This window comes from Saimiri boliviensis, chromosome 12 (assembly GCF_048565385.1).
Source record: "Saimiri boliviensis isolate mSaiBol1 chromosome 12, mSaiBol1.pri, whole genome shotgun sequence".
In the NCBI taxonomy this organism is placed as follows: domain Eukaryota; kingdom Metazoa; phylum Chordata; class Mammalia; order Primates; family Cebidae; genus Saimiri; species Saimiri boliviensis.
Genome location: NC_133460.1, coordinates 101,680,994 through 101,825,172, shown reverse-complemented (window position 1 = coordinate 101,825,172; position 144,179 = coordinate 101,680,994). Strand labels below are relative to the sequence as shown.

At 39.5% G+C, this 144,179-nt stretch overlaps 1 protein-coding gene across 1 annotated transcript; it reads left to right on the top strand.

The window, feature by feature from the left end:
- Positions 1 to 42,134: 42,134 nt before the first annotated feature.
- PDZD8 (PDZ domain containing 8) lies at positions 42,135 to 141,666 on the top strand. The gene is made up of 5 exons (XM_003922161.4): positions 42,135 to 43,211; positions 79,798 to 79,920; positions 95,503 to 95,605; positions 136,892 to 137,054; positions 138,493 to 141,666. The coding sequence occupies exons 1-5, from the start codon at positions 42,343 to 42,345 to the stop codon at positions 140,691 to 140,693; spliced, it is 3,459 nt and encodes a 1,152-aa protein (XP_003922210.3). The 5' UTR covers positions 42,135 to 42,342; the 3' UTR covers positions 140,694 to 141,666.
- Positions 141,667 to 144,179: the final 2,513 nt, after the last annotated feature.

Here is a 144,179-nt window from a genome sequence, read left to right as displayed (position 1 = left end):
ATTATAGCGGCCACCAGAGTCACCACACCCTAGTCTGCAGACTTGAGTGTGGTCTGCCAAGCATGGGCTGGCCCTTGAGCCCCTCCAGCCCTCCAGCCACACCCAGCAGCATCATACTGCTGTTTTCTGCTCCCCACAAACAGTTCCTTCTCCCCTAGATGCCCTTTCAGGCCCCAACTGGGGAACGAATTCCATTCCAACCTTCAGTACTATATGAACTAGGGTTATTTTGGTTGCATGATATAGAAACTGGCTCTGAATGATTAGAAAGCTCTGGGATGCCTCATGGGTACAAGAGTTGGATTGTCATATCCCAGTGAGGGCAGAGATAGGACAGCTCATGCATCTTGAAGCTGTGACTCTAGAGAAGTGGTTCTCAACTGGGGGTGATTTTGTCCTGCAGGGGACATTCAGCAATGTCTGGAAATCTGACTAGGAGTGGGATGATACAGGCATCTGCTGGGTGGAGGCCAGGAATGCTACTAAACATTCTGCAGTGCACCAGACAGTGCCCTCCACCCCAGCAAAGAATTCGCCAGCCGAAATGTCAGTTGTGCCAAGGTTAAGAAACTCTTCTCTAGAGAGCTACTATCACCATGATTTAGTTCCAGTGATGCCCAGCCTCTGAAACTCTCCATTCCAGATTTTAATTTACTGGGAGAGAAAACTTGGTTGGCCCACCTCGAGTTCTCATCCACCCCTGGATCTATCAGCTATGGCCGGGAAAACAGAGTTACTTAATATAAACTTTGCCGCTGGATACCCTTCTCTCACATTGTGGATGTCCCCAGAAAAAGAAAAAATGACTTTCTGTGGGCCATGTATCCCAAGAACAATGGGGCCGGGGGCCAGGCAGAGCCATATCCTTCAGGAAGCCTTTCCTGCACCATCTGCTCTTTGGGCTATCATTTTTTCCTTGCACATGTTTGGTTTCACTGAACTGATTTGTTTGTTCATCTGTCCATCTCTCCTAGGAGACCTGGAGTTCTCTATGGAGTGAAACTGGGTCTTACTCATCTCTGAAAGCCCAGTGTCAATGTTCTGGTTACATAACACAGTATTGCTACATACCATGCTGCCCAGCAAACCATCCCAAAGCTTAGTCACTTCAAATAACAATCTTTTCGCCTCCTGATTTTGTGAATCCAGAATTTCAGCAGGACTCGGCTGGGTCATTCTTCTGTTCTACACAGCCTCCAGGGGGTGACTCAGTGGTATTCATCTGGCAGCTGGGCTTGGCTGAGAGGTCCAACATACGTGGAGCCTTAGTGAGCAGCTGGAAGGCCAAGCCCGGCCGGGCCCGTCTCTAGACTCACAGCCTCTCCACCTGATCGTTTCAACATGCAGTCATGTTTCAAATGTCGTAGATCAGGGCCCCAAAAGCAAATGTTTAAAGAAGACCTAGGCTAAATTGCAAAGCCTTCTTAAGACCTTACACTGGAAGTCCTAGAACTTTGTTTCAGTTGCATCACTAAAAACAACCCAACTTTAAGAGGAAGGGGGCTGGGCATGCAGCGGCTCAAGCTTGTAATCCCAGCACTTTGGGAGGCTGAGGCAGGAGGATCACTTGAGTGCAGGAGTTGGAGACCAGCCCAGGCAATATGGCAAAACCCTGTCTCTGCAAAAACAAAAATAAAAGTTAGCCAGGCATGGTGGCATGAGCCTGTAGTCTCAGCTCCACAAAAGGCTAAGGCAGGAGGGTTTGCTTGTGCCCAGGAGGTCAAGGTTGCAATGAGTCAGATCCCACCACTGCACTCCAGCCTCGGCAGCAGAGCAAGCCCCTGTCTCAAAAAAGATGAATAAATAAAAAGGAAGGGAATTAGACTCCACTTCTAAATGAGAGAGGTGGCATGCACCAACGAGAAGGGAAGAAATTGGTGCCAGTCATTCTTCGAGATTGTCCCCACAGCCTACTACAGTAATTGTTCAATAAGCATTGAATAAATAAATTAATTAACATGAAGACAGATTAGCCCTACTGAGTTCACCCAGTTGATGCAATGGTTAAATGAAAATAAAGCACATGAAGAACGCTTTTGAAACTATCCAACGCTATAAAGAGGTAAGGAGCTGCTATTAGGAGGAAATTTAATATGCTTCCTCTAGTTTACAGACGACTGTTTGCAGAGTTCTCTCCACTACTCTCCACTCTCCACTCCCACATGCAGATTCATGACAGACATCACTTGTCAGTCACAGCTCTTTTGCACTAATGCTGGGTATGGCCTCGGAATCCTTCTCAACACAACACTCCGGCCATCCACTACTAATTGATCAAATTCCACAAGGATACCTATTTGTTATCCTTGTTCCTGCCTAAATTCCTGTTGCTAAACCATCCTCCAAAAGCCCAACCTTTTAGTTTCGTTAAACATGCACACAACTGCTTCATTTAAATAAGAAAGAGAGAGAAAAAATATAAAGCTGAAGCCCTGAGCAAGATGAAATGGCAGACACCATCACCCTCCAAAATTGGGTTTATAATGGAAACAGAAACTGATTATGGTGGTGAGCTCTGCCATTGTGATTAGTTTAAAAGAAAATAACTGCATGCAAGAATGGTCATATGACATCTCATAACGGAGAGGATCTGTCTACCTTGACATTTTTTCCTCCATGAAAACTCCAGCTCAAGGTGAGGCAAGACGAAACTTGCGTATCTGGATGAACGAAGGTCGCCTGGGCTGACCACCATCTGCCGCCACAATTGTCACCCACCCACAGATTCCGGTGACACCCACCCTGCTTGCCATTCCACTTGTTAGGAATTTAGAAGGTACACTTTAACCACTCAACTAAAGTGTTCAAGGAAAGACAGAGGAAAAGAGCACATATAAAACCCCGTTTAGTTCTAAACTGGCTCTTTGCCATCTGATCACCGGGGACGCAAGGCCAACAGCAAATCATACTTGTGACAGGTTGAGTGGCCCTGAACAGTACTTCTCTTCCTTTCTGAGCCCCAGGGTCCTGTCCCTGCCTTCAAGCAAGGAAACAGCAGGCTAAAAACAACCAGTAGTAGTTGGAGAGGCCCACTCTATGGCTAAAGGCCCCAAGATTGGGAATGAGCAGACTTGGTTCAAGTCTCAGGGACTCCACCTACTGTTGGCAGGTCCCCTCACATCTCTGAGCCCATTTACTCATCTGTGTGATGGGAACAATCACAAAGACAGCATTGAGGGAGCTGGGAAGATCAAAGGGCGTGACGGATGAGAAACTGGGAGGCCCCTGACAATGTCTGAACGATGAGTGGAGATTAGAGGCCTGGAAAGCTGCCTTGAGCTAAAATCAGCTCCCAGGGGCAGAGGTGGAGGAACAGGGCTGACAGGAGTCACCTGCCAGTTTGGAAATATCATAATAAGTCCAGGGTCTGCGGTTTGGGCAGACTATACGAGGAAAGGCAGGAGGGTCCCAGGAACTGTGAGTTACCCACTGGGCTTCTGAGCGGGGCTTGGCGGGGTGGCAGGGGCAGGTGTTGAACCTGACTTCCCTCTCCAAAATGGCTGCCACAGTCACCTGGCCTCTTCCCAAGACTCAATCAGGAAGCAGGGTCCTTGGTCTCACCTTACCTCTTTTCTGACGCAGACATCTGAACACTGTCCAGTGAGGCCATGGGAAGAACATCTGAGACTGTCAGGAAACCCCAATGCTTAGTCTCTGCCCCACTCCACTTCCTGTATCCCCAACACTGTGTGATGTTAGCCAAGTCACCAAGACCACGTGGGTGAAGGTGAAGGGAAACAGGATCACTGCAGTTAGGAGCATGAGTTCTGGAATCACAGAGGCCTGAGTTTGAAGCCCAGTCCCACCATTCACTGGCTCCTTGGACTTAACCTCTTTAAACCTCAATTTCTCATCTAGTAGCACCTCATGGGCTTGCTATGGGGCTAAAGGAGGAGTGAGGGCATTAATGCAACAAGAGCATTAGAAAATCCAGGGTCTCCAAAACCCTAACACCCAATACCACTGTGTCCAATCCATTAGCCCATGCTTCCCTCCCTTCCTTTCCCTTCCTTCCCCATTTAGTAGCTGCTTTATCACACATTCCCATAGTGTCATGAATCACATAGTTCTACAAGGCTCCCCCCTCCAATTTTCCCCACCTCAGAGGACCATTTAGGCTCTCTGCTCTTTAATACCTTTGATACACCTGAAGTTGTGCCATCCTAGGGAAGGGAATTAATCAGATAACGGAGATGATTTAAGTTTGTGTCTGCAAAGCTGTTTCTTCCCTCACTCTTGTGAGATTGGGTCCAGAGAAACTCAATCAAGCAATTTAGAGGAGGAATCCAAGAACAGTAGCCTGTCAGAGAGGGAGCAGGAGGAGCCCAGCTGTTTAATTAAAATATGTAGTCACTGTGCATTGGGGTTTGGTCAATGTACAGTGCCTACTTCATCATAAACCCAACTGCTGGTGGCTCTGCCTGGCCTGAGATCACTTATCAAGCATAGATCAGTACTGACATCCAGTGGTCACAGAGAATTATCTGCCTGAAGCTCTTCATTTTTCTCTTCCCAAAAATGAATGGGCATTCACACAGAGAAAGGAGGGGTGGCAAAAAAAAAAAAAAAAAAACCCAAAAACAAAGACAGCTACCAATGCTGTTAACTTTGGAAAACGGTACAAATTGCAGCCAAATACCAAGTAATGCAAGTCAAGGCCTTGCCAGTTTGCAAGAGGTCTGTGGTTATTTGAATGCTGACCCAAGAGCCAGGCAAAGAAATGGGGGCCATCTTCATGAGGGAGTAAGACCATAAAGAATAAAACACACCAGGCATGGTGGCTCACACCTGTAATCCCAGTGCTTTGGGAAGCCAAATCAGGGGAATCACTTAAGTCCAGGAACTCAAGACCAGCCTGGGCAACATAGTGAGACCTCACCTCTACAAAAATTAAAATAAAAAAATAAGCTGTGCATGGTGATGTGCCCCTGTAGTCCTAGCTACTCGGGAGGCTGACGCAGGAAGATCCCTTGAGCCCAGGAGTTCCAGGCTACAGTGAGCTGTGATCATGTCACTGCACTCCAGCCTGGATGACAGAACGAGATCATGTCTCTAAAAATATAAAAAATAAAAATAAATTTCAAAAAGGAATAAAACACAAGTGGCCCTATGACCTTCTAGAAAACTTAGTGGGTTTTGAGTTAGAAACCTTGATTCAAGACCTGTGGTTGCTTCTGTGTCACCTGCAGCAAGTCCCTCAAGCTTCTGCACTGTAGCTTCCTCCTCTTTGAACTGAGGCTAATGCCAGCTGCTCTGCAAGCCTCATTGGGTTGCGATGATGCCAAATGGGAATGCATACACAAGAGAGTTTTGTAAACTGTAGAGTGCTGCACAGCTGGGGCTGCCAGGGTGCAGGTGTTGATGGATAGGATAGGGCAAAGTAGAACTGGTGAGGAGGTACTTGCAGGTACTATGCCCAGCTGGATGCATGCCAGATGACACATTACACTTCTGGTTTCCAATTTCTCTCAAGTCTCAGAGACTCTGCCTTGGACTGTCAGGATTACCTCATCAACAAAGGCATTCCTCATTTTTCTCTGGACTCAAACTTCTGATAGAAACGTTGTTAAGTAACTTCAAAGGTCACTTTACTTCAAAAATTACATATCAAAGAGGTTTTTAAAAATAGAATCCTCGGGCATAGTGGTGGGTGCCTATAATCCCAGCTACTTGGGAGGCTGAAGCAGGAGAATTGCTTGCACCTGGGAGGAGGGCATTACAAGGAGCCAATATAGTGCCACTGCACTCCAGCCTGGGCAACAGAGCAAGACTCTGTCTCAAACAAACAAAAAGAATAGAATCCTGTCCCAGAGGAAAAATGTGGGTCATTTATTATATGTTAAAGGAAGCTATTGTTAATATCAGACTAGTAGACTACGTACTTTTCACTCCCTGATAATTTTTTTCTTGTGTTTCTATTTGTATTTGGCCTATCATCTGGTATAGGAAAACTAGTTTTGCAAAGTGGTTCTAAATGAAATTATGGAATGACCAGAGATAGAGAAATGGTGTGTGCACACAGAGGAAATGTGGAGAGATGATTTTGAAGGCTCAGAAACCACACTTCTGACTCTTTCCATTTGTGCCAACAGAGTTTATAAACTACTGGAGGTTGGGTAGGGGGGAGTTTTAAGAAGTTTAGTCTTCCTAGTTGAGCTTAATTTAAAAGAAACAAAAAAGCAATTCTCTCATGTTTTTTAAGGGATCACACAGCTTTGAACACAAATAAATATGCTGCTTTTTCCAGATTTCCGTATCAGTGTGTCTGTCAAGAAAAAAAAAATACATTCTAGCTAGTTTAAAGAAAAGAGGTTTATCACAAATAGTTTATAGAATTATAGGAAGGGCTGAAAAAAAGGTACCATTTCTAGTCACAGAACCCAGTAGCAGAATCAGGCCGCAAGGGAGTAGCTGGCTTTTTAACCACCAGAAAGCTACCTGCTGAACCGAAAAGCTTCCTGCTGAAGTAGCTGCAGAACCACATCACAGCTGCTCTAACGCAAACTAGCAAATGGTGCTCAGCAACGTCCCTACAGAGTCAGTAATCAGGCACGGAGACCTCTGCTAACACAACCCCAATAAAGCCCAATCCCTCCAAGCTGCGCTTGTCAGCTTACACCTACCAAATCTCACCTAAGGGTGCCTGACTGCCTAAACCTAAATCACGTACAGAACCCTAGCTGCAAGGGAACCTGAGAAATGTAGTTTTTCAGTTTTTAACTTTTGAGACATGGAAGGGGCACTAGCAGGTGGGTAGAATGAATGGTGAGCACAGATCCTCCATGATCACTACAGTGGCTTGTTTTTAATTTGAGAGTTACTTTAATTTAAATTATTTTATTTTATTGATTGATTGATTTTGAGACAGGATCTTGTTCTGTCACCCAGGCTGGAATGATCCACTGGATCATTCAAGCAGCCTCGACTTCCAGGGCTCAAGGGATCATCTCACCTCAGCCTCCCAAGTAGCTGGGACTACAGAAACATGCCACCATGCCCAGCTAATTTTTTTATTTTTTGTAGAAGTGGGGTCTCACTATGTTTCCCAGGCTGGACTCAAACTCCTGGGCTCAAGCAATCCTCTCACCTTGGCCTCCCAAAGTGCTGGGATTGCAGGCATAAACTACTGCACCTGGCCCCTTAATCTTTTCTAAATTATGAAAATAATACATGCCAACTCTTAAAAATAACACAAAATAGGAAATGAAGTGAAACATGAATGTTTTACTACCTCAATTCCATTCTTCAATGAGAATCACTATTAACAATTTGGAATGTAGCCTCTCAGTGATTTTTGTACATTGTTTGCCAGGGAAAAGGGGTGGTTGGACTACATGTTGTTCTGTAATTTGTTTTGTCACTTGAATACATATCCTCGACATCTCTCCATGGGAGGACATGTGACTAGCTCATTTTTTTAAAAAAAAAAAAAGCTGCTAAGCGTCCTATCAGAGAGATGTCCTACCTAATGGACATTGAGGTCGTCTCTAATTATTCCCTATTATGCATAATGCAAAAGGAACAGCTGTTCAGGCATTTGGAAAGGTCAGATTTCTAGAAGTGAAAAATCTGCACCACATTTTGAAGCAGTATCTTTCTAATTAGCACACAGTCAGGAGAATCCATTTAGCCAGCTTTTTAAGACCAAAAAAAAAAAAAAATAGCCTAAGCCCTAAAGATGTTCATGCAGCAGACACTGATGGAGCCTCAGTTGTCAGCATGAGAGTTTCAAAAACAGGCCCCTCCACCCCAATTTGTTCCCCTAAGGGGCGTGCCCTTGCTAAATAACAGTGTCTTGTTCTGCTAGTGCACAGCTAGTTAGCATCTGGGCCAAGAAGGTGAAGCAAAAAGGGCCAGGAGAGCAGGAGAAAAGACAGGGCTTTGACCCTGATGGACAGTGGAGTCTGGGGGTGTCAGGCAGCTAGGGTTAAGAATCCCACTCTGCCACATGGGGGAGGCAGCAGGAAGACTGTGTCACACATCACCTGCTAGGTCCCCAGTTGAGGGGAGCTGTTTGGTAAAGTGCTCACCAGGTGTTGCAGATCACCCCAAAGTGCGTTTCATTTGCAGCTGGTGTGTGTTCGTCTGCTTGTCTGGAGACGGAGTCTCTGTCACCCAGACTGGATTGGGGTGGCATGATCTCTGCTCACTGCAACCTCCACCTCCTGAGTTCAAAGAGTTCATGACTCAGCCTCCCGAGTAGCTGGGATTACAGGGGTGAACCACCATGCCTGGCCCTACATTAGCTTTTAAACTTGCTTTATTGTCTAAACCAGTCTAAGCTGGGATTTTCTGTTATTTGCATCACAAAGAGGCCTGGTGCAGAGATAGATACCTTTCCACATATCATCCACAGAGGCTTTCCTCTTCGATAGCCTCTAAAACAACCCATGTGCAACTGCGGCCCCTGGTTGCTGCCTCAGAAACTAATTCCTGCTGGACCCTCAGTGAGAGTTATTTGAATACGTGTCTTAGAAATCAAACTCAGACTGGAGGACAGGAAGAATCAAAACAAGGGCCTTCAACACTTCAGGTTTCTATGTTCTCTCCTTTGCCTCTGGCTTCATTCTCCCAAACCGGCTTTCCGTGCAAAGCTAGAACACAGCCACCCTCAGGTTCACATGTGCAGTGACTGCCCAGGAAGAAAAGTATACGCCCCTAGCTCAAAGTATAAGAACCCCAAGAACGACTCTGATTGGTCCTGTATGGGCCACCAAATACATTGTTGGGCCAATCACTGCAGCCAGAGGAGCAAGATACCACCACAGCCCTAGAACCAATTCACTGAAATAAGGAAGGTGCTATACCTTGAGAGGGGAGAGCAAAGCTGAGAAAGAGGGTAAGAGGTACCGACAAGTCATAATAAAATTGTCTACAACACCTCACAGAGCTGTTGTGCAGATCAGTTGATAATGGGTGCAGAAGAGCTCCTGTGAAGTGGCTTTGTTTGAAGCACACTGTAATTTGTGGATGACCTTTGTGAAGTGAACCAAGACAGAACTTAGAGGCAGGTGTGATTGGCTTGTAACTTCCTTGATGGCCTGGGCCAATTCTTAAAAACTCTCCAAGTTCAGTTCTTTAAGAATCACATGATACAACATGCCTAGTACAATGCCTAAGGCACATTCCTCCCATTTAGAATTGTCATGGAAGAAAAATTTTAAACCTCATAGTGGAAGTCTTTTCTAAAGATGTCAGCAGCAGGAAGCTCCAAAATGCTGGGTCTCCAGACTGAGCAAGGCCTAATTGTCCGAGGAAAGAGCTGATGCCAAGTTAACCTTGACCTGTATGGTTTTCAAGCTATTGTCCAAAAAAAAAAAAAGAAAGAAAGAAAGAAAGAAAGAAAGAAAGAAAGAAAGAAAGAAAGAAAGAAAGAAAGAAAGAAAGAAAGAAAAGGATGTTATCCATAGCAAAGAAATACCAAGGGAAATAAGTGAAGAAAATGTGAGCCCAGAGCAAGCATTTTTCCTCTGCTCAAGCCAGTTGGTCAGTTAGCATGCTTCTTTTTAAGGTTCAGCAATTGTTGATTCTGGATATCAATTCTTTAGGTTGCAGAGTCCAAAGTTGGCAAGGCAGTGTGCATGTGGAGTTCTTTAGCCATTCACGCACATCCTTCATTGGCCATGGGCCCAACATCTGCATGCTGGGTGTAGGACCTAACGAGATGAGACAGCTTATATCCATGGTCAACACATACCCCAGAGTTTCTAAAACTGTCCCAGTTTGAAATTGCCTGCCCTGCTCTCCTCTCAAGTACGTAGCCCACTCACTCTATATCCCATTTTGTTTTCTTCCTTGGACTTCTCTCCATTCAAAATTGTCTTAATTGCTTATTTCTTCTGTTTATTTTGTCAGCTGCATGAAGACAGCCCTTGTCTGTCCTGTTCATTACAAGAGCTCCGACTCTCAACAGAGCTGGCAAATGGTGACCACTCAGCAATATTTATTAGATGGAATTGAATCGAATGATCAAAGAGTTATAAGGCCATGTGATCTGCTTTTTGTTTCACAGGAGATAGTCATAGCACTTGAATTTGAAACTTCACACCCTTGTGGGCCTCCCAATAAAGTCATGAGTTGGGTGTTATTATTATTATTATTTTATAGATGAGAAAACAAACCCTCAGAGAGGTTCATGGTTTGTCTGACTTCATGTGACTGGGGAAGGGAGGAATCAGGAGTCACAGTCCAGTGCTCCTCCATCTCAGCACACACATGTCAAGGCTATATAAAGCACAGCAGAGCAGAAGCGGCAATGAGGAAGCTTTGGGAACAGAAGTGGTTGGGGAAAGCCACGTTATACTTATTTAGTTATAAAACTCTTCCTGTGAGCCTAATGTAACTTCGATTCAGACACTTTGAAGTTCCTCCACTCTCTCATGACATCTTCTCTTGTAGAAGCAATAGTCTTTCTTGAGATCCAGGTGTAGGGTTTTAAGGACAAAGAGCTCCTGGCATGTCAAATACTTGATATAGTTTGCTTCTGCAAGTTGGGACACTTTGGTCACAAGTAACAGAAATGCATCTCAAACTAGCTCAAACCAAAAAGGAGAGAGCTGCAGCCGAGCCATAGGAACAATGAAACCAGGGACTCAAAAGCCGACTTCCTCTGCCTGTGGATTTTACACTCTCTCACTGCAGCTCAGTTTTCTCTGCATGATTGAGAGTGTGCCAGTTCACATCTGCTGTCTCACATCCTAATGCCTCCTATCTCCAAGTGCTTCCAATCTGGAAAATTCCCTGGGACAAACTCTGATTGGCTCAGCTTGGGTCAGGTGCCCACCACTGAACCACTCAAGTGCATGTGTGTGGCACCGGGGTGGGGTCACATAGCTCAGACTCAGTCCTGCTCCTGTGTATCTGAGCCTCCTCCTGAGAAGAGGCAGTTGGGAGGTAGGCATTCACTCCATCAGTATCACTGCTGTTTGGTTCCCGATAATTTTCATAGCCATGTTGCCTCTTCAATTACTTCCATAGCACTAAGAGGTTCCTGCTCTTCATAAATTAAAACAATACAAACTCCTGCAACCTCTCAGAATTATTAAGTGGTAAAACAGAAATGGGCAGATTGACTTCTCTAGTACCTCCAATTCCTGCCCATCCAGAGTGTCTGGATAGAGATTTCTCTACAAATCCCAATGTTCTTACCAAACCTGGGCATTCCTTTGCTCTCTCCTCATGCAACCAGAAAGGTAGATGTCCAGAGAGCATGTAGATGTCCAGAGGGCCTGGAGAATAAATGTGGCTGGAGAGGATGAATTCAGTTGCATTGTGACCAGAAGCAGGAAACTATTGGACTACAAATGCAGCTGTGAAAGCCAAGCATGCAAAAGGTTCCAAGTCCTGCCCTTTGCTCGGAGGAATGGAGACAGTGAAAATTAAGGAAGTACTTGATGCTTCCCATCAACAGGGGTCAATACTTTTAGCAGTGACTGCTGGGTCTTAAAATGGAGATAAATGAATGAAATCAAGTGTTTCTAATGATGGTCTCGAGGCTCAGGGAGACCTTTAAAATAACTAAAGAAAATCGAAACACAGTCTGGCACCTCTGTAACAAGATTTGAGATTTGATATGGATCCAGTGTTTGCTACCCCTAAGATTTGCCTGTATTCCCCTAAGGGATACCAAAAATGCCTGTATCAGGCCTTCCTTTCTTTGGTGTATGGCACTGAGCTGGGTTTAAAAGTATATAGCAGTAACCTGTAATCCCAGCACTTTGGGAAGCCAAGGTGGGTGGGATCACCTGAGATCAGGAGTTCAAGACCAGCCTGGTCAACATGGTGAAACCCCATCTCTACTAAAAATACAAAAATATTAACTGAGTGTAGTAGTGCATGCCTGTAATCCCAGCTACTTGCAAGGCTGAGACACAAGAATCTCTTGAATCCAAGAGGCGGTTCAACTGAGGTGAGATTGTGCCACTGTACTACAGCCTGGCAACAGAGCAAGACTCCATCTCAAAAAAGAAAAAAAAAAAGTATATAGCAGTAGGTGGATGACAGTTACCTGATATTTTTAGGAGCAACGGAGCAAGATGTGGGGATTATACCAGGGAATGCCTCCCAAGAGCCAGGGAGGAGGCAATATGACCTAAGACTTGAGGGAGGAGTGGGTAATTAGACACATAAATGGCTGAGGTGGAGAGAAGGGTGTTGACAGAAAGCAAAAGAGAAGTTGAGGTCAAGAGCAAGTTCACGACAGCCCTGAATGTCATCCATGAGTTTAGACTACACCTGTAAGAATTGAGCAACCACAGATCATTTTCCAGGGAGGCACTTGTGACCTGGAAGAGGAGGGGCTGTGAGCCACTCAGGCCCGAGGGCACAGCCAGGTCTGCACCTGTTTGCCTTTGCTAGGGCAGCTGCTTCCCCCATCAGACCCCAGCCTGCTCTCTGGCCAACTCCCTTAAGAGCAGAAAGCTGCCTGGCAGAGGTGAGCAATAAGATCCAGGAAAGGAACAAGGTGGAGAGCCCAGCTAGGGAGATGGCAGGTAGCAGTTTCAAGCCATAAACCCAAGTTACAGCTGCTGGTGCCAGGCCAAGATTAGAAAGGTGGGGCCCCTTTAGGCTGAGAAGGCACTGAGCCTTTCTCATGAGGCCAGTGGGGTAGGGGACAGGACCAGGTTTATTACACCTGAACCAGTGCAGCTGCCCATGGGGGAAGAGAGGCTGGTGCCCTCAGAGCTGTGTGCTGTCAGGCAGCCCAGAGAACCACGTGGCTGCTTACTTTGCTCCTGGAAGCCATGGAGGTCCCAGGGGAACCAGCACAAAATGGATAGGAGTTGGTTGTAATGGCTGCACCCTGGCGCACACTCTCTCTCTCTCTCTCCACCCCCTGCCTTGAGTATAAGGCAACGCTCCTGATTAGTTTCTGGTTGCCAGTCATTGTCCCTGACTTATAATCAATCTCAAGGTGTGCCAGGATACTTTCTATTTACTTGGAATTGCTTGCCTAGGCCTGCTGAGTTGGCAATCCTATTAGCAGAATTTTTTTCATTGTGTTTGTGAAATGAAATAAAACAAAAAGGCCCTGTCTCCAGGAGCTTCTTTCTGCCCCATTTTTCTGAAAACCATCAGGTTCTGGGAAGATCGTAAGGCCTTTTTATGGGGCAAAGGGTGCCTCTCTGTCTTTGGTGCTAAGAAGGGTTGGGAGAAGGCATGCTGACTCCTTCAGCCAGAGGCAGGCAGAGAAAAGTCCATCCTTCCTTTAATGGAGACAGCAACCAGGTGAGAATGGAGAAAGAGATCCCCGACCGGCCAAAGCAAAAAAAAAGTCATGCAGCTAAAACCATGACCACAAGGCTAGGTTACAGAATAAGGGATTCAGGCAGGGAGATGGGTTTCAATCCCAGTTCTGTCCCTGCCATCTGGTGGCCTTGAGCAAGTGATTCAAGCTTTCTGTGAGTTAGCCTCACTTTTCCTCATTTGCAAAGTAGAGAGAACATTTCCTGCCTCGTGAGGTGGCCATGAGGAGGAAATGAAATCTCAGATGTATGATTTCTTGGCACAATGACTGGTGCAAAGACAACACTCAGCAAATATTTTGGTGGTTCCTTTTTGGACATGACATTCTATAGTACTAGATCATACAGCCTGACTTCTGATGGCAGAGGGAAGATGAGGTTCTTTTTTTTTTTTTTTTTTTTTTTTTTAGACAGAGATTCACTCTGTCACCCAGCCTGGAGTGCAGTGATGCAATCTCGGCTCACTGCAACCTCTGCCTCCTGGATTCAAGCGATTCTCCTGCCTCAGCCTCCCGAGTAGCTGGGATTACAGGTGCATGTACCCTGGCTAATTTTTGTATTTTTAGTACAGATGGGTTTCACCATGTTGGCCAGGCTGGTCTCGAACTCCTGACCTCAAATAATCCACTTGCCTTGGCCTCCCAAAGTGCTCAGATTACAAGTGTGAACCACCGTGCCTGGAACCCCAGAAAGGATTCCTTGGAGTAGTGGACTAATAAAGGTTTGGGAAAGACTTCAGGGGCCTCAAGCACACTCAGTACTCATGAGAAGAGAGGCTGTAAGCTTTCCTGAAACCACTCCAAGGACATGATTTGCTGCAGGAGTACAGAAAAGCTCTTACATCACTAACAGGGAGAATTCCAGGGCACTCTTCTGGGTCATGGACCTCATCATCCTCCACACTGTGCTCCATGCAGTCTTTGCATTAGAATCAACGTGAAGCCCATTCTGAGCTATCACCCAGAGGACAGGCTTTGTGCACAACGAACAACTCCTTACTTCATGCCATAGAGAAAGAGAAGAGTGAGCTCCCCGGTGAGAGGTCAGGAGAAATTTAAAGCAAATGTCATAGAACAGAAATAAGTAAAGAATAAAATTGCTCCTGCAAATCCACACTTGGATGGAAATCTTATAGCCATCCCCCAGTGAGATATTAAACACTAAGTCAAATGCTTGCATTGAAAAGGGTCTGTGACAAAAAGCAGGGTTAGAAGTTGTGCCTACCATCTGATCTGTGTTGCTAAAATGCACCTAAAAACACTTAAGACAGAAATATACCTTCTTGTCTTTAGGAAATTGATGATAAAGCGGTTTTTTTTGTTTGTTTTTTTTTACTTCTCCCCACTCTTCTGTACTTTATTTCTCAGTGAACATGTAGCTTTACATAAGCTCAGTATCCCTTAACCAAATTCTTGAGACCAGAAGTGTTTCAGATTCTAGACTTTGTCTTATTTGGGAATATTTGCATATACATAATGAGATGTTTTAGGGATCGGACACAAGTCTAAACATGAAATTTGTTTATGTTTTATATACACCTTATGCGTAGTCTGAAGTTACGTTTATACAATATTTTAAATAATTTTGTGCACGAAACAAAGTTTTGACTGCATTTGGACTGTGAGACATCCCATGAGGTCAGGTGTAGAAGTTTCCCATTGTGGTGTCATGTGGGCACTCAAAATGCTGCAGATTTTGGATTTTGGGGTTAGGGAGGCTCAATCTGTAATAATAACAATAATAGTAAGGAGGAGAAAGAAGAGGAGAAAAAGAACTTCTAAAGTACTCTCAGGCCTCTGTTCCCGTTTAAAATCATGCTTTTCCTCTGTAGGTACCAAGAAGTAAGTGGAGAGGGGGAAGGAGGAACAGCAGTGACAAATCCGCAGGCATTAGACCAGAAGCGACAATTGTAGGACCAAGGCCACTTTGTAGACCCTCAGGTGCTGACAGTGTAGGAATTACACACCTTCCTGTTACCTTTCTTAGTGTCTCACGTGCTAGAGAAAGAAGAGATAAATGAAGCCAGTGGTTTTCCAAAGGTGATCTTATACAGAAGTTTAGTCCATAAAACAGGTTAAAAAGAAGCCAGATAGCTTATTGGGAAGGAGGGAAGGAAGGAGGAAGGGATGCTGTAGTCCCAACCACTCCCCTTCATCTCCCTTCCTTCACCCCCCAGTCCAGAAGGTCCTTCTTTTGATCCCTGTGCCAAGAAAGAAAACACTTGAAAACCTTTTAGTGATCAACAGGCCTGTCACATGGAGAGCAGAGAAGCTATTTCTCAGTAATTGGGAAATGTACTTTTGCTCAAAATCCATTTCCATTCAAACAGCTTCATCCAGCTCTGTTTTAGAAACGAGCATTAAGGATGCTTTTATCAAACAAATACATCCTCTGGGAAGTGTGTAAGGTTTGATTTGTGAATACATTTAAGTCTTTGACTTATCTAGTTGCTACATGGACCTTACAATTTATAAGACAGAATAAAATTGTGATTACTAGCAGTTGATTCAGGCTCATAATAATTTACTTGTTCCTGATGGGTTCTGTGCTGGGCTTCCAAGGGAGGAGAAAAATACCCTTGTGGGCTTGTTTCTACCTAATTGTCTCCTGGAAAAACAGGTTACTGTCAGTTTTACTTTCATGTTTTCGTACAAACGAGGATTTGTGTATTATTAGAACTCATTTGCAACTATGATCTAAAATATTAAAAGCATATGTCTTTTCCGCATTTTGATGGCTTAACGTGTCTCAGCACCTTTCTGAAGTCTAGATGGTGAGAATGAGAAGCTCTCAGCAGCCTTCAAACACATTCACTAGGTCTCCATCTGTTTGGCTACTGCGGGGCTGTTTCCTTTCTTTGGTCTTTAGAGAGGCAGCAGGCGGCATCCCTAAAAATAGTGGTTTAAGTGAATGTGCCTGTGGGCTGAGGGTTGGGGGCTTGAAGGGCCACTGTGAGTGCATTTATGAATTGTCATGTGTTATGGAGGCCCGGCTGAGAGGGACCACATGAGGCACAAGAAAGTGTCCTCACAAATGTCAGCCTCTCCAGGTCCCCCAGGCAGCCAAAACCTCCTCCAGGGATCTGCACTGAGGATAGCAGCAGAGACTACGCAGTGTCAAGTAAGACTCCGCAGGGAGATTGCCTGCTTCCGCAGGCACTTCCTGGGTGACCTTGGGCTCATTTTTTCCACCTCCTTGAGCTCGTGTACTCATCTGTAAAATGGAAATAATCGGCAGGGTGCCATGGCTTATGCCTGTAATCCCATCACTTTGGGAGACTGAGGCGGGCAGATCACCTGAGGTTAGGAGTTCAAGACCAGGCTGGCCAACGTGGTAAAACCCCAGCTCTACTAAAAATACAAAAATTAGCCGGGCATTGCTGGCACACACCTGTGATCCCAGCAACTCTGGAGGCAGGAGAATCACTTGAGCCCAGGAGGCGGAGGTTGCAGTGAGCTGAGATGGCGCCACTGCACTCCAACCTGGGGAAAGAGAGTGAGAATCTGTCTCAAAAAATAAAATTTGAAATAATCAGAGGTGCTTGTTATGAAGACTTTTTATATAATTACGATGGCATCATGATTATGCAAAAACATGCCTATGACTTCTAGAAATACTTACTGAGTATGTAGAGAGGAAATAACATAAAACCTAGGATTGGCTTTAGAGTAATTCAGCAAAAATAAAGTCAGGAATCATCCCATTTATATTAAGGTTAGGAAGAGGCAGAACTAGTCTATGGCAATAAAAACAAAATAAGAGCATTGATTGTCTTTGGAAAAGGGCATCAGATAACTTTCTGGAGTACTGGAGTACTCTACAACTTGATTTGAGTGCAGATAGCATAGACATAAACATTGTCAAAACTCATCGACCTGCAAATGGTTCAGAAAAATAGTAATAGCATGTTGACAAAGATTATTTCCTTAGCCAAACATTTTCAGGCTTCTGATCTCCTCCTAGACCCATCTGTGTTCTTCCTATAAGGTTCAGTTTCAGAAAAGAACCCTACTAAATCAGTTTAGCAAGAAACCCCTATCCTTGAAATCTGACCAACCTCCAGCATTCCCCAGGTGATGTCCGATCAACTTGGCCTTTCTTTAGCAAGAATAGTGTTAGGTTAGTTTAGCTAGAATCTCCCTTGCCTTTGATGTTTCCTCTTAGTAATTTTCCATCCATTGATCCCCATGGTGTTTCTTGGCTACAAAGTCCCACCTGCCCATGTTGTACTCAGAATTAAGTCCAATTTCTCTCCCGCACTGCAAGATCCTGTTACAGTGGCCCATATACCTATTGCAATGATCCTGAACAAAGTGTTCCTTAGTGTGTTTTGACAAGTATCATTTAATAATTGTTTCTTTTTTTCTTTTCCTTTTTCTTTCTTTTTTTTTTTTTTTTTTTAGACAAGATCTCACTCTGTCATCCAGGCTAGAGTGAAGTGGCACAATCATAGCTTACTGCAGCCTCCATTACCCAAGCTCAAGTGATCCTTCCACTTCAACCTCCTAAGTAGCTGGGACTACAGGTGCACAGCACTGCACCTGACTAATTTTTCTTTTTCAGTAGAGATAAGGTCTCACTATGTTGCCTAGGCTGGTCTTGAACTCTTGTGCTCAAGCCATCCTCCCACCTTAGCCTCCCAAAGTATTGGGATAACAGGCATGAGCCACCGCACCTGTCAGAATAATTGTTTTTTTAACAGTGTATTCAGAAAAATATTAACAATTGTGTATGTGGGTAAAGTTTGATAAGTAATGATAAAAACAAGTGTGATAAAATGTTAACACATGGGAAGTCTTAGTGAAGGGTATACAGAAATTCTTTGTATTATTTTTATAACTTTCTGTAAGTATGAAATTATTTCAAAATAATGGAAGTTTAAAAACTCATCAAACAATACACTTTAAACTGGTTGATGAATTTGACTGTGTATAAATTATACATCAAAGTTTAAAATGAGACTAGAAAGCAAAGGTAGCAAAATCTTGATAAATGCTGAATCTGAGTAACAAATGTATGGAAGTTGATTTTACCGTCCTTCCTACTTTTGTGTGTGCTTGGCTATTTTCTAATGCAAAAGAAATTTTAAAAAAATTAAAACAATTGAAAATAACTGCTAAGCTCCTGGTCCAGTCCCCAGTGCAGTATGGCATCCCCTTCCACAAATAGCCCATTGCTGCCACCCTGCACCTTCTCTCTGGGACAGTCAGGGGATCACACCTATGTCAAGCTGTTTGTGCTGATATTATCTGTGACCATGCTTGACAAAAAAATGCACCCCAAGCTGTTTTTCCCTGACCTTGAGCTAAAAGACTTTAAAAAAAAAAATAGCCAGCCAACATTGAAGATAAGTGTCCTTTTTGAACTTCCACTTAGGTGAATGACTTTGTGCAGGCATCTCTTAAAACAGCTGCAACCACAGCAAGGCCATGAGGAAAAGTCACAGAGGACAAAGACAGAGACATTTAAATACCATGTAAGCCAAGCAGGAACCACTCTGGATCTAATTTCACTTTGGCAAGGTAAATATTTGCTTGGCTGAGACAGGAGAAAAAAGTAAGGGCTGATGACCTTTGAGGTGACTCAAACACATCTCTTAAAGAAGGTATCAATTTTTAGGAGGACGATGATGGCCACTTGTTCCCAAGGGCTGAACAGGAGCGCTAAGCCAGGAAGATGAAGACCTGGGTTCTTTTCCCACCCACATTACTGGCGATCCACATGACCTTGGGTAATTCACCCCTTCTCCCTAGGCCTCTTTTTCCACTGACAAATGAGGGTTTGAACCTGTAAGGATGTTTGAACCTGTAAGAATCACAGTGTTGTGATTCTTTAAAACAAACATTAATTGGGAAAGACTCCAGGGCAAGGAAGAAGCAGGAACTGTGCCACACACAGTCATCCAAGAGACAACGCCTGGCAAGTTTGCGGAGTCTAGGCAGGATATAAATGAGGAAAGACATGTGATGTGGCCAAATCCCCAATTTTTCTTGAGAAATGAAAACTCTAGGTGTTTATATCAACCTCATGGTTTTCAAATGACACTAATTAATTCAAATTTTTAAAATAAATGCTTGTGAGCCTAATAAAAATTGTCTGAACAGAATTAGGTCCCCAGGCTGCCAGATTACATTTTTTGTGTGAGGTCACATCATCTCCTAAATGGGAGTAAATGAGGATCTCTGATTGTTTCAACATTGATCTTTCAACTTCAAAGCTGAAGACAACTTTTCATGATAAATGCCTAAACCATGCAGCTCTTAGAGAAATGTTTTTCAAACTTTTTTTAACCATAACTCACAGCAAACAGTCCATTTTACATTGCTGGTGGTCACACACACGCATGCACATACATGTATAAAATCAGAAGAAAAGATTCACAAAACTTATGCCTACTACATGCAATATACTCTGATATTTTCTATTCTATTTTCCTTCACATTAATGCAGGTAGCAACCCACCAAACTGATTTCATGGGTCATATTTGCAAAACATTACTTCAGAGTTTATATTTACTTAATTCTTATGTAATACCCTCTCTCACCTTATGAGGTAGGAATTATTATCATCTCCATTTTACAGAACAGAAAAATGAATCTCAAGCTTCACACTCCAGATCCAGCTTTTTTTCTTATATTCTTTTAATCAAGAAAGGCATGAATGAGAAGAATTAAAAGACCTCAGAGGGCCAGGTCAGAAAGGCAGAGTTCCAGAGGCAAACCAATCAAGGAGGACCTTGGGGAGAATTTTAAAAAATCAAACAAGGGAATTAAGGCTGTGTGCTGTGGAGCATGCAACTTACAAACTCCTCTTTGTCTTCCCTATGAAATCTGCAGGATGATCTACATGGCTCGCCATGCTGATGGGTGAGTGGCTGCTTCAAGGAGGAGCCAGATTTGCTCTCCAAGTGGCCCAAGCAGACTCAGAGATAACATGGGTTATGCCGGAGGCTGGGAGGGTGCTTCTCTTTACATGACATTCACGAACTTGAAACCAGCTCCAGACTTGTAGGAGTCGGAGGCTGGTGGTTGCTGGGTGAGGAGAGAGAATGGGTAGGCGTTGAATCCAGAGCCATTTGACTGCTAAGGCTGGCCTGGGAATCCTTACCCCTGGTTTCTATTAATGAACAGACAAAAGTTTCATGTCTTCTGCATAGGCAATAATGATGAGAGAAGAGAAGAAGAGACAGAATCCCAGCCCCTGATGTCAGTGAAAGACTGACATGGGGGAGATTTCATTTGTTAAGAGTGCTTCTAATTGGACCCGTCAGCTGAATCTAATGGTATGCTTCCTAGTCAATCTTGTTGCAACCATTTGGGATGGGGCAGGAGCCTAGCAACACCTAGCACCTTCTAGCACAGCATAGCACAGCCTGGCACAGCCTGGCACAGCCTGGCACAGCACAGCACAGCACAGCACAGCACAGCACAACATAGCACAGCACAGCACAACACTGATTGCACAAGGACTCCAGGGCAGGAACTCGTAACACATCTGGGCTGTATTCCAGAATGGCTGAGTCTATTCCCCTCTCTTAGTCTCTTTTCTGTCTTCTACCTCCATATGCCTAAAGAGAACAAATGGAGATGGATGTCTGTTTACAAAGCCGAGCGGCAATGATTTCAGGTATCTGCTTTGGGTAACTTTCTGCATTCTCCAAAGTTGATCCTTCCACTATGGTATAAACACAGTTGTTGGGCAATGTTTAAAGTCAATGAGTCTTAGATTACCATCACAAAAGTCAATTAACAAGCCAATTTCTTCCCTTGATTTGTATTTGTATATTATTAATGAACTACAAGACCTCCTAGTGAGGTAAATTAGCCTAGGTAACTGGGGAGCAGAGTACAAACAAGTTTTTTTTTCTTTAATGGCCCCAAACATTTATCTCTTACAGAGAAAACAATATACAAGCCCAGGGAGGGCTCCCTGCTCCTGCAGCCAAGGAAGCACACCGGAGTAGCTCTGATAAATATTGATGTCTGTTTATCAAAATGCCACAGGCCATCCTGGCTAGCTGCCACCTCCTCCCACCCTTGTGCTGTCCTAACTGGCAGAACTCATTATGTAAGGAGGAGATACAGAAACCTCAACTGCCATTGCTGAAGGACTTTTAGCCTTTGTTTCCTGAGTACAAAAAATAAAAATAAAAAATTGGGGAACTAGTTGTCCTGACCTACAAGGGTTGGTGCCAACCAAAGAACCAACATCCTCTCTTTAATGAGGGGGCAGAAATATATACTCTTATTTACAAAGAGAATGGTAATTGAAAAGATCTCTGACTCACTGAAATAACTAGCTTAGGGATGTATGAATCCTCCCCCAAAATGCTGCCTTGTTACAAAATCAATGCCATTAAGAAATAAATTGTGCTACACATAAGTTCCAGAGGATTAACACAGAGACATTGATAACCACTCTTTTGATATGTCATGATTGAGCTATGTGCAAGGTCATGTGAAGAATACCATTAATTTAATCCCATTTACCTGTTTCTAAGCAATACCGCTCAGCCCCGAAATGCTTGCGGACTGACAGCAGAGTAAAAATTAATAATGAATGTGTTTGTGCCTTTAAAAAATATTGATTGAATGCTGATCATGCAGATGCCAGATGGTAGGCATGGAACAGAGACTGAAAAAGACACAGTCCCTCAAGGAACCCAGCAGCTAGTTGGGGAGACAGACAGGTAGGTAAAGAATTATATAGCAGGCAGTGATAGAGGCGCACCCTGGCTCCTGAGACACACAGGAAGGAGCAGTTCATTAGAAACGGCCAAGAAGGTGTCCTGGGGAGAAGCCAGGTGATCTCCGTTCTTGTACTCTGTTTTACCCCACGTTGACTCCTACTCCTGGGATGATAAACTTATTCCTCCAGGTGGTCTTCTCAGAAGGACTGGCAGACCTCAGCTGGGCAGATTTCAGATAAGCAGATCTTGATGGGCAACTTTCAGCTGGGCTGGCAGATAGGCAGAACTCCATGGGCAGCTCTCAGATGGGCAGATCTTAATGCGCAGAGCTCATATGGGCAGGCCTCAGTGAGCAGACCTCAATGGGCAGAGCTCAGATGAGAAGATCCCAGGTGGATGTCTCCTTATGCCCAAAGAATCCCATCTTCTCCCTTTAGAGACAAGGTAAAAGAAAACGAAAGATAGCTCCAAATTAATTTTCTTTTTGATAAAGTGTCCTGTTTTCTGTTGGGGTAGGCTTTTTTGAGAGCTCCTTGTTACACTGCAGTTGAGGCTGAAACAGAGAGAGCCACTCCACAGGACCATGGATTTCAGGATCCTCTTAAAATGCTCTGTGGAGAACCACATGGGATCAGAAACCTGGCATAAAGCCTCAAGCAGCCTCTTCTACCTACAGATGGCAAAAAAGCAGGTAACAACTGCCTGATGGCTCATTCCTCTGTGATTCTGTGGACCTGCATGTGTGTGTGCATGTGTGTTTGTAGATTTACATTTTGTGGGTTTCTACCTGGATGGCATAATGAATATCTATACTCAAAGTTCCCTTTGTCTGGAAGATGCCCCACTTACCAACCTCTACCTCTCCACTTCACCCACTGAAACACCTACTCACCCTTCAGATCTCAAGGAAATAGCCTTCCTCCGGGAAGCCTTCCCTGCCCCCTCAGGCTGGTTACCCAAGTTGCTCATACTCACTGTTGTCACGCCAACGTGCTGTTCATCCACGGCCTTTGTTACAGCTTGTAAATAGGCATTCGTTTGCATCGTTTTCTTTTATCTCTGCCCGCCTCTCCTTCGGCTATAAGCTCCATATGGAAAATACAAGTCTGACTTTTTCACCTCTGTAATCCTAACTTTAGCTTAATACCCAGAACTTGGTTATGCACTCAACAAACTCTCACTGATTTTTGAATGAACATCAAGAAATGGGACTCTCCCCAGAACCTATTTCTCCTGTTGTGCCCACACACCTGCCTGGTTTGGCTTTCTGTTTGGTTTCAGGCTTTGCTTTGTTGATCAAAAGCATTATAGTCAAATATAGAGTCTTTCAACTTACAAATATCTCATGTGCCACTTGGTCTAAAGGAGCCATGCAAAGGCAATACAAAAATATAACGAACCATAATTTTTATTAGGGTCTGCATCCAAAACAGGCCAAATATTATGCCAATAGTAGTACATATTTGTTGTTTCAGGGAGGAGACTATAATAGATAAAAGTCAATAATGTTTTTGTTCCAGTAGATTAACTTCATGCTTAGAACAGGAAGAGTATCTAAATGGATGGCTTTTCTGTGTTTTCCTTCTTGGTAATATGATGTGGTTACCCTAGAGAGAAGAGTTGGCAGAGACAGAATGTCAGAAGGCTAAGGACATTTTCTAAAGCAGTAGGAAGGTTTGAAAAGCAGGTTAGATTCCTTCTGAACTGTCAAATTGGTGAGTGAATGGAACTTAGCTGGTTGGTTATCAGTCCTTCAAAATTATCCTTGGCCTTTAAGTAGGAACTTCCAAGGGTATGTGACAGCAACAGACACCCCTGGACAAAGGCCCCCAGACACAAAAGCTCATCCCTTAGCAAGAGTTGATTGGACCAAGGTTGAGTGAGTTTCTCTCCCTGGAATTTGGAATCAGACCACAGAGCCATATATCTTTCTCTTAGGCACTTGAAATGGGATGTAAAGACAGGTCAGGTTCAAGGTGCCTGGACTGGCCCCATGTGTGAAGAACCAGAGAAGCCAGACTGCAGGCAGAGAGAGAGAAATGACAAACGAGGTGCAGTCAGATGTCCACGAAAAAGAGAGCCACCCCATTGCCAACTGCGTAGGTTCTGAGCCTCGTCCATTATGAGGCCAGCCTGAACGTCCTGTCCTTGAAATTCATAATATTCTTAAGTCCTCCTAGAAAGTACCCTTCCTCCACCGTTTTGGTTGTCAAAGTTAATTTAAGTGTGTTTCTGTTCCTAGTAAATTAGCTAACTGTGGCTGTTGTAACAAACTGCCAGAGACTGGATGGCTTAGAACAACAGGAACTTATTCTCTCACAGTTCTGGAGGCTGGAAGCCTGAAATCAAGGCGTTGGCAGGCCATGCTCCCACCTAAGCCTCTGTGGGAAGATTAGTCTTTTCTTCCTCCAGCTTCTGGTGGCTCCAGACATTCCTTGGCTAGTGGCTGCATAATTGCAGTCCTGCCTCCATCTTCATTTGACTATCTCCTCTTGCCCCTGTGCCTTCCCCTCGCCTCTCTCTTGTCACCTGTCAGTGGATTTAGGGTACACCTAATTAATCCAGGATGACCTAGATCCTTAACTATATCTGCAAAGACCCTTTTCCCAAATAATGTCACATTTATAGCGACCAAAAGTTAGGAGCTGGACGTAGCTTCTCAGAGGCCGCCATTCAATTCACTCTACCTCGCAGCCCACTGAGCCCTAAGATGAGTTGACCAAATATTCCTGAGTAGCCTTGCAAAGTGTGAGTGACCAGCGGATGCACAGCCCACAACACAAACTGTTTATAGATTCTAACGGATGATATGTGAATGAGGCAGTTGGAAGTTTTTATATGGGAAAAGTGTTTTGTGGCATTTGGTTTTGAATATTCTGGGATGGAGTCAAGCCTTGGTCTGTTACATCTGAAGTCACATCTCCTCCAGTCTCTTTTGGAATGATGAGAATAATTATAGTGTAATGGCCCCTGTGATGTACTGCTAGGTGCCAGCTGATGTACTTGGCTCTTTTTTTTTTTTTTTTTTTTTGAGTCAGTCTCGCTCTATCACCCAGGCTGCAGTGCAGTGGCAGGATCTTGGCTCACTGCAACCTCTGCCTCCAGGGTTCAAGCAATTATCCTGCATCAGCCTCCTGAATAGCTGTGACTACAGACATGTGCCACCATGCCCAGCTAATTTTTGTATGTTTAGTTGAGACAAGGTGTCACCATGTTGGCCAGGCTGGTCTCGAACTCCTGACCTCAGGTGATTTGCCCACCTTGCCCTCCCAAAGTGCTGGAATTATAAGCATGAGCCACCATTCCTGGCTGTACTTGGCTTTTTTGTTTTTTTTTTTTTTTTTTTGGAGACAGAGTCTCCCACCGTTGCCCAGGCTGGAATGCAATAGTGCAATCTTGGCTCACTGCAATCTCTGCCTCCTGGGTTCCAACGATTCTCCTGCCTCTTCCTCCTGAGTAGCTGAGATTACAGGTGCCCGCCACCACACCCAGCTATTTTTTTGTATTTTTAGTAGAGACAGGGTTTCACCATGTTGTCCAGGCTGGTGTCAAACTCCCGACCTCAGGTGATCCACCTGCCTCAGCCTCCCAAAGTGCTGGAATTACAGATGTGAGCCACTGTACCCAGCCTGTTCTTGGCTCTTTATATGGCATCTCACTTCAAATCTTCACCACGATCTTCTGATGGTGGAATTATTATCCCCAGTTATCACACCCAAGTAGGTCAGTGCTATAAGCCACCCGGATGGCCTTTTTAAAGATCTGGCACTTTGTGGGCTATGGATATGAAAAGAGGATCTAATGTGGGCAGTACCTGCCAAGTGCCAGTCAATACATTTAATGCACCATGTTTGTTATCTCATGTGCTCTTTACAGCTCCTCCTTGAGGGAGACGGTACAGAAATTAAAGGAAGGCTGATCCCACTAACCAAGGCTTCTCGTAGACATGACCGGCTGAAGTCAGTGAGACAAAGTCTCAGACATTCCAGCTCCTGAGGGCCAGGGGGATCAACCCCTGCAGGTCTGCTTGCAATAATGCAAAGAAACATGACACAGGTAGACAACAGAATGGCAGTTAGAAACTCTAGGTGACAAAGTACCCTTTGAATTGGAATGCTCTTCTTACTTGAGTAGCTGCCAATTTCACCTCCCAAGTTGTGAGTCTGGAAGGCAACTGAAGTAAAGCAGCCCCCAAGGGTGAGCCCTAGAGAGAAAGCTTAAAGTTTCCCTAGGCAAGCTTTTCATCTTAGTAATTTTCCACCCCAACCCCAAGAGAGGATTTCCTTTCAAAAGCTTCACGCTGTTCTCATAATTTCCTTCTTCCTTCTAATTGCCAATAGTACTGTTTCCCCTCCTCCTCTATCCCTAAAAATTGAGGACATGGAGTTCAGATGAAGATCACAACCTTCCTTCCCCCTCCATTCCTCCTCTTGTAGCTCCATCCACACAATCATCCAAGTCAGCCACCTGGATGTCTTTCTGCCCTCTGCCTGAGAGCTCCCTTCTGCCCTCTGCCTGAGAGCCATCGGGCATCAAGTCCTGCCTACCCGTCTGCCTCTGAGTGACTTCCTCTCTCCCTAGCCCTGATTGGCCTGGATTAGTTCCCCAGCATCTCTCTCCTGGACTTGGTCAGGTCTCCCTGCCTCCATCGGTTCTCTGTTTTCATTTTTGTTTTGTTTTGTTTTTTTGAGACGGAGTCTTGCTCTGTCACCCAGGCTGGAGTGCAATGGTGCGATCTCTGCTTGCTGCAACCTCTGCCTCCTGGTTGCTGCAATCTTGTGCCTCGGCCTCATGAGTAGGTAGGATTACAAGCACATGCTACCACACCTGGCTAATTTTTGTATTTTTAGTAGAGACAAGGTTTCACCATGTTGGCCAGGCTGATCTTGAATGCCTGCCTCAACCTTGCAAAGTGCTGGAATTACAGGTTTAAGCCACGACACCCAGTCCTCCATCAGTTCTTAATTTGATCTTGTTGTTCCTTTGCTTTCGTTTGCATTATTTTCTTTTATCTCCTCACGGGGTCAGAGACCTGGTGGGAAGCCTCAAGCAGCCTCTTCTACCTGAAATAGAAAAAAAAAAAAAAAAAAAAACCTCCATTCTAGCAATGCATTAGCCTAGAGCAGTGCTTTTCAAAATGTGTCCAGAGGAACCCCAGCTTAATGGTTCCCATTAGAAATTTCTTTTCATTTCCTTTTTTGTTTGTTTGTTTTAGATGGAGTCTCACTCTGTCGCCCAGGTTGGAGTGCGTGGCATGAACTTTGTTCAACTGCAACCTCCACTCCCGGGTTCAGGCAATTCTCTTGCTTCAGCCTCCTGAGTAGCTGGGATTACAGGCACACCACCACACCCAGCTAATTTTTGTATTTTTAGTAGAGAAGGGGTTTTACCATGTTGGCCAGGCTGGTCTCAAACTCCTGACCTCAAGTGATCTGCCCTCCTCGGCCTCTCAAAGTGCTGGGATTACAGAGCCACCATGTCTGGTCCCTGTTGGAATTTTGATGGGTTTGATGGGCCCAGAAAAGAAATTCTGCCTCAGTTTTGAACAAAGTGAGGACACAGGATTTAGAGAAATGGAAATAAAAATATCATCTTTATTACTGAAAAAGCTGTATTAGAGGATGTGGCTTAGCTTTGGCCAAATAGCATGGCAACACTTCCCTGAATTAAGCCACAGAAGCCCTGCATAGCACAAACATTCCTCCTTCTTGGAAGTGACTTTGCTTTGAAAGGCAGGTTCCCTGGTGTGGATAGAGAAATGTGAATTAACATGCAAACCCGGAAACCCAAGGCTTAGGCTTTTGTAAAAGTTGCCAGGCAACATTTCTCAAAGCGTGTGCCTTGGAACACTAACCTACAGGACAGTTGATTTTGGAAGAAAATGCATTTAGGGAAAACCACACACTATGTTCTCCCTCAAGAAGCACTATGCACATAAGCAAACTAGAGTCTCCCTGGCCTTCAGTGAGGAAATCAGACTGGCCTTGCTTATTGAAACTTGGCCCACTGTTTACCAAAATTATCTCACTAAAAGTACTGTGGGGAGTGGTGAGTCTTTGTATGTTTCTATAGGAAATAAACTATAGCAGAGTAAGGCTGCTCGCCTCTCTGTCCCCATGGCAAGAGAAAGAAGAATGACTTACATGATTGTGGAATGGAGTAGGGGGCTCAGGCCCTTCCTCCCCTTCTTTTCAACTAGGGTTTTCCTAAGCAGGTCTTTGGTTTTCATTTTTTTTGCTGTTTCTTACAGACTACAGCTCTAAAGTCTCTTCTGAAATTTTTCTGTTTTGACCCCACATCGATTATGACAGTAGAATGAGCAGTTAGGGATGCTTAATACAAAAAGTTTGTGACTAAAGTAGGACCGGTGTGGTGACTCACACCTGTAATCTCAGCACTTTGGGAGGCCGAGGCGGCTGGATCACCTGAGGTCAGAAATTTAAGACCAGCCTAACCAACATGGTAAAACACCTTCTTTACTAAAAGTACAAAAATTAGCCCAGTATGGTGGCAGGCACCTATAATCCTAGCCACTCCGAAGGCTAAGGCAGGGGAATCACTTGAACCTGGGAGGCAAAGATTGCAATGAGCCAAGATTGCACCACTTCACTCCAGCCTGAGCAACAGAGTGAGACTCTGTCTCAAAAAAACATTTGTGACTAAAGTAGAGGGAAAGAGAATTCTTGATTTGGCAAATAAAAATGCTTTACGTATGACCTCTGGACTCTGAAATAAGGATGTAAGGGCAGGGGAGGGATGCAAGGCCTTCTGCAGTGGCTTTGTGGTTAGAGGTCATATGAAGGATCCTTTGCAGAAAAGAGACTTGTGAAACAGTTTCAAGTAGATGATTCCTAACCTTCATATTACATTGGGAATATGTGTCAGTTTTGTTCATTAGAATCAGTGAATTACATATTAAATGTTGTAGTGAGAAATTATCCTTGATCACAAAGATGGTTTTGCTCCTCTTGAGAAAGGGATCCACCCCCACCTCCACCCCACTCCCATAAACTTTTGAGGCAGTTGAAGAATACAGAAGAAAAAAGGTCTGCCCAGCTAGGCAATTTTGTGGAAAGAACAAAACACTCTTCAGCCTAGGGATGCTCTTAATTACTCTCATGCTGATGGATGACTATAAAAAGCCATGTGGTCTAAAAACGGGCAGGATCAATGTTCGTAGGCCAGCCTTTGGTCTGTTTTCAGTTCAAAAATATTTTGGTCTGAGCCAAGAAGTGAGACATTAAGGATAAAAACATCTGAAACACATGAGCATCTTCCACTTATTGATCTAAAGGTATCAGAGAATGGAAAGAGTCCAAGTGTGGTTTGAGGAAAGTGGCTTTTGTGCAAATGAGAACGAAATTTGCTGGGGGTTGAATGAAAGTCTAGGTCAATTTCTACAGAGTTCCAGGAAAAGAGGAATTTTGACAGTCATGGGTTTCTTTAATCAATGCTTTCAAGCATTTGAGAAAATTCAGGTCCTGAAATAAGTTTCTTTTAAATAGGTATGTACAAAAACCCAACAAGACTGTTAATAAACCAATACCTATCAACAAATCCAGTCATAATCAAAGATCCTCCTCAGTTTGTAAAAGAAAAACATGCCCGCAGATGTGCTTTGCAGGGTTGAAAGTTGTAAAATTTGAGTGTGCCCTCCTTTTTCTAGTCTTGTTTTGTTTGGTTCTGTTTTGTGAAGGGTTTTGCTCTGTCACCCAGGCTGGAGTGCCATGGTACCATCTCAGCTCACTGCAACCTCTGCCTCCTGGGTTAAAGAAGCAATCCTCCTGCCTCAGCCTCCCCAGAGTGTGCTCTTCTATCCACAGGAGTTCATATATACCAAATGTATCCAAATCAATCTCTCAACACACTTTGAATTCCTGGGCCTGGAGTTATAAAGACAGGTAAGATTATAGTCCTTGCCCTCAAGGAGAACAATCTAGTTGGAGAGACAGGCATATTAGCAAATTTAAGAACCCTGTGGAGTGACAGAGGCAAGGGTAGGAATATGTACTGGGAACAGTGAGGTCCAAAGGAAGGGATGGCCAAAATACCTGGGGAGAGGACAGAATATATCTTCAAGAATAAAGAGGGGGTGCTGGGAGCAGTGGCTCACACCTGTAATCCTATCACTTTGGGAGGCTGAGGCTGGTGGACCACCTGAGTGAGGAGTTCAAGACCAATTTGACCAATATGGTGAAACCCCATCTCTACTAAAAAATACAAAAATTAGCCAGACATGATGGCACATGCCCGTAATCTCAGCTACTCAGGAGGCTGAGACAGGAGAATGGCTTGAACCTGGGAGGTGAAGGTTGCAGTGAGCCGAGATAGCGCCACTGCACTCCAGCCTGGGCGACAAAGCCAGACTGTCGCAAACAAAAAAGCATGATACTTCTAGAAGTATGAGTGTAGATGTCAACAGAATAGAATTGAAAGTTCAGACACAAATCCTCACATATATGGCCAATAGATTTTTTAAATGATACAAAGACAATTCAATAAAGAAAAAGAGTTTTTTCAACAAATGTTTCTGGGACAACTGAACACCCACATGCAAAAGAATAAAGTTGAACCCCTCTCTCACACCATACACAAAAATTCAAAGTGTGTTATAGATCTAAATGTATGAGCTAAAACTATACAATTCCGAGAAGAAAACAGGAGTAAATCTTTTTCACTTTGGGTTAGGCAATGGCTTCTTAGGTATGACACCAAAAGCACAAGCAACACAAGAAAAAAATAACAGATAAATTTGACTTTAAATTAAACACACTGGCCAGATGCAGTGATTCACACCTGTAATCCCAGTCTTTGGGAGGCCAAGGTGGGCAGACCACTTGAGCCCAGGAATTTGTGGTCAGCCTAGGCAACGTGGTGAAACCTCATCTCTACAAAAATGCAAAACATTATCCAGGCATGGTGGCACACGCCTGTAGTCCCAGCTAATTGGGAGGCTGAGGTGGGAGGATCACTTGAACCTGGGAGGTCAAGGCTGCAGGGAGCTATGATCATCCCCCCTGCACTCCAGCCTGGGCAACAGAGTGAGACCTTGTCTCATTAAAAAATACATATATATGCTTCAGAGAACACCATCGAAGTAAGAAATGAGAGAAGATTGGAGAAAATATTTACAAATCATATATCTGAGAAAGAAATTGTACCCAGAATTTATAAAGAACTCATGCAACTTAGTAGTAAGAAGATAAATAGCCCAATTTTAAAATGGGCAAAAGATTTGGATACACATTTCTCCAAAGAAGTGCATCATTAGACTTTAAGGAAATACACATTAAAACCATAATAGGATACTACCTCATATCCATTAGGGTGGTTAAAATCAAGACAAGTGGTGGCAAACAAGTGGAGAAATTGGAATCCTCATACTCTCCTGGTGGGAATGTAAAATGGTACAGCTACTTTGAAAAACAGTCTAACAGTTTCTCAAAAGGTTAAACATATGATCCAGGGACTGCACTCCTTAGTATATATCCAAGAGAAATGAAAACATACATCCACACAAAAACTTGTACACAAATGTTCATAGCAGTGTTATTCATTATAGACAAAAAAGTGGAAACAACTTAAACATTTAACAGATGAAAACATAAACAAAGTTTATATCCATATAATGGAATATTATTTGACCATAAGAAAAATCAAGTACGGATAACTGTTACAACCAGATGAATCTTGAAACATTATGCAAAGTGCAAGAAGCCAGTAACAAAAGACCATATATTGTTTGACTCCTTTACATGAAATATTCACATTAAGTAAATCCATGGAGACAAAAAGTGATTTGTGGTTGCTGGGTTGGGAAGAAATAGGGTGTGATTGCTGATGGATATGGGTTTCTCTTTAGGGTGTCAAAAATGTTCTAAAGTTAGATTGTGGTAATGGTGACACAACTCTGAATATATTAAAAACTAATGAACTATATACTTTAAATGGGTGCATTTTATGGTATGTGAAAAACATCTTAATAAAGCTATTTAAAATCTCTAATTAATCTTGTTCTCAATAATCTTTTTTTTTTTTTTGTAGGCAGAATCTTGCCCAGGCTGGAGTGCAGTGGTGTAATCTCAGCTCACTGCAACCTCCACCTCCCGGGTTCAAGCAATTCTCATGCCTCAGCTTCCCTAGTAGCTGGGACTACAGACACACATCACTATGCCCATCTAATTTTTTTTTTTGGTATTGTAGTAGAGGCAGGGTTTCACCATGTTGCCCAGGCTGGTCTCAAACTCCTGAGCTCAGGCAATCCGCCCACCTTGGCCTCCCAAAGTGCTAGGATTACAGGTGTGAACCACCCTGTCCATCCCTAAATTCTCATTCATCATAAAGATACTGACAAATCATAGAGATTCTGTCAATATTTTTGTAGCACTACAACATGTTTTCCCATCTTATGACTCAAGGTCCTGGAGGCACTTTTTTTTTTCTTTTAATGTACAAGAACCTTGCAAAGATTGTCGGTCTTCAAAAAATGAAGTAAGTCAACATTTTGCAATTAGAGGGAAGTGGTAGTCCAGGGTTCAGTGGTCAGGTTTTTACCCAACAGGAAAGATAGGTCTGCAAATGTTGCTATACATTTTGTAACTGAAAATTTAACACATGCTTATTAAATGTTTACATGGCGTTAAAAAAGACTTATTTGTCTTTTGGGGGAACCTGAAGAGTGCACAGAAGAAAGATGGTCATCTAGGGGTCCCACTGAATTTTTCTTTGCTAATATTGATTATCCTTTTCTTTTTAGTTGTTTCATTCTGATATGTTTATTATTAAGTTATTTGTCAAAGTACTGTCCTGAAACTCTATTAGTCAGGTAATTAAGAATTAAGACACTTAGGCCAAGTGTGGTGGCTCACACCTGTAGTCTCAGCATTTTGGGAGGCCAAGGTGGGCAGATCATGAGGTCGGGAGGTCGAGACCAGCCTAACCAACATGATGAAACTCTGTCTCTACTAAAAATACAAAATTAGCCTGGCATGGTGGCTCATGCCTGTAATCCCAGCTACTCAGGAGGCTGAGGCAGGAGAATCACTTGAACCTGGGAGGCAGAGGTTGCGGTGAGCTGAGAGCATGCCATTGCACTCCAGTCTGGGCAACAAGAGCAAAACTCTGTCTCAAAAAAGAAAAAGAAAAAAAAGAAGGCACTTGATTGCTACATATTTTCTTAACAAATGTGACTACCATTCCTTAGCAAAAGTGTACAGAGTGCAGACTCAGAATGAGATGCCCGGCTGCTGAACCCCATTCTTCTGATGTGTGGTGGGCAGAAAGGGCCAGTGTAGGCAAGAAGTGTCTCAGTTCAAAACCACCTTCTAAGGCCCCCTTCATCCCAGGGCTTCTTTGGGGACTAAGCAGAAGTGCTTATTTGCCAATGCAAATACCCCAGATGACCTATCAACCAGTCAATCAGTCAATCAGTCCAGGGAATTCCTTTCCATATTGCCCTCAGACTTGGGAAAGAGAAGGTTGGCCCCATAATTTCACACACACATTGATACGGTTTGGCTCTGTGTCCCCACCGAAATCGCAGGTCAAATTGTAATCCCTACGTGTTGGAGGAGGGGCCTGGTGCACGTCATTGGATCACGGGGCAGACTTCCCTCTTGCTGTTCTCCAGATAGTAAATGAATTCTCATGAGATCTTGTTTTAAAAGTGTGTAGTGCTTCCCCCTTCATTCTTTCTCTCTCCTGCTAGGCCATGGTAACACATGCTTGTTTCCCCTTCACCTTTCACTGTGATTGTAAGTTCCTGAGGCCTCCCTGTACAGCCTACAGAACTGTGAGTCAATTAGACCTCTTTGTTTCATAAATTACTCAGTCTCAGGTAGTTTCTTATAGAAGCATGAGAACAGACTAATACACACACATATATACTTCTTAAAGAACATGTGTGTCCCTTTGTCACATGGAACCTGGTGCTCACCACTGGCATATCAATACCCCAGTCCTAAACATCTGCTCCTGGCACCAACACTGCTCAGGCCCTAGGGAGCACTTTTCCATATTTCTCCCCTTTATCCTTAAAACAAAGGTTACCTGTCTTGAATGTCATAAAGGTTTATGGGTTGCTGCTGCCAACATCAGAAATGAACACAGCTTCAGAGGAGAGAGAACATTTAAATGGTAGTGACCATTAGTAAGAAAAGGAAAATTAACTTGTCAATTCCTTCCTCCCAGAATGCATGAATAAAATAGATTTTTGTTTAGCAGAGTATCATTCCTTGCAATGCTGAGCTCTATTCTTCCTTTTATTTCTTTCATTCGTGGTTCCTAAAGTCTTCATGAATCAGCACGATCACCAAAAAAATGCACATAGGTAGCTGAGAGACATACTGTAATAGCAAACCATTCATGTTACTTTTAAATGTATTTGTAATTTTAGGCATTAAATGAGCGGCATGTAATACTGATTATTTGTATTAGCAACTAAGTTAAAAGGGTGAATGCTAGAATACTGAGTAGTTTATTTTTGTAAAAGTGCTTATTATGATTTAACACCACCTTTAAAATTTTAAACAAAAACTATAGCTTTATTGAAATAATTTTATTTATAATTTCTATATTCATTACTTGTAATTTCTACTTTGCTTTTTAATGTTAATATTTTTAATACTTTAACAAATTTTCAAAAATATTCAATTTTAACTTTTACATTTACTTCCATTTTACATTTTTGATACAAATACTTTCAAATTTGATGCTTTTTGAATATAATTACATTTTAATCCTTTAGATCATATCAATGGAATGTAAATTATTTGTATACTTTGATTACAATTGTACTGCATACTAAGTACTCTGCTAGGTAATGAAGAAAAAAGTGCCTCGTTATTATGGGGGCTCCCCACGTAGTGTGAAGACAGCAAATCATGATGAAAATCCTAAAAAGCACAACTATGATAAATGCCATGAAGGAGACATAGAGAATGCTAGGAAGGTGTGTAATGTGTTAGGGGAACCTGGCCCAGTCTCAGAGTGTCAGAGAAGACTTCCCTGGAAACTTGTCATTGGATCCAGGTGGTAAGTAAGGTTAACCATGCACAGCTTTGGTAGAATTGCCAAGTTGAAGAGAGGGAGCCTATGGGTGGGAACATGAAGATTCTGAAAGGAGGCCAGTGAGGCTGGATGTGTTTTTGGAGGAAAAGTTCCAACCATTCTGGACCAGGGGTCACCATATTATGACCCATGGGCTGAATTCAGCCCATATAATGATAGAGCTGAGTAGTTGCAGCAGAGACATTATGACCTATAATGCCTAAAGTATTTACTCTCTACCTTTTATAGAAAAAGTTTTCAGTCAGGGATGGTATTTCACACCTGCAATTCCAGTACTTTGGGAGGCCAAGGTGGGAAGATCACTTGAGCTCAGGAGTTTGAGACCAGCCTGGGCAACATAGACAGACCTCATCTCTACTAAAAAAATTAAAAATAAAAAAATTAGCTGGGCTTGGTGGCACGAGCCTGTAGTCCCAGCTACTCAAGAGGCTGAGGTGGGAGAATTGTTTGAGTCCAGGAGGCAGAGGCTGCAGTAAGTCAAGATCATGCCACTGCACTCCAGCCTGGGCAACAGAACAAGATGCTGCCTCAAAAAATATATATATAGGCAAAGGATTTAAATAAACATTTATCCAAAGAAATACAAACAGTCAATAAACACATGAAAAGATGCTCAACATCATTAGCCATCAGGGAAATGCAAATATTAACCATAATGGGATACCACTTCATGCCTACTAGGCTGGCTATTATAGGCTGGCTATTATAAAAAAGACAGATACCAACAAGTGTTGGTAAGGATATGGAAAAATCAAAACCCACATAAACTCATGGTAGGAAGGTAAAATGGTACGGCCGCTTTGGAAAATAGTTTAATAGTTTAACAGTAATTCTTAGTACTGCCAGCATTTAATCCCTAGGTATATATCCAAGACAATTGAAAACATACGTCCACACAAAAATTTGTAAGCAAATGTTCATAGCAACATTATTAATAATAGCCAAAAAGTGAGACATGTCCACCAACTAATGAATAAACAAATTGTGTAATATTCATACAATTTAATATTACTCATTGATAAAAATCAATGAAGTACAAATACATGCTACAACATAGATGAATCTTAAAAACATTATGCTAAGTGAAAGAACAGTCACAAAATATCATATATTGTATAATTCCATTTATGTGGAATATCAGAATAGGCAAATCCATGGAGATAGAACATAGATTTAGCTGCTTAGGGCTGAGGGGGTCTGGAGGGAGGAAAAGGGCATGACTCTAATGAATGTAAGATTTCTTTTTGAGGTGGGAAAAATGTTCTATAACTGATTGCAATGGATGTACAACCCTGTAAATGTACTAAAAACCACTGAACTATACACTTTACATGGTTATATATATATATATGAATTATGTATCAATAAAGCTGTTATTTTAAAAAGCAAAAAGATAGGAGTCAGGGTCTTGATCTCTTTAATCCCAGGAGGTCTCTTGGCTCTTATACATTTGAGGATATGGACCCACATGGCCTACTTTCTTTCCCCAGAAGGATAAGAACGAACTTACCTATTATTTTCACTCCTAAAGGTACCACCCAGGCAGGGTGGCCAACTTGTCCTAGTTTTCCCAGGACTTTTCTAATTTTAGCATTGAAAGTCTTGCTCCCAGAAACCCTCTCATTCTGGGGCAAACTGGAACAGTTGGTCACTCTATACCCAGAGGTTTCTTCACAGATTTTCTCCAAGGCAATTTCACATCACTAGCTCTAAACACAGAAGGGGCAGGCAACTTTAGAGTGACAGTTTCTCTTGCTAACAACCAAAAAGAGGAGAATGTGTTTAAAGTTTGACCTGACTGGATACTCTTCATGGCATCAAGGGGTAGAAGGATTTCTAGAAAAAAAGAATGGCTCATATTGTCAGATATTCCTCAGAACTCTGATAAGAACAAAAAGTCTATTGGTTATGGCCATACAGAAGTCACTGGCCTTTGGCAAGATGGGGAAGGTGTTCAAGCAGAAGTCAGATTACAGAGGGTTCAGGAATACATGGAAGGGAAGTAAGCAATCAGACAGAATTGGCTACTCTTTTTAAACAGCTTGACTTTGTGGGCAAGAGAGAGAAAAGGTGGAAGTTGAAAAGCTTAAGGGAAAACGATATTTGGATTTGTTTTTTATTTTTTTCATTTTTTAAGACGGGGAGATTGAATCTGGTTTATATGCTGAGGGAGAGGAGATTGACTCTGGAGGGAACTGGAATCCACAGCACAAGCAGGGGGATTACCAGGATTACCCCTGGACAAAGAAGTTTTTGCTTTGTTTTTTGGTTATTTTTTGCCACAGAAGAGAAGCATGAAAACATGGGAGTGTCATGCAGGTGAGTTTGGACAGGAAAGCAAGCAGAAGAGGAAAGGCCAGCCTAAGGGCCTCTTTTTTTTCCCTGAAGTGGGAGGAGGGTCCTCCCCAGAGCATAATGAAAGAGCTGAGCCTGGGCAAGATTTGACGGCATTGTTATGGAAAATGGAAGATGCTGGTACTGGAGAAAAAACGGATAAAGGTGGTAGTGGAGAAAAATGTTTGGGTTGCCTTGAGGACCTTAATAAAATTGAAGACCATAAATTTATAGTTGTAGAGGGGAGGAGTTTGTTAGTTGCACTGATCTAGGGTTGAGGTTTTGCAGGTAGAGATGGAAGGAAAAGTGTCATTGCCATGCTCTAGCTTAAAGACCTTTGAGACTTGAGAAAAACTGAAAACTAGAATAACCTGCCCTGACATTTAATCCTTCCATAATTTGGTTTGTGTCTACTTTATTGTGCTGCCTCCATCTTCCTTCTCTCCTTGCTGCACCAACCTATTCATACTACCTTCTTCTAGTAATTCCGGTCTCAATTTCCCTAAACTGTTGGGTTTCCAACTTCCGAATTTCTGTCTCCTTCTAATTAGAATGTCCTTCTAATCATTAAAGGCCAGTGCAAATTCCATTTGCCCCAAAAGCCTCCCACCTTCCCCAGCAAGAATTAATCTCTCATCCCCTATTCAGCTAGCATTGCCCATCATGTCTTCTCAATCCTTTCCCACTCCTTGAAGAAGTTGCCCCACCCACCAGCAGCCCAAAAGAGGGAAGCTCCTTGGGCATAAATTATTGGCATAGCACAGCTAATTGGAGATTTCTCTCTAAGCATTTGAGATTGAGCTAGCAGGCTACATTAGCCATCAGAGACATAGGACCCTCTAGATCTGGACAGAGAGCTGGTGCCTTCCAAAGCACCTGTGTGCTGAGGGTAACGGGGGAGTAGAAACCAAGAGCCTTCTGGAGTAAAATGGCACAAACTTGCAGGGAGATGCAGAGATAAGATACTGGGTAGGGGTGAGGGCAGATGAAATGAGACTGAGAGACAGCTTTCTCACTCTGGTTTCTATGAACATCTTGCAGCTGAGTTCCTAGAGATATTCCAGCATCCTTAACATGAATCCAATTTTAGTTACGTTAGCCTGAAGTAGTTGCTGTTCCTTGCAATAAATTGTCACTGTCCCTGAACCAGAAGGGTCTGCTCCCATAGTACTTTGCGTGTGCCTCTACTAGAGCATTATCTGCTATCATCAGAGTTATGCAGATGCCTGTCTGCTTCCACCTGGGCCTGGCACACCTGTTCATTCAGTATCCCTGGAGCCTGGTGCTTGCTGGATGCTCAAAAAATAGTTGTTGAATTTGAGTTCTCCCAGTTCACAAAATGGTTCGATGATGTATCATTTGTTAGAGAAACCTTATAAACTCTATGTTTCACTCCATATTTTGCTATATTTGGATTATTTTACTATATTTGGATTATTTTACATCTTTCAAAAAATCAAATTTGCTTTCCTGCTACTCACACTTTCCATTATCTTTTTGTGGTCATCACACATGACTGATAGTTAAGCAGGGGTCCAAGCATACCTCTAGTTGGTGAGAATGTCTTATATGCAGCCCATCTTCCAGTATTCAACTGACTTTAACCTTGAAATGGATACTTCCCATGAAGGCTATTGGGGCAGCTTAATTTCAATGACGTCATTTAAAACACATTAAAAAGTCAGCAGGCAGACTAAGCACAACTGCTTCCTTTAAATCCCTATTCAGAATCATTGATCTTCAGAGCTGCGGCCAGTGGTTCTCAGGCTTTGAGTTTCTATGAACCACCAGCATTAATACAAGATAAAAAGGGAGGAGTTGCTGGATTTATCCTCTTCCAGGAAATAGCAGTAAAACAAATAAGTTTTTATCAATATAGTATCATTTCATAAAATAAAGGGCATGTTAACACCAATATTATCGAGAGCACTATCTCCTAATTTAAGTATCAGATGCAGTGAAGTGTGGCTTAACAACAGAACTAAGTTGTCAATCTTTAGGCAGTTTCATCATTGTGCAAACATCATAGAGTGTCCTTACATAAACTTCGATGGGCAACCCAACTACACACCTAGGCCATATGGTATAGCCTGTTGTTCCTAGGCTACAAATCTGTACAGCATGTTACTGTACTGAATACTGTAGGCAATTATAACACAATGGTAAGTCTCTGTGTATTTAAACATCTCTAAACATAGAAATGGCATAGTATAACTACAGTATTATAATCATATGGGGCCACCATCCTATAGGCAGTCTGTTGTTAACCAAAAACATCTTTACGTGGTGCATGACTGTACATTTGACTTTATAAAAACTGATGACATTTTGGTTTCTAAATAATGTTTAACATATCTAAATATTTCTAAATAACATGCCTAACACTGTGCCTGGCACATGGTCAATTCTCCATATTATTATTATTAGTGTTTAATCAATGTTGGTCGTTTTTCACACAAGGGAGAATAATATTTTTATCTTCCCAAAAGATTTGCTGAGCTTCTTCATGGATTTGAAGTGTGTCCCTAATTTTTCTGTGGAATGCAATGACTCTGTAAAACAAACTGAGAAGATTTGAGATTCTCACAGGTATTCTGAGGAATAGTGAGAGGAGGAGAGAAAAGAAAGGAGTCTGCAAGATGAAGAGACTGAGGACTCATTCCCATGAAGACCACAAACTTTCCTTGCTGGGGAGGGAGGTGGGTGAAGAATATTTTGTGACTCGGGATGGATCAATATAGTTTGTGTGCTTTATATCTCAGGAATGTAAATAACTTCTCTTTCACACCACCCTACCTCCAGCTTCTGTAACATTTACAATGTGCAATGGTCCATGAATGTTATAAATAGGTTTATGGCGGAATTCATAAAAGGGTAGAACCCAGAGAGTAGCCCAGAAGCAGAGGCCAGGAGCCAGAGGTGACCAGAGAAGAGAAGCTGCCAAGAGCTCCGAAAACTCTCAGCCGTGGTTTGAGCATGGCTCCTCAGCAGACACCTGTCTGTATGTCTTCGTAGTAATGGAAGCCATTTTGGTTTCACACCTGGGAATGAATAAGTAAGGCGTGATAGGCCTGGTTCCAAAGTTCTGTGCCTGTCCCAGCTGGGTCAGGGCTGTTGTCGTGGTAGAATCACCTACAGTTAAAGAGAATCCTTGACGTGGAGGTTTTCTTTTTCTCTTCTTTTCTTTTTTTTCTTTTTGAGACAGGGTCTTGCTCTGTCGCCCAGGCTGGAGTGCAATGGCACAATCTTGGCTCACTGCAATCTCCGCCTCCTGGGTTCAAGCGATTCTCCTGCTTCACCCACCAGAGTAGGTGGGAACACAGGCGCGCCATCACACCCAGCTAATTTTTGCATTTTTAGTAAAGACCGGGTTTCACCACGTTGGCCAGGCTGTTCTCGAACTCCTGACCTCAAGTTATCCACCTGCTTCGGCCTCCCAAAGTGCTGGGATTACAGGCGTGAACCACCACGCCCCGCCGGCTTGGATGTTTTCAAGGGGTAGAGAGGCGCCCTACTTAGGTACAGCCAGAATTGGCCTTGAGGTATGGGATATCTGACTCCTGCAGGACTGGAGCGCCAAGTGCTTGGAGGGATAAGCTTTTATGATGTAACCTCTACGTATCCAGAGGGCGTGAGGAGTATCGCTGTTGCTGGGCAACCTCGCTTAACTCCGTGGCTTTGGTTAAGGTGCTACTCTACGCAGAATTCCTTGACGCCTTCCCTAATCCGCCTCCCCAGCTCTTCCTTCCTGAACACCAGGAAACCCACCAGCCTCCTTGCAACTGAAGCAGTTTCTGTGTTACGGCAGAGAGTAGTGATCAAAAGCTTAGGGTTTAGTGTTAGATAAACCAGGCTCCACTCTGCGACCCCACGCAACCTCCCCAGGCTCTCTGCACCAGGACTGGCATCTGTCAAACGGGTGGGGGCTGACAGTGAGCAACTGCCTCACAGATGGACTACAGGCTTAACCAGAGACTGACGGCGAGTCGCATATTCATCTTCCAATCACTTAGCAAACTCGTTTCACTCTGCATCTCTTCTCCCGGCTGTCCTTGCAACTTCCTCCTCCCTGAAATTTCGAAGATCCACCTCGGTGGGAAAGTCAGTCCGCGTGGCGCGCCCTTTCCCTGCGTCCCTCCTTCCCAGGGCCCACCCTCCGCGGACGCAGAGCGTCTGCCGGGGGGACGGCCGGTCCGCGATGGCGGCCTCTGAGGCAGTGGGTCCCCTCTCGCCGTGGGCTCGGGAAGCGTGTGAAAGGTCCGCTCGGATCCTCTGCGGCGCTGCCCGCAGGGAAAGCGCCGCTGCCAGCCGGGCTGTGAGGGGCGCGAGTGGGAGAAGCACACCGCAGGATGGGCGAGCCGCTGCGGAGGTAACCGCGGGGACCGCGGCCAGGGACGGGGGATGGGCGCAGCCGAGGGTAACTGGAGGATCGGCATCCGGATCGCGTCAGGCCCGCTCCGCCTGACCTCCTTATCCTCCAGCCCGCGTCCCCAGCCGTCCTCCCAGATCCAGACCGTAGCTCCAGAAGTGACGGTCACTTGGATGGCGGCGCGCGCGCCGCGGGGGCTGGAATGTTGGCGTGGTGGGGGGAGCGAGGTTGGAAGGGCGGCAAAGAGGTGAAGGAAGACCCGCGTCCGCGCGCCCGGGCGCCGACCGCTGGGCGACGTCGCCGGGAGCGAGCACGCCTCCGACGTCACGCGCTGCTCGTCCAATGAGCGGAGGCCTGAGGGAGGCGCCGTCCGGACCCCGCTGCTGCCGCCACCGCCGCCGCCGCCGCCGCCGCAGCCGCAGCAGCACCGGCCCTTCAGGAGCGTCTCGAGAGGCGCGGGCCGTTGCGGGCTCCGGCGCCGCGCCGCGCCGCCCCGAGCCTCTGGACGAGGCCCACGGAGCCATTCGCCCGGACCCCGCCGCCCGATGTCCTCAAGATGGAGGCAGCGGGGGCGGCGGCGTGAAGAAAGCGGCGCTGTGGGCGCGGGAGCGGGAGCCCGGGCGGAGGCGGTGGCGGGATGGGGCTGCTGCTCATGATCCTGGCGTCGGCCGTGCTGGGTTCCTTTCTCACGCTCCTCGCCCAGTTCCTCCTGCTGTACCGTAGACAGCCCGAGCCGCCGCCGGACGAGGTCGCCGGCGCGGGCGAGGGCTTCCGCTACATCAAGCCGGTGCCGGGCCTGCCCCTGAGGGAGTACCTTTATGGCGGCGGCCGGGACGAGGAGCCCTCCAGGGCGGCCTCTGAGGGCGGCGCGACCACCGCGGCCCCCGAAGCCCCCGCCCCGCCGGCGCGGGAGACTTGCTACTTCCTCAACGCCACCATCCTATTCCTGTTCCGGGAGTTGCGGGACACCGCGCTGACCCGCCGCTGGGTCACCAAGAAGATCAAGGTGGAGTTCGAGGAGCTGCTGCAGACCAAGACGGCCGGGCGCCTGCTGGAGGGGCTGAGCCTGCGGGACGTGTTCCTGGGCGAGACGGTGCCCTTCATCAAGACTATCCGGCTCGTCCGGCCCGTCGTGCCCTCGGCCACCGGGGAGCCCGACGGCCCCGAGGGGGAGGCGCTGCCCGCCGCCTGCCCCGAGGAGCTGGCCTTCGAGGCGGAGGTGGAGTACAACGGGGGCTTCCACCTGGCCATCGACGTGGACCTGGTCTTCGGCAAGTCCGCCTACCTGTTCGTCAAGCTGTCCCGCGTGGTGGGGAGGCTGCGCTTGGTCTTCACGCGCGTGCCCTTCACCCACTGGTTCTTCTCCTTCGTGGAAGACCCGCTGATCGACTTCGAGGTGCGCTCCCAGTTTGAAGGGCGGCCCATGCCGCAGCTCACCTCCATCATCGTCAACCAGCTGAAGAAGATCATCAAGCGCAAGCACACCCTGCCCAGTTACAAGATCAGGTGAGCGGGAGGTCGGAGAGGGGGTCTGGCTGCCGGGAACCCGGCCTGGCGGGACGCTGCCGGCTGCGCGGGTTGGGAAGGGCAAAGGTTCGTTTCTGTCCCAGCTCCTGCTTCTGGGATCCTCCCACCCCCCTGGACAGGGCCCTAGATCCCGGCGAGTAGTGAACACTTGCTTTGCTTCCGAACGGCTTTGATAGGAGCTGGAAACCTTTTCGTGTGTTCATGGGGGCTCAAGATGCTGTCAACGTGGGCAGAAGCGCTTGCTTCTATAAGCAGCATATTGGAAATGGAAGGGAAGCCTGCCCTAATCCCCAGGAGTCGCTGCTGGGACTGTCGAGAAACTCTCCCTGTATGTGGTTGCTGCATTGAGGGCAGCCGCGTCACTGGCTCTGCAGCATCACCTTGGCCGCGCAGAGAAATTGTTCCTGGACACGGTACACGCATCAGGGGTGTGCTCAGAGCTCAGGTCTGTGATATTTGCATTGCAAGCCACTTTTGCTTTGATGCTTTGGCATCTTTCAAAGCAGAGTTGGTAGCTCTTGCAAAGGAATCCTTTTTTTTTTTTTTTTTTGAGACATTGTCTGGCACTGTCGCCCAGGCTGGAGTGCAGTGGCCGGATCTCGGCTCACTGCAACCTCCGCCTTTCGGGTTCAGCGATTCTCCTGCTTCAGCCTCCCAAGTAGCTGGGATTACAGGCGCATAGCACCACGCCCAGCTGATTTTTTTGTATTTTTTAATAGAGATGGGGTTTCACCATGTTGGCCGGGCTGGTTTTGAACTCCTGACCTCAAGTGATCCACCCACTTCGGTCTCCCAAAGTGTTAGGATTATAGGCGTGAGCTGCCACACCAGGCACAGGAATACTTTCCACAGTAGATTGGAAAGGAGTTGGGAACCTGTACAGAGTGTACTTTATATATTGTATTAATGTCATTTGCCCATTTTGGGTAGGTTCTGGAACACAGATCCAGACTCTGCCCATCAAGCATTTACTCTCTGCGACTGTGAGTTCCTCTCAAGGTACCTGAAGTCACTGTACAGATTGTATTTTAATTTGAGGTAGTGATTTTAATTTTTTAAAGCCCTCCAGCATATGATGGCTTAACATTTTGTGGTATACAGTTTTGAGTAGTGTCTGAATCTTGTTTTAATATTGTAGGAGTGGAAGGGGAAAGTCTTAGGGCTATAGGCAGAGTGGAAGGTGCTGTTTCTTTTGTAAAAAGCTGAATTTTTAATTTCGTTTACTTTTGTATTCACTAAGACGTTTGAGCCTTTCAAATTTTTTTCCCTTGATTATAAAATTATGTCAGTCTTGAATTTTACTTTCCTAATTTTACTTTCCTTTTAGTGGAAGTTGCCTTTTTCTGGATCACAAATTTTCTACCAGTCTCAATTTTCAGGAGCAAGATGATCCAGAAATATTTTGAGTTTGGAATGGATTATTGACTCGTGTATGTGGCAGATGTACCTTACCAATTATGTTTTGTTTAGGCTAATAGCACAGAGTGATAGCTTAAAACTTGGGTGGCAGGAGAAATTTACTTTATAGTGGAAATATTTCCATAGATTTGCAGAGGGTTGTGAGCTGGTTGTTCAAAGTATTTGATTTCTGGTTCTGTGAAGTAGAACATACTTTATGAAACCTACTTTTTTTTTTTTTTTTTTTTTTTTTTGAGACAGAATTTCCTTCTATCACCAAGCTGGCTTGCAGTGGCAGAATCTCCACTCACTGCAACCTCCACCTCACTGCAATCTCCACCTTCTGGGTTCAAGAGATTTTTCTGCCTCAGCCTCCCAAGTAGCTGGGACTACAAGTGTGCACCACTACACCCAGCTAATTTTTGTATTCTTGGTAGAGACAGGTTTTCACCATGTTGGCCAGGATGGTCTCAATTTCTTGACCTAGTGATCTGCTGGCCTCAGCCTCCCAAAGTGCTGGGATTACAGGTGTGAGCCACCGCACTGGGTGGAAACCTACTTTTAATCTCTGGAATATCAGTGCTTAAATTATAAATGGGTTCTAGTGTTTAAGCAGCAAGTGTTGCCAGAGATTTTGGTATTCTATTACAACTTCAATTATGATGTTTCCTGGTAGCTTTCAGTTAATGCAATTTGACTAGATTGTTAATTTGAAATTTGTAGAATAGCCAGTGACAGTGAGGTTACATATCATTTTGAGACTTTTTTTTAACATAGACTTGGAATTTAGGTAAATATAAAATAAGTTGTGAATAAGACTTATAGAGGCATTGAAAGTTTATTACTTTGAAAATCTATGATATGTATCATTGAATAACAACCATTTAGAAGTATGGCAAAATTGCTTTTCACTTATATCTGAAGGGATTTTTTAAAAGCACAGCATTAGTTTGGTTATGATATTTCAACTTCTAAACTTGAAGCATTAAATGATCATTTCCAGAAGTGTACACATCTGTGCTGTTTATATTAGATGGTATCTCAATGCTCAGTCAGTAAGCTGCACAGAGCATATCACTCAATCTGTAAATGTTTCTTGTACACTTGCTGTATGCTTATTGTTGTAGGTGCCGGGATTTCAGTACTGAACGATACTTGAACTCAACCCTCAAGAATCTTAGAGTCTAGTGAAAATTGAATTCGCTATACTTAGTAATTTTGTGTGTGTGCGTTTTGTGTGTTTTTTGAGATAGGATTTTGTTTGTTGCTTAGAACTGCTGTGCAGTGGCAGGATCACGGCTCACTACAGCTTCGACCTTATGGGCTCAAGCAGTCATCTCATCTCAGCCTTGCAAGTGGTTAAGACCACAGGTGTGTACCACCACACCTGGCTAATTTAAAAAAAAAAAAAATTTTTTTTTTTTTTTGTCTTGCTTTGTTGCCCAGGCTGGTGTGGAACTCCTGGGTTCATTCAAGTGTTTCTCCTACCTCAGCCTCCCAAAGTGCGGGGATTACAGGTGTGACCCACCTTGCTCAGCCCTTTATAAGATTTAAACTTAGTAGAGAAAAATAATAATTAAGTATGACAATGAAAAGGGCTGCCTCAGCAAGTGTTGACTTCTTGTCTCTGTTCTGCCCAGTATTTTAAATTGGTGATGGGCTGAGTGCAGTGACTCATGCCTGTAATCCCAGCACTTTATGAGGCCAAGACAGATGCGTCACTTGAGGTCAGGAGTTCAAGACAAAGGTCAGGAGTTCGAGACCAGCCTGGCCAACATGGTGAAACCCTGTCTCTAGTAAAAATACAAAAATAAACTGGGTGCGGTCGTGGTGGGCACCTGTAATCCCAGCTACTCTGGAGGCTGAGGCAGGACAATGGCTTGAACTTGGGAGGCAAAGGTTGCGGTGAGCCGAGATCGCACCACTGCACTCCAGCCTGGGGGACAGAGTGAGATTCCGTCTCTATAATAAATAAATAAACTGATGGTGACATAGGACTGATTCAAGTTTCAGATAAGAGAATGAATTACAATACATCTAAGATATACTTCTCACAGGGAAAATTAAACTAGCTAGTGTTCATCTGTATTTATAGATGAGGAAATGGAGCTCAGAGTAGTTAAATAACTTACTTAAAGTCACACAGCTTTCAAGTGGTGAAACCCAGCTCTGATAAGGCCAGGCTACCTTTAAAAAAAGCACACATGCACATGCACACACATACATAAACTATATTGTTCTTAAGTGATTATTTTTTAAAGCATGCCATTAATGTAATAAATATGTGGAATATCTTTCCAAACTAACCTAGAACTCTTGAGAAGTGTATGACCATAAAGCTGATTTTTGTCTTAAATTGGTCTTTTAGAGGATTCTTTGAAAAATAAATCATACGGCTAAATCTTTGGGTGTTCCCCCACATAGCATTTCTTTTTTAATTGAGCAGATTGTGTTTCCAAATAAAAAGTCTTGCTATTCTATTCTTTTTTTTTTTTTTTTTTTTTTGAGATGGAGTCTCACTCTGTTGCCCAGGCTGGAGTACAGTCGTGCTATCTTGGCTCACTGCAACCTGCACCTCCTGAGTTCAAGCAATTCTCCTGTCTCATCCTCCTGAATAGCTGGGATTACAGGTGTGTGCTACCACACCCAGCGGATTTTTGTATTTTTAGTAGAGACAGGTTTCACCATGTTGGCCAGGCTGGTCTCAAAATCCTGACCTCAGGCAGTCCGCCCATCTCGGCCTCCCAAAGTGCTGGGATTACAAGTGTGAGCTACTGTGCCTGGCCTAGTTTATTCTTTTTTAGCTATCTAATCTTCTTAGTAGAGCTAAAGCAGTAAAGAGAATGTATGGAGTCTTAGGATCCTTTGGCGCTTGTAAATCGTTACATATCAGAAACATCTTGCCAGTTAACATTGTTGTTGTTAATTCTTTATCCCTTTATTTATTTTGCCTTTTTCATGTTGCTAAAGTGAAGTGGCCTCTTTGGACTGCTAGTTTCTGATGTTTCACCTGGAGATGATAAGTTGCTCAAGTGGTTGCTAAGGACCCAGCAGATTGACACTTCATTTTACCCAAATTAACAAACTTATAATGTTCGTAAAACATTTTATTTTACAAAATGAATTATAATATGTAGACAATATGTTTACAGATTTATTCAAATTAGGAATTTCATCTACCTCAATGTTAATTGTTTTGATTTTTTTATTAAAATACTTTAGTATATTACAGCAGTATTTTTTAAAAATGAACCTCAGAATTGATCTTCAAAAGAGAAGGATTACCACTAATGTTCTTTTACTACATAGATAATTCATCTTCAACATGAAGTCTGAGTAATAGTCTCTGGGTGGGGAGCTGTGTTTAGGATTTAGGAATCACGTATTTGAGATTCTTACTGATGCTTCTGTTCCTGCAGTATTATTGCATACAAATGAGCAGAGTCAGTTTACAGATACTTTTTATTTGGCCTGTGCTGTTTTTGTTTTTTAATTGCCAACCTTAAAAAAATGGAAGATTCTGTGTGATTGGCTTTCTGGTTTCTGTTAGGAAAAGCTGGAATATCTTACAGCACCAGTCTTACATTGCTCAGAGCAACAAGAGGATGGAGGGATGGACTCTAATAGCAGCTTTGGGGTTGAAACTTGGTGTGTAAGCTCCTAGGTGGAGTTTGCTCCCCCCTTATTTGATGATACTTGCCTGGCCTGTAGTCATAAATTTGAGACCCTTACTGGAGGAGTATTACTGTTGCTAATTAGTGAAAATGGGAAGACTTAATAGCTGGAGTGGAGAGGGAGGGTGATCCATTTTTATCTTTCTTTTAATTTCATTTTTGAAGGGACTGTCATTGGGCAGTTTTATTTATTTTTTACTTTTTAAATTTTTTTAGGACAGAGTTTCATCATGTTGGACAGGCTAGTCTCGAACTCCTGACCTATGGTGAGCTACCACACCTGGCGGCAATATTATTTTTTAAAACACATTGTTGGTCAGGTGCGGTGGCTCACTCCTATAATCCCAGAACTTTGGGAGGCCAAGGCAGGAGGATCACTTGAGATTAGGAGTTTGAGACCAGCCTGGCCAACATGGTGAAACCCCCCATCTCTACTAAAAATACAAAAATTAGTTGGGTATGGTGGCACATGCCTGTAATCCCAGCTACTTAGGAAGCTGAGGCATGACAATCACTTGAACCGGAGAGGCAGAGATCGCTGCAAGCCGAGATCATGCCACTGCACTCCAGCCTGGGTGACAGAGCAAGACTCTCTCAAAAAATGTAAATGAATGAATGAATGAATGGATAAATAAATAAATAAATAAATAAGGACATTGTCAGGCTAGGCTTGGTGGCTTATGCCTCTAATCCCAGCACTTTGGAAGGCTCAAGTGGGCAGATCATCTGAGGTCAGGAGTTCGAGACCAGCCTGGCCAACATGGTGAAACCTTACCTCTACTAAAAATGGCACGTGCCTGCAGTCCCAGCTACTGGGGAGGCTAAGGCATGAGAATTGCTTGAACCCAGGAGATGGAGGTTGCAGTCAGCCAAAATTTCGCCACTCTATTCCAGTTTTGGGCAACAGAGTGAGACTCTGTTTGACAAAAAAAAAAAAAAAAAGGAAGGCATTATCAATCTAATACTGAATTTTAAAAAGTCATTCTGGTAGAAAAAATAAAATGCCTTGAAATGCAATCCATTTTTCTGCCATATAGTGATAGTAAGTAGATAGTCACTGCTTTTTGTTAGAGTTTGGTGGATGGTTTGCTTTAGTGAGATGGATTATTAATAATTAACTATATAAGCATTTACTTCTCTGGTCTCCAAAAATGGGAACATCTCCTTATTGACATTATATTTGAATTTAATGAATTGAGTAATTCATATCTTAAAATATTTTGAAGTCAATTTGCTGAAAATTGGCAAAATCATTTGTAAAGTCAACTGTAATGTTTATTTTTTCCTACTTTTTTTCTATTACAGATTGGAAAATACTTTAAAATAGCTACTAAAATTCCTCAATGGTTTTAATAATGATAGTTTTACTTACTAATGTTGATAGGGAATGTAACTATCCTTTAATTCTTGGGGAGAATAGACAATGACATTGTGCATTACTCTAGCTATCCTGGAATAATCTTGTAATGACTAATTTTTAACCTGTTGTGCTTTTTATTGTACTGTTACTCATATCTCTATATCTCTTTTCATATCTCTGTATAAGTTGAATTGCAGGATCATATTCAATAATTATATCATTTTAAAAATATTTATTTTCAGTTAGTGCTTACGGCATACTACCTAGTGTTACGGTAGGTATAGTAAAAGTGATAAAAACGATTATAAACTAGTTCATGCTCTTATAGGGTTAGTCTTTCTAGGGAAAACAAAGAACACATAAAGCTCGTTTTAGTGGCATTGGATATATTTAAGCCCTTTAGTTTTGTGAGAAACTGGAACAGGAGAGATCAATATCTCTACTCTGCTAAGGCTAACACCTGATTACTGTTGTACTGTATATAATACATTGTGACCTTAGCTTTTTTTTTTTTCTTTTGAGGCAGAGTCTCACTCTGTTGCCCAGACTGGAGTATAATGGCATGATCTCAGCTCACTGCAACCTCTGCCTCCCAGGTTCAAGTAGTTCTCCTGCCTCAGCCTCCCACAGGCATTTGCCACAATGCCTGGCTAATTTTTATATTTTTAGTAGAGACAGTGTTTTGCCATTGTTGACCAGGCTGATCTTGAACTTCTGACCTCAGGTGATCTGCCTGCCTCAGCCTCCCAAAGTGCTGGGATTATAGGCATGAGCCACCGCATTAGTTTCTTAGTACACCTAAGTGTACTCCAGTTTAGCGCTGATTTTACTTCTTGCACATTGGATTTACTTGAGCTGCTTTGAACTATTTTAATTTCAGCTTTTAAAACACTTTGGATGGAAAATAATGTATTGATAAATTACATCTTTGCTCTAGAAATTTGATTTACTTATTTTGGGAAGAATGGTCATTATGAAGAGGCCTTGGATTTTTTTTCTTTTTTCTTTTTTGAGACGGAGTCTTACTCTTTTGCCCCGGCTGGAGTACAGTCATGTAATCTCGGCTCCCTGCAACCTCCACTTCCTGGATTCAAGCAGTTCTACTGACTCAGCCTCCTAAGTAGCTAAGATTACAGGCCCATGCCACCACATCTGGCTAATTTTCATAGTTTTAGTACAGATAGGGTTTCACCATGTTGGCCAGGCTGGTCTCCAACTCTTGGTTTCAAGTGATCTGCCTGCTTCCGCCTCCCAAAATGCTGGGATTATAGGTGTGAGGTATTGCGCTCTGCCGGGAGGCTGCAAATGCTAATCAGTAATGTACAGGTCTATTGGTTATCCTAAAACGCCACAGTTTGTTCCTGGAAATAGCCAAAGCAGATCATTATAAAGTAGATTGTGTTGAAGGAGCATGCCTGATCAAACACTAAACATTGACTTATAAGTATTACTAACAGCCTATCACATGAGCAGGGTGGGGGTAATAAAACACTGTTTGCTAAGTATTCGTTAAGCACTGTGTGGGCATTTCCATGTAATTGCAATCTCACTTAGTAGTTAAAACTCCTATGTGGGAGAGGTTGGTATCTCAGTTTTACAGATGTGGAAATAGGAGATTTACAGAGGATTAGTGACATAAAGTCCTCAATTTAGAAGGTCTTGGACTTCCAGAGCTCATGCTGTTTTATTTATTCAGAGATAACTGTTATTCTAAACCAGGGGTCTGCAAACTAGCTGCTGTTAGACCCTGCGTTAAGAATGATTTTTGCATTCTTAAACTTTATATTTGAAGTTGTTAAAAGAAGTACTAGTGCTGGTGTGGCGGTGGTGGTGACAGACCATGTGTACCCACAAATACTATCTGACCGTTTACAGAAAAGATTAACTGATCCCTGCTGTAAACTTTAAAAAACCCTAAAAATACACTCCACCACCCCCCCACCCCGGCAAACTGTTATAATGTTTACCAAAAAAAGAAGATTTTATATATATATATATATATATATATATATATATATACACACACACACACACACATACATACATCATACATACACTTACACACACACATACACATTGAAAGTACTTCTAAATCTTTGAGGGTTCTATCCTTTGGAAACCTATGGAAAATTTCTGCAGAAAACAAATTTTCTGCATAAAAAAATATTTATTTAATTTCATAGTTCCCTTGAAGCTTTTGTAAGATCCTTAGACTCTAGGTTGAAAAATAAACACGGACAGAAGTATACAACTTTGTTACCGTAAATAGAACTAAAACTAACATGCTAAAATAAATATTAAACAATTATTTTGCTTACCTTCTTAGACTACGTAAGGATTCATATGGCTCAGGCATTTTTTAAAAAGCTTGGGGGGTAATCCCTTTATCCTATGAAATGTATCATGTCTTTTTAATGTTTTCTACTTTTTTCCTCTTGGTAAGATTCTCTATAGCAGGCTGAGGAACTCTAGATCAATAGTTAAGTAAGAATATATGAAATTTCAAGTTACAGTTCTTATAACTAAATCCTTGTTTAAAAGTTAAATACTGACATTTCTTCCCATCATATTCTCTATTTTCTCAGAACAATGTCACCAGGAAACAAGTGTCATTAAATGACTTTATTCTTACCTCAGAATCATAGGACACACTGACACTTTTGGCGTGGCATCAGAGCATATCACACTTAATTGGAAAGTTATAAAGTCAACTACCTGCTCATTAGCAGGAGTTTTACAGAGTAGTTTCAAAGTATCTCTTGCCGGATTGCTAAGACTGCCATAAAACTATACACTTCCTATATTTGTACTGGGGGAAAATGTAAATAATGTTAATTATTTACCTCTAGACGAGTAGTACTAATTTTACTAGATATATATCAGATATCTTCTAGGTGACACATTACATTCTTTTCCCTTTCAAATGAGTGACAAGCTCACTTTAAAAATGCAAGCAGTGCCGGGCGCGGTGGCTCAAGCCTGTAATCCCAGCACTTTGGGAGGCCGAGGCGGGTGGATCACGAGGTCAAGAGATCGAGACCATCCTGGTCAGCATGGTGAAACCCTGTCTCTACTAAAGGTGCAAAAAATTAGCTGGGCATGGCGGCGCGTGCCTGTAATCCCAGCTACTCGGGAGGCTGAGGCCGGAGAATTGCCTGAACCCAGGAGGCAGAGGTTGCGGTGAGCCGAGATCGCGCCATTGCACTCCAGCCTGGGTAACAAGAAACTCTGTCTCAAAAAAAAAAAAAAAAAAAATGCAAGCAGTTAGAAAATATGTAATATCCAAGTGAAAATCTTCTGCAATATCTTTTCTTAAAACTATTGTTAAATTTGGGGACTATTCTTCCATCTTTTTCTAAATTACTGTAATTGGTTATTAATTTATAAAACCAGGATCATAATACTTGTTAGCATCTTTTTATAAGATGATATCTTGGGTTTTCTAAATATACCTACTTCATTTGTTCTAATAGGTGCTTATAATTACATTGAACATTAGTACCATAAGTTAATCAATTCCTTGTTGATTTTTCAGTTTCTCGCTAACGTAAGTAATGGCACCATAAACATCTCCTAACCTGTATCTCTGTGTAAATGGTAGATTTTGTTGTTGTTCTTTTGATTTTGGAGGGGGTTTGGCTTTTTTTTTTTTCTTTAGATATGTTTATATAGTATTGAGGAGCGGAAAGAAGTTAAAAATCTACTCCTCTCCATTTTGATTTTATCTCCTGATATACTCATGTTAAGTTTGAGGTCTGAACCTAACTGTATGCTCAAACATAAATATACAAGCTTCTTATATATACTGAGGAGGTGCCTCTTTCTTTTCCTCTTCTTCCCTTCTTCCCTCTCCCTTCCTCCTACCCCCACTTTCACTCCCTCCTTCCCTCTGTCCTTAGTAAAATGAGAGTATAATATGAATGTGACCCTGCAAATTATTTTGTGAAGTGTCACATGGACATCCCTTCAGATAATATGTATAAATCCAACTCATTCACAGCTTTACTCTTCAGCCATTCTCTCTGGCTCTGACCTTATCTTTCATCACTCTGTGTCGCTTAATTTGTTCATGCCTCCTTGCTATTCTCATACTCCAGGCATGCTCCCACCACAGGGTCTTTGCTGTTCCTTCTTCTGGAGTGTTTTTCCCACAGATAGCCAAAGAGCTCATTCCAGTGTTTTTCAGGTCACTTTTAAATGTCACCTTTTAACATATCATGTAAAAAAAAAATTTTTTTTTAAGTGGATTAGCCCTTTAAATGCTGGAATTTGTTTTTGCTTAAACTAAACTTCTTATTGTACGGGTGTGTGTGTGTGTGTGTGTGTGTGTATAGAAACTGTCCTACTCCTAAGTGTACAGTGATGAATTTTCACAAAGTAAACTCAGATATGTGTCTAACTACTGTGATTTTAAATTCAGTCTCTCTAAAGAATACCTTTATTTTCTGGCTCTCTTAAACAGAATTTATGGAACATATTTTACCTTTTTTTAATGGTTAGAGGTTGTCATTAAAACACAGGCTGATGACATGTAACCCAATACTATTGTGAAATCAGTATTGAAGGAGTGCCTTCTTCACACACACACACCCCCCCATAAATTATGCTGATTGAGGTCTCCAACAGTTAACCATGTTGAATTCAAGTTATGTCCAGTCACCATACTGGCACAGTATCCTTCTCTCATTCTCACACACAAACAAAATACTAAACACAGGTGTGTTTGCAATCTTCTGTGACACTCCAGAAGACTTGGTTTTTAATTTCACATTCTTAGAAAGGTCAATATTGATAAACTGTAGATTATACTTTTCTTTGATTGATATAGAATAATCTTGTTTTTACTAGTCTGGTGCATAATTGCCAATCTTCACGAAATCAGCAGAATGCTTTAGAACACATTTCTCTTTATTCTCTAATCAGCACATGGAGTATTTATGCCTGTGAATTCTTCATGTATTTTAGGGAGAATGGAGTTGATGATATGGTGGGTGGGGTAGTGGATGTCTGGACTTTGATTTGCGTAACTCTGATAGAAGAGCTAGAAAAATTTTCACTTCCCAGCATTATTAGTTCTTGTTGTTATGTACTTAAAAACAAAAATGCTTGAATAGCGTAGTAAAAGTGTCCTAATTGGGTTTATTCTTTTGTATTAAGTATCTATTATGTATGCTTGGGTCATTGGTAAGGTACCAGTTAAACAGATATTTGCAACCTAACTACGTTTAGAAATGGCGTTTCTCCTAGGATGGACTCTATATCCTACCTTTATAATCTACAATTATAAGTGACTATTGTTTTTTGCTGTAAAATCTTAAGTAGCTTTGCTGTAAAATCTTAAGTAGCAGTGATAGATATAATTTCTATTTAGTAGCTGGCTACAAGAATCTCTATTTTGAAAAATGACTATGTTCTGTTCTCAGATACAACTATTTCATGGAGACATCAATTAACTCCTGAATAGAGCAGCTGGTGTTCATGTTGTATGCTAATTTTTTTGTCCTTTTTACACAATAGTCTTTCATACATACCGGATTATACTAACACTCATTACTAAGGATGATTGTAGTTGCTGACTATACAGTCTTACTACCTTAGTCATTTGGTCATGCAAATAAATAATTCAAAACTTTTTGTTCTCTGAAACCTGCTGTGGCTAAAATAAGAGTCATTCTGTTACAGCAAATTTCACTTGTATGATAATTATTTTTATAGTGCACTGAAAATCTTATTTTGTTCTCACCATTAAGAAGTATAATATTATTTTCCATAAAATTTAGGGCTGGTGATATCTGGTGTATTTCAGTATTTGGAAATCTTATTAGTTCTTAATGTTTAACTCTTTGGATTTTAATCAGGACCAGAGTGGCAAACTGTTGCTATGGGAATAATTTAACTAAATATTTGTAGTAAAATATATGTCCTTTTGTTTACTAATGCTTGAGTGGTAGGTATACTTCAGATATTTTGAAATTAATGAAATATGAAGAGAAAATTCTTGACAGTCTTAGTCTATAAAATAAAGTCAATTGAATACAGTATATCTAAATTACAGCCCATTTTTAGGTTAATTGCTTACTTAAAGTAACTGAGTAAATTACCTACTTAAAATAGTAAGTTGCTTACTCCAAATATTTGAACTTTTTAGTACTACAGGGTTAGGATTTGGACTCAATAATTCTAAGAATCATGCCACTCAACAAGCATTTATTGAACCAGGCTCTTAGTAAAAATTGTTAGAGTCTAGAGGATATCTATGCTGTTATGGTTTCTCTTGAAAGTAACTTGGCCTGCTGCCCTGAAACGGTAGGATTAGAAGATGAGGAATTCCTGTTTTATTTATGGAATTAATACTGATTTGTTGGGTTAGTATATCGTTGGACAAGTCGTGGAACTTGTTATTTTTGTGACTAAATGAAATGAAAAATCTAAAGTTTTAAAAGTTCTTAGAGAAAAGAATTATGTAAATGTAAGATGGCATTATTTATTATTCACTTTGCTGTTATTTCTACAGGTTGCATCTTATCCTGGCATAGGTCTAATGTAAGGATTTCTCTCAAATAAGGATATACAAATTGTTTATCCTATAAATATTTTCCTTTAGTAAGTTCTAACTTTAGTTAGATACTTAAAGACTAACAGATGCAGAGATACAGATAGCATTAAAATCATTTATATACTTTAGAAGATGTTTTGTTTTTATTTGGATAGAGAAAAATTAGGAGAAAGCTGCAGTTATAATCTTAAAATATAATCATCCCTCAGTATCCATGGGGGATGGGTCCCAGGACCCTCTCAGCCCCACCAGGTTACCAAAATCCACAGATGTTCAACTCCCTGATATAAAATGGCATAGTATTTGCATATAACCTAAGCATATCCACCTGTATACTTTAAAGCATCTCTAGATTACTTATAATGCCTAATACAGTGCAAATGGTATATAAATAGGTGTTACACTGTATTGTTTAGGGAATAAGGATAAGAACAAAAGATCTGTACATCAAGTTCAGTACAGTCACAACAGTCTTTATCTCCTTCAGTGAGTGTTTTATCTCCTTCAGTCTACAAGCGTTCAGAAGAGATTCAGTTTATTTAGTAAATGTTTAATACCATCTTTGTCCAGAGTGCACAGGACTTCAGAAGAGATTCAATTTATTCTGTAAATTTTTAACACCATCTTTGTCCGAGAGCAACACACTACAGAGAGAGTTAGTGCTAACAGGATGTAAATTAACACAATCCTTTCAAGGTATTTTTTAAAAATCTGGTAGTGAGAAAGTATATTTAAAGTTAAGGTAACGGGTTACAGTATATAATTTTTTTAAAAATTGCCACGGCTCAAAGTTGTTGCAGTCTGACTCAGTGGTTTTTCACAGTGTGATTTGGATCTTCCAGACCTTTGAGGGGCGGGGGGTTGGCAGGTCTACCAAATCAAGTCAAAATTATTTCATAATAATACAAAAATGTTATCTGCCTTTCTTACCCTTGTTCTCTCACAAATACATGAGGTTTTACAGAAGTTAAATAGCTGATGACATCATCACCCTGACAGCTAATGGAATGTGAGCTTTGTATATTCTTATGTTTCAAATTGTTATCATTTGTAATTTTTGATATGAGAAATGTTAATATACATAATCCACATGAACAGCAGCTCTTTGGAATCCTGAGTAGTTTAAAAAAGTTTATAGGGGTCCTGAGTACAAAATGTGTGAGAACTGCTAGTCTGACCTGAAGTGTATTTATTTTTACCGTATGTAAAGGAGCCACCTCTGTTGCCTCACTTTCTTAGTCAGCTTTAAAAATGTTTAATATGTTCATTATTTTCAGTTGCTATCTAGTATTGCTTGTACACTTTGTTGTTGTAAGACACACATGGTTTAGTGGATTTGTTAGTTTTGACTGCACTATTTACTTGAGTAGATTTGTTACAGTTTTGACTGCACCATTTAGTATATGATCACAGACAAGCTGGTAAAATAAGTAAGGTAAAATAAGGTTTGGAAAATAAGGTTTTGTAAAATAAGGTTTGTAAAATAAGGTTTGTAATACTGTACATTATTATGAGTTGTGAGAATCAAGGACATATATCAGAGTTGCATAATTTACAGAATTGCTAGAAATATACAAAGTAGTCATTTTTATATTATTCAAAGTTATATGTTGGGGGGAGCTGGTAGAGAAGAACAGAAAAGAATAGGAGTTTGGGTTTGCCCATTTCTTTTAGCGGTGAGAAAGCTGGGAATTTTGATTTAATTGATTAAAGGCCACTTTAAGGGACCCTTACATTGTGGATTGTGATGAACATGAGAAGATATGAGATTTGCCAGACATAGTCAAGAGAATTACTTTGGTTTCCTGAGCAACTCGTCTCATTTGATACTTTATCTCTCTGGTGCATAGGCTATCAGTTATCATTGACTCATCTTTTAGTCACCAGCTCTTTAAGTTCTATTATGAGGGACCTGTACCCTTGATTATCACTCTTTTGTTCAGCATATATATAAAACCTCTTGAGAAAATTGTGGGGCATTTTGGACCTTGATCATTCTATGCAGAATTAGAAGCTTGGATAAATGTGAGTATTTTATATTAGGTAGAGGGTATATGGATGAGCAGGAGAAATAGGTTTTTTGCAACAGTATTTGTTATCTTTATTATTAATTTCATAACTATTCAGGAATACTTTTTTCTTTGTAGGAATACAGAAATTAAAATAATTTCCCCAAGGATAATATAGTACACTTCAAGGAATTCCATAAATAGAACAATTTTCTGTGGGTTTCCTGAAGTCAGTTTTCTAATATAGTCACTTTAATATGAGCTTAGTTATAAAACTTAATGATGCAGAAATACAAAAGTGATAACTAAGGTACAAAGACATACTGACTTTTTGTTTGTTTGTTGTTTTTGTTTTTGAGACAGAGTCTCACTCTGTCACCCAGACTGGAATATAGTGGTACCTCCTCAGCTTACTGCAACCTCCGCCTCCTGGGCTGAAGCAATTCTCCCACTTCAGTCTCTTGAATAGCTGGGACTACAGGCATGCACCACCACGCCGGGCTAATTTTTTGTATTTTTAGTTGAGACGGGGTTTCACCATGTTGGCCAGGCTGGTCTCTAACTCCTAGCCTCAAGTGGCACCCACCCTGGCCTCCCAAAGTGCTGGGATTACAAGCATGAGTCACCACACCCAGCCTGTTGTTGTTTTTGAAATAGAATCTCACTCTGTCATCCAGCCATCCAGCCTGGAGTACAGTGGCACACTCATGGCTCACTGCAACATCAACTGCCTGGGCTCAAGTGATCCTCCCACCCCAGCCTCCCAGTACCTGAGACTACAGCCATGCTCCACCACGCTCAGCTAATTTTTGTGTTTTTTGTAGACACTAGGTTTTGCCATATTGCCCAAGCTGGTCTGGAACTTCTGGGTTCAATCCATTCACCTACCTTGGCCTCCCAAAATGCTGGGATTACAGGTGTCAGTCATCACTCCCAGCACTGACTATTGTTAATTCATTCTCTTGTACTTACAAATGATATAATCACAAAGGACACAATTTTTAAAATATCAACTAGTATGGGACTGAAATAATGGCCATGTGGAATCTGAAGCCCAAGGAAGACAGACAGCCGTGAACTGGGACCATCATACATGGTGAATGCTGAGTCCCGAAATAGTTCCTTATGGAAGGGAAGAAGTTTGCTGCCTGACATGTCTATAGGAGACCATCCTTATTATAGATAAATAGAAGGTTTGATAGGGAATGTTTCTAGAGCACCTCACTGGGCCAAATCCCTTATGAGAAATATCTAGTCTTTACATAACTCTATATTATTATTATTATACTTTCATAGGTGAAGAAACTGGGGGTCTCAGAGTTCCAAGTAGCTTGCCCAAGGTCTCAAAGCTCTTAAGTATTGGAGCCAGAATTCAAGACCAAGTATTGATTTAATACTACTTTAAACTCCCTTGTCAAAAAGAAGCTGAGAAGTGAGAAATAAGTAATAGAAAACTCAGGAGAAGAAAATCAGAGGGAAGAGAAAGATAAGGGATGGTGGGTATTAAAAGTAGCTGTGGAATGCAGCAGTGAGGATTATGGGTCAGCAGTCAGTTTAAAAAAAAAAAAATACTATATTATAGTCCATGAAAGAAGAGAAGGGAATGAAGGGGAAAGAAAGGGGACCGTAGGTTGGTGCAAAAGTAATTGTGGTTTTGCCATTACTTGTCGGGGACCGGTCCAGGACGGCACGTCTGCCGGGGGTCTCTCGACCTGCAAGAGGGTCCCAATACCTGGAAGAGAGAGTGCGCGGAAGAAAGGGAGACAGAAAAAGCGAGGCATCTGGAGGGCTGGATAGGCCGTGCCTAAACAGCAAATTTTATTTTTCAAAGGCCAGGAATAAATATACTTTCTTTGCTCTGTCATTGCAAGAGGAAATGCAAATCTATACCTTACATGGCCTATACAGTAGAGAAGTCAGATACACAATCAGTGGTTGTAAAAAGTAACAATTTCCTGTGATCACAAAGCTTGTTTACATCCAGACGTTATTCCTCATGGCTGCAGGTATTTCTGGTTTGATCTTGTTTTAGAACTGAGATGTGAAAAGGTTTTCTGGTTTTGCTCATCAGAATATCTTTTAACCAGATTCTCCTTTGTCTGCTCCTGACTCAACTTATCTCAACTCCCCCATTCAGGAGTCTCTCAGTCAGGGATCAAAGCCATCCCATATGGTGGCATTTGCTTTGCAAATATCCCCACAGTTAAACCATTATCTAGGGTACAAGGCAGTCAGGCAAGTAAAGAAAAGTTTAAAGCTTATTCTTAAAGAGTCATAAAAACTTAAAAGCAGAAACTGGTTGCTGGCAGGAAGTCACTCGGTCTAGCAGCACTGCATAGTTTTAGGCCCAAATGATATCGTGGTTGATATTAGAAACTGATCATCCATCTTTCAGTTCCTTTTTCCCGATAGCGTGACTGCCTCCAACAGGAAACTGTGTTTGGGATCAAACTCACCGTATAGTGAGACCCACGCCTTTTGGGGGTCTCACACAACAATGTTCCCCACAATTACTTTTATATGGCAAAACCTGCAATTATATTTGCACCACCCTAATAAATTTAGTGAACTACTGCTTTCAGCTAGTAGAATACTATACTTTTATATGCATATTATCCATTGAATTCTCACAGTATAATAGTGATATTTCACTTATAAATGAATAAATACAGATTCAAAAAGCTTAAATGACTTACTCAAACTGAAACTCAGGTCTCATGCTTTTATATCATATCCACAATATCATCTGGGCTTACTACAAACTCCCCCTTCCAGGTTGAAGTGATTTTCCTGCCTCAGCCTCCCTAGTAGCTGGGATTGAGAGACTGTGTTAAGGAAGAAAACTTCTCTTCCTGAATCCATGAGGGGCGTGGTTTCAAGGGCAGGAGTTTCCCAGCGCCATGCCTCCATCCATGCCCCCATCTGGGAATGTAAAGTTCTTTGGGTTTCCTTCCTGTGGGCTAGGTAGAGGAATCCAGGTAGGCTTCTTTGTCCAAAAAGCTAGTGGAAAGCTCTGGGAGGAGGGGGCTCTGTTGCACACCAAGCAGCCAATCCAGTATCAAAGTCAAAGATCAATCACTCCAGAGGAAGTTTGAAAGAACCCCTCTCATTGGACAAGAGCATGAATGAGGAGGGAATAACTCCAGGGTTAAAACTCTGCTGATCCTTACATATTGGGATTCCTTCTTTGGATCCCCTCCAACCGTAGCCTGGGAACTACCTCTCCTCCTTTCTCTCTCTCTGCCTAATAAATTGGTCTCTGCAAAACTCTGAGTCCACAATATTTATTCAAATGGTAAGCTCACTGTGCCTCTGGGGCCCCTTTCCCCATTCTTTGGGGTAAGAGAGTCCAAGGACCTCAGATCCAGGAACTTGGAGTGTGTTCAGGATGTGCCCCCACCCCCCACTCTGTCCCTTGGTTACATGATTACAGGCATCTGCCACCATGCCTGGCTAATTTTTTTATTTTTAGTAGAGGTGGGGTTTCACCATGTTGGCCAGGCTGGTCTTGAACTCCTGACCTCAAGTGATCCACCTCCTTCTGCCTTCCAAAGTGTTAGGATTATAGGCATAAGCCACTGTGTGGACCAGATTACAGTGGCTTATACCTATAATCCTAACACTTTGGAATCACAGACTTTTGGTTTGTTTTATATAGCAGTGATCATGCTCTGTTCAACAGTGTATCCTGATTTTCTTTTTTTTTCTTTTTTTTTGAGACAGGGCCTCACTCTGTCACCCAGGCTGGAGTGCAGTGGTGTGACTCAGCTCACTGCAAGCTCTATCTCCTGGGTTAAAGTGATTCTTGTGCCTCAGCCTCCTAGGTAGCCGAAACTACAGGTGTATGCCACCACACCTGTCTAATTTTTGTGTTTTTTGGCAGAGACAGGGGTTTCACTGTGTTGGCCAGGCTGGTCTTGAACTCCTGGTCTCAAGTGATCCACCTGCCTTGGCTTTCCAAAGTGCTAGGATTACAAGTGTAACTCACCATGCCTGCCACTGATTTTCTACATAGCAGTTTAACGTAAGCATTATCTTATATTATATTTCAGCTTTGTAAATTAATTTAGACTTGAATGTGATCTTTTATTGTCTTTAAACATTTTACTGTTTTATTGCTTTTACTAGGGAAAAAAGTTTGTCTCTGTCAAAAGTTGTAAGTTTAATAACACGCTATATTTTTAAATACCTTAGTTTTTTTTGAAAGTTAAAAGATGCTATATCAGGAAAATGGGGGCAGGGAGTACTCCAAAACTTTAGATGAGACAAAATGAACTCATTTTTCAAATAGTAATCTCATTAATTACCCACTTGTGACTTATGAACTATCTGGGTTATTTTTAATTTTTCTTTTTCCCCTTTGTTTTCCCTCGATTACTTCCCTCTCCCCCATCCCAGCTTAGGATATCTATCTTAATGATAGATTAACGGTAAAGTACGTATTATTCTTTTATCACACCAGCCTGACTTAGCTTTTGTAAATGCAGTTAAGAATAACAATAACATGACTTCTGCAAACTATAGTTAACATTGTTAGTCTGGAACATTTAAATATCACTTTATTCCTAAAAGAGCATGGGCCTGGATGTGAGTGTACCTGTGTTTTTAGACTAAGGTCTAAATAGACTTATTTCTCTTCAGTAAAATGAAATTTAAAGTTTTGGATATCTGTGGAATTACCTTTATTATTTCTGTGGAATAAATTAGTATTTGTGTGTGTTTTCTTTAGTTATTTTCAGATTTTAATGATAATCTTCGAATTGAGTTTTTCCTTTTTAAATTTTTCTTATTTTTTATGTCACAAATGTCTCAGCATCTTTTTTAAAACTTACTAAATGATATTAAGAAAATTATGTTAAATATTAGACATTTTTAGATTTAGCACAATTGTCTCTAAAAATAGAATCTGCAGGAAACTCTCAGTTGACAGAAGAAAAAAGGATTGAAGATGGAATAATCTAGTTGATAGTTTACAAATTAAACTGAGATCTGGATCTATTCATTATAATAACTTAAAGATGAATGAGATTCAGACACTGTCTTTTCTAAGACTTAAGGCCCATATGGTCTTAGAAAAATGAGCATATAGTAACATTAAAAAAAATAGATCATGATTGTAATAGAGCAGACTAACAACATCTTAATGGTATTTCTTCTAGAAACTTCTGAAGATTTTCAGAAAAATTTAAGTATTGTGTAATTAAAAGTTACGCCATTTTGAGCTATATTTCATAACATTAAGTAGCTTCTTTATTTCAGTGGATATATACTAAGTGCCGGTTTATGCGCCAGCATTTTGTTTAATAACAGTAATTTAAGCTGAACAGTAATACTATTGAATGTTTGCTGGCATGGTACTAAGTGCTTTTCATTATTCAATGTAATTCTTGTAACAGCACTGTGAGGTAGGTGTAATTGTTATCCTTCTTTTGCCTCTGAGGAAACTGAGGCTCAGATTTTGATCAAGGTCAGAAGTTTGCTCAAGATTATATTGCTGGGAAGTGGCACAATAGGATTCCAGGCCAAACTGTCTAGCTCCAGCGTCTGCTCTTAACTTCTGTTCTATGTTGTCTATAAATGTAAGCTTTCTTTTCTCAGGCAACTCACAATTTAGTTGGGAGGAGGGGATCTTGCAGGAGAGCTAGAAAGATGGAGACAGATAAGTAAATGGTATGGTTAGTAGTAAAACAGAGTGTATATGAAGTGCTTTTAGAACACAGGTAAGAAAACAATTACCTGATGGTAGAGGAGAAGGACAGGTTACAGAGAGAAGGCGACTGAAGTAGAACTTTCAAGAGCGGAAAGGAGCTTACCACATAGGGCTAGGCTAGGTATGGGATCAGAGAGGTTAGCAGGTACAGTTTCTCAGGAGAAACAATATGGAAGTGCTAGCCTTGGCAAACATAGAGGAGCCTTGTGTATGAATTGTCCTTTTAATGTAATATGAATTAAGTGTCTAAGTAAAATTGAAAATTTGAAATTTAGATTCATAGTTTACCAGTACAGAAAATGAAGAGTATTTCGAACCATTGTACTTTGTTTTCTTCCTGGCTTATACTTAGTTTTGCATTAGTGTGCCATAGTTTGCATGATAATGTATGCCATAAGAGTTGTGAGTTATTGAGGTTTTGCAAATTATATTTTTAATGCAGCAGGGGGAACTCATTATTTGAAGGAGTACTGCCTCTGAAGCATAATAAATGAAGAAACATTTTGAAAATGATCACTCACTGAGTTATCTAGTTTATATAGTTAGTGTAGAAGAATTTGGAGAACACTTATTTTTGCTACTTCTTAATGTGATAGAGGCAAAACTGCCTGACTGAAAGGCATAAACCATATAGGACTCCCAATTGCCCATTTATAGCTGCTCATTCTACTCTCTCCCTTAGAAATGATATAGTATTATGTGTATTCCTGAGCTTGAAATAGGACTGCAGTATCTGAATATCTAACTTTGGTCTCTCTAAAGTAAGCCTATTTGTTAAACAGGTGAGATGGTATTTGAGATAATTGTTAAAGAATAGTTTAGCTTTAGATATAGGGAGATGGGATAGCAGTATATTGTGGGTAGGAGAAATCACAAAGGAGCAAAATTAGGGCATTCTAGGATCTTCAGGGATTCAGTGAGGAAGGCAGTCTGAAATAATAATACTTGCACATACAGAAGAGAGGAAAACCAGAATTTGTGTGCTTATAACAAGCCACGAACTTGACTAGGTGTATCACGTGAGAACTCTAAATCTTTGTAATAGTCCTGTGAGGTAGCTTTTTATTTACAGCAACAGAAAGAGAGGGTTTGTTTTTGGTTTAAGAAAGTACTCTTTTGAAGGAAAGGAAATAATTTCAGAAGTCCCAACGTTCTCAGCAATCAATGAAAAACCTAACCAGGCCAATGAGGAACATAGAACAACAGAAGAGAAATTTTAACAGTAAATGGATGGAGGGGAATGGGGATAGAACTGATTGGTTGTGAGAAGGGAAGGAGTAAAAGGTAACCCAGGTTTCCAAGTGTCTTTGAAATTGGTGGTGCCAGTAAGAGAAAGCAGGAGAGGAGGGCGCAAGTTTGAAGAAAGGGTGTTAATTCATTTTTAGGTACCAATGTATAAACTGTCAGAAGCAGTGACAGCAAATGATGTTGCTCAGGGAAGTTAGAGAAAGGAAACAGAAAGACAGAAACTATGTTGTTTTAGTATACAGAACAATTTTTCTAATTCTTCACTCTGGAAAATTTTGCTTAAAAGTAAAGAAAATAGTTTACTAAATGCCCTTCCCCCACCCCCTCCCTCATCATCCTGCTTTGTCTGTAGCCAGTCATTAACTTAGGACCACTTTTGTTCATCTGTAGCTTGTCACATACCCCTCCCCCAATTATTTTCAAACAAAATTTATATGTGACATTAGTATGTCTTTTAAAAAAGTATAATCCCACTATCACACCTTTAAAAAGTAGTAATTCTTTAACATCTAGCTTAGGATCATTTTTTTATATCCCCAAATAAGAAAATATCAAAGTGTAGATTCTCAGAAATGACTATTTATAGTGTTCCTTATAATAAACTAGCATGGATTTTTATTAGAACAGAGAGAGATTCATTGATCTTTTAATCACATGGATTTGTTTACCCATTCCTTCTGAAATATTGTGACCAATATGGGTCTTTCTTAGAAGACTGGATGAGAAAGTTTGAGAACCATCAAACTGCACTGGCAAAGTCATTACCAGTATTACTGATGTCCACTCCCTCTAGGACTCCAAGTCAGTATTAATAGAATTACTGAGCAGTTTTATTGAGTTCTTTATATTTTACTTAACATCTTAACAGACAAAATAGTTTTGGAAGACAAGAGGTACTGTTTTGGATAGCTAAAGTAAACTTAATAGAGAACCCATGATTAACACTAGAATTTACTTTCTGCAAACCATTAAAAGTGAGATGCTGTGATTTTATGGAAATTATACAGCATGTATAATGCAGATATCTATTAGGAAATGTCTTTTAGTAAAAGTAGCATTGTATTAGGAATTGTTACAACCCCACTCCTGTGGCTTCACCCAGAAGCAATTTGGCGCACTGGAAGACAGCTTCATCCCCCTATGATTTCATCTCTGTCCCAACCAATCAGCAGCAAGCACCTGTTACCTGGCCACCCCACCCCTTTCCCCAAACTGTCTTTGAAAAACTCCTCACCTAGGAGCTTTGAATGAAGTGATTTGAGTACAAACTTTATCCCCACTGTGGTGTGGGCAGCCTTGTGTCTATTAAACTCTACTACAATGCCATGGTCTGTCTTTATGCTGTGGACAGGAAGAACCCCTCGGGTGGTTACAGTACCTTGTAGTTTAAGAGATGCTGGCATATGAATTAATTTTACTTCACCCTCTCATAGGTAGCAAAAAGCATGTATTATTCCCCTTCTCCTCTTTTGAACAAGGAATTGAAGTTTAAGGACATGAAAGACCTTACCAATATCATCTGCTTTGTAAGTGATGAAGTTGGGATAACAATCTATATTTATATGTGATTTTAAGTTTTGTGTTCTTTTGTCTTCTTTTTGTCTCCTTCACAAATCCTCGTCTAACCTTTGCCTGAAAATTTCTAGAAATAGCAGGCTTGCTGCTATATATTGAGATAGCCATGTTCTTTTTTCACTAGCTCTAATTGTTGCAAAGTTTTCTCTTATTGATCTGAAAACTCTAGGAGATTTATCACTTGGGCAAGAACATAAAAGCTCAATTGCAGTTAAGGGTAGATCTAGACCTCTGCATATTTTTACATTGGGTTTGTAGTAAAACCTTTCTCTCTCAGTGTTTGCAAACAGTTTTACTGCTGCCATGTGATGGAGATATCACCAGCTGGTATTCAGCATGCTTATAGAGCAAACTTGAAGAGACATCTTAAAGTAAAACATATTTTAGATGTTACAAAAGGTTCTTTCAGATCTGCATAGGAGAAGAAGGCTTGGCTTCTCTTGTAAGTATAAATTTAAATATGTATTTTAAGTTTACTTAGTAAAGTAATGTGCATTTAAAAATTAAACATGCCAAGTGTGGTGGCTCACTCCTAGAATCCCAGCACTTTGGCAGACCAAAACAAGAGGATTGCTTGGACCCAGGAATTCAAGACCAGCCTGGGCAATATAGGAAGACCCCACCTCTACCAAAAAGTAACTGAATGTGGTGGCCTGCATCTATAGTGCCAGCTACTTGGGAGGCTGAGGCAGAAGGATTGCTTGAGCCCAGGAGGTCAAGACTAATGAGCCATGATCACACCACTGCATTCCAGCCTGGGCAACAGAGTAAGACCCAGTCTCAAAAAAAGAAAAAAACATATTTTTTCTTTAAACTCTTATTAAAATATAACTCACCACCTGAAAAGTGTACTAATCGGAAAATTTAGCTCAATGAATTTCTACAAAGTGAACAAACTCATGAAATCAACATTAAAAACAAGCAACAGAGTATTACCAGCAACCAAGAAGCTCCTTATATCACTACCTTCCCCTCCTCTGCCTAAAAGTAACTACTATCCTGACTTCTAACACTGTTTTTGTTTTTTTGTTGTTTGCCTGATTTTGAACTTCGTATAAATTGAATCATACTGTATGTACTCATTTTTTGTTGTCTTTAGCTTAACAGTAGTTTGTGAGATTAATCCATGTTGTTGTATATAGATATAATTTGTTCATTATATTTGCTGTGGAGTATTCTACTGCGTGAATGCACTTAAGCCTGTCCATTTTGTTGATAGGGTTGTTATGAATATCCTTATAAATGTCTTTTGGTGAACATTTGTGCACATTTCTCTTGGATATATCAAAGGAGTAGGATTGCTGAGTCATAGACTTTGTAGATATTACTACAATTTTCAAAGTAGTTTTAATAGCAATGTTGCCTAGGCTGATCGCGAACTCCTAAGCACAAGCAATTCACCTGCCTCAGTCTCCCAAAGTGTTGGGATTACAGGCCTGAGTCACCACACCTGGCCATCCTTATTTTTATATAATTGATAACATGTTCTGTTCATAGTTATGTCTTTCTTGGTCTGTGTTTTTACATTATTATGTCTAACATAAATATTTTTTATTACAGAACTGCCTGATATGCATATTATGTTTCCTTCTCTATGTATATTCCAGTTTTGTAACCTTGGTGCCATTCAAAGCAATATTTTTTTTCTCTTACCAAATTGCCTTACCCAGATTTTCAGGGTATTCCTTTCCCTTCACTTTCCTTCTGCCTATCCTATTTATTTCCTCTTATTTCTTGGAGATTTCCTTCCTGGAGCTTTCATCACTGGCCCCAAACTGGAGTTTTCTCTTGGCTTGCCACACACCAGTCATCTGGGTTTAGGACATCATTGCTTTCTTGACTTAGATCCACTGCTTTTGGATCACTTTCTTCAGTCTTGCTTTATGCCCTCATTTTGTGGGCATGTATCTTCATGCAACTTAATAAAAGCATGTAGTCTTCAAGAAGCTTTTTGTTCTCCCTGAACTCTGTGAAATGAGGAAATGATTTGTGATTCTTGCCTTACCACGTTATTGGGAGGATCAAGTATAGTAATGCATATAAAACCATTAACCTCCTTTGTCAGGTTCCTTCAGATTTGGTTTAGAACATGTGTTCCAGCAGAAAACAGGGTGGTAATCAAGTCAGTTAAGGGACTGTAGATCAGGCTCTGGAGTTACATTTGGGTTCTGTTATGGACTGAATTGTGCTCCCCTCAAAAATTAATAAAATATGTCAGAGTTCCAACCCTCAATCTGTATTTGGGATAGAGCCTTTAACAAGGTAATCAGGGTTAATGAAATGAGATCATAAAGAAGAGCAGTAATTCAATAAAACTGGTTTCCTTATAAAAAGAGGAAGGGAGAACAGGATTATACATGTGGAGAAAGGCTATGAGAGGACACAGTGAGAAGACAGCCATCTTCCAGCCAAGGCAAAAGGCCTCACCAAAACACAACCCTGCCTGTACCCTGATCTTGGACTTCTAGCCTCCAGAGCCACTCAGAGTGTATTCTGTTATGGAAGCCTTCACAGATTAACACAAGTTCCAATTTTGGCTCTAGCATTTACTAGGTGTGAGATCTCTTAAGACTGTTTCCTTATATACAATGTGCTGATGCTTAGTTTGGGGGTTGTATGGATTAAGTGAGAAAATAAAGTGCTTTATATAGTCAGCAACAGGTTTGGTAGCCATTTGTTTTTTTTTTGTTTATTTACTTGAAAAACAAGTAAATATTTGTTTTTCATAAGTGTTAAAAGGGATATAATTTGTTTTAATGGAGCTGTATCAGTTTATGATTTTATTATTTTATCAGATAATTCTGTTAGAAGCAAATTTTCAGTGCCACAAAGGAAATAACACTCAAACATAAATTTTGTCAGCAAGGCAATTTTTACTTCTATAGAAAGTGCATCTCACAGACAGAGCAATGGCGAGAGCACACCTGAACAGGGGAGAAGAAGGAAGGAGTTCTTATCCCTGATGCAGGTCGCCCCTACTGCTGTGTTGTTCCCTTATTGACTAGGGTTAGACCACACAGTCTAAGCTGATTCTGATTGGCATTTTAAAGAGAGCTGGGGTACAAGCTTTTAGTCACCTGTTCCATAATCATCATCTTTACTTCTGTCTTTTCGGAGGGAAAGGTATGGTTATGGAACAGGTGACTAAAGATGACTCAGGTCAGAGCAGGTGACCAGAGGTGACTCAGGATGGAGCAGGTGACCAGGGATGACTCAGGATGGAACAGGTGACCAGGAATATAGGTATGAACTACTGATCAGAGCTGGCGGGAAGGTTGTTTACTGAAACTAGAGGCAAGGAGAGGAAGAGAACAAGGAAGTTAAACTTTAAAATGGAGAACAAAGAAACACAAAAACTGAACATAACTGGCATGCTGATTCTTGGAAGAGAAGTTTGGAACTCACTGTATTCAACTGCTCCCTCTTGAATTTCTACCATTCTCTTCAGACTTTATTAACATGTCTTGGCTTAGTTGTTCTGCTTGATTCTCTAAAAGAAGAAGCTTCTCTGAATAAGGTGGAGGAGAGTTAAGGGAGGTTTTAGCATGTGGTACATCTGTGAGTCTTTGCACCAGCCCACAGATGCATGGTATGACAGGACACCCGACAAGAACAAGTACACTTACTACAGCTGAGAGAGAAGTAAGAATTGAGTCTATGATTCCTTTCCATTTACTGAACCATTTTTTTCTAGCCATCCTGTGAAGGAGTCATTTACTTCTGAGTTTTTGGCTAACTCATTGGACAGAGCAGTTAGAACTTGTGATAGCCTTTGTTATACTTCCATCAGGGTGGTATTGTTTGGGATGATGGTACAAATTGGAGTTTTAATCATGACGCAAACTACTCCTCTTTCTGCTAATATCATGTCTAAGGCTGTTCTGTTTGCCTAAGCCATCTGGCTAGTAGCCCCTAATTGCTCAGCTATTCCTTTAACAGCATCTCTAGGATAGTTAATAAACCGCTGTTGGTTGTAATAAATGTAATTTATCCAGTCTACGTTGGTTAAGCGATTCTTTAAAGTCTGATTCGTTCTTTCTAATCTCACTGAAGAAGGTTGGTGCCAGGGAGTATGGTATTCTCATCTAATGTCTAATGTTTGGGATAGCTTTTTAGTGATGTGTGCGGTGAAATGAGTACCATTGTATGAGTCAGTATTCTCTATTAGTCCAAACCTGGATACTATATTTTCAGCTGAGGCCTTGACTATGTTATTAGCTGTTGCATTTGGAAAGGGGATAGTTTCAACCCAGTGAGTGAGGTGATGTACTATCACTAATAAATATTTTAGACACCTGTTGGAGGCATTTTTTGTAATCAACTTGTATACTTTGGAACGATCTTAAGCCTGGATTCCTTCCCCTGCAGGGTAATCTTTTAGAGTTTGTTTATTAGTTTTGTTACTAAACAGCTATCTGTAACCTCTTTGATCAGGATATAAATTCTTATACACCCAAAAACTCTGAGAATTGCATCGCACATGGCCTGGGAACAGGTGACTAAAGGTTCTTTGATGTAGTTGGGACATCAGAGAACCTTTGGGTCCTTTGATGTAGTTGGTACAAGATTTTCCTCATAAGGAATTTGGAAAACATTTCTCTCTGGTCTGGCAATATCCATTTTCCTTCTGAATTCTCTTTAGCAACTATCTTTATTAGTTTTTCTTTTTTTTAGTGGAAGAGAAAATGGGGATTACGATAGGAGGTAGAAGGTAGGGAGTTAAGTGGAAAATAGGCATTTTAGAGGAGACAGCAGCCTGGTTGGGTCTCTGATCTGCTAGGTTATTTCCTTGACTTTCAAGAGAAAGGCATTTCTGGTGTCCAGGAACATGGACAATAGCTGTTTGTTCCGGCAACTGAAGGTTATTCAATACTTGGGTGATTAGCTCCTTGTGAATAAGATCTTGACCTTTATTATTGAGAACTCATTCAGTCCAAATTTTTCCAAATGTATGAGCCGCTCCAAAGGTGTATTAGAATCAGTATAGATGGTTCCTTCCTGGTTGTACAAGTACATTAAAGCTTGGCTGAATGCAAACAGCTCACAAGTTTGAGCAGACCAACTGTTAGGCAATTTTTCTGACTCTATTTTTACAGTTTCTCCATCAATTACTGAATACCCATTTTATCTTTTCCCCTCAACCACTGGGGAGGAATCATCTATAAATAAGTATCGTCCCATCCTACAGGGAGTTTCTCCTAGGTCTATTCTAACTTTTGTATAGTAATCAATTTAATCTAAACATCTGTGCTCTCTCCTTAGGTTTGTATTCCCTGTTAGGAAACCTGTTGTGTTGAGCGAATTATCAGTGGTTAGTGTTAAATCATCTTTTTCTAACAGAATGACCTCGTTCTTTAAGATTCTTGAGTCAGTAAGCCATCTCCCTGCTTTCTGGTTAAGATGGCTCTGACTTGGTGAGGCGTGCTTACTGTCAATTTTCCTCCAAAGGTTAACTTTCTGCTGTCCTTGATTAATATTGCCATAGTGGCAATGGATTGGATGCATTGAGGCCATCCACAGTGACTGGATCTAAGACCTTTGATAGAAAGGCCATGGGCTGCCGGCAGCCATGTTTTTTAGTAAGCCACCCCTAAAGCTACTCCACTGTCCATATTAACAAAAAGGTGGAATGGCTTTTCTAGGGTGGGTAAGGTTTGAGCCTTTCTTTCAGCTCCTCAACTGGATTGACTTCCTCAGAAGTCCACAGGAGATGGTCATGCTTCTCCTGGGCAAGTTTTTGATATAAAAGTTTACTGTGTAGTGCATATGAGTCAGTCAATTAGTGACAATATTCAACTAACCCCCAAATTTCCTGAGTTATTGTTTAGTTTAAGGCAAGGGTAGGGACACGATTCCCTCAATTTGTTCAGGCCGTATTCTTTACTTGCCTGCACTTACTGAGTGGCCTAAATACTTAACTTTGGGCTCCACATACTAAAGCTTTCCTATTGAAAGGAAACAAGTTTTTGTTTTAGCCCCTGTAACTGCAGATGGTTAAGAATATGTGTAGAGAAGTCAGTTACCTTCTCTATATTTTCACCAGATATAAGAATATCATCCACATACTGAAGCAAGCATATTTGTTTTTGGATGACAATTTTTTCTTACACTTGTTCTAAAATTTGGCCGAAAAGGTTAGAGGAGTCTATAAACCCAGGGGTAAGACTGTCCATAGATACTATTGTTTCCACCCTGGCTGGTGATCCTCCCACTCAAAGGCAAATATGTCTCAGCTGTCTGGAGCCAGGGGACATACCCAAAAAGGATCCTCTAAATCTATTACAGTAAACCATTGATGATTATATGGAATCTTGCTGAGAATGTTAAAAGGATTGGGGACAATGGGGTGGGTAGTCTAGACTGTTTGGTTGATAACTCTAAGGTCCTGTACCTGTCAGTATGACCCATATGGTTTCTTGACTGGCAGTATTGGGATGTTGTAAGGGGACATTCAGGTGTTGAGAAGCCCATCTTTGATAAGGCCTTCAGTTATAGGTGTCAAACCTATCCTCCCCTCTACAGGAATGGGGTATTGCTTCCACCTTACTACTTCTCCAGGTGTTTTTAGCTTGATGTGGATTGGAGGGATTCAGTTTCCCTCAGTTTTCCTCTTTGGACCAGACATTAGGAATCATATATTTTTTATCTGCAACGGTAAGTAGGTTTAATAAGGTGAAGAATCCTCTTGGGCTGACTTGTAGGCCTATTTCTAACTTTCACTTAAATCCCTCCCTAATAAGTTAGTCCCTGCTTCAGGGATTAACAAAAACTGACTATGAGCTGATCAATCCTAGTGTCTAACATCTGTATTCCCAAAAATTTTGGCTTTAAACCCTTCTTTTATCCCAGAGACTAAAAGGTCTTCTGAAGAACAGGCAATATAAGGGGGTGAGAAGCCAATGGAGGAATGGGCAGCTCCAGAGATGATTAAAAAGGTGATAAACTCATGTTTAGGTCCCACCTCTAAATTCATCAAGGGTTCCTGGTGGTACTCAAGATAAAAGAGCCCCTGGCCCCATTATTCTTCCTTAAAAGTCATGAGTGGAAGGGCTTCTTTCTCCTTAAATTGGTATATTCTCTCTTGAAGCAGCCTGTTCTTCCACATTTGTAGCACCTGTCTTGCCCTTCCTTCCTCTCAGTTCTGGGATTCTTTGACCTTGTTCCCCCATATTCTTTAGGGGGCCTGGTAAATAAGGGCCTTGGTCCTCCAGATGGAGGCTGGGGTCGTTTAAAGGAGGGTTTGGACCCTTTATGGTTTCTGGCTCCCTGGAAGCTCTGTTTAGAAGTACATGGTTTTGGAGCCATCTGTTGGAAGGTGGATAACACAAATTTTTGTTTTTGCTTTTCTTCATCTCTCCTTACATATACCTTTTGAGCTTCGCTGAGAAGTTCACGTAGGGATCAGTCTTCCCAATTTTCTGTCTTTTGTAATTTTTTTGAAATGTCTGGCCAACTTTTAGTGACAAATTAGAGTTTTAACATTCCTTGCCCTAGGGGATCGTCCATATTAAGGCCTGCATATTGTCTCATTTGCTCTTTCAGTCTGTCAAGGAATCTCAAAGACCATTCATCCTTTTCCTGTTGCATATCAAATGCTTTACAAAGATTTTGGGTTTGGGGTACTGATTCCTGAATTCCTTTTATTATCTCCCTTAGATTCTGAATGTTTTCCTGGTGATCCGCATTGTTACTGTCCCACCAGGGGCCTCGGGTGGGGAATTTCTGATCTGCAATAGGAACATTATGACTGGTAGGATGCTTACATTTCCAAACTACCATAGAAGCCCTACAATTCATGCTCCTTTCTTCCCTGAAAAGAGGACGCCCAAGATGAACATTAACTTGACCCAAGTGTATAACTGAGGTCCTAAAAATTGATGAATTTGATCTGCCACTCTGTAAAGGTCATCTAGTAGGAGCTTAAGCTCCTTTCTTAAACTCTGGACTTCTAAACTGGTCAAGGGAGCATTTGCAAAGCCAATATAGCTCCCCCTCCTTGAGGCACCTCCTTTAAGGGGAAGAAAGTCGGGGCTGACTCCCTAAGTGCAGAGGGAAATGAGAAATTCTGAATATGTCTTTTACATTATTCTACCTTCCACTGGAGTCCTTTTAGAGAGGGTATTTGGACTGGGATGGAACAGGCTTGTGAGATAGTAATTCTCAAGAGTCAGGGTTATAAGGAGGAGGGATAACATGGGCCGGTGAAGGATCTGGAATCGGATATGGGGTGGCAGCAGCTACCTGGGGAGAAGGATTGGGGACACTGAGTGGGGGGAGATGGTCTAGGGCATCCCATGAACTAGATAGAGTCTTTAGTCATGGGCACTAGCTTCTCTGACTTTTAATTTTGAGGCACCAGATTGGGTTCTTCCCTAGTTGTTTTTAAGGAAAAAAGGATAGGTCCCTGGCTCCAACAAAGAGCACAGTCCACTTTTTCTTGAGAAACTGGACTTTTATCATTAACATATTGAATTAGATGCTGACACATTACATCCTCATTCAACCCAAACCTTGGCCATAAGATTCAGTGTTTGAGGATGGGTCCCTGAGTCCAAATAAGAGAGCAATATTTTATCATTTGTTACTTTTTCTATGTTTAGTTGTTTCATTATCCTTCCAGTATTTTAACATGAGACCTAGGGGGCTATCAAGGGGAATACCCTTGTTACCATTGTTAACCTTCTTGCCCCTGTCTTGCTTGGGATATTTCCCATATTGGGTACTGGTTAGGCTCAATCTCTCATATCAGAAATGTCTCGCCTATCATTTAGTCCCACCTGCTGGAGGCTCCTTGCATCCTTCTTGCACTTTGTCCACTCTGGTTGCTCCCCCAGAGAAGATCTAGGTCCCTCTTGGCATCGGCGTGCTGGTATAAACCCCGCAGCAGGATCTGCCTTAAGCTGCACGAGGTGACTCTGGAACCGCAGATAGGACCCACTAGAGCTTAGTACCATTCACACAAGCAGCACCTCAAGTAGTAGTGCTTGTGATCATTCACACCCACAACCTCCAGAATCTCCTGACCAACATTCAACCTCCAGAATATCTGGACCATCAAGGAAATACTCTTATCGCCTTTATGACATTTCTTACCTTGGTCTGTGCACAGAGTTACTTGGTCACCATGGTATGCAAGGATCCTCTCCCCCAGGTTGCCAGCCAGTTTCTTTCTGCATTGCTGAGAGTCTGGGTTTATTCGTCACACCAGGTGCGAATAATCTCTCATCCTGAGGCCACCACAACGAGGCAATGGGACACGTCTCCCCACAAGAGGCAACCAGAGGCCTGTTCCTCAGAGGAGAATGGGCTCCCTGTATGGGCCATCAAATTGTTAGAAGCAAATTTTTGCTGCCACAAAGGAAATAGCACTTTTTTTTTTTTTTATGTTCAAGTGCCATTTCCTCCCAGGGAGAAAGCCCACCACTGAGAGCTATCGGATGAGGGAGCCCTGTGTTCCTGGCAATAGAAGTCTGATGTGAAGTCTCTGCCACCCTGAGCTTGTTGGAGAAACAGTATTCAAACACCACAGACTTGTTTTTCTTATCAAATTTTTGTAGATTTTCTTAAGTAGATTTTTAAAATTTGCTCTCTACTCTTAAGACTATTTTGAGAGGCTGTAAATGTGTTGGTTTAAAATAATTTTCACCAGTTTCACTGGGGAGCAGGTCAGCAGGGCTCCTCATACTGTCTTCCTTGAAGTCGATTTTTCTAGTTGAGGTTTTTATGTTTTACACAGGAGGAAACACAGGTAGTTTGTTAAGGTTATTTCAGGGGGGAAGCCTGAGTGAGAAAACTGACTTTTTTTTTTTTTATTTAGACCAAGTCTTACTCTGTTGTCAGGCTGGAGCGCAGTGGTGCAATCTCGGCTCACTGCAGCCTCCGCCTCCCAGGTTCAAATGATTCTCCTGCCTCAGCCTCCCAAGTAGCTGGGACTGCAGGCTTGCACCACCACACCCAGCTAAGTTTTGTATTTTAAGTAGAGACAGGGTTTCACCATGTTGGCCAGGATGGTCTGGATCTCTTGACCTCTTGATCCACCCGCCTCAGCCTCCCAAAGTGCTGGGATTACAGGCATGGGCCACCGTGCCTGGCCTAAAAGGTGACATTTTTGAGTTAATAGGTTAATAGGAAATAAAGACTAATGGATTTTGAAGATCATATTGGGATAGGAAGATAAAAGAAAGTGATAGAGGTAGCCCGCTTCATTGCCTGGATTCTTCATGGGTTTGGGATACTTAAAGGCTTGGACTTAAAAGTTCTGAAAACCAAATGTTCTTAGAGAATGTTAATGTTTGGATTCTATTTATTGGCTTGCCAAACATGTTTATGCTTTATCCTACCATTTAGTATATTCATTTAAAATGGAATACATTGTTCTGATTTTAAATTGTTTTTGTGCATAAACACTCTTAGCAAAACCCCCTGGGCATTAATAAACCCAAATTAGACTCTACTCCATGTAACATTTAACTCATACTCCTGTAAGACATTTGTTTTTAATTGAATTTTGATTTCATATTTGACAAGAAAATTTGATTCTTAGAGCAGGTATGATTTAGCTAATTTGGATTATTAAATTCAAAAATTTTAGTATATATGATGATTATAATTTTTTATAAAGTAACAGTTATATGTTTTTCAGGAGTCATAAGGGCTGTATGAAAAGCACTCAGCTACAACATTATATTGATATAAATTTAGTTACTAATTTTTTTTCCTCTAAGCATTTGGTGCCAGTCTGTCTGAATCAAATTACTTCAGATGCAAATTAGCATTTTAGTTGGGAGAAACTGAGGGGGCTTTCTGTTTTCCATACTAATTCAGAAACAAGATAAAAGCATTGAGCATTGTCTGTGTCCCTACTTAAAGTTTCCTTAAAGTTTTTCCTTTAATCTTGTTTACTGGGAAAACATAAAACAGCATTTAACCCCTTCTATTAGTATCTTTCAGTATAAACTACAGTAAGCTGTTGATGTTTTCTAAGTGTTTATTTCAGTTTTAGTGTTAACCATTTGTAAATCAGCACAACACATACTCAAATCCTGATAGTGTGTGAAGTATCCTGTCAGGTATGTGATGGATGCAGAAAATTGTGAGAGTAGGTCATATTTGACATTTTAAGGCATAAATGTACAGCAGTTTAGAGGACGGCATGATAGAAAAGAGGGAAAGCATCATGTATGCCCAAATATGAAAGAGGGGAGGATTTGGACAGGCTTTGAGGAATCTGGGAAAAACCCCAGTTGGTACAAAAGGCATGATAGCAGGAATATTCATAGTGTCTTCTGGGTATATAAAGTGACTTTCTATATTGGAAGGTTTATATTAAGGTAATATATGATTAGAAAGATTGTGGGCTGGGCGTGGTGGCCCAGACCTGTAATCCCGTAACTTTGAGAGGCTGAGGTGGGCAGATCACTTGAGGTCAGGAGTTCGAGACTAGTCTGGCCAACATGGCAAAACCCCATCTCTACTAAAAATACAAAAATCATCCACATGTGGTGGTGCATGCCTGTAATCCCAGCTACTTGGAAGGCTGAGGCAAGAGAATCACTTGAACAAGGGAGGTGGAGGTTGCAGTGAACCAAGATTGTGCCACTGTACTCCAGCCTGGGCGACAGAGCAAGACTCTGTCGCCAAAAAAAAAAAAAAAAAAAAAAAAAACAAAAAAAACAAACAACAACAACAACAAGAAAGAAAGATCAGTTGTGGTGGACCTCAAATGTGAAACCAAGAACTTTTGACCATCTTTATGTGTGTCTGTGTGTGGTCAATATGAAGCCATTAAAACTTTCTGAGCAAGCAGATACCACGGCTAGTGACAATGTATAGGGTGAATTGAAAACCACAGGGCTTTAAAGCCAATTTTCTTTCATTTTCTTTTTCTTTAGCTTTAATGGAGGAATATGGGTTGTGTTTTAAATTGAAAGTTTTTTAAAACCTACAGTTTATAACTAAGCACAAACTTGTCCATAAAAACAATGATATTAGTGATGAGCACATGAGCGCCTTAAATAATTCATAGGTAACTGAAGTGTTATGTAGTTAGGCTTTGGAATCAGACTAGCTTAAATTCTGGTTTTGCCATTCACTTTGTAAAATTGAACAAACTTGTTAACCTTTCTAAGCTTCATTCTTTTCATCTGGACAGAGGAGCCAATAATATTGCCCCTTCAGTGTTGTGAGCATTAAATAAGATAATACATATAAATCTTAGCATATTGCCTGGAAAATAGTAAACATCTCTAATGAATACCTCTGCTGTATTAATCATTGTTGATGTTGCTATTACAATCTTCTTTATCATGTACTCTATCTCTTATAGTCGGCTTTCTGTGTTCATGGGTTCCACATCCATGGATTCTGCATCCATGGATTCAAACAACTGTGAATTGAAAATATTTATTAAAAATTACATCTGCACTGAACATGCAGACTTTTTTTCCTTGTCATTATTCTCTGAACAATATAGTCTAACAGCTATTTACATAGCATTTACACTGTATTAGGTATGATAAGTAATCTAGAGATGATTCAAAGCATATGAGAGAACATGTATAATGCAAATAGTGTGCCATTTTTTATGTTAGAGACTTGAGCATCCTTGTATTTTGTTATTCTTGGGAAGTCCTGGAACCAATCCCCTATGGATACCAAGGGACTGTACATTATTCCTATGGAACATGAATTCTGAATTTTGATCTTATACTGTAGGAATACTCTTCCCATCTGGTTCACAAAGAATCTCTCTCCTACCCTGCCTAAACTTCATGCCCTACTTGCTTCCTCTCTCTATTTTTCTTTTCTTTGTTCTCTCTTGCTTTATCAATGGGGTCATGCCAAAAAAAAAACCCGACTTTTGGGCACCATTTGCTGCTATTTATGGGGGAGTGTGTTAAACGTTGGTTTTGTAAAGCATACATAATATGAGGTGTTTATTTTGTTTTGTGTTTTTGTACAGGTGGCTTTTGTTATCATGCTTTAAACTGTGGTGTTTATTATTCGAACATTTAGACTTATCTTTACTTTTGTCAGGTTTAAGCCGTTTTTTCCATACCAAACCTTGCAAGGATTTGAAGAAGATGAAGAGCATATCCATATACAACAATGGGCACTTACTGAAGGCCGTCTTAAAGTTACGTTGTTAGAGTGTGGCAGGTATGTTCTTTGTTTTATCATTATTAAGTTACGCAAGTGCAGTGAAAATGTTCCTAAGCAGTATTTGTGTTGTGTGTTAATTTAAATTGTTTAATTTATCTGTAATTTCTTAATTGTAAATTTAATATCATAAAAGTAGTCCTTTCTAACTTAGAACAAATATAAATCATATTTTAGAAAGTGCTTTAATGGAGGAGGGGCATTATTCTATAATCATTACGACACTCTTTAGATGCATAAAAACAAATAAAATTATAGTCAGTGAAGGCAAGGGCTATAAAGTTTTGTTGTGTGAGAGTACTATACTCCTATGTTAAAGAGAAAATTACTCAATGATACTTGTTAAAGCACAGTAAGGAAGTCTTTATTCAAGACCTTCATGATAAGTGTAGCAGCCACTGCAGCAAGGTCTTGAAGTCAGGGAAAGATTGGGCTTAACTCTGAATACAGGATGGGCAGGTGGGAATTTATAGCCAAGAAGCAATGGGATCAATGGATGGGAGCTTACTAAGAGGAAACATCAAGGATAAGGGGATTTTGACTAAAAACAGGATTCTTGCTGAAAACAGTCCTGGGTGATCAAATATCAAGTGGGATGGTAAAGGACAATCAGATGTCAAGGACAGGGGTTTCTTGCTAAACTGACTTAGCAGAGTACTTTGCTAAAACTGGAATTTATAGGAAGTACACAAATGGGCATAGCAGAAGATTCAGAAACCTCAATAAAGTTTGGCCCAGCAAAGAATCTTTGTCACCTAGCAAAACAGTTTTGAGAATTGTTTGTGATAATTGGAAATACCAAGGAAAGTTGCAACCACTGTGACTTTTTAGCATTTTAGAACTGGAAGAGATCTCAGAAATAATCTTGCCTAGTCTCCTTGTTTTACTTTGCCAGCACCAAAGTTTAAGCTATATTCATATCTTGTTTGAACTACTTACTATACTAGCCTTCATATCTCCTTGTCCTCTGGGCCCCAGTATAACAACCAGAATGATCTTTTCAAAATGCAAATCGAATTGTCAGTCTCCTACTTAAAACTCGAACAGCTTCCTCATTACTCTTATGATGTGGACCCAAATCCTCACCATGACCCGCAGGTTCCTCTTAGCTCTCCAGCTTCAGTCTCACCATCCTCTGCCCAGCCCCTCCTCATTTGTAGTGCTTCAGCTGCATAGGCCTTCCCAAGGGAAGGTGTTGGCAGTCTTTTTCTCTAAAGGGCCAGATAGTAAATTTTAGGCTGCAATTCACATGGTCACTGTTGCAGCTATACAGCTCTGCCTTACAGTACAAAAGCAGTCACAGAATGAGTGTGGCTGTGTGCCAGTAAAATTTTGTATATGAATTTCATAATTTTTATATGTTATGAAATACTCTTTTGATACTTTTCAATCAAGTAAAAACATAAAAACCATTTGTAGCCCACAAGTTATACAAAACAGGCAGTGGACTGAATTTAGACTGTGAGCTGTAGTTTGCCATTTCCTACTTAAATATTTTAAAGCACCAAGCCCGTTGTGTTGACTAGCTAGCTGCTGCTGTCTTGGCCCCATTCTCTGCTCCATGATACCAGCCTTTCTTGGTTTGGCTCAAAAGCTACCTTCTTAATGTCTCTCCTGATCATTCCAAGTATAAGTATACTATCCTCAGGCTCCGTTTTTAAGACACTTGTTTGTACCACTTGGTACATGTGACTTTTTTAAAATTTCTAACCTATAATACAATTAAGTAATTGAGTATAGAGGTTATATTTTATATTGAATACATTTGTGTTTTTGCTAATAGAATATTTCACAGCACATAAAAATTATGAAATTCATACACAAAATTTTAAAGGCATTATTGTAAAAATTGTTTTTCATATTTTGCTTTTGTCAAGTATTTATTTAAAAGCAGTCATTCTGAACAATTGCATGTTTTTTTGAGTTGATGAAAGCTGATTTTTTTTTTTTAACCACAGGTGAATTCAGTAGTTATTTGTAGTACTGCTACTATGTGAAATTATTTCACATTCGTGTTGCAATCATATTAAGATGATTATTTTAAAATGTATAGTCTATCTTCTATTTATTACTTCGTATAAACTTCATTCAGACTAAAGAGGACATACTGCTGTAAACTAAGCACTTTTATTCCAGTAAAATAAAGATAGGAGATATTTGAGGTATTTTGCAAAGAAAACATATACCCATGTGTAGTTCAGTGAAAGATATATTAGATCAAAAACATGGAAAAGAGATCAGTTTTCTGGCAGCTAAGGCAGCAAAGGAAATCTGATGGATTAGTTAGCTCTTTCATTTCTTAAACAATTCGTTTTAAAAACTGAAATATGTATACATTGTGGAATGGCTAAATCAAGCTAATTAACATATGCATCACTTCACATACACTTAGGTCTTATTTTCTGATAAATTGTACATATTGTTTAGGAGAAAAATTTTGGCACCAAATTCTAAGAGGGATTTTTCACAGATCCTTATGTAAAAGACATTGAATAATGTAGTGGATACTTTTTTGGGAGCTGATTTTATAAAGCAGTTACAGTTTTAAAAAACTAATAAGATTATAGTCAGTGAAGGCAAGGTCTATAAAGTTTTGTTGTGTGAGAGTAGTATACTCCAGAGCAGTAAGTACATTTAGGCTCACTTGTACTTATTATAAGTAGAAGGAGATTCTAATTAAGGTCATCAGAGTTTAGGATTCATTTGTAATTCTCTCTGACCAAGATTAAGGGAATACGGGGTCAAGTACTGTGTTCTTAAATTAGTTAGATTCATTTTTCCTCTTTGGTGTGATTATGATGTTCATTTAAAATATAGTTGGGTTTATTTGTTTCAGATTACTTTCAGTTTTAGTCTCCCCCACTCGACTTTTCTTTATCCTTATTGATTTTTACTTTTAAATATGCTTCCCCAAATCCAGAACTGTACAAAAAGATACACAGATGGTATATAGGTTATTAAACCATCAGTGTTGTTATTTTGCCTTAAACTGTTATCTGTCTTTTAAAGAAATTAAAAGAAGAACAAATTTTCGTAGTGGTGGGTTGTTTTTACTTTACTGTGTATTTACTGTTTCTGTTGCCCTTTATTTCTTCTTTTGTATCAAAATTGTCATCTGGTATTCCTTCCCTTTACCCTATAGAACTTCCTGTAGCACTTCTTGTTATGTAGCTCTGCTGGCAACAAATTATGTGATTTTTTGCTTACCTGGAAATTTTTTTTTCATCTGTTCCTTCAGCACTTTGGCTATGTTCTGATATTCTGATGAGAAGTCAGCAACTTACCATATTCCTCCTCCATATATAACACGTTGTTTTTTCTCTGGCTGCTTTCCAATCTTTTACCTTATCTTTGGCTTTCAGCACTTTTAATATGTCTAGGGGAGATTTATTTGTGTTTTTTCCTGCTTCCATTTCATTTAGCTTCTTGGATGTGTGAATTAATGTTTACTACCAAATTTGGGAGTCTGGGCCATTATTTTTTTTTTTTCAAATTATTTTGGCCTTTTTTATACCTCTCTTATTCTAAATTACTATTATGTTGGGCTGTTTCCTTTTCCTATAGGTCCTGAGGTTTGGTTTGTTTGCTTGCTTGTTTATTTCTTTAAATTGTTTTTCTCTGTATACTTTGGATTGAGAATTTACACATGATCTGTTTTCAAGTTCACTGAGTCTTCTGCTATCTCCAGTTTTCTGTTGAACTCATCTAGTGAATTTTTTATCTCAATTATTATACTTTTTGGCTCTAGAATTTCTGTTTTGTATAGTTCTCATTTCTATGTTGATATCTCCTGTTTATTCATTGTATTTTCCTTTAATTCTTTGAACATATGTTCTGTCAGTTTTTTGAACAATATATGTGTATATGTATAATTGCTGCATGGAAGTCTCAGTCTGCTAAATCTAACATCTGAGCATATTAGGAGTTTTGTTTTGTTTTGAGACACGGTCTTGCTGTGTCACCCAGGCTGGAGTGCAGTTACATGATCATGCCTCACCACAGCCTTGACCTCCTGGGCTCAAGCAATCCTCCCGCCTCAGCCTCCTGAGAAGCTGGAACTACAGGCATGTGCCACCAACACCTGGCTAATTTTTTGTATTTTTAGTAGAGAGGCGGGGTTTCTTCCTGTTACCTAGGCTAGTCTCAAGCTCCTGGGCTCAAGCAGTCCACCCACCTCAACCTCCCAAAGTGCTGGGATTACAGGCATAAACTACTGTGCCCGACCTATGGCTGTAATTTTTTGATAATTGAAATATTAATCTCCAAGCAGGCTTCTGTCTACGTTTGGAAGGTTTTCATTGTCTTTAAATGTTATTTTAAAATTATTTTTATCCAGTTTTTATAATTACAATCTGTGGAAGAATTTGAGTGACTACTTCACTACTGTTAGTTAAAGTACTGGCCACCTCATTTTGTTGTACATGTTGATGAATTTTGCTTTTGTTTTCCTTATTGCTTTTTGTCCTTTTTTGGGGGAGGGGTTTAGGGAAACTCAAAACTATACCACCACTCTTGACATCCTTCTAGAACCAGGAATACATAGTTTTATTTTGATCTTTTAAGGCAAAGGAAATCATTTAATTATGTGTTAAATTATTTTTTAGTGCTGTCACCTGGTCTTGTTTCACATATTAGGTGAAGCATTTTCAAGGTAGAAGTTTGACAGAAGGGAGAAATAAGAAATTAATCCTTTAAATAGCACTGTGTTCATATTTTAAAGTGAAATGTTCAGTTCTGTAGGGAAGGAAGGCTGTTAATATTATGAAATTTTGAAATTCATTTACAGGAGGAGCTTTTTTAGGAGTTATAACTTCAAAATATTTCCAGTTTGCATTTGTTTATGAATCCTGTTTATTTTAGCGTTGAGTTTGATTAAATTTATTTGGTTATTTTGGCTTGAGTATAACTCAAAATCCTTCTGAAACAAATGAGGCTAAATAATAACATTTGCTTTTTTTCCTGAGTAGTTGGTATGTGGGTGCTTCTTATATTATCTGCATTTATTTTAATGTTTTGTCATGTTTTAAGGAAAAATATCTAGCTAAATCTGAAGATATTTGGAGCATGACTCTACAAATAATTTTATTATTAGTTGTATTTTTTTATTATCTACAATATATAGGCACTTTAGTGCATTTATTATTTCCAGTTCTCAGAGCATCTTTACAAGATTAGAATTATTATATCTATTTTATAGATGAAGAACTGAGATCCACGAGTTACTTGCTCAGTACCACTGGAATTTGAATCTAGTTTTGTCTAACTCCAGAGTCCCTCAGCCTTTCTATTATTATTTTTGTATTTTTAGTAGAGATGGGGTTTCACCATGTTGGTCAGGCTGATCTTGAACTCGTGACCTCAAGTGATCCACCCACCTTGGCTTCCCAAAGCGCTGGGATTACAGGCATGAGCCACCACGCCTGACCCATATCCTTTTTTTAAAAAACTCACAGAAACTGAGAACGGTGACTCACACCTGTAATCCCAGCACTTTGGGAGGCCAAGGCGGGCATATCACCTAAGGTCAGGAGTTCGAGACCAGCCTGACCAACATGGAGAAACACCCCGTCTTTACTAAAAATACAAAAATTAGCTGGACGTGGTGGCACATGCCGGTAATCCCAGCTACTCCAGAGGCTGAGGCAGGAAAATAGCTTGAACCTGGGAGACAGAGGTTCAGTGAGTCAAGATTGCTTCATTACACCCCAGCCTGGGCAACAAAAGCGAAACTCCATCTCAAAACAAACCTTACAGAATAAAAATTATTTTGGTTCTGAAAACTTTTATATTATATTAAAAGTGTAGGTTTGGGGAAATTTTAACATTTTTTAGGGCAGGGCATTAGTTTTAAAATAAATTACCTTTTCAGGAAGATCAAGGGATACAGAAATGTGTATAATAATTAAGTATTTTTTCGTTGGAGGCTGAAGTTCTATTTTTTTTTCTTGGAGGGAGTGATAAGAGGAAATTAGCTCAAACATGAGAAATTTGTATAAAGGAAAAGTTGCACTCAAAATGAATGCTTTTGAAAAACAGAAGAAATTACTTGGAATTGTTGCTGAATATAATTCCTTGAGGTCTTTAAAGCTGTATAATTCTGTGTAAATTTAGACATAACTCTACCAGATGAATCAGATTCCTGTAAAGATCTTGAAACTGTGTTTGCATTAATTACTTAACATTCTCTATGCAGTTAAAGAAAAGCTGATGTTTTCCATTAGTTTTTATAAATTTCTCTCTGATATAAAGAATCTTCCCTATAATTAGGTTGCTTTTCACTAGATGCAGGCTTTTCAAATGATTCCAAATTTGAAATTTTTCTCTCCTATGTTTATGTAGGTTCTCTTTTCTTCCTCATCTCCTTTTCTTTAAAGTTGTGATTCTGGAAAATAGCCTTGTTTCTTTTGTAATTTGTATACATCTAGTACTGTTTCATACTACAAAACATAGCTGTTTTAATTCTTCTGATGTCTGAATTGTAAAAGAAGGTAAGAAAACTAGGAACACTTTGACATAACACTGGTGTTCTTTTTAAAAATGCCATACTCCAAAATGTTTTAAATGCCTTATTGATTTGTACATACTCATAAAATACCTTCAGCAAAAATGAACTGTGGTCAGAAAATAAGAATTTAAAAGAAGATTGTGTCTTTGGATTTTTTTTTTCTTTGCACTATTATGCCATAACTGTTAATCAGAGCTTTTAATGTATTTTATTTGCAGATAGCATTTATTATTTTAACCAGAAGAAAACTGCCTTTGTTTTCCTTTTCTGTCAAAATTTTTTCAACTCAATTTTGTCAACTTAGGTAGTCCAGACTTTTTATTAGCTGTGTAATGTCTGTCATGTTACCCAACCTCACTGTGTTCAGTTTTCTAATGTGTAAATTAGGGACAATATTATTATTTCCTTCAGTAATCATGAAAATTAAATTAGATAATAAATGTAAAGGTCTTAGAATTGTTCCTACAGTAACATTAGCTGCTTCAACTATTGCTGCTATTACCACCACTGCTACTGTTTATATCACACTACCACTGGTCGTTTTAACATCAATAGTGAATGCATTTTGTCTAAGTACTATGATGAATACAAAAAATGTGGAGCTCAATGTCTGCCCTCTAGAAACTTAAAATGTAGTTAGGGCTAACAGACAAAAACAAATGCATAAATAAGTCAACTAACTATATGAGGCTAATTTGAATTGAGGCTTAGGTGATAGGTAGTATAGAAACTTAGTACAAGGAAAAAGTATTTTGAATTGAGACTACCATGGAAAACTTCATGGATAAAATACATGGATAAGAGCCATAAGATAAGAGAATTAGAATTGTATTTTCCAGGACCTGCCTGAAAGAAGTGTAGATGTCTCAGGGCCAGATTTGCTGGCAAAAGAAGTTCAATAGTGATCCTTTAATCAGAGAAAAGTTATTGAAGTTGATATTAAGAAAAATCTGCTTATTCATGGAGTAGATTGTATATGTAAAGATTGTAGCCCCAGAGACAAACTTAAGAGGTGTTATGGTTTAAAGGTGAAGAGGTAAATGCCTCATAGATATGTGTTAATAGGAACAGGAAGGAAGGGACAACTGAGATAACTAGGACAGGGTTTAGTGAGTAAATGAATATATGGATGAGTTAATAGGCAGGGGAGGTGCAAAGGAACTCCTAAGGATTTGAGTGTAAGAGAGTTATGTATCCATTGACATTGATTTGGTTTGCAAGTACTGATTATTTTCTGCATGCTGTAGATAGGAAGAACAAAACACAGTTGCCCTCCAGGACTAGAGGGGGAGATACAGGTACTTGTTTCAAAGGCAGGTGGATTTGATTTTAATATCTTAAGTAGTAAGGCATGGTTAGATTCCTGTGGGAGTATTCTGCAAACTTTTGGTGTTTTAGACATAGCAGGGGGGAATGAGGACTGTAGATTAGATTTGGAAGTCCGTTAGAGCCCGGAAAATTTAGTTCTGCCCTGAGGGGGGCAGTGGGGAATATAGTGAGGAGATGAGCATGTATAAAAGGTCAGCCAAGCCTCATTCTTTTAACGACAGGTGAAGTGGTATTTGACCCCTTTCAGGTGCAGGGTTTTCCTTTCCAGTTAAGTTTAATCACCAAAGTGGGGGAAAAAACAGATTTGGCGGGGTACAGTGGCTGACACCTGTAATCCCGGCACTTTGGGAGGCCAAGGCAGGCGGATTGCCTGAGCTTAGGAGTTTGTGACCAGCCTGGGCAAAATGGTGAAACCCTGTCTCTAATAAAATATAAAAAATTAGCCTGGTATGGTGGTGTGTGCCTGTAATCCCAGCTACTCGGGAGGCTGAGGCAGCAGAATTGTTTGAACCCGGGAGGCAGAGATTGCAGTGAGCAGAGATTGCACCACTGCACTCCAGCCTGGGCAACAGAGCAAGACTCCCTCTGAAAAAACAAAAACAAAAAAACAAAAAAAAACAAAAACAAAAAACCCAGATTTTTGTTTTGTTTCCCTCCCTCCATTCCTCTCTTCCTTCCTCCCTCCTATCTCCTTCCCTCCCTCCTTCTTTGAGACAGGATCTCATTCTGTCACCCAGGCTGTAGTGTAGTGTCTCAATCGTGCCTCACTGCAACCTCCACCTGCCAGGCTCAAGCAGTCCTCCCACCCCAGCCTCCCAAGTAGCTAGGACTACAGGCATGCACCACCATGCCCAACTACTTTTTGTAGTTTTTGTAGAGACAGAGTTTTGCCATGTTGCCCAGGCTTCTCTTGATTTCCTGGGCCCAGTGTATTATACCACCTACCTTGGCCCCTCAAAGTGCTGGGATTACAGGCATGAGTCACCACACCTGGCTGTTTGTACTTTTCTTTGTAGAAATGACTTTCTTATAGTGGGAACATTGGGAATTAACTTTCCTTTTTTCAGTGGTTTGATCTTTAATCCATTTATGCCCAGTGTTCCACTATTGGAATGCTAAGCTTCTGAGAGTTGTTTGTATCCTACTGTTCAAGGCCATTGCCAAGGTCTGATTTTTCACAAAAATAATTTGCCACCTCCAGAATAAATGGGTTAATCATGTAAACAATATTAACATGTTTCTAGGTAGTATATTTTGTGTTTAATGGAACACATTCTTTACCTTTACAAGAATACTTTGAACTTGTTAAGAAATTTCACAGAGGTAATAGCTCTTTCAGGAGATAAAGGGAAATTTAGTGGAGATAAAATGCAATTTGTTTTGCTTTTTTGTTTAGTAGTTCTCACTTCCTTTTGGAAGTAGTAATAGTAGAAATTTATTTTTTTCTCATTTCTTGCTTATTTAACACATGTTGTTTATATTTATGCAAAATATTTATTAGCTAGTGATTGTTACCACTTGCTTCTGGTCAGTATATAATTTGAATGGAAAGCCTGTCTTTGTTTAAGATTGAACTGTAAGAAATGTGAAATGAAAATTCATCCTTTTGTTTAAATGTAGAGATTATAGTTCATCTTAAGCTAAAGCAAATGTCTTATATATTCACCTAACTGGCTGGTACTCATGTTTCCAGTGGGAACTCCTTTCTGACATTTCTTAAGAAATTTCCATGTTTTTCAAATATCAAAAGGAGATGTCAGTCAAGGCCTGGTGCCGTGGCCCAACGCTTATAATTCCAACAGTTTGGGAGACTGAGAAGGGAAGACTGTATTTAATTATAGATCTAATTGCCTTTTATTCATGATTCATAAATTAAGACAGCTTCTGTTCTGCAAATAGAATGACAACTCCCACTGGGCAATGGCAGTGCAGTGGGTTTGGTGAGGTGGAAACAAGGAAACAGAACAATAGGGAAAAAAAAACTGATTGGTTAAGTTGCTTTTTGGTAAAGAGAGTTTGTGGCAACATAGTGAGACCTTCTCTCTACCCAAAAAAAAAAAAAAAAAAAAAAAAATTTAGCTGGGCGCGGTAGCTCGTGCCTATAGTCCTAGCTATTCCAGAGGCTGAGGTGAGAGGACTGCTTAAGTCTGGAAAGTCAAGGCAGCAGTGAGTCATGATCACAGTGCTGCACTCTAGCCTGGGCAACAGAGCAAGACCCTATTTCCAAAAAAAAAAAAAAAAAAACACAAGAAAGAAAGAGATCTTAATCAAGAATTCAGGAAAATGGGGGGGGGGGGAGGGGTGAATATTATAATTCTTCTGAGACTTAAATCTTGATAGTTAACATAGAGTCACTGCTGGTGGAAGGAATCCATTAATGTCAGGTCAAAAGCAGGCACAAGAAGCACTGACACAGGGAATTAGGTCCCAGAAATCAAATCTGGAACTTGCAGGAGAGAAACAGTCACATTCTGAACAGTTAGTCTGGAGTATAACTTTGGTTATGGGAGTCATTCTTGCAAACAAAATAAATAAGTTTTTGTACATATTATACTTTATGTAAATCCTAAGAAATAATCCTTTTTTTTTTTTTTTTTAAAGAAATAAGGTTTGGAGCAAAACAAATCCTTAAATTGGCAGATTTGACAGATGCTTCTGTGTAGTGAAGCTAACCTTTGTAGGAGACACACTAATGTTGTTTTATTAGAGTGGTAATAATGTGCTGGTGTTTTCCAGTGTTTGAATATCTACTAAAGGCTACAGTTCTTTATATATACTTCAACATAAGAAATGTGAAGAGGAGATATGAATGCTGTGTAATTCTGTGACATAGAATCAAAAATTCATCTAAAATCAGAATTAGTAAAAGCCATATCCATTTCAAAAGTAAGGCCAAATTCAGAATAGTTGGACAAAATATTTTTATCATGGAAAAAAGTAAACTTACGTGAAGCAACATGTATCCTAACACCTGTCAAAAGACAATTATGACATTTAATTATAGCTCAAATTGGCTTTTATTCATGATTCATGAATCAGGGCAGCCTCTGTTCTGCAAATAGAATGAAAACTCCTACTGGGCAATGGCAGAAAGAATAGTAGGTTTGGTAAGGTGGAAACAAGAAAACAGAACAATAGGAGAAAAACTTGATTGGTTAACATAAGTTACTTCTTGGTAAAGGTTAACGGCCAGGAGACTGAGTTATGCTAACTCAAGTAGACTGTACTCATCTGTTTTCAGGAAGAACTAGTCTGTTTGGATCTATTTGCTTATACGGCATTTAACATTAATGACTCTATTTGGTTTGATCTGTTTTGTTAGCTATTTTTGAATCCTGTTGTTTCTTTAAGGCTTCTAAATGCCAATTAAAAAGAGAATCCCATTCTCTCTACCTAATTGGGAGGCTTTGGATTCAAGTACACTTGTTAAATGAATGGTCTTGTTCTGGAACAGTCTTCATATGACCATTATAATTCTAAATTTTCTTTAGTAAGATTTTGCCGCTTGTTAAAGTATATGCAGCTTTCAGGCTTAATACTCGTGCATGTGAAAGTCAGGCATAGGTAGGAGGCTGAGTACTCAGCTCTTCAGAAATAAAGGATCCTGTGTTGACACTGAGTCTTGGGTCTCCCAGAGCCAAGATAAATACCTAAGAAGGAGATGCCACGAGTTTGAGTCCTATAATGCTTTTATGTTGTACCTCATTGCATGGACATTTTCTTGTGGCTGGTGGGCAACTTACTGTTAACTGTCCCATTTCCTGACCAGCTTATCTTCTCATGGTAGTCTTATATTTTAGTGGTGGGTAGCGCATAAGGGCCTCACCCATGTCCACCAGACAGGTTATGGCTTTGGCTCTGACATTCCACTGACCAACCTAGCCAATTATTTTCCAGTTTCTCTCTGACCCAGACACCTGAGGCCTCTCTTACCTGAGTGCACAAGAAAAATGAAGAATACAGAACCTACATAACTGCAAATTTTGAAAACTAGAGTTTATGCCCCCTGCTATAATAAGCACTTAGTTTAACCACTGTCAGTAACCTTTAAAACTGCAGCTCTTGCCAGTGGCTCCTCAGCCACTGCAAATCCAAAAGTCAAGTGCCTTCTCACAGCACAGATTAACCCAAAACCACAGAGATCAGGGAACTCAATGCAAAAGAAAGCACAGCTTCACTCTTCAGGGGAACTTAACCATTTTCAGGGTTTCCTGAGGAAGACAGAGGACTCAAAAGGGGGCTCAGCAGCACCTTTTCTGTGTTCCTGAAGAGGTCTCTGGGTCATGGATCATCAGAAATTTCCTTTATGTCCCTTCATATGGCCGCCAGAACTGTCAAAAGACAAAACTACAACAAATTTAGTTCTAAATCTGATTGGCTTTTATTTGCAATTCTGAATCAGGGCAGCCTCCAATCTACAAAATAGAATAAAAGCTCCTATTGGGTAATGACAGAACTGTGGGTTTTATAAGGTAGAAACAAAGAAACAGAACAATAGGGGAGAAATTAGGTAACATAAGTTTACTTCAGATTACTTTTTTGTAAAAGTTAAAGTAGAGGGGACTTTATTCTTATGATGATTCCTGCTTTGGGGGAAAACTGGTCTGTTTGGGGATTTATTTCCCTATTTGGTCTGTTCTCATTAGGATGTAGTACAAGGAGCTCAGTACAAACAATAGCCTTCCATAATTTTTATTCGGTGCACCCAACCTGGAGAGGTTTTTGGAAATAATCATTACAATTGGACCAATCAATAACAATGCAAAACAAAAACATTTTCTGGGATATTTGTCACAAACAAATATCAAAACTTTGAATAGGTCAAATAATACTTTGTATGCTTTAAATTTTTATTGTTAAGAATGTTATTAACAAATATGTATGGTTATTTTTCACAATTAATGCTTTTTTGAATTTATTTGGTTTTAAGGTGCTCTTTTAATGTTTTCTGTTATCAAATATTTGTATCAAATAAAGAGCAGTTTTACATTTTATTGAAGTTTATAATCTTGTCACAATATATTGATTTATAACCACAATAAACTAAGCATTTATTATTACATCTTTATTAAAACAATTCTTTGAAACTTTGAATAGAACTGTATCACAGAAAAATGATTTTTATTGTTACGATCACTCATTTTTTTCTTTAAATTGTTTTATTGAGATATAATTGATACATCATGCAATTCATCCATTTAAAGTATACAAATCCCTGTTTTCTAATATATTTACAGGGTTTTATAACCACTGTCAGAGTTTAATTTTAGAATAATTTCATCCCCCTCAAAGAAGCCCCGTATCTATTACCAGTAATCCCCATTTTCCTCTAGTACTCCTCCCATAACCCTAAATAACTATCTGTTTAAATTTGCCCATTCAAAATATTTTATGTGAATAGAATCTACAATATGCAGTCTTTTGTGGCTGGCTTATTTGACTTAGAATTTTTTTCAAGGTTCATTCATAGTGTATGTAGCATGTATTAGTACTTCCTTTCATTTATTGCCAAATAATATTTCATTATATGGATATGACACTTTATCCCACTCATCATTTGATGGACATTTGGCTTGTTTCCACTTTTTGGCTGTTATGTATGAATAATGCAGCTGTGAACATTTGTGTGCATATTGTGTGAATATATGCTTTCATTTCTCTTGCTTACCTACCTAGGAGTGGAATTACTGAGCTATGTGTTAAATTCTGTGTTAACTCTTTAGGTAACTGCCAAATTGTATTCTAACGTGGCTGTACCATTTTACATTCCCATCAGCGATATATGAGGATTCTAGTTTCTCTATATCCTCACCAATACTTGTTATTGTCTCTTTTATTATAGCCAGTCTAATGGGTATAAAATCATTTTGATTTGTGCTGCTTCAGTGGCTAATGTTGAGTATCTTTTCATGTGTTTGTTGACTATTTGTGCATCTTTGGAGACGTGCCTATTCAGATTCCTTGCCCATTTTTAAATTGCAGTATTTGTCTTTTTATTGTTGAGCTGTAAGAATCCATTTTTTTTTTCTGAATACTAGGCCCTTATCAAATGCTTGATTTGCAAATATTTTCTCCCATTCTGTGAGTTGTCTTTTGATTTATTTTTTTTTTAAATTTTAATTTTGATGAAGTCCAATTTATCTATTTTTCTTTTGGTACTTAATGCTTTTGGCATTATATTTAAGAAACCATTGCCTAGTTCAAGGTCAAAAAGATGTGCTTTTATTTTTCTTTAAGGGTTTTATAGTTTTAGCTTTTATATTCAGGTCAGTGACCCATTTTGAGTTAATTTTTGTTAAATTTTTTATTAATCTTTCTAAAAATATTTTTAAAGTGTTGTGAAAAATACAGAATAACTTACAATTACAGGGGAGAATTTCTGAGAATTTTGCTTTCTCATTCCTGAATTCTGAAGATTAATACCTGCCAGGAATTTGGGGACACTAGCTTGTGCAGTTTTCTCTGCATGGTAGTAAAGGCCCTTAGGTAGTTTATTTTTTGAACAGATGGTGGCAGCAGAGCTTTAATGAATGTAAATTCTCATTTTTTCCCTAAACCTAGTATTTTATAATTAAGAATCCTCTGTGTATTTGGACTGCCTTGTTTTTGGTAATAGGTTGTTAAGCACTAAGTTTAAAGTTTCTTTTAAGATTCTTTAAGAATTGTCTAGAACTTAAGAATTTTAGAGGTTTGTTTTTGTTTGTTTTGGTTTGATTTTTCACCATGAGTTTATTCAGGCTTCTGTTTGTGACTCTAGTTTGTGGAGTATGGACATGATTTACTTGAGGTCTTTAACCTGTAGGCACAGTTTTTTTCAAATTGCTCTCATGTGTTTTACCCACTTTTTCATTATCTATTACTACCTCATGATCTTCATAGAGAGATAATAGAGTAATAGCTAACATGTTTGTTAGTGTTAAAGCTATTCTCAAGCTTACTGCTGAAACAAGTTGGCAGATTTACATTCTGATTTTGAGGCTAGATAATATAGAAGTTGGACACATGAGTTTTTTCTTCAATAATAAAAATTATTTTATATAATCTTGTGATTGGACCTCATATGTCTTTTTTAGATCCAAATGTTAAACAGTAAAATTATGTGATGTCAGTATTCCTTGACAATTGCTTTCAAGACAGTAATAGAAATAACAAACATTTATTGAGCACTTAGTGTTTACTAGGCACTATGCTAAATGTCTTGTGTGCATTGTCTTTTACGATAGTTCTCAGAGGTAAGTACTATTTTTGCCCAGAGTTTCTAGAAGAGGGGGGCTTAGAAAAGTTAAATCATTTTCCTGAGATCATATTCGTAGATGAAGAGTGTGTGTGTGTGTGTGTGTGTGTGTTTATAAGAAATTTTATCACACTTGTGTGTGTGTGTGTTTTACAGTTGATGGTATACTAGATGCATTATTCTGCATCTTGTTTGTTTTTTTTTAATTCAATAGTCTGTTTTGAAGATATATAGCTGTTGCTGCTACATATAAATATTTGGTCAATTTCTTTACTTAATGAGTAGATAATACTTTGTATTTGTTTAACTTAGCTGCTGGAATCTCACCAAATTTTAGCTTTACTTCATGTTTCCACTAGAGGGTGTATAAAATATTTGACTTAATTTTTTTTCTCTTACTAAAGCTATAATAGTAGTGGAGTAATGTATTGTTTCTTGTTATAATGATCAGAAAGAAAAATTTTAATGAATATAACAAGCATAATATTCTCCTTTGTTTTGTTTTATTCTGCAGGTTACTTATTTTTGGATCCTATGACAGAGAGGCAAATGTTCACTGCACACTTGAATTAAGCAGTAGTGTTTGGGAAGAAAAACAAAGGAGTTCTATTAAGACGGTAAAATGGATTTGCAGTGATTTTTATCTGTATAAAGGTCTATTTTATAAGTGTGCTTTTATTACTGTTTCTGTATTCCTAGAGTTATTTTTGGTCATGTGCAAATAGTTATGAACAGTTCTTATTTATTTGTCTTGTTACAATACAACCTCAGTGATAAAGTAAATCACATGAAACTATAGTTAGTATTCATATTACCTGCATAAGAAACCTAGTCCAACTAGTTTTCCTTTTAGAACTTTAAGATTGCTGCAGTTATGAAATTAGAAGGAAATAATTTTAACTAAACACTTTTGAAGATGTGAATTCAGAGTATTCATTATTCATTCATTGGACAGATATTTTATGAGCACTTACTTTGTGCTGGGTACTGTTTTAGATGCGAGATAAACTGTTCAAGACAAAAAAGAAAACCCTGTTCTGTGATACTAACATGGGGTAGAATTGTGATGTGGGGATTAATTAGAAGAGGGAGGAAGTGATCTACAATGGTAAACAAAAAAAGTGAACAAAGCTATTCCCAAAGATTGACAAGTGCCATGAAGGGGTATGACAGAGGAATTTTAAGTTATGATAAAGGACGTTCTTTAGATCTCGTGATCTAAATTATAAGTTATGATAAAGGACATTCTTTAGATCTCGTGACTCTAAAGAGATGACACTGGAGCAGGCTTACCAGAGAAAATAGAGGACACCCAGTTAAATCTGAATTTCAGGTAAACAGTAATTATTTTTAGTAGAAGTATGTTCCCAGTACTACAAAGTAACAGTCAAAATCCTGCTAAATCTTTATTGGACTACTATGTAGTATTTTTATGGAAATTCCTTTGACTTTTTAATTGTTTCTAATTTACTTATGTATTAATTGTTATGAACATCTTTATATAAACATTGGGCAGTATGAAATTATTTTGAGAGAAACAGGGCAATTTGGATCAGAGTGGAGAGGTAGGGGCAAGTAAAACTGGAAATGGAGGATGGTTGGCCCATAGAGTTTGGATTTATGAAAGCAGTGGGGAGCTGTTGAAGATTTTGAGCATGGTAATGACATGGTCAAAATAGAGGTTTCATGAAAAATTTCCCCTTTTTTTGGTGGCTGATCTTGCCCCAACTTTCTTTATGTTAGTATCTCAAACAATTTGAAGCAATTCCTCAGAAGAATGAAATAACTGGCATTAGAATTTATTTTGAAATACATAACTGCATGAAGAAGCATTATTGTTTTTGTCCAGCTAAATTTTTGGCTTTACTTTGAATTGGTCATAACTTGCCACTGCTATTGGCATTTTCAATATCCTTTATTATATTTGCAAAGATATGAGATTAGATGGTTCTAATATTTTATAGCAAAGGTTGGTAAGACATTAATCTTTTCATTATTTTACTTCTTAGCATATGTCATAAGTAGTTTTGAGGAAAGAATTCTAGGTTATTAATTAGATCTGATGTTCAAAATGTCAGCAACAGTGTCTACAGGCGTTAAATTACTTATGTCTGAATTTAATATTCCTAGGGAGGAGAATTAGCATGTTCTTTAAGACAACATAAAACATCAGGGAATAGATTTTGATAATTTGTAATGTATTACAAATATGGGTAGAAAATAGAACATTGTTAAAAAACAATTATGCTAAATTATTTGATGAGTTTAGGATGCTCTCTTTGTATAAATACAATCTCTAGTTTTAAATCATTCTTTATGTTGAAATTTCTTCATTGAAGTTAGTCACTAATTATAATGAACATGCAGAATAAAAGAAGCTTAATTCTTGCCATACTTTAAGTGTGCCTTGAGTTTTTAAAGGAGTATAACACTGTAATTGAAGAACATAGCTTCCTCCTTCATCTTCCTTAGCATGGGTTTTTTGCTCTCATGGTTGCAAGATGTCTAAGACACCCTTAGGAATTTACCTTTGAAGAAAAGGGGTGTGGTCTAAAGCTGGCCAAAAGCACATGTCAGCCATGTCCTTTTTAAAACTTTCCTGGAAGTTCCTCCCAGGGATTTCTACTAATATCTCATTGGCCAGAAGTGAGTCATATGGCTTCCTTAGAAGCAAGGAAGTACAGTATGAGAAGCCATTTTAATTTTTCTGCCTTTGTAGAAGTAGAACGCAAAGGAGAACCAGGAGTTACGACTGACTTTTATGTAGCCAGTCCGCAAGAAAACAACTCAAATCTATTTGGTGACCTTTTCATTTTTTATTTTTTTAGAGACAGGGTTTTGCCCTGTCACCCAGGTTAGAGTGCAGCAGCACAATAATGACTCACTGCAGCCTCCAACTCCTGGGGTCAAGTTATCCTCCCACCTCAACTTCTACCTCTGGAGTAGCTGGGACTGCAGGTGTATGCCATTACACCTTTTTTTTTTAGTAGAGACAGTGTATTGCTGTGTTGCCCAAGCTGATCTTGAGCTCCTGTCCTCAGGCAGTCCTCCCACCCCAGCCTCCCAAAGTTCTGGGTATAAAGGAACTAGTCATAACACCTGGCCATGACTTTTTTTTTAATTGCATTTTAGGTTTTGGGGTACATGTGAAGAACATGCAAGACTGTTGCATAGGTACACACATGGCAGTGTGGTTTGCTGCCTTCCTCCCCATCACCTATATCTGGCATTTCTCCCCATGCTCTCTCTCCCCAACTGCCCGCCCCCGCTGTCCCTCCCCTGTTTCCCCCCTACAAACCACAGTGTGTGATGCTCCCCTCCCTGTATCCATGTGTTCTCATTGTTCAACACCCAGCTATGAGTGAGAACATGCGGTGTTTGATTTTCTGTTCTTGTGTCAGTTTGCTGAGAATGATGGTTTCCAGGTTCATCCATGTCTCTACAAAGGACACGAACTTGTTGCTTTTGATGGCTGTATAGTATTCCATGGTGTATATGTGCCACATTTTCCCTGTCCAGTTTATCATCGATGGGCATTTGGGTTGCTTCCAGGTCTTTGCTATTGTAAACAGTGCTGCAGTGAACATTCGTGTGCATGTGTCCTTATAGTAGAACGATTTATAATCCTTTGGATACATACCCAGTAATGGGATTACTATGTCAAATGGAATTTCTATTTCTCGGTCCTTGAGGAATCGCCACACTGTCTGCCACAATGATTGAACCTGGCCATGACTTTTTAAGGGATTTTTTTTATAAATTGGGATATAAGGGAGAAACTGCAAAGAGCAATTTAGTGAATAGCCTGCATAAAGCCTATTTTAGAAATACATTATTAGAAACCCAAGAAAAGTTTGGAGCAAACACAGAGCAGTGCCCTGCTTAGCTCATACATAAAATAAAAGAGCTCATAGAGTAGATGAGGTGCCTTATGATTGTGTTTGTTTTTTGAAAATAATAAAGATTTATCATGAGAATCCTATAAACCAAGATAGCTGAGATACAAGTAAATTAGATATTAGACTTAAGCAAAAATTAGCGGTGACAGAGTAAATACTAAAAATTTCTTTACCACACCAGAAAAAGACAATCCAATTTGTAATTTATTTCAGTCTATTGCAGTATTCAGGTTTGGTGATCATACTTTGCTTAACTTTCACTAAGAAAGAAATTTAAGGAGTTTTCAGATTTTAAAAAGTTTCAGGCCTTAATATTTTAGTAGTAAACTATAAAAACTATCTATAAATGTCTGTACAATGTGTAGTGCTTGCAAATAAAATTCACGATAAATTAATCTGACATATATTAAGATACATATGAATCACTATTGTGTGCCTTGTTAGCCACACAGACCACATAAATGTCACATTAGCACACATTATTTGAAAGAAAGAGATCCTAAGTTTTACCTTCCCAGAATTTGAGTTTCCTTGCCACTGACCACCCACTTGCTTTACCCCTGGTTCCAGACAGAAGATACATTGTTTTTGTTTTTGTTTTTGAGACAATCTAGCCCTGTCGCCCAGGCTGGCATGCAGTGGTGCAGTCTCGGCTCACTGTAACCTCCACCTCCCAGGTTCAAGCAATTCTCCTGCCTCAGCCTCCCAAGTAGTTGGGACTACAGGAATGCACCACTACACCCGGCTAATTTTTGTATTTTTAGTAGAGGCAGGTTTTCACCATGTTGGCCAGGCTGGTCTCGAACTCCTGGCCTCAGGTGACCCACCCTCAACCTCCCAAAGTGCTGGAATTACAGGCATGAGCCACCACGCCCAGCCTCAGACACAAAATAAATTATTAATAAAAGTTTTGTTCTCTTTCCCTCTCTCTTCCTATTTTAGCTAGTCTGCCTGTGTCCTCTCTATCTACTTTTAATCATCTGTCCACACTGACTCATTTGATTCTTCTCATAGATTGTTCTATTCCAACTCTATTCCTTCAACTTGGAATGTTTGAGGCCATTGGGCAGAAGAGAAGTCACCATGAAAATGGGCTCTGGAACCTCTGAATCTGGGAATTCTGAGGTAAAGGAAAAGGCAGTAGGGGCTACTACAAACACCCACCTATTCTTTCGTTCCAAATAAAAGGATGTAAGGAATTCTGGTTTTAGAAACAAGCTTTTATGTACATTTTCTGATACTAACCTGACTCTCCATCTTCCTTCAACCTACCACACTCTGCCTTCAGATACTTGATAGCAATTGCCTTTCTTAAGAGACCAAGTATTTCGTTCTCTAAGTAGAGACATGAGGTTGAAAACCCAAACAATATTGGTATATAAATGTGTCACTATCAGAAAGGAAGGATGAATATGAATTTTTTTCCTGTTTTGAAATGGAGGGGAAATTCTAAAAGAAGCTTTTGGGTCTCTTAATTTAGAACAGATGGGCAGAAGAGAGAACAATCATTTGTCTGTATAAATAAAAGAGTAGAAGTACTTCATACCTTTTGTACCCCAGTATGCAGGTTCCAGAGGGAACTGTGGTTAAAGGCATTAGGAGATGACATTCTACTTCAAATCTACCTGAAAAGCAAGGAATAATGAATCCCTGAAAAGCACTCAGCTAACAGGGAGAATCCGTAAGTGACATATTGGAGCTCTTAATCAGAACAGTATATTCTTTTAGAGTGTTATGTGGTATTCACTGGCAACTGTTATAAGAAGGGCTTTAGATGAGGTCCTCCTTATCTAAAATTGTAAAGTCTGCTAAGAATTCACCTCCTAGATTTTGGATGTTTTCTTTCTGTTTGATTTGAGTGGTATTTTTTTCTTCTCTAGAAAAGAAAGCTTTGTTTTCTCATCAAAGCCTAATTTTTTCAAGAATCCGATTTGGGAAGGTAAATAATTGATATCAGGCTCCCATCAATTTTTAAACACACTCATACAGTTAAAGAGATGAGGAGATAATACCTGTTTTCTAAGAACCACTGCCAGGGTAAGAAACAAGATATGCAAACAAAGTATCTAACATATGTAGCACTTTAGAATCTATGAAATACTTTTCCCATATACAAAGAGCCAAAATCTTCTGACTATAGGATCTAAACCTGTTTTATTAAATCTGACTACCTCTAACAAAAACTAGACTATGAATGGTATTGTAATAATTCGTAGTGATAATTGAATCATTTTAGAACAGAGTTCAGGAGCGATCTGAAATTATGGGGAGATGGGATTTGAATGCAAGGGGCTTCAAAATACCATCACCCGTGTTCACTTGCCTAAGATTAAGCCTGATTCAGACACAGTCTGGCTTATTATAGTGCCCAGTGAGTCTTCGTTTACTTCTAGAGTAATTATTAGGACAGTTGAATACAGTAAAGACTTAGTGTAAAGGAAAAGTAATCAGTTGGGAGAAAAAACAGCATTTAGGGAAATCATTCCTGTCTAATGTAAAGATGGTAAATGAGCATATAGAAGAAATGAAAACAGTAAGTGCATTTTAAACTTTCTGAGAGCTTTTGAAGAAGATCCATACCAAAGTTTCCTGGAACATCTAATTCCTAGGAGAATATTTTGTTGCAAGTAGATCTGGCTTAAAGATGTGGGAAACAGGGTAAGGATGACCAGGTATAGCATCCTGAATGCTTGAGTCCAAGACTTTGATAAATTTTCATAAATGACTTAAAATAGCACTAACAGAAATATAATGCATTTATGTAATTTTAGATTTTCTAGTGGACACTATAAAAAAACAAATAAGCAGGCGAAATTAATTTTAGTAATGTTTTATTTGAACCATATATATCTCAAACCTGGTCATTTTGACATGTAATCAAGATAAAAATCAATGAGATATTTTACATCCTTATAAAAAGTCTTTGAAGTCTGGTATATATTTTACAGTTACAGCATAGGTTGAATTTCAGCTACATTCCCAGTGCTCAGAAGCTGCATGTGACTAGTGGGTACCATATTGGACAGCATAGATCTCAAAGAAGGAATGTACAGTATAATCTTTAGATTTACACATAGGAAGTGCCAAGTTAAGAGGTAGAATATGAAGGAAGAGCTCGCAGGACAAGTATGTAAGAAAGAAATCCAAACTATACTTAAATGAAATCTAGGATTCTTAAAGAAATAGATAATATGTCACTGTGCTTCCAAAACAAGAAATTTGAGTTTTCATGAGAAGTGTCACAAAATGAAATCTTTTTATACACTTATTTTAAAACTATGAAATTCTCTGGGAATAAATTATTTGTGCATTTATGGTTGCTATAATACAAGGATTTTAAAACAGAACTGGATAGGGTGAGGACAAATAATTAACACGGAAATGAGATAGCCATATAAAGATAAATGGATGGGAAAAAAATAGTGTTCTTCAGCTGAAAAGACAAAGATGGGTGAGTTACTAATGGAAGCATATAAATACAAAAAGTAAACAGTAGGATAATCAGCAAATTTACTGGAACTAAATCTGTGGTGTAATGAAGATAAATATCATGTTCATGATGATAATCAGATGATTTATGCTGAAAGAATACCTAAAAGGTTTTCCATAATCCAGCATGCTAGACGCTAGTAGACTTCACAGAGACACAAATATGCTATGTTGTTTTTATACTATGTATCCTGCACCTAGCAGAATTTCTGACATGTTGCAGTTTAGTGAATGTCCTGGGAGGAAAAGGGAAGGATCAGTGAACTTTTGAGATAAAAATCTGATTCTGTCAATTGCCTGCCTCGGTGGTTTCTGATTGCATATTTTAGGATAACAAATTCCAGCCCAGGCCTGGTCCCTATGTATTTCTCCAGCCTTCCTTTCTCCCCTGCCATTCTCCAGTTTAACCATGCAGGCTGTGTTTCACTTCTCCATACTTGCCATACTCTCTGTCCACTATACAGCCATGGTACATGTACCCCCGTCCCGCAACTCATTTCTCCCCATACAAACCTGTGGTTAACTCATTCATCTGATCTCTGCTTGTGTTTGACCTTAGCTTGTTTGCCCTCAGATACATTTTTCTGCCCTTCACTGCTGTATGCTGTGAGAGGGATGACCTTAGCAGACTGTATTTCAGCTGGATTTGACCAATGTAAAGCACTGATGGGAATGGGAGTGAACTTTCCCCTCGGCATTGGACAATGTGTCTGACAGCCATTCTTTCTCCTTCATGGCTTCATGCTTCTGACAGGACAGGCCCACCATACTTCCAGCTTCTACTTGATACTCTAGTCCCTGGCCTCTAGTAATACCACCTCTTCTTCCTCACCCTTCTTCCTTCCAGCCAAATAGTAACTTCTTACTGTTACTAATATCTGAGTTTATTCAGTGTCTCCTGTTTGGTACTCAGCTATTCTGTCACCAAGTAGCCATCCTCTATTTTAAAGGCCTTCCTTATTAAATACTCAGTTTTCTGTTCTCTTAGAACCTATTAGTAAAACACTAATAATCATTTCTTCTGGGAAACCTTTCCTAACCATCATGAAACTCCTTGGTAATGCTTATCACAGTTGGGATTTCACATTTATATTTCTATGATAATATCTGTATTGTCTCCAGCAATATCTTCCATATCAGCAGGTACTGTGATGTTTTGCTCATAGCACATGGCATTCAGTTGGTAGGAAAGGTTTTTGTATGAGTTTGTTAGGATATGTTTTTGGTATGACTAAGGCTGGCTTCCTGACCAAGGGCCTTTATTCAACCACAACCTTTTTTCTTCCAGACCTTCAGAGTTGTAGCATGACTTTTAGTCATATTTCTATTTCCTTTCCATCTTCAAGGCTATTCCTTGTATGTTTTAACCAAATAAAAATGTTTAGGGTAAGGAAGTCCACAAAATGAGAGCTTTACTGCTTAATAGTAATTTTGTGAAAAACCTGATTTTTAGAGTGAGGATTTTGGTTTACAGATGTGGCACATAAATTATTTCTGACATTATTGAAAACATCAAAAATATTTCTTAATCTGTGTGTATAGTTTAATGTAGCCTAAATAAAATGATGAGGTATAATCTAAAATTTTACTTGCCTTATTTCCCTTTCAGTTTTGGAGAGTTTTAGAAGTCTTGCTGAATGAAATTCAGTGCATCTACAAAGTCCACCTCTATCATGTATTGTTGAATGTACATACAAAGAATATAAAAGAGCTTCTTAAAGAACTGTGGTTCAGATACTCAAGAGTATCTGAGACAGACAAACTTATAAATACGTTAAGCCAGATGCCTCAGAGTTAGCATTTTGGTGTTTTTTTTAAGGCCAGATGCCTTGCGGATAGCATTTTGGTGCTCCTGTTTAACCATTTGCCATTTACAGTCTTAATCTTATCAAAAGGAAGAGGAAGATTAAAGCAAATAAAGCTTTTTTTTCAAAATGTCAGTTTTTATGAAAACTCAGGTTTAGTTCAATTTGATAATACTTGTGAATACAGTAGGGACTCAATGAAATTTTAGCCATCTATAATGTTCTATAGTTTGGCTTCTTTAAATAAACTAAATGCTTCAAGCTTTAATAGTAAATCCTATGTAACATTTCTACTCTTAAAGTTCATCTTGATTAAAAATGAGGGATGTAGTTCTCTGTCTTAGGTTTTCTAAGTACGTTTACTATGATTTTAAGATGCTGGGAAAAGAATAGGAAGTTATGTCAAAATATACAAACATAAACTCTCCAGTCAAATTAATGGAAAGCACTATGAGTATAAGAAGAAGAAACTTAATATGAGGTGTAAGGCATTGTATCATCTTTCCCTTCAAGGAAGTAAGTAGTAAGGAAATAAGATCATCAGTGCTATAAGTATTGCTAGTACTGTGAGGTTCCAAGTGAGGGAGAAGTAACATCTTTGGAAAAACTAGAAAATATATTAAGGAGGTGACATTTGAACCAAACCTCATATTATATATAGGATTTTGAAATGGCATAGAGGCCATTTCAAAATGAGGCCATAGCAAAATTCCCAGCTAAGAGTAAGACTATTTGAGTATCATTGGGATAGAGTCAGTTGTTCAAGTTGGCTAAACAATATGACAGCATAGGAAGTTATGCAAAACAAGAATAAAAAGTTTGGACCACATTATAGAGTACTTTAAATACCACTTTAAGAAGTTTGGCTGTTACTCTCCAAGACTGTTGGGCCTCTGGAGGCTTTTAGAATGAAAACGTTACCAGAATCTTTCTTCAGGCAAACTTAGAGCTGGATTTGTCTCAGCTAGGCCACTTTTTCCAGCATGACCTTACTCAGAGTCCCTAAACACATTTCATCCACAAGTACTTTATTCTATAAAATGGGACTGATGTTTCATATGGTTGTATGAAAGTTAAATGAGATTCTATATATTAAAATGTCTAGCACAGTATTTAGCACATAGTAGTCAGTAATGTTTTTATTGAACCTGGCAGCAATGGATAAAATCAAGGATGATTTGATAGCATAAAGACCTGAAAAGTAGAGGTGAGGGCTAATGAAAGTCTAAACCAGAAAGGTGGCAATGGAAATGGAAAATAGAGTCTGTGTGGCTTGGATACCACTGGGAATGGAGTAGGTTTTGGAGTGAGCAAGGAAGCCAGAAAGATGAGCTATAAGGAGGGAGAAGGAAAGGAGAAAGAGGGTCTCATTCTGTACAAGCTGTTTGAGGTATAGTGACTACCAAAGGTCAGTGTAGAGATGGACTGTTTTTCATGTGGTGCTTTGATCTATGGTTTTTTAAAAAAAAAAATTTACTGATGTGATTTCACCTTTTAGTATCTTAACTAGTAAGTTGAATGCTTTATTTGAGGTTTATGCTATGTTTTTAAGATCTCTTTTTTTCATATAGGATAAAGAGCAGCAAAGTAGTTTCACAGTATTGTAGTAAGAATCTAAATATTTTGAAAGAGCAAGTTAAAGGAGGTAACATTCATAAAACTTAAACAATATTTTCAGGTTATGTTTCTCAGAATCCTGCAGTTTACTCTTAATTCAACTAAAATTGATTCACACAGTCTATACAGTCTCACTAGCTAAAACATCCTTCTCAAGGCACAGTAGCACCTTCCTATAAAAATCCGCTTAGCCAAATAGCTGATTTTCTGAGCCATACACAGATGCAAAACTATGAGATAAACACTTTCCTAAAGCATTAGAGAGATGTAATGAGAGGTCTTGCAGTAGTATTCAGCTCCCTGTCCACATATATTCAGTCCAGTGATAATTAGCAATTACAAGTTTCCACAATTTTTCTGTGCCAGTCTTAGTTTTAAGATTTCACATGCATTAAACATTTAATCCTCATTGAACAATACCATGATAATAGGCACTATTATTATCTCTGTTTTATATATGAGAAAATTAAGATGCAAAGACAAGTAATTTATCCATATCACCCAGGTAGCTTGCAGTCAAGACAGTCTGCAGCAAACCCAGGCAGTATGACTCCACTGCTGATGTTCTTAACTAGTACTATATCATTTCCACAGATGGTGTCCTATATACCTGGGTTCAAATCTAGCTTTTTCCACTCTGGCTTTATGACTATGAGCAAGGTATTTCATAACCTCTACAGTAGAGGTATTAGTAACTGCCTTACAGGGTATAAGGGTTAAATGTATGAAAAACGCTTAGCATAATACCTGGCACATAATATTATTATTGAACTTGACCTAATTGACCTATTTTGCTCCTATGGTTTTTGGTGCACATATTTTGTGTGTCCTTACAAATCCCCTACTCCCAGTCCCTTTTATTTTATTTATTTTTTCTTGTGCAAGTTTATAAGACCGTTTTAAGTCCTTCCAGTAACAAGGTGAGGAGATCAGGGAGAGTATCCTTCTCAATCACAAGATAGTGTTATTGTTGTTGTTTTTTAAGATAGTGTTCTCAAATAATGACTTGAGAATATCAGCAAGTTTATTAAGGGCTGTTACAAGGAGGATGGAGATCAATAGCTGCTGCCCATCTCAACAGATTAAAACATGGACAAACATTTAAATGTCAAGAATGTGTAAGATAAGAAATTAAGAACTTTTTAGGAATAAAGAATCTTAATGTCATAGAATGGACATTAGTACTTCTAGATAGTTATAGTTAATAATGAAATTTTCAAACATTTAGGAAGTAATTCATGATACTTCACTGTTTGAGATGTCTAGCTTTTCACCTGTTTGCAGTTTTGCTGTTAATGTGAAGTTCTTAAATATACTAATTGAAGGTATTTTAAAATGAATAAGCTAAAGTAAAACTAGTTTAAAATTTTTGTTTTTGCCTTCAAACAGGTAAGTGGAAAGGAGTGGCAACAGCAATGCTTAATTCATATGTCCTGTTAAACCCGTCTTGGTAGTATTTTCATAAGTTATTATGTATTTCTCAAAAATATTGAACAGGTGTAGAGTTTAAAGCTGGTTTGGGAACAGCTGTGTTTCCCATTTGTAAGCATGTTGGTTTACTGATACTGGATTGTACTAGAGAAATAGGTGGTTATATTTGAAAGTTGTTTATGTGTAAACAATATGCCTTATGCTGGAAGAGATAAGGATGTTTTATTAATCACTGTAAATAAGAGTACTTCTGGATAATTGGTTTTTTTTTTTTAAGGTTATCTAGAGCATGGGCAGATGGCTTTTTTCCTAAATGAATGATGTGTGAATTATCTTTTATAAGTTGATCAATAATGAGAATGTTGTCAGAAGTTTAAGTAGGAAGCCAATGAGCAAAAGGAATTATCATGAAACAGATTTTTAATTTTCATGATGACATACTCATTTGTGAAATTTGTAGAAATGTGCATATTTTACCAAAATCAACCTGTGTAACATAAAAATTATATATATGTTTAGAAATTAGTATGGGCAGTTTTTCTTCATTTAAAAAAAATTAGAAAGCTATAAAGAAGACTATAAAAGTCAACCATAATTCCAATGCTTGGAGAGACCACTGTTAACTTTTTAGGCAAACTGGGTAAACATACACAAACACCCATTATTCACATACAGAATATGCTTGTGTGTTCTTAAAAATATAAGTAGCCAATAGGCAATCGTTTACTATTGTTATAAGTAATCCCTTGGTCAAAGACTATGCAAAGATAAAAGACTATTGGTTCATATTTCAGAATTATATTCCAGCTGGAATAAAGTCTGTAGATTAGATGATAGTATTATCCCAATGTTAACTTTTTGACTCTGATAATCATACTGTGGTTATGTGAGAGAATGTCTTTGTTAGAAAATACGTGCTTAAGTATTTAGAGGTTAAGGACATCATATGTCTTAATTTATTTTCAAATGGTTCAGAAAAATAATATGCAGAGAGAAACAAATGTGGCAAAATGTTAACAATTGGAAAATCTGGATTTAGGATAAATGGGAATTCTTTACTAGTTCTGCAATCTTTGTGTAAGGTTTAAATTATTTCAAGATTAAAAATTATTTTTTAAAAAAGAAACCTTATTCGTTTAAAACAAAAAACAAAAATACTATCTGTACCTAAGGCTCTTACACTTCCTGAGTAAGATGTAAATCACCTACAGAAGTAGAGTGATACTATATGAGCCTGAAGCCTGACCTGGTGATTCATTTTTAAAATAAGAGCTGTTTCTGTTTGACAAAGGAATTAAAAAGGGCAAGAAAGTTCTACTGTATTGTTCACCTAACAACCTAGGCCTCTGCATATTTTTCTGAACTTTTTATTTCGCTGGAATGGTTGTATAAAATTTAAATTTATTTCCAATCAAAACATCAATCATATTTTAGAAGAGAAAATAAGAAACCTAAGTATATTGCAAGATAATCATTAAGATGTAATTATTTTCCTAACAGGCTTTTGAACCTGAGCAGAGGACCATTTTTATTCCTTAGATCTCTTAGATTGGTTGTATTTATATAATAGAGTTTACTTTTTCATATTATACTTTTAGATCTTTCTTTTCTCTTAGATGAAATAACCAATGGATGCAGTCCTAATTTACTATCCAGTTGCTTTAGAAACCAAGTTATCAAATGGCCAAGCTGGCATTCCATTTTGAAGATTGAGGGGAGTCATTTGTATTTTCATCCAGAAGGAAGTCTTCCTAAGGGGAGATAACAGAAGTACCTGTACCTGGATTGTGCCAGATGTTTATGCCCATAGTTTCATTTAATGTTGACAACAACCCAGTATAGTAGATACTGGGCGTCACTGTTTTATGATTAAGGCTCACAGGGCTAAATCACTTGCCTAAGGTGACAAAACTAGTCAATGTTAGACCCAGAACACAAACCCAATTCTTAGAACAAAGCCATGCAAGATGACATTGAAGTTTTTCTTCAAAAACTAATTTTAAATCTGCCTTAGTTCTCAGGACAGGCTGACTTCAGCAGCTTCTCATCTATCCATTAAATGTTAATTTGTGAAAATTCAGGTATTATTCAAGTTGAGCATTCCAAATCCAGGTATCTGAAACACTTTGAAATCTGAAACTTTATCACTGACATGACATTCAAAGGAAATGCTCATTTTCAGATTTTAGATTTCCAGATTTGGGATCTTTAACATGTGAGATAATTTAGGATTCATTCCTTATATTATTCAAATGTACCCCCCCTCCTTTTTTTTTGAGACAGAGTCTTGCTCTGTTGCCCAGGCTGGAGTGCAGTGGTAAAATTTCAGCTCACTGCAACCTCTGCCTCCCGGGTTCAAGCAATTCTCATGTCTCAGCCTCCTGAGTAGCTGGGATTAGAGGTGCATACCACCATGCCTGTCTAATTATAGTATTTTTAGTAGAGATAGGGTTTCACCATGTTGGCCAGGCTGCTCTCAAAGTCCTGACCTCAGGTAATTCGCCCACCTCAGCCTCTCAAAGTTCTAGGATTACAGGCATGAGACACCGCACCTGGCCAAGAATATTTTTTAAATATATAGTTGACAGCCTATTATCTCAGGGTTCTGCATCTTTGTATTCTGTCAGCAGCAGATGGAAAATACAGTATTTGTGGGATATAGAGTCCACAGACATGGATGTTTTGTATCTATGAGTTCCACAGGGCTGACTCTAGGACTTGAGCATCAGCAGATTTTGATGTCCACGGGGTCCTGGAATCAATTCTTTACAGGTACTGCATTAGTATATTTTCACACTGCTGGTAAAGATGTACCTGAAACTGGGAACAAAAGGAGATTTAATTGGACTTACAAGTTCCACATGGCTGGGGAGTCCTCAAAATCATGGCGAGAGGTGAAAGGCACTGCTTACATGGTGGTAGCAAGAGAAAAATGAGAAATAAACAAAAGCAGAAACCCCTCTTAAACCCATCAGATAGCCTTAGACAATTCACTGTCATGAGAATGGCATGGGAAAGACTGGCCCCTGTGATTCAATTACCTCCCCCTGGGTCCCTCCCACAACACATGGAAATTCTTGGAGATACAATTCAAGATGAGAATTGGGTGGAGACAGTGCCAAACCATATCATTTGCCTCTAGCCCCTCCAAATCCGATGTCCTCACATTTCAAAACCAGTCATGGCTTCCCAACAGTCCCCCAAAAGTCTTAACTCATTTCAGCATTAACTCAAAAGTCCACAGTCCAAAGTTTCATCTGAGACAATGCAAGTCTCTTCGCCTGTGAGTCTGTAAAATCAAAAGCAGCTAGTTACTTCCTAGATTGGGGGACAGGTATTGGGTAAATACAGCCATTTCAAATAAGAAATTGGCCAAAACAAAGGAATTACAGGACCCATGCAAGTCTGAAATCCAGCAGGACAGTCAAATTTTAAAGCTCCAAAATGATCTCCTTTGACTCCAGGTCTCACATCCAGGTCACACTGCTGCAAGAGTGAGTTCCCATGGTCTTAGCCACCTCCATCCCTGTGGCTTTGCAGAGTACAGCCTCCCTCCTGGCTGCTTTCACGGGCTGTCATTGAGCATCTGAGGCAAGATGGTGCAAGATGTTGGGGGATCTACCATTCTGGGGTTTAGAGGACGGTGGCTCTCTTTTCACAGCTCCACTAGGCAGTGCCCTGGTAGGGACTTTGTAGAGACTCTGACCCCACATTTCCTTTCCACATTGCCCTAGCAGAGATTCTCCATGAGGGCCCCACTCCTGCAGCAAACTTTTGCCTGGGCATCCAGGCATTTCCATACATCTTCTGAAATGTAGGAAAGAACCTCAGTTCTTGACTTCCATGCACCCACAGGCTCAACAAGGATTGGGGCTTCCACCCTCTGAAGCCACAGCCCAGTTTGTACATTGGCCCCTTTTAGCCACAACAGGAGGAGCTGGGGCACAGGGCACCAAGTCTCTAGGCTGCACGCAGCACGGGGATCCTGGGCCCAGCCCACAAAACCACTTTTTTCCTCCTGGGCCTCCAGGTCTGCGATGGGAGGGGCTGCCTTGAAGGTCTCAGTATGGCCTGGAGACATTTTCTCCATGGTCTTAAGGATTAACATTAGGTTCTTTGCTACTTACGAAAATTTCTGAAGCTGGCTTGAATTTCTTCCTGGAAAATGGGTTTTTCTTTTCTATCGCATAGTCAGGCTGCAAATTTTTTAAACTTTTATGCTCTGCTTCCCTTATAAAACTGAATGCCCTTAATGGCACACAAGTCACCTCTTGAATGCTTAGAAATTTCTTCCACCAGATACCCTAAATCATCTTTCTCAAGTTCAAAGTTCCACAAATCTCTAGGGCAGGGATAAAATGCTGCCAGTCTCTTTGCTAAAATATAACAAGAGTCACCTTTACTCCAGTTCCCAAAAAGTTTCTCATCTCCATCTGAGACCACCTCAGCCTGGACCTTATTGTCCATGTTGCTATCAGCATTTTGGGCAAAGCCATTCAACAAATTCCTCAGAAGTTCCAAACTTTCCCACATTTTCCTGTCTTCTTCTGAGGCCTCCAAACTGTTCCAACCTCTGCCTGTTACCCAGTCACAAAGTCACTTCCACATTTTTTTGGGTTTCTTTTCAGCAACACCCCACTCTACTGGTACCAATTTATTGTATTAGTCCTTTTCATGCTTCTGATAAAGACATACCTGAGACTCGGCATTTTAGAAAAAAAGAGATTTCATGGGACTAACAGTTCCACATGGCTGGGGAGGCCTCAGAATCACGGTGGAAGGCAAAAGGCACTTCTTACATGGCAGTGGCAAGAGAAAAGGAAGAAGCAAAAGCAGAAACTCCTGATAAAACCATCAGATCTCATGAGACTTAATTTACTATCATGAGAATTGCATGGGAAAGACTGGCCCCCATGATTCAGTTACCTGCACCTTAGTTGAGAGATTCTTTTTCATTTATCTAGCTTATAAGTTTAAGAACTTTTCTGATTTTATACCTTTATGAATTATTTAAACTTAATGACAGGTCTTTTGGAAAGTTCTGTGGGAATTGATAGTAATTTTTATGCCAGGAGATAAGAACAAGACATTTGCCGTATGTCTGTTTCAAAGAGTTACACTTTCTTTGAAAAAGATGATGTGGGCTGGATGTGGTGGTTTGTGCCTGTAATCCCAGCACTTTGGGAGGCCAAGGCGGGCAGATCACCTGAGGTTAGGAGCTCGAGACCAGCCTGACCAACATGGAGAAACCCCATCTCTACTAAAAATACAAAATTAGCTGGGCAAGGTGGTGAATGACTGTAATCCCAGCTACTCGGTAGGCTGAGGCAGGAGAATCGCTTGAACCCAGGAGGTGGAGGTTGTGGTGAGCCTAGATCCTGCCATCGCCCTCCAGCCTGGACAACAAGAGCAAAACTCCATCTCAAAAAAAAAAAAAAAAAAAAAAAAAAAAAGGTGTGATTGTGTGCCTCCAAACTGTGAATCCTCTTTGCTAGTAAGACAGTTTTAAAGATGACAATGTGGTATCTCATTTTTTTTTTCTATTAAAAGTGATGGAACTAAATGGAAAATGATTGAGAATATAGTGGGTTCCTGGGAGCAAAGTATATAATTTCCAATTAGTTGAGGGTCCCATTAAGTATTTCAGTTTATATCTTTTGTGCTGTTAAAACTGCCTGGGTTAGAAGTAAATTAGATTGATACCAGCAGGACCCTTCAGAAGCTCAGTGTTTTATTTATTTTCATGTGTTTTGTTGTTGTTGTTGTTGTTGTTCTAGAACATAGAAATTATTTCATGAACTTTTTAGAATTATGATTTACTGAAATATGCTTTATAAACAGAAATTAAGGAATAGTATTTTAGTTCTAACTTAGTCACTTCTAAATTGAACCAAATGTTACTTGCGTTACCTTACACTCAAGGATGTTTGTGGGGACTGTGGGAGAAGAGAGAATTAGAGGAAAAAGGGAAGGAGGAGAGAATGAAAATGAACAAGAACATATGTGTCTCTTTGCAAGTGTTTAAATACTAATGGACTTAGATGGGATCATCGGTTATGGTTATGATTTTTAAAAGTGATGTATGTTAAAATAGGAAATTTAGCCATAGATCTTCAGCAGCCTTCTTGCTGCCTCTAATTGGGATTTACAGTAAGCTGTTTGTCCCTTGTCTGGTAGTAATTTGTATCCTTTAACCATAAACAAATTGATCTGACATCTGGTATTTACTGAAATAACCAGAGTTACTCATTCAAAGAATGTAACCAAAGTTACATTTCTAACGTATTTTCTGCCAACTATGTTGTACACAAAGTTCACCTTGCAAACAGCTCAGTAACTTATTTAATATAAAAAGTTGTTTTAGTTTTAGAAATTTTGACCTCTCAATTGTAATCCAAAATTTGAAAATAATTATTTTATACTTTAATCTTAATGGCCCAAGTTCCTGACATTCAGAATTCAGTTGCAAGTCCCAAAAGCAAGCCAAACAAAGGTGATTTGTACACTGGTCACTCAAAAATGATGATTTTTGGCCAGGCGCAGTGCTCATACCTGTAATCCCCAGCACTTTGGGAGGCGGAGGCAAGCGGATTACTTGAGACCAGTTCAAGACCAGTCTGACCAACATGGTGAAACTCCGTCTCTACTAAAAATACAAAAATCAGCCAGGCATAGTGGTGCACGCCTGTAATCCCGGTTACTCTGATGGCATGAGAATTGTTTGAACCTGGGAGGCGGAAGTTGCAGTGAGCCAAGATCATGCAACTGTACGCCAGCCTAGATGACAGAGCAAGCAAAAAAGAAAAAGAAATGATTTTTAGTGATGTCCATTTGTACTGCTGTAACAAAAATAACATAAACTGAGTGTCTCATAAACAACAGAAATGTATTCCTCACACTTCTGGAGGCTGGAAAGCCCAAGATCAGGGCACCAGTAGATTCACTGTCTGCTGAAGGCTTCCTTCTTGATTGATAGCTGGCTGTTTTTTCTCTATGTCCTCACATGGCAGAAGGAACAAGGATGTTCTCAGACTTCTCTTACAAGTGTATTAATAAAAGAGGGCTCCACGCTGGTGACTTAATCATCCCCAAAGGCCCCATCTCCAAACACCACCATGTTTGGGTGGTGCTTCCAAAAGCAGTCGCCTTTGGAAGATCTGCAGCATGTAGAGTTTTGGTTCCTTTGACTAAAGGAGCTTTTTTATATTCTCATGAGCAGAAGGACTAAATTTTATAAACTTAAAGAGGCTTTCTGACAGAAATGTTTAGATGCTACATTATAGAATGGCTTTTAAGACCATTTTAAAATTAGAATAATCCCAGAATATTAACAGTATTTGATTGGTATTAACAAATATTTCTACTTTCAGACGTATGTTTTCCAAAAGTTCGATTTATGTAAGCAAATTTTTTTAGAGTCTATATGATTTTAGTCTAATTCTACCCCTGCTTATTTAGGATGTTTATCCAGCCAGAGGGCCATGAAACAAAAATAGTGCACTTCTCTGGAATAATAGGAATTAGGAAGCCAGAGCAAACCCTAAGTGGTGGCAGTTTGAAAATGAGGCAAAAGCAAGCCAGGTTTTTTTAACCTGTGAGAAAACAGGTGAAATTAGAGAACTGGCCTGGTACTGAAAAGAGACCTGGCGGAGGAGAATGTAGAGGTGTTGATTTGACAGAAATATGTTGGGGTTTCCCATATAACGTGTGCTAACATGCAGTTTCCCTGGCCAGTCTATAAAACCCATATAAGAGATGAAAGAGTTGGTTCTGTTATTTTTAAAACACAGGCAACAAGATCACTGCACACAAGTGCAATAGTAGTTGAATAAAATAGGAGGCCTGCACTAAGAAGTGTCTTCCCCAAGGTTCCCCTCTTCTACAGCCAGATGCCCTTTCTCTGCCGTCTTTTATCACCATGGTTCTCAAAAAAGAAACCTCCTGCAGGAAGCTTTCCAGTTGTTCCAGGCCATTGCTGCCCTAAAGTATCACAAAGGTCCTCATCTCAACTACAGATTTCCCTGAGAAAAGCAAAAACTTTATAACTATATTTTTAGGGCCTTGGCCTTCATTTAGAGATTTGGTTTACAGTAATTGAGCTATCTGAATATGGATAATGTAGAAGTGGCTCATGAAAGAAGAAGCACTTACTGGTTTATAAAAACATGTATCACTTATGAAACTTTCTGGTAAATGGCATATACTACCATGAATCAAATTTTGAAGTAATTTGAAATACAGTTTTAAATTTGAATTTTTAGTGTTTTTTTTTTTTAAGGGAAAACTCCTTCTTATATGCGGATACTAATGAAATTGAGATTTTTTTAAAATAAAAAGCTTGAATAGATCAGTGTGAATTAAATATTTGCAGTCAAGTTTTTAGCCACATTAAAGCATTAACATACTAAAATACTGCTTTTGCCATGGTGTGTGTGTGTGTGTGTGTGTGTGTGTGTGTGTGTGTTGTGTTTTGTGTTTTGAGATAGGATCTTGCTCTGTTGCCCAGGCTGAAGTGCAGTGGCATGATTCTAGCTCACTGCAGCCTCAAACTCCTGGGTTCAAGTGATCCTCCTGCCTCAGCCTCCTGAGTAGCTAAGACTACAGGTGGCATGCCACCATGCCTGGCTATGGGTTACCATATATTAACTTTGATCATCTCAGGCATGACATTGGTGGTGGAGTGTTATGCTTCTTTATTTTGAAAGGTCTTTTAGTCAGGTGAACCAAAATTATCTCCCTAATCACATAGACTGAACTCATCTACTGTGATCTGAGAGGATACTTGATACAATTTTGATATTCCTAAATTTATTGAGACTTGTTTTATGGTATAGCATATGGCCTATCTTGAAGGATGTTCCATGTGCTGAAGAAAAGAATGTATATTCTGCAGTGGTTGGGTAGAATTTTCTGGAAATATCTGTTAAGTCCATTTATTCTAGGGTTTAAAGTTAATTGTTTCTTCGTTGACCTTGTGTCTTGATGAACTGTTCTAGTGCTGTCAGTGGAGTTTTGAAGTCCCCCACTATTATTGCTGTCTATCTCATTTCTTAGGTCTACTCGTAATCCTTTTATAAATTTGAGGTCTCCAACGTTGGATGCATATCTTTTTAGGATTGTGATATTTTCCTGTTGGGTTAATCCTTTTATCATTATATTATGTCCCTCTTTGTCTTTTTTTGCTGTTGTTGCTTTACAGTTTCTTTTGTCTGATATAAGAATAGCTACTCCTGCTCACTTTTGGTTACCATTTGTGTAGAATATCTTTCTTCATCCCTTTTCTTTAAGTTTATGTGAGTCCTTATGTGATAGATGGGTTTCTTGAGGACAGCAGATACTTGGTTGGTGGAATTTTATTTATTGTGCCATTCTTTTATCTTTTAAGTGGAGCATTTAGGCCATTTACATCCAACATCAGCATTGAGATGTGAGTTACTGGTCTATCATGTTAGTTGTTACCTTAATACTTTGGTTTTTTTGTTTTTTGTTTTCTGTTTTGTTTTTGTTTTATAGGCTCTGTAAGATTTATGCTTTAAAGATATTGTCTTGGTGTCTTTCAAGGTTTTCTTTAGCGCTTTAGAACTTTTAGCATTTCTTGTAGTGCTGGCTTAGTAGTAGCAAATTCTCTCAGCATTTGTTTGTCTGAAAGAGACTTATCTCTCCATCATTTATTAAGCTTAGTTTTGCTGGATGCAAAAGTCTTGGCTGACAATTATTTTGTTTCAGGGGGCTAGAGATGGGACCCAGTCCCTTCTGGTTTATAAAGTTTCTGCTGAGGAGTCTGCTGTTCATCTGATTGATTTTCCTTTACAGGTTATCTGATGCTTTCTTCTCCCAGCTCTTAAGATTCTTTCCCTCGTCTTGCCTTTAGATAACCTGATGACTATGTTTTGCAAAGATTTCCCAGGTGTTCTTTGAACTTCCTGTATTTTGATGCCTAGATCTCTAGCAAGGCCAGGGAAGTTTTCCTCAATTATTCCCTCAAATAAGTTTTTCAGACTTTCAGATTTCTCTTCTTCATCAGGAACATCAGTTATTTGTAGATTTGGCCATTCAACGTAATCCCAAATTTCTCAGAAGCTCTGTTTATTTTGTTTTATTATTATTATTATTATTATTATTTTTTGGTCTTTGTCTGATTGGATTAATTCAAAAGCCTTGTCTTCCAGCTCTGAAGTTCTTTCTTCTACTTGTTGTAGTCTGTTGAAAGTTTCCCCTGTGTTTTGTATTTATCTAAGCATGCCTTTCATTTCCAGAATATGTGATTGCTTTTTCTTTATGCTATCTATTTCTCTGGAGAATTTGTTATACCTATCCTGATTTTATTATTATTATTATTATTATTATTATTTCTTTTCGTTGATTTTCACCTTTCTTGGTATCTCCTTGAGTAGCTTAATAATCAACCCCCTGAACTCTTTATCTGGCAATTCAGAGATTTTTTTCTTAGTTTGGATCCATTGCTGGGGATCCACTGCTGGTGTGATCTTTTGGGGACATTATAGAACCTTCTTTTGTCCTACTACCAAAAGTACTTTTCTGGTTCCTTCTCATTTGAGTAGACTAATTCAGAGGTCTGAAACTCAAGGTCTGCTGTTCAGATTCTCTTGTCCCATGGGGTGATCCCTTGATTTGGCACTCTTGTCCCATGGGGTGATCTCTTGATTTGGTGATCTCTTGATTTGGCACAGGCTCCAGGCTGGTGCTTGTGGATGTCTGCAAAGAATCCTGTGGTGTAATCCATCTTCAGGTCTCCCAGCCACGGATACCAGCACCTCCTCTGGTAGAGGTGGCAGGGAAGTAAACTCTGTAAGAGTCCTTGGTTGCAGATATGTTTAGTGTGCTGGCTTTCTTGGATGCTGGTTATGCTAGCAATGAAATTGTCACTTGGACACCCTCAGGACCTCTGGTTAGCCAGGATGTTGCAGGCAATGGAACTGGGTGTTGTCTTCTTCCTGGAATCAGGGTTAATCTGTCCTGAGCTGCTGTGCTGGCTTCCAGCCAGGAAGTCACACTTTGAGAAGAGCACCAGCTGTGGTACTAATACAGGGCTCTAAGCTTGCCCTAAGATGCCTAGGGTAAGTATTTTGGTTTCTCAGGTGATGAGTGGGGTCATAAAGCTCCCAAGAGTTTCTATGTTTGTATTTGGCTACCAGGGTGGGTAGGGAAATACCATTAGGTGGGTCTGCTTTAGGTGGGTCTGGGCTCAGACTTTCCTTGGGTAGGGCTTGCCACAGCCACTGTAGGGGGCAGGTGGTGGTTCTCAGGCCAGTGGGGTTATGTTCCAGAGGGGAACTTCACTGCCTCTGCTGTGTTGTATAGTTTGCCAGGGAAGTGGCAGATAGCCAGTAGTAAGAGGCCTCACCCAGCTCTCAGGCAGTTGGTAAAGCCAGTCTCACTCCTGCAGTGCCCTGCTCAGACCTTGCCACAGGCCATGAGCTACCCTGCTCTAGCTTTTGGACCTCAGCCCTCCCCATCTGCCCACTGGTTCGGTGGGAGCTCCTGCACTCCTGCCCTTGCTTACTTACTTGTAAGTCAGTAAGCATCTCCTGCTCATCTTCTAGACTCTGAGAAAATTTGTCCCCAGTTGAAACCACTACCAATTTTGGTTGAGCGCTTCCTTGGCCATATGACCCCCTCCCCAGTTCATCTGGCTGCCTTCCCTTAGGGAGGACCCTGTGAGATAGTCAGGGATAGCTTCCTGGGGCTCAGGCTGGAGACTAAGAGTGCTTTCTAGGCACTTGCCACTGCTACTTGCACTTTTATATTTCTTGTAACTCCCTAAACCCATTTCAGCCCTAGGGAAGGTTAATTCCTTCTCCTGTGATCTGGATTTTCAGATTCCTCAGTAGGGATGTGTGTTCAGAGGTAGGTTTTCCTCCCTCACACTTTGAGAACTTCTTTCAGTGGATCTGTGAACTCTGAGTTTTCCTGGAACGTTCTTGCTGTGGTTCTTGAAGCAAAAGGTCACAGTGTGAGTCTGTTCACGCTGTTTTGTCCATGCATGTGGGAGCTACAGCCCTGTTTCCTGTCTACCATCTTCCAACTAATGCATTTCTTTCCATTGCTTTACTTTCTTAGTAGGTTTGCTAAAGGTTTTGTTAAACATATGTTTCTCAGGACAACATTAGTGATTTTTCTGAAAAATAATTACCACTATTTCCACTTGGAGAGTTACAGAGTAATACACTGATATTTCTGAAGATCGTCAGTATCTTTTTTTATTGTAATAGAGTGAGATTTCTGTTAGAATAGGTATTGGTTTACAGTATGGGCCAGGACTATGAATGGTTATCTCCATTTAAAAAGCCTGCTGTTCAAGGTTCAGTGTTAGGCTGTGCATCGTGGTTCACATCTCTAATCCCAGCACTTGGGAGTCCAAGGCAGGCGGATCATTTGAGCCTAGGAGTGTGAAACCAGCCTGGGTGACATAGGGAGACCCTGTCTCTACAAAAAATACAAAAAAAAAATAATAATAATTAGCTGGGCATGGTAACATCTGCCTCTGTTCCCAGCTACTCAGGAGGCTGAGGTGAAAAGAAGGCTTGAGCCCAGGAGTCAGAGGTTGCAGTAAGCCAAGATTACGCCACTGCACTCTAGCACACACACAAAAAAGTTCAGTTTTATACCAGTATCATGTATATACATGTGCTGATTATTGTGTGTTATTATTGTCGCACTTCTCTCTTCCCTGCCCCACAACTCCACCAAAAAAGCTGGAATTAGTTCTCATTATATCTTTTTCAGAAAACCAGTTGATGGAAGAATGTTCAAAATATACCTGTCACAGTAATTTAGGGTCTTCACTTAGTGATATTTTTACTTTTAGATTTGGAGGTTTTACTCGATGTTAGAAGCTTGTGTAGGAAAGAAGAGTTTGTAAAATAAATGAGTGATACTGATATTATTTAAATATAACTTGTTCGTCTCTATTACATAAAATTATGTCCATGTTAGGAAGGGATTAAAAATCAGCATTTTCCCCCCAGGAGAAAATGTGTCTCAGTCTTAAAGACTGTCCTGATATTGTTACTAAATTGTTCTCTATGAGGGAGATGCACATACAGCTAGATTTTTTTTAATCTGTGACTGACATTATTGGTGAAGTTAAATACAGGCTGTCTACAATCTTGTATGTATTGACTCCTATGATTCAGCTCATGTAATTGCTATTAGCATGTGTCCGCAATTCTTTTTCATTTTCGTTTTTTCTCTTTTTGAAATGGGGTCTCACTCTTACCCAGGCTGACCTTGAATTCTTGGGCTACAAGTATTCCTCGCACCTCAGCCTCCCAAGTAGCTGAGACTGCAAGCATGTGCTGCCATACCTGGCTTGTCAGCAATTGTTGACAATTGATAAAAACTTTTTTATGTCATAGAAACTATTTCTCTTCCCACAGAAATCTACTTTTTGATTTCAACATAATTCAAGCCAGTTGATACAGGATAAACCACAGAAAGTACAGCCTTTTTAATATATTTGTAATATAAATATGGCATTTTTGAGTTTAATGAAATATTGAATATAATATATGACAGTCTTTAGTGCAATGCCTGGTAAGCTAGAACCTGTTAGAAACAGATACTCACTGAAGTTAAGCCCAAAAAGGGTACTTATTCTAAGGATACTAGGTTATTTCCTGGACCCCAAGGGCAGGTAGGCATCAGGGCCACTATTCATGGTTGTATGGGTTAGCCTTTGCACAACTTTAAGCAGGAGTACAACCAGGCCTTAGAAACAATCTAGAATGAGAAACTAAACCATTGTTAGGCTAGTCCCTCTGTCTCCTCTCTGCTCCTGCCTTATTCTTCACTCTGAAGACTGGCATTCTCCATTTCCCAGTCCATAAGTACACACACAAGACAGCTCAGCTACAGTATGTTCGTTTGATTCAAGGAACCTCTGAATCTGAATTCCAAACATCGAGGAAGGAAGTCTAGTCCTGCTGGGGTCTGATGTGTACCCCTGGACTATCTAATGAGATAGAGCAGTGGAACCATGTTATATAAGCTTGGCTGTTTCCACTATTACCATATATGGGATTAGAGGGTTGCAGAAATAGTCCCAAAGCTGCGAAAGAGCTTGGCAAACATTGGTGTCTATTTTACTGAGCATATAGTAAGTATTCAATAAGCATTGTTAATTTTATTTCTTCTTTTTCTTACCAAGTACGAGTCATGCCACAAAGTATAGGTTTCAAGAACATGTTTTAGCAAATAGATATTAATAGGTCTTGTAAATTTTATATATATTTATTGCAAGATAACATTATAGGACCTTTTATTTATTAGATAATCAGAATATGTAGGCTTTTGTGATATGTTATATAAATGCTGCTGCTTTTTCTTAGGAAAACATGTTCTAACCCTGGTGGAATTTTCTCTTCTATTAAATCTTACTCTGTATCATCAGGATGGTTTGAATTTCTTTTTTTTTTTTTTTTTTTTTTTGTTTTTGAGATAGGGTTTCACTTTGTTACCGAGGCTGGAGTGCAGTGGTGTGATCATAGTTCAGTGCAGCCTCAGACTTCTCCTGGGCTCAAGCTATCCTCCCACCTCAGCCTCCCACATAGCTGGGACTATGGGCAAATGCCAGCACAACCAACAAAATTTTTTTTGTGCAGACAAGGCCTTGCTGTATTGGCCAGTCTGGTCTCCAAATCCTGGCCTCAAGCTATCCCCCCAGCCTCAGCTTCCTAAAGCTCTGGGATTAGACCGTGAACAGCCTTGATTTCCTGAGGTGCCTCTATCTCTTTGCTCTAGCAAACAGTGCTACTGTGGCCCAGAATGATCCTCTCTCAACTCATCCCACACCTCCTATCCCAACTCCTAGACTATTTGTTCAAATTCTTCTCATGCTTAAAGACATAACCTAAATTCCGTGCACTTATAGGAAGGCTTCCCCAGACCACTCACCCAGAGGCAATGTTTGCCTCTCCTGAATTCCCATTGTACCTTATCCATATATGTCTTGTGGCACAGCATGCTTCAGTCTTAGAAGTATAGCTTAGATACTTTCTAAAATCTTGCTACCCAATATTTAGATACTGGTCTCAAAAGATACGGTCTTTGTGATCTGAACAGCCTCAGGACCTTGGAGTTTATATGTGGGTTACATCACAACAGGTTTGGACTTGCAGGGTTTGTCTTGAAACTTCTAGACAAATTCCATGGATGTAACCAGATGACTATTTCAAAGGGAAGAAGTGCCATGACCCCATTTATTACCTCCCTTATCACAGAAATCTTGACTATGAGGAATCAGGTTTTCCTTGTTTTCTGAAAGAAACACAGAAAGCAAACTTTCACCATCTATAAAGATTTTGAGTGAGAAGTTCTATAGATGTTAACTTTTCTTTAATTGTGGCTTATCTTTTGGAATAGAGAAACACCCAAATTTTTATGAAACTTAGAAACAGCCAATTGGCTTCCTGTAAGAAAGGAAAAGCTATTACTGATGATAGTTGGAATTAACCAAGGGTCTCTTCCGTAATCTGTATTTGTATTCATATCACAGATATTTTCTCTCTACATTCTCACTCTTTGCTGTTTTGAAATAAAGATATCTGTTAGCAGTTTAAGAGACAGTATTATATTGTTCTGTGTTCATTTTTTCTTCCCTCTGCTTTTATTTGGATAAATGGCTGTAAGAAATAGAATGTTTTTCTTCCTATTTCGTTTCCCCCTTCCTTCTTTCATTTATATGTAACTATGATATGTCTTTAGTCTCCTGCATAGAGGAAACTTTTTGATGGGATGAAATTTACAATGTTGTGAAAAAGTAGATATCTATTATGATCAGTGTAATTTCTACACTTTGGAAATACATTATTTCTAATGGGTTGTTTTTCCCCTTATTAAATGTTAACATTTCAGTCACCATTTTTGTCTAATAAGACAGGTTTTTTAAAATCAAATAATTGTAACATTGTTTTAGTTTTAGAATCTTGAACCTATAAAAATAATCTTTGGATAATGTAACACAGTCTGAAAATTCTTATGACTTGAATTGATATCTGTTTCATAATATGTTTGCCTTGTTTCCACAGCCAGATTAATTTATTCACAGCAGACTAATTTTATTAGTCTAATTTTAATTATTATTAGACTAATTTTATTAATTTTTTTCACAGCAGACTAGTAAAAAAGTGGGACAGCAAAAATTTCCTTTTGCAGTCCCATTTTTTTACTAGTAGTGCTAAATCCTACTAATAACAGTAAAAATAAGTATTGAGCCTTTTCATACCCTCCCCATCTGAGATAGATATTATTTCGTTTCACAAATGAAGTTCAGAGAGGTTATCATTTGCCTAAAGTCATAGGAAGGCATTCTTGTAGACATCATGATATTTCACCCTAAATATTTCAGTTTGAAACTTCTGAAAATAACATTTTACATACTCAAAATAACAATGACAAGACAAAAAAAAAAACTAATAATTCCTTAATTTCACCTTATTTTCAGCCATTTTTAAATGTCCCCTAAATTTTTTTTGTACTTAAAACACACACACACACACACACACACACACACTCACACTCCTAGGATCTGATCAAGATTCATATAATACTGGCTGGGCATGGTGGCCCACGCCTTTTATCCCAGCACATTGGGAAGCTGAGGCAGGTGGATCACTAGAGGTCAGGACTTCGAGAGCAGCCTGGCCAACATGGTGAAACCCCGTCTCTACTAAAAATACAAAAAATTAGCCAGATGTGGTGGTGCATGCCTGTAACCCCAGCTACTCAGGAGGCTGAGGTGGGAGAATCACTTGAACCCAGGAGGCGGAGATTACAGTGAGCCAAGATCACGCCACTGTACTCCAACCTGAGAACAAGACTCTGTCTTTAACAACAACAACAACAACAACAGAATTACCTTGAATTATTACATCTGTCTTGTCTTTTTTTAAATCTAAAATGCATAACCCCTTTACCTTTTGGGAGGGGTGGGGTGTACTAATTTTCTTATCATTCCTTCTGCATTTGTTAAATGGCATATTTTTAGCAGGAGTGAAGGTAAAATAAAACTTCCCTTCAATTGGGTGCTAAATAATATGCAAATGAATGAATAGATTCATTTACTGGCTAATCATAAAAGCAATACTTAAATAAATTCTATAATTAAAGTACAGTCAGCTCTCTGTATCCATGAATTTATATCCCCAGATTCAACCGACTGTGGATTGAAACCCAGCTGTGGATGATGAGCAATCAGGTTTTCTTTGTTTTCTGAAAAAGAACTAAAATTATTAAATTTGTAGATGGTGGCAAACTTTCACCATCTATAAAGATTTTGAGTGAGAACTTCTATAGATGTTAACCTTTCCTTAATTGTAGCTTACCTTTTGGAATGGGGAAGCACCTGGATTTGTATCAGCCAGCTACGGACTGAAACCAACTGTGGATTAGGACTGTGAGGACTAATGATGGATATAGAGGGCTGATTGTACTGCCTCATTTTGTGTAAGGCCTCGTTATATGCCTCATTGTGTATGTATCTGAGCATACACCAGTTTGGGTATCCACAAGTGGGGTCCTGGAACCCTTGTGGATATGGAGGGCCGGCTGTTAAAGCAATGTTGAAAGAAAAAAACATTCAAGAAAAAGGCTGAACAAGACAAAATGTAATGCTGCCCAGCTTTGCAGTAAACAATATGTAGTCACAATATTATAAACAGTATTTGCTGAATTTTAGTTTTAGAATCAGTCAACCTTGTGGCTTCACTATAGTTACCAAAGGAATATAATAGTTATCAACCTTGATAGTAGAGTTTAGAAGGTAGAGGTATAAGGAGAAGAGATTGAGGGAAGAATATAAAGTCCTGATATCAGATAAAGAGTGTCTATTGTTGATAAACAAGAAATATAGGGGTATAACTGTATTGATGATAGTTACAATGAAGTTATGTAGAAGAACTAAAAACAGTGCTGTAATTACTACAATTTGGGGGGAAGGTGAGTAGGCTCCTTGTCTGTGATAGTAGGACTTCAACACTGTCTAACATTTGATATATTAAGAAATGATAATGTATGCATACTATCTAGAGGAAAAAAGGTAATCCCCAAAACAACTAAAAACAAAGCTTAAAAGCATTTGCTGTGGTGTGGGGATGGAGTAAAGGGAACTTGAAGAGACAGGACAATTGCTCTTTCTTATGTTATTTTTGTATATTTGATTTTTTTAACCACATACAAATACTTGAAAATTACAAGTTAATTCTAATTCTTTTAAACAGTAATAAAAACTTGAATTACATTTTTTTCTTTCAGACACACTGTTCTTGCTGCTTATATGTGGTTTCATTCTGTATCTATAGTCTAGTAATTCCAGCTATGTGTAGTTCAGTCAGTATGCATTTGATTAAGTTGAATGAAAAAAAAAAAACATGTAAATATTGTTCTGCTTCCTGATTAACTTAAGGATCATCTAAATTCATACTAAGTTGTCTTTATTAAATGAAGCAAATTGGAAAACTAAAGGTTATCTGAATTAGTGATCTGTATATTTAAGCATCTTAGGACAAAAATTGGCGTATTTAAGATTTTTTTTCTTTACTTTTAATAGCTTTATTGAGGTATAATTTAAATAAAATTCACTAAGTGTACAGTGTGGTGAATGTTGGTAATTGTACAGTTTATGTAACCCCCTACCCCAATCAAGAGAGAGAATAATTTTATCACCTCATCTATTACAGATGTTCCTCAACTTACATTGGGGTTACATCCAGATAAACCCATTGTTGTAAATTGAAAATAGTGTGTTTTTTACTTAACAATATTTTCAACATAAGGGCTTATCCAGATGTATCCCCTATTATGAATTGAGGAGCACACTGAAACTGTGTGTAAAGTCAGAAAATCCTGAGTCTAACCATTGTAAGTCAGAGACCATCTGCTATTTGTGTTACCTGCTCTGTATCTCTACCCCTCAACCCCTGGTTCTGGGCAAATACTAATTTGCCCTCTGTCACTATAATTTTGCCTTTCCTAGAATTTCATGCAAATTGAATCCTGGTCTTTTGTGTTTGACTCTTTGCATTTAGCATGTTGTTGAGATTTATCCATGTTCTGTGTATTAATATTTCCTTTGCTGCTGAGTTGTAACTTTTTGAGTAGTAATCTTTATATGGATATGCAACAGTTTGATTATTCAATTCAGTTCATCAATTGACCAGTTCTTGGCTCCTATGAATAATGCTCTGTGAATATTGGCATACAAGTCTGTGTGTGGACATGTTTTCATTTCTCTTTGGTAAATATCTAATAGTAGGATTGCTGGGTCATATACTGAGTATATAATTAACTTGAAAACTGTCAAACTGCTTTCCAAAGTAGCTGTACCATTTTAGATTCCGACCAGCAATATATGAGAGTTTCATTGGCTTTACATCCTGAGCAACACTTGGTATTGTCCACCTTTAATTTAGCCATTCTAGTAGGTATGTAGCATCTCATGGTTTCAATTTGTATTTTCCTAATGACTAATTGAACATCTTTTAATATGCTTGTTGGCCATTTACATATCTTCTTTTGTGAAATATCTGTTCAGATCTTTTGTCCACTTTTTATTGGTTTGTCTTTTTCTTAATTAGTTGTAAGAGTTACATATTCATGGATCAAGTCTTTTCTCAGTTGAATGTTTTTCAAATATTTTCTCCTAATCTGTGGCTTACCTTGGCATTTTCTTTTGTTTTTTATTGCATTTTAGGTTTTGGGGTACATGTGAAGAACATGCAATATTGTTGCATTAGGTAAACACGTGGCAGTGTGATGTGCTGCCTTCCTCCCCATAACCTAAATCTGGCATTTCTCCCCATGCTATCTCTCCCCAACTCCCCACCTCCTGCTGTCCCTCCCCTATTTCCCCCCAACAGACCCCAGTGTGTGATGCTCCCCTCCCTGTGTCCATGTGTTCTCATTGTTCAACACCCACCTATTAGTGACAACATGGGGTGTTTGATTTTCTGTTCTTGTGTCAGTTTGCTGAGAATGATGGTTTCCAGGTTCATCCATGTCCCTACAAAGGACACAAACTCATCGTTTTTGATGGCTGCATAGTAATCCATGGTGTATATGTGCCACATTTTTCCTGTCCAGTCTATCATCGATGGGCGTGTGGGTTGCTTTCAGGTCTTTACTATTGTGTAAACAGTGCTGCAGTGAACATTTGTGTTCATGTGTCCTAATAGTAGAATGATTTATAATCCTCTGGATATATACCCAGTAATGGAATTGCTGAGTCAAACGGAATTTCTATTTCTAGGTCCTTGAGGAATCGCCACACTGTCTTCCACAATGGTTGAACTAATTTACACTCCCACCAACAGTGTAAAAGTGTTCCTGTTTCTCCACATCCTCTCCAGCATCTGTTGTCTCCAGATTTTTTTACTGATCGCCATTCTAACTGGCGTGAGGTGGTATCTCAATGTGGTTTTGATTTGCATTTCTCTAATGACCAGTGATGTTGAGCATTTTTTCATATGTTTGTTGGCCTCATGTATGTCTTCTTTTGTAACATGTCTGTTCATATCCTTTGCCCACTTTTGAATGGGCTTGTTTGTTTTTATCTTGTAAATCTGTTTTCGTTCTTTGTAGATTATGGATATCAGCTCTTTGTCAGATGGGTAGACTGCAAAAATTTTTTCCCTTTCTATTGGTTGCTGATTCATTCTAATGACTGTTTCTTTTGCTGTGCAGAAGCTGTGGAGTTTGATTAGGTCCTATTTAGCTATTTTGGCTTTTGTTGCCAGTGCTTTTGGTGTTTTAGTCATGAAGTCCTTGCCTATGCCTGTGTCCTGAATGGTTTTGCCTAGGTTTTCTACTAGGGTTTTTATGGTGTTAGGTCTTATGTTTAAGTCTTTAATCCATCTGGAGTTAATTTTAGTGTAAGGTGTCAGGAAGGGGTCCAGTTTCTGCTTTCTGCACATGGCTAGCCAGTTTTCCCAACACCATTTATTAAATAGTAACTCCTTTTCCCATTGCTTGTTTTTGTGAGGTTTGTCAAAGATCAGATGGTTGTAGATGTGTGGCGTTGCCTCCGAGGCCTCTGTTCTGTTACATTGGTCTATATCTCTGTTTTGGTACCAGTACCATGCTGTTTTGATTACTGTAGCCTTGTAGTATAGTTTGAAGTCAGGTAGTGTGATGCCTCCAGCTTTGTTCTTTTTGCTTAGAATTGACTTGGCTATGTGGGCTCTCTTTTGGTTCCATATGAAGTTTAAGGTGGTTTTCTCCAATTCTGTGAAGAAGGTCATTGGTAGCTTGATGGGGATAGTGTTGAATGTGTAAATTACTTTGGGCAGTATGGCCATTTTCATGATACTGATTCTTCCTAACCATGAGCATGGAATGTTTCTCCGTTTGTGTCCTCTCTTACTTTTGTTGAGCAGTGGTTTGTAGTTCTCCTTGAAGAGGTCCTTTACATTCTTTGTTAGTTGTATTCCTAGGTATTTTATTCTCTTTGTAGCAATTATAAATGGCAGTTTGTTCTTGATTTTGATCTCTTTATGTCTGTTATTGGTGTATAGGAATGCTTGTGATTTTTGCACATTGATTTTGTATCCTGAGACTTTGCTGCAGTTGCTTATCAGTTTCAGAAGATTTTGGGCTGAGACTATGGGGTCTTCTAAATATACAATCATGTCGTCTGCAAATAGAGATAATTTGACTTCCTCCTTTCCTAATTGAATACCTTTTATTTCTTTTTCTTGCCGGATTGCTCTGGCTAGAACTTCCAATACTATATTGAATAGGGGTGGTGACAGAGGGCATCCTTGTCTAGTGCCAGATTTCAAAGGGACTGCTTCCAGTTTTTGCCCATTCAGTATGATATTGGCTATGGGTTTGTCATAAATAGCTTTTATTATTTTGAGATACATTCCATCAATACCTAGTTTATTGAGGTTTTTAGCATAAAGGGCTGTTGAATTTTGTTAAAGTCCTTCTCTGCATCTGTTGAGATAATCATGTGGTTTTTGTCCTTGGTTCTGTTTATGTGGTGAATTACATTTATAGACTTGTGTTTGTTGAACCAGCCTTGCATCCCCAGGATGAAGCCCACTCGATCATGGTGGATAAGCTTTTTGATGTGCTATTGTAATCGGTTTGCCGGTATTTTATTGAAGATATTTGCATCTATGTTCATCACGGATATTGGCCTGAAGTTTTCTTTTCTTGTTAAGTCTCTGCTGGGTTTTGATAACAGGATGATGTTGGTCTCATAAAATGATTTGGGAAGGATTCCCTCTTTTTGGATTGTTTGGAATAGTTTCAGAAGGAATGGTACCTGCTCCCCTTTGTATGTCTGGTAGAATTCAGCTGTGAACCCGTCTGGACCTGGGCCTTTTTTGGATGGTAGGCTCTTAATTGCTGCCTCAACTTCAGCCCTTGTTACTGGTCTATTCAGGTTTCGGCTTCTTCCTGGTTTAGGCTTGGGAGGATGCACCTGTCCAGGAATTTATCCATTTCTTCCAGGTTTACTAGTTTATGTGCACAGAGATGTTTGTAATAATCTCTGATGATGGTTTGTATTTCTGTGGAATCTGATGATATCCCCTTTATTGTTTTTTATTGCATCTATTTGATTATTCTCTCTTCTTTTTTTCATTAATCTGGCTATTGGTCTATTTTGTTGATCTTTTCAAAAAACCAGCTCCTGGATTTACTGATTTTTTGAAGGGTTTTTTGTGTCTCTATCTCCTTCAGTTCTGCTCTAATCTTAGTTATTTCTAGTCTTCTGCTAGGTTTTGAATTTTTTTTGGTCTTGCTCCTCTGGCTCTTTCAATTTTGATAATAGGGTGTTGATTTTGGATCTTTCCTTGCTTCTCATGTGGGCATTTATTGCTATATATTTTCCTCTAGACACTGCTTTAAATGTGTCCAGAGATTCTGGTATGTTGTGTCTTCTTTCTCGCTGGTTTTGAAGAACATCTTTATTTCTGCCTTCATTTCATTGTTTATCCAGTCAACATTCAAGAGCAAGTTGCTCAGTTTCCAAGAAGCTGTGTGGTTCTGAGTTAGTTTCTCAATTTTGAGTTCTAACTTGATTGCACTATGGTCTGAGAGACTGTTTGTTATGATTTCTGTTCTTCTGCATTTGCTGAGGAGTGATTTACTTCCAATTATGTGGTCAATTTTAGAGTAGGTGTGATGTGGTGCTGAGAAGAATGTATATTCTGTGGATTTGGGGTGGATAGTTCTGTAAATGTCTATTAGGTTTGCTTGTTCCAGGTCTGAGTTCAAGTCCTGGGTATCCTTGTTAATTTTCTGTCTCGTTGATCTGTCTAATATTGACAATGGGGTGTTAAAGTCTCCCACTATTATTGTGTGGGAGTCTAAGTCTCTTTGTAAGTCATTAAGAGCTTGCTTTATGTATCTGGGTGCTCCTATAGTGGGTGCGTATATATTTAGGATTGTTAGCTCTTCTTGTTGCATTGATCCTTTTACCATTATGTAATGTCCTTCTTTGTCCCTTTTGATGGTTGTTGGTTTAAAGTCTATTTTATCTGAGATGAGAATTACAACTCCTGCTTTTTTTTGCTCTCCATTTGCTTGGTAAATCTTCCTCCCTTTATTTTGAGCCTTTATGTATCCTTGCGTGTGAGATGGGTTTCCTGGATACAGCACACTGATGGGTTTTGGCTTTTTATCCAATTTGCCAGTCTGTGTCTTTTGATTGGGATGTTTAGCCATTTACATTTAGGGTTAATATTGTTATGTGTGAATTTGATCCTGCCATTTTGATGCTAGCTGGCTGTTTTGCCCATTAGTTGATGCAGTTTCTTCATTGTGTTGATGCTCTTTACCATTTAGTATGTTTTTGAAGTGGCTGGTACTGGTTATATGGTACTTTCTATGTTTAGTGCCTCTTTCAGGAACTCTTGTAAAGCAGGCCTGGTGTTGATGAAATCTCTGAGTACTTGCTTGTTCGTAAAGGATTTTATTTTTCCTTCACTTATGAAGCTTAGTTTGGCTGGATTTGAAATTCTGGGTTGAAAGTTCTTTTCTTTAAAGATATTGAATATTGGCACCCACTCTTTTCTGGCTTGTAGGGTTTCTACTGTGAGTCTCATGGGCTTCCCTTTGTGAGTAACCCAACCTTTCTCTCTGGCTGCCCTTAGCATTTTCTCCTTCATTTCAACCCTTGTGAATCTGACGATTATGTGCCTTGGGGTTGCTCTTCTTGAGGAATATCATTGTGGTGTTCTCTGTGTTCCCTGTTCTTGAATATTGGCCTGCCTTGCTAGGTTGGGGAAGTTTTTCTGGGTAATATCCTGAAGAGTATTTTCCAGCTTGAATTGAATCTCTCCGTCACATTCAGGTACACCTCTCTAAGTTGTTTATTCTCATTAGCATTTTGTCAAATCTTTTTTCAAGGTTCTTACTCTCTTTGCATTGGGTTAGAACATGTTCTTTTAGCTCACAGAAGTGTATTATTACCCACCTTCTGAAGCCTGATTCTGTCAATTCATCACACTCATTCTCCATCCAGCCTTGTTCCCTTGCTGGTGAGGAGTTGTGAACCCTTGGAGGAGGAGAAGTGTTCTGATTTTGGGTGTTTTCATCCTTTTTGCGCTGGTTTCTTCCTATCTTTGTGTATTTATCCACCTGTCATCTTTGTAGTTGTTGAGTTTCAGATTGGGTCTCTGAGTGAACGCCTAGTTTGTTGATGATGAAGTTATTTCTTCCTGTTTCTTACTTTTCCTTCTACCAGTCAGACCTCTCTCTTATAGGACTGCTGAGGTTCACTCCAGGCCCTGGTTGCCTCGGGATCACCTGCAGCAGCTGCAGAACAGTAAGGGTTGCTGCCAGTTTCTTCTGCTATCTTTGTCCCAAAAGGATACCTGCCAAATGTCAGTCTGAGCTGTCCTTTATGAGGTGACTCTTTGGATATATGGGGGTCAGGGAGCTACTTGAGGAGACAGTCTGTCCTTTATAGGAGCTCAAGTGCTGAGCTGTGATCTTCATTGTTCATTCAGAGTTGCTGGGCAGGTACGTTTAAGTCTGCTGCAGCAGAACTCATAACCCCCCCCTTTTTTCCCCCAGGTGCTCTGTCCCGGGGAGGTAGGGCTTTATTTATGAGTTTCTGTTGTGCTGCTGCCTTTTCAGGGTTGCCCTGCCCAGCGAGGAGGCAGCCTAGTCACTGTCTGCCTTCAGAGGCTTTGCTGAGCTGCTCTGGACTCCGCCCAGCTGCCATGTGAACTTCCCTGCAGTCCTGTTTATATGGGTGTAGTTAGAACTGCCTTGGCAGCCTACCTCTGTAATGGCAGACTCTCTCCGTAATGGCAGGCTGCCTCAGCAATGGCCAACTACCTCGGTAGTCGCGGACACCCCTCCACCACAGAGCTGGACCATCCCGGGTTCAGCTGGGCTTGCTGTGAAACTCAGTCTAGAGTGTTTCAGATTGCTGTTTTTTTGTGGGGCTGAGACCAGCCAAGCCTGATCACCTGGCTCCCTGCCTCAGAGACTTTTTTTTTTTTTTGTCTCCCAGGTGTGTTGGGCGCCGGTATCTGTGTAATTTCCCGTGTGGCGACCCACTGTGCCAGCTGAAACAGCAGCACTGAGTTTCATGGCACTTTTTTGCCTGGGAATCTCCTGGCCTGGTTGCCTGTTTCAGTCACATTTTCTCTCAGCTGAATGGGCAACTCTGGCTTCCCCAAGCTCCAGTCACCAGCTAAAATGGTGCGTGGACCCATGTATTTTGTACAGAGAACTGCTGCACTGGGGCGCCAGCCAAAACAGCTGCACTGGTGACCTATGGGGCTTCTCCGCCTGGCAATAAAAATCTGTCTGGAAATGCGGCATTTACTCACCCTCTGCACTTTCACTAGGAGCTGCAATCCTGAGCTGCTCCTAATCGGCCATCTTGAATTCGTCCCACCTTTGCATTTTCTCAACTGTCTTTTGAAAGAGCAAAAGTCCTTAATTTTATGACATCCATTTTATAACTTTTTAAATACATATATTTGTACTGTTTGTGCCCTGTTTAAGAAATCTTTGCCCAACTCAATGTCATAAAGATTTTCTTCTGTATTTTCTTCTATAAATTTAATAGTTTTAGTCCTTAAGTTTAGGTCCATTTTCCTTTTCTCATACATTTCTACATACTGTGTGAGTTGAAGTTCATTTTTCTAATTAGACATCTGCTTGTCTCAGAATACCTTTTTCCTATTACTTAATCTAGCACCTGTGTCAAAAATAAATTGACCATATAAGTGTTGGTCTATTTGTGGACTGTCTTGTTCCTTTAATCCATCTGTCTGTCATTAGACCAATACCATGCTGTCTTGATTTATCTAACATATAGCAAGCCTTGAAGTCAGATAGTGTAAGACCGTCAACCTCGTTATATTTAAAGAGTGTTTTGGCTGTTCTTGGTCTTTTTCCTCTCCAAACGCCTGCAAGGATTTCAACTGGATTGTGTTGAGTCTGTAGGTAAATTTGGGGAGAATTGTCATCTTAATAATGATCTTCTTATGCATGAACCATGGTGTCTTCTCCATATATTTGTCTCCTTTAATTTCCCTTAAAATTCTCATGATAATGCAGTATAATTTGCACTATATGTCTTACACAGCTTTCATTAAACTTAATCTAAAATATTTTTAATACTATTTTAATAGATTTCGATTTTTTTGATTTTTTAAATTATTTATAATTCTGTATAATTTATAATCCTAATTATAGTAATTTTCTGATATATGGACACTCATTTGACTTTTAAATATTGACTTTGTAGTTTGTGACTTAATTTCACTTAATAGCTATAGTTGTTTTGTGGATTTCTAAGAATTTTCTATGTATAGGATCATAATATCTACAAATAGAGTGTTTTTTCTTCCTTTGCAATCTTTACACTTTCCCCCTTTTTTTTCATTACTGATTTTAACTTCCAGTACAGTGTTAAAGTGGTAAGAGCAGAAATCCTTGCTTTGTTACTGATCTGAGTTACAAAACAAAATCTTTAATCTTTGAATTTTGTGTTATTTGTAGATTTTTGTAGATGTCTAATCAGGTTTAGGAAGTTCTCTTATACTTTTAGTTTGCTGGGGGCTTTTATCATTAATGAATGTTGGATTTTGTTAATTTTTTTGCAGCTATGGAAATATGGCTTTCTCCATTGTTTTGTTAATACAGTAAATTACATTGGTTGACTCCTGACTGGTAAACCAATGTTGAATTCCTCAAATCATTTTCACTTGGTTATGATTATTATATTTTTTAATACATTGCTGGGTTGAATTTCCTAAAATTTTGTTAAATTTTATATGTATTTTTGAACATTAGAGAGTATAGATTAGTCTGTACTTTATTTTCTTGTTTTATGTTTTCCTTGTTTTATTTTTTCTTTAAGAATTCACTCATGGCCGGGCGCGGTGGCTCAAGCCTGTAATCCCAGCACTTTGGGAGGCCGAGGCAGGTGGATCACGAGGTCGAGAGATCGAGACCATCCTGGTCAACATGGTGAAACCCCGTCTCTACTAAAAATACAAAAAACTAGCTGGGCGTGGTGGCGCGTGCCTGTAATCCCAGCTACTTAGGAGGCTGAGGCAGGAGAATTGCCTGAGCCCGGGAGGCGGAGGTTGCGGTGAGCTGAGATCGCGCCATTGCACTCCAGCCTGGGTAACAAGAGTGAAACTCCGTCTCAAAAAAAAAAAGAATTCACTCATGAAGCAATCTAGCTTCCAGCAGGGAGAGGGTTTTTGTGTATTGGGAAGGAAGGCTTATAATTATGAATTTAATATATATAATTGATAAAAGGGTATTCAAAGTCTCAGTCTTTTTGGGTTTTGTTGGTGGTGATGGTTTTGTTTATTTGTTTGTTTTTGAGGCAAGGTCTAGCTCTGTTGCCCAGGCTGGAGTACAGTGATGCAATCATGGCTTACTCTAACCTCCACCTTGAGAGAATATGTTCTTAAGGGTTTTGTTAAAAGCCTTAATTGTGTACAGCACTTTATATTGTAAGGTGATTAATTGCTGTATCATAAGGCAGGAATCGAACACATGTTTTGGGAGATTTAAACACATACTATGTGTTTTGGAGGGGCTTTGTGTTTTGTAAACCTTTAGGTATTTCAGAACTTGACCACATATCCCATTTCTTGAGCACAAGATGATTAGATTTTTCCTTAAAATAACAATTTTATAAAACCTGTTAACACCCAAATTAAAGAACAACTTCCAGTGAGGGTTCCTTTACCAGCCAATATCATTAGGTAGGAAAATTGAATTTCTGTCCAAGTTGGATTATATATTAAAGCAGTGGCCAGTGATATATTTGGATATTAGGGTATTTGGCAGAGTCCCTAATGAGATATTTTTGAAGAATGGGACTTAAGAAATGTGGACTGGAGAATGATACAATTAGACTGATTTGTAATTGAGCACAATAAACACTAACTGAATCCTTGTCATCAGCTGGTATGTAGTACTCTGCCTTTTTTTAAAAAAAAAATCAGTGGTTTGAATGAGGACAAATAGCATGATGGTGTTGTTGTTAAGTCACAGGTATGTTAATCTGGTATCCACATTCTTGAAAATTGGATGGCAGGTTTATTTAGAAAACAAAATAATCTTGGTGGATTAGAACAGGGAATCTCATTAACAATGTAACTTTTTCTAAAAATCAAGACAGGGTCTCACTATGCTGCCCAGGCTGGTCTTGAACTTCTGGTCCTCCCACCTCGGCCCTCCGGATAGCTGGGATTACCAGGCATCCACCACCATGCCCAGCACATGATAACACTTAATAAAGTATAAATGTGAACTCTTTTCCTTTGCCTCTTCCCAAAAAAGAAACTTTAAGAACACCACCAGCTGGGTGTGGTGGCTCACTCCTGTAATCCTAGCACTTTGGGAAGCTGAGGTACGCAGATCGCTTGAGTCCAGGAGTTTGAGACTAGCCTGGACAACAATGGCGAAACCCATCTCTACACCAAAAATATACAAAAATGTGCTGGGCATGGTGGTGTATAGCCTGTAGTCCAGCTGCTTGGAAGGTTGAGGTGAGAGAATCGCTTGAGCCTGGGAGGTGGAGATTGCAGTGAGCCAAGATTGTGCCACTGCATTCCAGCCTGGGTGACAGAGTGAGATCCTGTCTCAAAAAAAAAAAAAAAAAAAAAAAAAAAGAGGATACACCATACAAAATGAAGTTTGCAAAGCACATATAATGACATAGATTATTTGCATTATATTTGAAAAAAGCAAGATTCAGAATTATATTCACAATTATAATTGTATTCACTATGTGTCAGTTTTATTGAGACAAGTCTCAATTTTGTGTTAAATATATATCAGAAAATACATAATACTAAGAATAGTTCCAGGTTGTATAATTAGGAATGGTTTTCTTTTGATTTTTGCCTTTCTGTTTATTTCCCAATTTTCTACAGTGAGCATGGAGCAAGGAGTAATGATAACACATTGAAGATGAAGTGTGTAATTTTTTTGATGATTTAAATGTGTCATCTAAGAATAGTTCATTTGTATTGTTACAATAAAGATTTTCTCATTCCTTTATTTGTCTTTAGTAATAGTCACCATGATACAAAAGTCAGCATCAATCATGGTGCTCTCTGGACATAACAGTCTGTTACTGTTTTCTTCCTCTATTACTAGGAATCCATTGAATCTGATTTCTTTTTATTTCCCTTCATCAAAGGTTGAATTAATAAAAGGGAATTTACAAAGCGTTGGACTTACACTTCGTCTTGTCCAGTCAACTGATGGGTATGCTGGGCACGTCATCATTGAAACTGTGGCACCAAACTCACCTGCTGCAATTGCAGATCTTCAGCGGGGAGATCGACTTATCGCCATTGGAGGTAATTATGCTAATATGCATTATACTTTACCTTTACAGATAAACTACAGAGTAGGTGTCAGGTTTTTCCTCCCTTCCTTTTCCCTTATTTCTGTAATATGCACATGGTAACTTTTGTAATGGAAAGAAAGTAATAAACTTTATTATAAATAAAAATTTGAAGGAGGCCTTCAAAATACATTTAAAATGTATGTGCCATTTTAGTTCTAATGCATAAATCTTTAACATACTTTATGTTTAGTCCACTTTTATATAACTACTCTAATCCTTCCCTCCCCACCTTCTACTGCTCTATTTTTTCTTGACTATGAAAGTAAGGGCAAATGTACAGTTAGGTTACGGTTACCTTTCTGTACGACTACCACCGTTGCTACTCTGAACCTAAAATTGGTAGTATTAGCACTACTGCCGCCATCACTTAGGACTAGATAATGAGCAGATGAGGAACTAACATGAGGGGCAGATACAATATACATTTATTGTTTTTTGTTTTTGTTTTTTTTAAAACACCTTGGAACATAACAAAAAAGCTTTTGTATGTCTCTTTTTCTGTTGTTTTTTTTTTCCCTCTACATACATATATGCCCTTCCCCATTTTTGTTTAGGAAACAAAACTTTCTAAACTATACATTTTTATAATAGTCTTTATTTCTTTTTTTTTTTTTTTTTTTTTTTTTTTGAGACGGAGTTTTGCTCTTGTTACCAAGGCTGTAGTGCAATGGCGCGATCTTGGCTCACCGCAACCTCCGCCTCCTGGGTTCAGGCAATTCTCCTGCCTCAGCCTCCTAAGTAGCTGGGATTACAGGCACGCGCCACCATGCCCGGCTAATTTTTTGTATTTTTAGTAGAGACAGGGTTTCACCATGTTGACCAGGATGATCTCGATCTCTCAACCTTGTGATCCACCCGCCTCGGCCTCCCAAAGTGCTGGGATTACAGGCGTGAGCCGCCGTGCCCGGCCAATAGTCTTTATTTCTTTTAACATGTTGGAAATTTTGCCCATGTCAACAGATATTTTTCAAAACATTTTTCTGTAGCTTTGATTCATTTATATGAATATATAATTGTTTTTAAAATATTTGGAATTGGTGATGGTTGAAATAAGATTGGCAAAATGTTATATTTGAAGCTCAAAATAGAATTCATTTTACTGTTTCCTCAACTTTTGAATATGTTTGAAATATTCCAAAAGAAAAATCCAGACTTGAATGATGAGAGAGGTACAATGGCCATCTCCACGTAACACTTGATGACTGGGGAATAGATGAGACGGGCAGATTTTGAGTCATAGAAAATGAATTTAGATTGAGTTGAAGTTTTTGTCTACTGTAGTTCATTAGATGGACTCATTTTTCATTTATGCATATTTATACAGATGCATTTTTCATTATACATATTTTTCAATAATTTACGTTTTCCGTTTTAAAATCTTAAACTAGGTGTGAAAATCACATCGACACTGCAAGTGTTGAAGCTTATCAAGCAGGCTGGTGACCGAGTCCTGGTGTACTATGAAAGGCCTGTTGGCCAGAGTAATCAAGGTGCAGTGCTGCAAGATAACTTTGGCCAGTTGGAAGAAAACTTTTTGTCAAGCTCATGCCAACCAGGTTATGAAGAGGAAGCTGCCGGGTTGACAGTAGATGCTGAAAGTAGAGAGCTGGATTCTGAATTTGAAGACTTGGCAAGTGATGTCAGAGCACAAAGTGAGTTAAAAGATGAGGCACAATCATTAAGTCATAGTCCCAAACGTACTCCAACAACACTTTCTATTAAACCCCTTGGAGCTATATCACCAGTTTTAAACCGTAAATTAGCTATAGGAAGTCACCCACTACCACCAAAAATTCAACCCAAAGATGGAAATAAACCTCCACCCCTAAAAACTTCTGAGATTACAGACCCAGCACAAGTGTCAAAACCCACCCAAGGATCCACTTTCAAACCACCTGTGCCACCACGACCACAAGTGAAAGTTCCTTTGCCTTCCGCTGATGCTCCAAATCAGGCAGAACCAGATGTTCTTGTTGAAAAGCCAGAGAAGGTGCCGCTGCCTCCTCCTGTAGATAAATCTGAAAAGCAAGCAAAAAATGTGGATCCCATAGATGATACAGCTGCATCTAAGCAGTTTTTAGCAAAGCAAGAAGTGGCCAAAGATGTCACTTCAGAAACTTCCTGCCCTACTAAGGATAGTTTGGATGACCGTCAAACATGGGAATCATCAGAAATTCTTTATCGTAATAAGCTGGGAAAATGGACAAGAACCAGAGCATCCTGTTTGTTTGACATAGAAGCCTGCCACAGGTACTTAAACATTGCATTGTGGTGCAGGGATCCTTTTAAGTTGGGAGGTCTCATCTGTTTGGGACATGTTAGTTTAAAACTTGAAGATGTGGCTTTAGGATGCCTAGCTACATCAAACATGGAATACCTTTCCAAATTCAGACTGGAAGCCCCTTCACCTAAAGCTATAGTCACTAGAACTGCACTGCGCAATCTGAGTATGCAAAAGGGATTCAATGACAAATTTTGCTATGGTGACATTACTATTCACTTCAAATATTTGAAAGAAGGAGAATCAGACCACCCTGTAGTTACTAACATAGAGAAAGAAAAAGAACCCCATTTGGTTGAAGAAGTTTCTGCTCTCCCTAAAGAGGAACAATTTGTTGGACAGATGGGTTTAACAGAAAACAAACACAGTTTCCAGGATACTCAGTTCCAGAACCCAACGTGGTGTGACTACTGTAAGAAGAAAGTTTGGACTAAAGCAGCTTCCCAGTGTATGTTTTGTGCTTACGTTTGCCATAAAAAATGTCAAGAAAAGTGTCTAGCTGAGACTTCTGTTTGTGGAGCAACTGATAGGCGAATAGACAGGACCCTGAAAAACCTCAGGCTAGAAGGCCAGGAAACCCTCTTAGGCCTGCCTCCTCGTGTTGATGCCGAAGCTAGCAAGTCGGTCAATAAGACAACAGGTTTGACAAGGCATATTATCAATACTAGTTCTCGTTTATTAAATTTGCGTCAAGTCTCTAAAACTCGCCTTTCTGAACCAGGAACTGATCTCGTGGAACCTTCACCAAAACACACACCCAATACATCAGACAACGAAGGCAGTGACACAGAGGTCTGTGGTCCAAATAGTCCTTCTAAACGGGGAAACAACACAGGAATAAAGTTAGTGAGAAAAGAGGGTGGTCTGGATGACAGTGTGTTCATTGCAGTTAAGGAAATTGGTCGTGATCTGTACAGGGGCTTGCCTACAGAAGAAAGGATCCAGAAACTAGAGTTCATGTTGGATAAGCTACAGAATGAAATTGATCAGGAGTTGGAACACAATAATTCCCTTGTTAGAGAAGAAAAAGAGACAACTGATACAAGGAAAAAATCACTTCTTTCTGCTGCCTTAGCTAAATCAGGTGAAAGGCTACAAGCTCTAACCCTTCTTATGATCCACTACAGAGCAGGCATTGAAGATATGGAAACTTTAGAAAGTCTGTCTTTAGACCAGCACTCCAAAAAAATAAGCAAGTACACAGATGATACAGAAGAAGACCTTGATAATGAAATAAGCCAACTAATAGACTCTCAGCCATTCAGCAGCATATCAGATGACTTATTTGGCCCGTCCGAGTCTGTGTAACAGACAGGTCTATTTAAACTTTCAAATGAATGGGGTAAAGTTGCATCTAAAGTACCACAGATACAACCATGTTTAAATCCTCTTATGCACTTTGGCCTGCTTCTCCAGTTACTTGCTTGTGTAAGAACAGAAAGGAAAGGTTGTTTTCCGGTTAAAAACATGAGCAGCTTACTAAATGGTTGTTTGGGATTGCATTTATAGCTATGCTTTTTGGGTTTATACTGGGAATTTATTTTTACTAATTTATTTTTAACTTTTCTAATTATGTAATTATGTAAGCTAACTTTTCATGTTTATGTATATATGGTGTCCCCTTGTGTTATTTTCCTTCCTCTTGGTTTTTGAATTAGTGTTAAATAGCATACCTACTGTCTAGATTCTTGAAATATTTTCATTTCCATCATGGTTATTACAAATTTGCTGCATGCCCAAATTGACAATAACAATCATTGAGGGAACAGGTTTTGAAGCTTTCTTTTGTGTTATGAAGTTTATCGTCTCTACTTGCTTGAGATTTTTGTTATTTTGAGGCTTTGGGGCTACTTTTTGTTTTGTTTTTGCCAAATGTATCATGAAAGCAGATGCTGCAGCTTTAGTCTGTTGTGCTGATTAAGTAAAAAAAAAAAAAAAAAAATTTTTTTTTACATATATTGCTTGCTTTTGATACTTCTATGAAATTTTTTTCTAAAGCTTTTGTGCAGCTGAAGTATGGTAAAAAATATGGTGATTAATTTGAAGAACTTACGTTGAAAGACTGTAATAGGAAATAAATGTAGAATGCAGTTAGTCAAGAATTTTGTAGAGAGGATAACAAGACTTACTGAAAACAGTAATGTAGCATTTTGAAATATAAATTAAAATATTGATGCTTTCCTTTTAAATAGAAATTTTAAATTTATGATTAAAAGTTTAAACATTTATGATTATTTTTCATCAGTTCTCCCATAGGAAATAAAGTGTGTGAAAGGGTAAAGTTTTGGAGGACTCTTTAAAATTACTGTGTTGGTAACTAGTTTTGGCTGGTTTTGTTTTAGAAACATTTTCATGTAGAAGTATTCTGTGAAGGAGAGGAATCATGGAAAATGTATTTATTGCTTTATCTGACATCTTACAGGCATAAAGAAATGGTAATCATTTTGAATACTTCTGTAGTTCAGACTATCTTCATTAAGAAAAGAAAGACAAAAATAGACAGTATACATACATAGGAATTGGGACCAGTTCTCTGAAAATGAAGATCTACTCACACTGGATCCGTTTTACGGATCCCGGTAACCCTGACTGAGGGAAAACACGTAAGCTTGACTGCTCTTGGGGTACCTTAATAGTTTTCAGTCTGTTGTATACCTATAAAATAGACAAGCATATGTTTTTCCCTTGTGTCGGTAACTGCTATGATAATTGCTATATAGTGAAACTGACATGAATTTAAAACTAGATGGAGCAGCTTTTATTGCTAGCAGGGAAAAGCATAATATTACGGATTGTGGCCCAGGTCTGGAGTCCAGGACTCCATAAAAGAGTTTAAGTTCAAGCCCTTCCATTAATGAACTGTGCAAGCATAGGCAGTTACAAAAGGGCTCCATCCCACAGTTTACCCATCTCTAAAATGGGAATATTCATACTTTACCTATTTCACAGGATTGTTGTGAGGAAAGTAGCATAACTGCAAAAGTGCTTTGGACAGTAAAAAGCTATACAAGTAAAAGGCATTGTTTGTATGAGTGAGAAAGACATTTTTGAGGGTAGAAAAGTTATTCCACTTTAAAAATCAATAGCCAAGTCTCATACCTTTTGTTACTTTATTAAGTAAAAATTTCAGGCATTAAATACCTTTCTTAGCCATGTTTATAACAAAAACATATTCCAGTATACTTATTATTTAAGTGTGATCTCTTATTTTAAAAGAACACTGCTATAGAATACTTTACATACCAAATTCCCTGAAAGCTAAAATATTGTTCCATAACTTACACTTGAAGCAATCTGCTCAATGTGTAACCACATTTTATAAAAATAACTTACCATTGATAATCTGGAAGGTGGAGTACTTGTAAGTAGCTGGTGTTTATTGATTAAACCATGGAAGTTTTAATGATACTCAAGCATGTTGCTGAAACTGATGCATTTGAAAGAGCTGTTGAAATAATGCAAAACTGGTTTCATAAGAATCTACTCATGTTTTAAAAGTATGTAACTCCGCAGACCACATTTATAGAAAGCTCAGTAATGCTGCTAATGACATTTGTAAACTATACCTATAATGTAGTGCAATATTTTTATATTTCACTGGGAGAGGCAGTAGGGACATCATAGTTGTACTTTAGTGCAAGCAGGGGAACACTCTGAATAGCCTAGAGTATAGTAAGGTAAAAAGCTTCAATGAAAAAAAGCTGTATATTACATTACTGATGTAATCTTGCTGCCATGCTATGTATCAATAGCTAAAAAATAATAAAGATAAGACTACCACAGAAAACAAGAATATCCTCATTTGATGACATCTTAAAAAAGGGTGATTGCTGCATCTCTATGGAATTATCTTCTGCTATAATTTGGCCATGCAGAAAAGCATAAAAGTCCACTTTTGCTAAACAAAATTGCTATTTGGCAGACTGCCCCAAAACATTTTTTTAAACTATTGTTTTCTTATGGATTGAGTTTATGGATTTTCTTTGGCTATGTATTACTAATTAGACATTAAAATAGGTTTTCTACATTTTTATTAGTTGAAGGAATGGGTTAGACAAACTGACTGACATTATACCATTATTAGCATCATAATAGGCTATATTTCTTCATGTTAAGCCTTATATTCAACATCAGAACTACTTGAAATATGTGGCTATTTTGTGATGCTGGGAGGAGAAAATACAACCTAAAAATTTTGAAGGAGTACTGTCACGTTCTAAATGTATAGCTGAATTTTTTGAAAGCATTTGGAAATATTTGGCTCTTACTAATAATAGATAATAAAATCTTAAGTCCCCTAAAAGTGAGTAAATTTTAAATACATACTTTTAAAAATATTGTCCTAATTTCAGAATTGAAGTAACAGCTTTTCTTACGCGGTGGGGGGTGGGGGGGCACAGGGAAGAAAGGAGAGGTTCCCCCTAATTCCTTTTGGGCCATAGATCCCCTTTTAAGATCTGATTAAACATATGGACTTTCACCCCAGGAAGATACCCATGTGTGCACACCATTCAAAATGTATCTGATTTTAAAGGTTTTATGGAACTCCCCAGGGATTATGTCAAATGGCTGGATATTACAGCTATTTTCATCAGATATGGTTATTTATTGACAACCATCAGGACAATGTTTATAGATGCAAGGATAACTTGTTTTTTCCCCCACACACACTGAATGTGGCTAGTTACATGTCTCAATTTAAAATAAATTGTGGAAAGTCAAAAAAAAAAAGTACGGTCAAGCTAACCTCAAGTTGCTTTTACCTGATACCTACAAGCACAGTAGAATAGTATT

Bases quoted from the DNA above. Each gene is read 5' to 3' on its own strand.
- PDZD8 (XM_003922161.4), top strand. From the start codon at position 42,343: ATGGGGCTGCTGCTCATGATCCTGGCGTCGGCCGTGCTGGGTTCCTTT. The intron at 79,921-95,502 runs GTATGTTCTTTG...TTTATTCTGCAG, and splicing joins ACGTTGTTAGAGTGTGGCAG to GTTACTTATTTTTGGATCCT. The intron at 137,055-138,492 runs GTAATTATGCTA...ATCTTAAACTAG, and splicing joins TCGACTTATCGCCATTGGAG to GTGTGAAAATCACATCGACA.